At 37.6% G+C, this 144,179-nt stretch overlaps 1 protein-coding gene across 2 annotated transcripts; it reads left to right on the top strand.

Annotated features, from left to right (window-relative positions):
• The first annotated feature begins 65,656 nt into the window (after window positions 1-65,656).
• Window positions 65,657-143,861, top strand: pcdh17 (protocadherin 17). 2 transcript variants are annotated; one of them, XM_051913064.1, is made up of 5 exons: window positions 65,657-66,202; window positions 66,925-69,718; window positions 98,221-98,279; window positions 98,408-98,580; window positions 141,623-143,861. In XM_051913064.1, the coding sequence occupies exons 2-5, from the start codon at window positions 67,238-67,240 to the stop codon at window positions 142,321-142,323; spliced, it is 3,414 nt and encodes a 1,137-aa protein (XP_051769024.1). In that variant the 5' UTR covers window positions 65,657-66,202; window positions 66,925-67,237; the 3' UTR covers window positions 142,324-143,861. The 2 variants fall into 2 exon arrangements, with proteins under 2 accessions (XP_051769024.1, XP_051769025.1); XM_051913065.1 differs by lacking the exons at window positions 65,657-66,202; window positions 66,925-69,718 and adding an exon at window positions 94,154-94,207.
• The last annotated feature ends 318 nt before the right edge of the window (window positions 143,862-144,179 follow it).

The raw sequence follows: 144,179 nt of genomic DNA, 5'->3' as shown, positions 1-144,179 counted from the left end.
TAAAGTTACGATACGACAGCGGTCTTCTACACTGTAAAAAAAAAAAAAAGTTGTTTCAACTTAAAAAAGTAAGTGTTCTTGCTGCCTTAAAATTTTAAGTTTGAGGTAACTTGAAATATGAAGTTGTACTAAGCGACAACTTGGATATTTGAGTTAACTAAACTTAAAATTTAAGGCAGCAAGAACACTTACTTTTTTAAGTTGAAACAAGATTATTATTAATTTTTTTTACAGTGCAGTAGCATGTTTTAGACATGATTATTTGATTTCATGAGCAAAAGTATCTGATAACAGGGGGATAATCATGTGATCTGATCATGTGATCTCCCCCATAAGGTGACCCCATGTAAAATAAAACCGCTTTTTTCAGCCGCATATATGACTGCAGACTTCATCTCATGTGAGTGTACATCATTTTAAACTTATTTTACAAAAGTACTGTTTATTACTTTATGTATAAAACTTTTTTAACAAGGAAGGAATTATGCAGCGCACCTTTAGCTGAACTCCAGAACAGGCCTTCTTCTCCAGACTCATCCGTCATGTCCTCTCATTTTGAGCATGGATGCATAATTTACTGAGCTTCAATATGAATCTCAGCTTATTCCTCTGATATCCAGCGCTGGTCAATTATCTCATATTATCAATATCTGCCATCTATATTGCATTGGCTCATTTGAATTTCATAACCAAACACTAATATTCTGCCTTTTTATGAAACCTTTATGGTAATGCGGCCAAGGTTCTCGGGGCTATCAATTACTTAGTGTGTGTCTGTAAAGCTGGAGCGAGTGGGAACTAATGTCTTGGCCCTTAAGGTGGCAGGACATACCATCTTTTACCTTCATTACTGCAGTAAAGTGATGGTTTCCTCCTCAACCCCCGTGGCAAGTCATTTAACCTATCTACACCCCAGTCGCACAGTTTGTCAAAGCACATTCATGCGACTGCGGTACGGTTATTGGAGCCACAATGGCGATCATGTAGGAGTACAAGAAGATGAAGTAAGCGATAATAACCAGTTTGGCTCTGGGTTTTGCTCGGGTGATATATAGTGTTTTGTGCGTCTCACTTTAAGACCTTTACATTTATTTATATGTTGTAATTATTTCAGTATACTGCAACATTTGAGCTGTGGTAAAGCATAGAATGTGTATTTCTGTGTGCATTATGCTTTTGCAACGACTTGACACCACAAACACACACTTATTTATCTAGAATTGGAAAATCTGTACGAACCTCAAGACAAATATTGAATTATTTATTCCTGTCAGTGTATGTGTGAGGATGTTTGCAATGATGCAATGGTGGTCTCACCCCTTTTGTTCATAATTTTAGATGAAACTGAACAAAAAAAATCTTTCAATAACAACAAAAACTTCTGAACAACGCATAGGTAATAGCTCACATCTAGAGAACAATCACCTCATTGTGTGCATGCTCTCAGATAAAAGGCTATCATCTGACTTTCTCAAACTACACGAGGAGAACTGTAACTGAACTGCATTTTCATAAAACTGGGACTCGCTAATGACTTAAAGACGTACTGACTGCAGTTGGAGGTTTTGTATGTTGACGGCTGGCAACCATATGGTAAAAATCACCTCACTGAATGGCAGTACAGATTGAGAAAAGGAGCTGAGAAAAGGAGGAAGAACTGCATTTTTACATTTCATGAAGAAAATTTGAGTGAAATTTGATCCTGTGCAAAACTTGATTCTAGGGGTATTTTGGCTGGTTTTCAGTACTTTTCTCTGCGGTTGTTAAGGCAGTCTAGGCGTTTTTTTTTTTTTTTCAGCCCAGGCTCATTAGAAAAACGTACCTGTGTCAACATTTTTGCAAAACGCAAAATACGTTCGTTGCGTCATGCACATTTCGCAACAGTTTCAAAGTGAAATGTCCAGTGAGTTTAGTTTTTTTCCGGAACAGATGAACATGAATATGGCAACGTTTTATTATGTTGAACTTTGTACGTATCACCACAGTTCTGAATTGAAATGTCCGGTGAGTGGCGCTAAAAGCTTAATGCTCCATCACGTTTAATAACGTACACCTACACTAAGCCCTAAACCTACCCGAAAGTGTTAACAAAAGAAAATGTGACATAAAAACGCAAATGTAACCGTAGCATTTTAGCTTGTTTTTGAACTCTTGTCTTTGAGCTCTTTTACCGTGACTCGTCTTTCATTGGATTCGTACCCAAGCTCTTAGCATCGCAAATACAATCCTGTACCAGCTGAGCTACTGAGCAAGCTTGTTACATCAGTAAAACTGAACATCTCAAACTGGGTAAGTGATGAAAACTCCAAAATATATTTGTTTACAAATCATGCACTATGGTAAAAAGTGTTTTGAGCTCATAAAATTATTGTGCAAGCAGCCGCGTAAAAACAAGTCTTTATTAATCCATAATCTGGACCTGTAATCATAATTGTGTGTGAAAACGATTAAAAGTGCTTGCTGTTTTACTGCCTCTAGTGTTCATTTCTGTTATAAACTGCAGTGATATGTACGTATTGGCGTTTTGCAAAAATGTTGACACAGGTACGATTTTCCAATGATCCTGTGTTGTTGTTTTTTTTTTTTTTTTTTACAGTGCCAAGTCAAAAAAGCCCACCCAAATCTTTATGATAAAGTCTAGTCCAGTTTACTTAGAGTTTTAGTTCAACCAAAAATGAAAATTCTGTCATCATTTACTCTCCCTTATGTCGTTCCAAACCCGTAAGGCTTTTGTTCATCTTCGGAATACAAATGAAGATCTTTTCGATGAATTTTGAGAGCTTTCTGTCCCTTCTTTGATACCTACACAACTGAAACATTGATGCTTCAAAAAGTTCATAAAGAGATCGTAAAACTAATCCATATGTATTGAGTGGTTCAGTCCAAATTTTCTGAAGAGATACGATCACTTTATACAATGAACAGATTGAATTTAGGCTTTTATTCACATATAAACATTCATCAACTCACACATTTGTTGTGGTAAACAGAAGCTCAAGCATGTTTGCTTGACGTGTGCGAGAACCAATGAGGTTCATTCTCGTGTGTTACGCAACACGTTTGGGCTTCCGCAAGAGGTTTGTTCTCACACATCAATCAGGTTCGGTTAAGCTTCTGATGAATGTTTATGTGCGAATAAAAGCCTAAATTCAATCTGTTCATCATATAAAGTGATCGAGTCTCTTCAGAAAATTTGGACTAAACCGCTCGATTCATATGGATTAGTTTTACGATATCTTTATCAAGTTTTTGAAGCGTCAAACTTTCAGTTGCTTAGCTGTCTATGGAGGGACAGAAAGCTCTCAGTTTTCATCAAAAAGATATTAATTTGCGTTCTGAAGATGAATGAAAGTCTTAAGGGTTTGGAACAGCATAAGGGTGAGTAAATAATGACAGAATTTTCATTTTTGGGTGAACTAAACCTTTAAATTTACAGGGCCCAGGATAACTGTATGAATGGGTCTCTGTCCCCCAGGCCCAAAGTGTTGTGTCAAATCTCTGAGAAATACTTATATTGATGCTTTATAGTATCTTGTACGTGTAAATTCCAATCGCGGCAAAACACGTGAGCTGCCTGTCAGACGACCTTGATGCTCTTTTGTACTCTGCACCATTTAGCTGTTTAATAGCTATTTTGCTCCTCAAGTGCAATATTGCTGTGGAATCCACTCTCATAATGCAAAACTCATTTAATGGACTGTTATTGAAGCAGAAAGGCCCATGTAGTGTAGGTTAAGCAGATGGAGCTCTTGTGTATTCTAATGCTGATTGACGATGAGAACATTATCCTATCACTGGTGGTTTGAGGAAACATGACAACAGGGAGACCTATAAAGAGAGCCAGTGTCTATGGATATAGGTGTCTTTTTGGAAAGAGGAAAAGAGAGAGAGGTGGAAGAGGTCATAAATTATGTGGGAGCTAAACAAGCTGTTGAATAATTTACCATTGTAATGTGGCAGTGAGAGGATAAAAGAAGTTTTGGCCACAGATTACTCACTGTTAGAAAATCTCTGGAAGCTTTGACTGCAGAAAATTAAAGCTGTGTTATAGTGCAGGGCACTGAGCTCGCAGGCAAAGACATAGGATGATCTTTCCATTTCTTGTTCTTTGTCTGTGTAATTCCTCATTCGTTTGTTCTTTATTCTGCACACAGTGTAGATCCAATCAACAGGTGCAAATGAAAGGATCCTAACCTCAATTATACACACATCTTTTTGCAAACAAGCACTTGAACTGAAGTCTTGCTCCAAAAACAAGAGTAAATAGAAGTTATTTGACAAAGATGTTTTTCATGAAATCAAAATGACATCTCTGTTGATTGGTTCAAAAATGCCTGGCTGACCGCCCATGAGGAAAAATGGCAGATTTCGAATCACATACTGTACTTCCTGTACGATTTCCTGTTTTCTCTTGGTAATTTTGACCTCCTGTTTGCCATCACAGGAATGAATTACATTTAAAAATATTAAAAAATACAAAATATTTTAATAATATTTTTCAATGTTATTGTTGTTACTGTATCAAATAAATGAAGCTTTGGTGAGCATAAGAGACTTCTTTCAAAAACACGTTCCAATAATCCTACTGACCCCAACTTTTGAACGGTCTAGTAAAGAAGCCACACTATTTAAGATATCATTCAAATCTGTGGCACGGGAAAGATATTCCAACACAAAATTTTAAGTTGTGGTAAAAATGCTTTGGATAAATCATCTGCTAAATGATTAAATGTAAATGCAGAATGACTCTTTTATTTTTACATCACCAAGACATCTTATTTTTAAACCCTTCCCTTCCAAATATCTGTCATACATAGATATTTTAGTATGATTCAGTAATTTCTTGATGTATAAAAAGCCCCATGCTTTTTCTCTTTCTCTCAAATGGTTTGTTTCACTCTGAAATATGTCACATTATGCATGTAAAATGGGTTGTGATGGGTGCATGGAGAAAGAGATATCTATCCCATATGTGTTTTTATTAATTGATTATATGAGCATATGCTCCACAACTACTTCTAACACCTTAACTTGTGCTATTTACACTAGTCCAACACTTGTCATAGTTTCCATGGGCATTACAACAAAGAGTGGGTGGAAAAAAGCCTGGAACAGTCTCCAAAACCATTATATCTAAAATCAATGGGAACAATCATGTTTGATATTCAGGACAGAGCGATGAGCAGTGGGTGCTCCCGTATGCTTTTACTCAACTATAATTAGGTTAATTAATCTTGTTGCCGATCCAGGACTTGACAAGATTAAACATCCGTGATGTTGGTAGCTGGACTTTCCAGCCCATCAAATTTGCACGTCGCTCCCCAGAGATCAATTTATTTTCAATTAGAACAGCAGGATCTGAGAGCCGATTGGAGGAGAGGAGTTTCTCCATTTAGAGTCTAGTAGGCAAAAAAATAAATAATAAAATAAATCTTTAGCCAAGCTCTCAGAATGGGTCAGTGCATTTAAAAAATTGAAAAGAAAGGTCATTGAAAAGAAATCACACCAGTGTTTTATTGCTTCCAGTGTTAGAACTGAAGTTACAAGTTACTTAACTAGTATAGTTGATATATATAACGAGATATATTTTATAATTATATTATTTTATACAACATTGCTGTTGGGCGGAAACCTCTCCAAAAATGCTACTTTTCAGGAAATGGATGGAAAAAACATTGCATTTTTAAAAACACTGTATTGTCAAAGCTGATATTGTGGCACCTGCATGTGTCATTATATTATTAGCATTTTACCAAAATCAAGCTCAAATGGAGTTAATTTTTTTTTTAACCAGCGAATTTCTGAGAATATCGGACATATACATGAAAGTTCTGTCATGAAACTCTAGGTGGTGCTAACAGGTCTTTTAACTCAACCTGCTTGCAATCACATCGTTATTTATAGGGCACTGCTGATTGGTTCGTGCTGTTTCAGTAGCCAATGAGCTTGCGTGCTCAACCTTCAAAATACTTGGATAGCATTTGCCTTAGCAGTGCAGCGTGCTTTCAGAAACCCTTCTAGACTCTTCTCCATTCCTCAAATACATTAAACATTATAGCCTATATAGGCCTTTATCACAGTACGCATGTCGTCACATCCGGCTTTGATTAGAAGCGTAAAGGAATTTCCGCCTGCATTAGTGTCAATGGACAGGCGCCAGTTTTGAGAAGAAAATTATACTTGTTTAGTTTAACATAACAATAAACTTCAATATTTAAAACTGTTTATTTAGACTTACATGTTATCCTACCATGTATGTAATCTTTAATTTTAATGTGTAACATTATCTGAGGGAGGCGATCATCAGCGCTGCCGGTGTACTGACGGCATGAGATTAACAGCTCAAGTTACTGCCAGAGGAATCATCGGACTGATTTCATCTTATTTGTAATGTTATTTTGTTTATTTTTGCAATATATAACCACCCATTATTGTCTACAGCATAATGCTATCCAATATTGCACTCAAACACGGAGGATATGATTTGTTTACAATAATCAAACCAGTTATTTTTGATTAATCGTCTATTGCCTGGACATATTCCTTTACTTAAACAACTTCAGTTTGATGCCAGCATTGTAAAGTAAGTCCATGAATTTTTTTTTTTTACATTTTTAATACAATAAATGTTCCCCAAACCTTTAATTTAATCCACCCCAAACAGACTTAAGTCATAGTTAATATTTTAAGCTTTGTCTAATTAAAGCTCTTTAAAGTGATTTGTTGTTTGTATTCTATTTTTGCAGTTCTATGATAAAATAAGGTGATAAGACTCTGAAGTATTGCACATACACATACAGAATGGCTTGCGTGCTCCCGTTTAAATAACAAAATATGCGTCAGAATATTATGGCGCCTTTTTTCTTTGTTTCACAATACTCAATTAATGATTGTAAACACAGATTGGTATCTTTAGAATACGTATCTGTGCTAAATTTTACAAAAATAAATCACAACATTCCTGTGCAATGGGCACGGCGAATGTTAAAGGCTGCAGCGTAAGTTATTTTACGCTAGTACTTGAAGCTTCCGCTTTTCGAACACGGAAGTGTGATAAAGGCCTATAGGCCCGGTTTCACAGACAGGGTTTAGATTAAGCCAAGATTAGTCCTTAGTTCAATTAGGGCATTTAAGTAGCTTTTATAAACATGCCTTAGAGAAAAAAAAAAGAGACTAGTTTCAAAACAATGGCACTGACATATTTTAAGATACATGCATTTTAGTCTGAAAATAGGCTTAAAGGTCACCTATTATGCTAAATCCACTTTTACAAGGTGTTTGGATATAAATGTGCACACAACCACCCTACAATGATAAAAATCCACCCACTCCTTTTTTTTTTTTTTTTTTTTTTTAAATCCCCATTAAACCAAAGCAGTCTCATTAGACAAGCCGTTTTGATTCTTTGAATAATGTGACGTCACATTACTCATACCCCGCCCACAGCCACTGACTGACAGTCCTGTATTACCATAGTTTCCACCCTCAGCGAGCTGTACGCTGTCGGCCATTTTCTCCGTGCTCGAGCAATGTCTGGTAAGTAATTGAGATGTTTTGTTGTTGGATGTAAGAGTGAACATAACAGTCTTCATTTACTGACATCTGAGCCACTGAATGCAGTGAATTAGTTTTATTTTTGAAGGGAATGCCACAGATCTAATATACACGTACAATTTCTGTAACGTTGCCTGCTATTTATGTTCACAGACACTACTGACTGTGTTTATGTGAACTGTGTGTTTTTGACAGAAACTTGTGTGTATCTGACAGTTTAAACAAAACAAAAAATGTGAAAGAGAAGTTACTCACGAGACTTGACGTCTGACAGCCAGCTGTCTGTGTGCGCGTGCTTCAGTGCGCTCCGAAAACGAAGTTTAAACTGATATAGCTTTAAAACGCGTAGAAATAATACACTTTAATGATGAAAGAAAAATTATACTATCCGTAAGAGAGTGCTCGCGATATAGATGGTAATCAAAACAAAGCAGATGTCTTGTTTGTATTTGGCAGAGAATCCGATTGAAGCAGGAACTGTGATCGTAGAGAGGGGGCGGGGCACAGCTGCTCATTTGCATTTAAAGGCACATGCGCGAAAACAGCCTGTTCTTGACTCAAGTCAGAAATGGGTATTTACAACATGGATTCATAAATGATCTGTGAGGAAACTTCACAGACACATTCTGGGGACACCTGAGACTTAAATTACATCTTGTAAAAATGACCTTTAAGGCTTGCCCGTTGTGTTTCTGAGTAAAGAAAATGCTGTACTTATTCAAAGAACCAATTCATTATTACAATCCATGCATTGTAAACAAGCAGAGACGGTTTAGTCTCTTTTTTAATACTTTTCATTGGGTAAATAATTGCAAAAAATCCACAGACAGACGTAAAGAGTGACCAATAGTAATGATTTATGAAAGAAGTAATAATAATAATGAAGAAATATGGAGCGTTACCTGACAGCGACGATAATACATTTGTAATAAATGTTATGTATTTTTTGTAACACCCTATAAAAAGATGCAAAATGCTACATTTTTATTGAAAAAGTTCTTTTAAATGAAGCATCCAAACAAATCAACTGACTAAAATTAAATTCAGAACTACCAATGCTTCAAGAGAAGAAATGTAGATATTTTAAGAGAGCATATTTGATTATCTCATTTCACTTGACTATAAATCTGCATGTTTTTTTTTTTGTTTTTTTGTTTTTTTTTTTTGTTTTTTTTTGAGACGTGTTTTTTTTTATACCAGGAGCTAGACCTGATTTAAGAAGATTTTAAAGATGATTTAAAAAGGCTCTTTGACCACAACATCAATTTCGCCCTTGAGAGTGTCTCAACGTAACCCAATGGTAATGCTTTTTGCTTTAAACTTTATTACAGGAACATTAGCCAGCATTTAATTGCTGTGATAATTACTTGCAAGATTTCACAAGGCCTGCATTGCCTACAACAGCAGCATAAAACAAAGTATAAATAGCTGTTTTTTAAAAGTGCAATTCAGCAATTTATTTGGAAGATCGGCAGGTGTGTGTGTGTTAAACTACACATGGATGGCGAACAGGACCTTTGATTGTGTCCCGCAGACTAGCACACAGATTCTCGGACATGCTCGCACACTCTCTGATCTGTGTAAGAGACTCCCTTCAGAGCGGCAGCTGTCATCCAGAGCTCCCTACCACCTGTCACATCCACTCCATCAAATATCACAAACCGTTCAAAATGGAACTACAGAATGGCCGTCAATCCGCTTGTGAGCATTCATGAAGAGAAACAAGAACTCATCTGAGATGGCCAAATGGTGAACAGAAGCCTTGATATGCTCAAAGTACACTCCTTTCTAGGATATATCAAGTTAAACAGTGCGTGAACTCAGTAAGTAGCATTACTAAAGATAATTACATTAAGGAGTTTATGCTAATCTTCTTAAAGCTTATCATGTCATAATTATTATAGAGAGTGGCACAACATAGCTGCATCAACAGCGAGCGTGAAAATGACTTTAGTCAAATGTTCATCTACAGAAGACACAATATCCCACAGGAAAAACATATCTCTGTAATATCTCAGTTGTTTCAGTTAGAGTGCAATGAAATCAAATGGAGAGCAAATGGAGTAAACTATTCCTTTGGCTTAAATTGATAATTCACCCCTAAAATTTAAAATGTCATTTTTTCACCTTCATTTTGTTTCAAATGTGAATGACTTTATTTCTTCTATAGAACACAAAAGACAAATGTTTTCAGAATATCCTGTCCTATCCTTATCATTCCAGTTTAATGAAAGTGATTGAGGACCAAGGTTTTTAAGCTCCAAAATGAAAAGGTAATACCCTAAAATTACAATAAAAGTGGTGCATATCACTTCTGCACTATATTCTAAGTGTTTTGAAGCTAAACGATAATTTTTTAAAGGAACACATCAAAGTTTAAGTCATTATTGACTGAAAATTGACATGTACACTAGCTTTTAAAGTATTTCTATCCAGTTTTACTTTTATTTATTAACTGATTTAAGTTAGTTGCTAAGGCATCATTTCTAATTTTTTTTTTTTAAGTTTAAGTGTAAATCTAATCTTTATTTGATTTTATTTCAGCTTTATTTCAATTACCGAGGTTTTATAAATTTTAGTAAACAAAAACAACATTGATCCAGATGAAACCATTCAGCTGCGCACAATTTCAGGATTATTTGTGTTTTATAAATTTCACTTCTGGAAGAGAGGCGTACACACGATTTTTTGTGCATATGTTTGTTCTCTGAATCACATGTACACACATTTGAGAAATGTTGGATGGTTTCTACACAACATTTTAAAAAATGAGGCCCTCAGTCTTTTGTGTTGTGTTTTCTTCTGGAACTATATAGGACACACTGGGATTACTAGGAAAAGAAAGATCTCAACAACATCTCCAATTTGCCAAGATCCAAGTTGTCTTTGATTAAAGGTCAGAATTTTCAATATGAACTCAAACTTTCTCATACAATTCTTCCAAGATCAAATGATCTGATCTTCATTTCTCCTAAAAATATTTTAAGAGAACCATCTGCGACAAAGCAGATACATAAATGAACAATGACTGAGAACTCCATTAAGTCCCCCGAGCTATGAAAAAGCAACCTCTGAGCAATAAAAGTTTCCCCTGTGATCCTTGTCACACTTCCACCAATACACTCCCGAAAGAGCCACAACTGTGACCATGTTACTTTATTACATGCGGTGAATGAGGCTGAATAATAACTCTGTCCTTCTGCGATCAAAAGCGAGGGCATCTAAATGAATAATCCAGAAGTGATGATCACAAGCGTCAGACGTTTTATGACTGAACTGTGCGGTCTTTGTTTGGCATTCAGAGTTTGGCCCTGGGGCAGCACCAATTCCTTTTTCATCACGACTCTGTGTGAACAAATTGGCTCATTTTGACAAAAAGTTTTATGAAAACGGGAGCGAGGGCAGGTTGTGGGTCAACACTTCTGTTCCACCCACACATTGATACGAGCAGGCATTTCAATCACACTTGCACACTTGCTCACAATGACCTCTATTGATCACAACAGCCAGAGCAAGAGAAGGGAAGGACATGTAGTTATTGTAGAGGAATGGACAAGAAAAGACAACATAGGAGGAAGGAAGTAGGTAGAGACAGAGACAGAGATGACAAAGGGGTAGAATGAGGTTTGGAAGAGAGCAAAGACGCTGTAATAATAAGTGTCATGGCCAATTATTGTTTCCTTATCCTCAGCATTGATCGGTCAATTTGTGCCCATCCTGCTCAGTGTTGCCTTCTGCTTTTAAGGGAAATTCAGTAAAAAGATACTCAGAATGGATTCAGAGGCATCACAGACATGTTTGAGATTGTACACAAGTCTTTAAAACCATTATTTCGATATTTCAGTCTTCAAGAGTAGTGTTTCCCAGCCTTTTTTTCTCAGGAAAACCCTTTACAATTTTTCATGACCCCCTTTTTTTTTTAAAGAAAAGGCACTTTAAAGGGGACCTATTATGCCCCTTTTTACAAGATGTAATATAAGTCTCTGGTGTCCCCAGGATGTCTGTGAAGTTTCAGCTCAAAATACCCCACAGATCATTTATTATAGCTTGTCAAATTTGCCCCCATTTGGGTGTGAATTGGGTGCAAAAAAACGCCCAATAAAACGCTGTTTTAATGTGTACCTTTAAATGCAAATAAGCTGCTGCTCCCGGCCCCCTTTCCAGAACAGGGCGGAGCCTTTACAGCTCGTGGTTCGGATACTCCAGCAACAACAAAACTGGAGAATCTCACGCAGCCAAAATGTCAGAAATTGTCAGTAGCAGTGTTCAGCCATACATGTTCGAGCCGGAGTTGGACATTGATGGCGAGACTCAGGAAGAAGTTACAAATTTTAGGATGCAACAGGACGTTTTCTGAATGGTTAGTTGATGAATTTATGTAATTGTTGTGGAGTTAGCTTTATTTAACTTATCGATTAGCATGTTCCGTCATGATCATCTATAAATTGTTGTACAGGTGCTCATGTGGGAACTCTAGTAGGATATTGGTATCGAATCAACTTTTGTGCAAATCCAGCGCTGAACTGACCCTCGTTCGCGCAGCAGTCCACATAAAATGATTTGCACAAAAATTTAAGACTACCTAATTTCTTTGGCACATTTCCTTCATAAATGAAATTCATCCACTGTGTCCTCAGTGGTTCAGATGCCCGGGAGTCTATGGAGACTCTTATGTTCACTGGTACATCCAAAAACAGAACATTTGTAATGTTTATGTGGCGCAGACATTATATCAATATTATATCATAATATCAATGCACTGTTGATCGGCTCTTGTTTTCGCCGATTGAACATGTTGAATCTGAGTTTTTCAGGTTACAGAATTTCTGAGAAGTGACATATTGTAGTCTGGTGGTTGTCCGCGTTGGTCTGTGTCTGTCAGTGCAGTGCGAATTGGCCTTTATACAACAGTTCAGGTCCTCCAATCTGATTGGTCAAGATGTGCTTTGGGAGTGTTCTCTCTCTCTCTCTTGGACTTGCTTGGACTGGAGTTTCTCTCACCAGTGAGCATGGAGTGAAACATACTAGTTCATTTTATTTTTCTCAAAGAGAAAAGATATCTCTGTTGAAGGATTTTTGATTGCAGATACAAGTAAAATAATTATTTTCCCTAAAACTTATACTTAATAATTACTTTTCCCTAAAAAGTAGATTAGGTGAGCTAAATGATTGGAGAAGTCTGCCATACATCACCAGAAAGAAGTTTGTAATTTGACAGGAAGATTGAGTTATGACATTTTGATTAAAAATTACATTGTCCCCCAAAAAAACAAAACAAAACAAAAAAAGAACTGATGTTTATGTACATTTTCTATTCATCATGGCAGCTGATATTCATCAAATGATGGTGAAAAGCATTTGTGTCGTTATTCGATTTGCATAATTTCTTTAGTGGTTTGTGTGCTAAACATTACAGACAGTGCATGCAAATAAAAGAGCTATCAGCAACTGTAATTTATTCTTGAATCCCCCTTATTCTTAAAAGCTAACCACTTTTGTTTTCCGTATTTAGCAAGATAAGGAAGAGCAGAGATGTAGTCGTATGAAGCACTTCCCTGACTTGTTTAATCTCCCTCTATCATGCATCACGTTTCATCGGTTTAGACATGCCTGGTATTTATCAAACGTAATCTTTATTAGACACAACGTTATGTGTATGTGCACGTGTTTAGCATACCAAGACAGTATGTGGGCACACAGATGAACCGTGCCAAGACAAACATCTCAAACACAAATATGGAGGGATGTTATCGCAAAGGCACAGAAGCTGGCAAAGCCTGACATACTGCTGTTTGTCTCTCAGGGTCTTCAGCAGTAAACAGCACATCACCCTAAGAATATAGCAATGTAAACGAGATGTGCAATCATTTCCCGAATTCAAGGCTATACGTCCATAACACAGACAAATGAGCGTGTTTTATAGATACCGGATGATTTATGCAGCTTTTATGTGAATGCAGCCCTGCAAGGAAACCCTGATCATAAGGTAGTCGAGCTGATATTTGGAACATGGTAGTTGGTTGAATGTGGTCTACTACAGTAGATCTAACCAGTTTAACAAAGGTCTACCAGGTTAAGAATGGCGTCTACGCTAATATTAGTCTCACTCTGTTTATCCCGCGGTTTGCCGCAGCCTGCCAGATCCAGGCCATATCCAGATGAGATGAAGGACCTGCGCCTAGACATGACGATAATGTAACCCTGACGTTTCAACTAAATTATCCCCTGCGAAGGCCCCTTTCCCTTTCTTTTCCCTATGTATAGATAAAATGTTATCAAAATTATTCCAGTTCGCATAGATCCGCGGACACAACTAATCTGTATTATGCAGACCAGACAAGTAATTTGGCAAATATCACTTTTTTTTAAAAAAGACCAAGCTTCTGCGCACATACACACTCAAACACGCAAACCTACAGTATAGACTAAACACATAAATGAATGGCAAGAATGCATTAAAGGTATTCGTTTTTTTTTTTCAGCAGGAAAGGTGTCATTTAAGCGGCCCCTAAAGTAATTATTAACAATTTTTACAACGGAAGTGATTCAATCAAAAACCAACTTTAGCTCGATAATAATTTTCCCATTGTCACTGTGAAGCTGCTTTGAAACAATATGTATTGTGAAAAGCGCTATATAAATGAAGATGACTTGACTTGACTTAAAACTAGGTCTATCAACTATCTAATCCCGTTAGGACCAGTTAATATTTATTATTAATATTATTAATATACTCCACAAGTAAATTTACTTTGTGTTAAGACTTTTTAGATATTTTAACTGAAAAGTGAACTCAATAGGAATTTGAAAAGAATATTATTGCAATACTTTTTTGAAGTGTAGAAACTGTATTTTAATCTGGATTTCGCAGCAGGGAATATCTTAAACCTGCCTGAAGTGGTTTCCTGGTCTAAACTAACTTTAAGTTTTGGCAGGCGTGAAGATTCTAGTTTGTTGTCCACCAAACTGATCAGGCTAGTTTACTATGGTAGTTTTAGAGGACTTTTATTCATTTGTCGGCTGGTCAATTAACCAACAATCTAAACCAACTGAACACCCGCTTGGCCAGACTACGCTACTGAGAAAAACTGGTGGTTTATCTAAGCTAAGCTGATTTGCTGGTCTCCCAAAACCCCTCTAAAACCATCAAACCAGACCAGCTTGAACAGTTTGGTGCCATGCAAAGACCAGAAAACCAGTTTAGGCTGGGTAAAGCCATTTTTTCTCCCCAAACCCCTCTAAAACCATCAAACCAGACCAGCTTGAACAGTTTAGTGGCAAGCAAAGACCAGAAAACCAGTTTTGTCATGTTTAAGCCATTTTTTTCTCTCCATACCCCTCTAAGACCATCAAACCAGACCAGCTTGAACAGTTTAGTGGCAAGCAAAGACCAGCAAACCAGTTTAGGCAGGTTAAAGCCATTTTTTCTCCCCAAACCCCTCTAATACCATCAAACCAGACCAGCTTTAACAGTTTGGTGGCAAGCAAAGACCAGCAAACCAGTTTAGGCTGGTTAAAGCCATTTTTTTCACCCCAAACCCCTTTTAAAACCAATAAACCAGACCAGCTTGAAAGGTTTGGTGGCAAGCAAAGACCAGAAAACCAGTTTAGGCATGTTTAAGCCACATAATATCTTGAAGATCACAGTGTTAATTTCGCTAATATAAAGCTGTATATTTTATTCCCAGGATGAGTAAAATAACTTCAGCAGGAAGTGCCTGTATATCAGCCCCAGTCCCTCAAGGAGGTTCTGTCATAGACAGTCATAGTCATCATTCAGACCCCATACCCTCAACCAGCTGGCTCATAATTACACACACACCACACAGCTTATACCCACTGACATACATATATACTCACACACTCTTTTACTCCCATAGGCCTGCTGTTTGATTCCGATCTGTCGATAAATATTCAGGCCTATCATCATTATTTATTTCGTACGCTATTGGTTTTACATCACAATATGTTCATTTGCATGCCTGTATGGGGCGTACGTTACGGTAAACCCACTGCAACGCTGCCAACAACCTCCTGCCGCACCCCATAATTTATAACACACATCCTCCGTGCACTTTCCATAGTCTAGTGTCTCCAAAAAAGCTCAAGGTCACTCTTAAATAACACTCATTTTTCCCAGCTTTGCCCACCATAATAATTTACCCCCCAGGCTCCTCCTCACAACAAAAAAACGTTTCCAAACGCCCCCGTCTGCCAATCCTCATGGGCTTTATTGATGGCCAGAGCTCATCTCTGCTCTCAGGTGCCTGGATTGTCAGTGTATCAGTGTGAATACATCATCAGTGAAAGGCGCGAGCACCTAAACCCACTCCAAGGCAATAAATCTGGCAGCCGAAAGGGTCCAGGTGATATAAGAAGTCCCTCTTGTATGGAGACGATAGGTGACAGTGAAGGACACTCCATATCAAGATGCTGCACTGTCTGCGCGACAGGCCCGAGCAATAGGGATTAAAACATTGCAGGAATGGACAACAGAGGCAGGAGAGATGGGGAGAGGGAAATTGGAGGTGGAGAGCGAGAGAAGTTTTGAGAGGGATTTATGAACAGGGAAAGGACAAACCATGCCTGGAATGCTATATAAGCTTAGTCTCATAAACTAAAGTGAAGTTTGTTCTTTTATACAAGATTTATACAAGATTTTAGCTGTTCTTTTAAAGCTCAGGAGGTTTGGAGGAGAATAAGTTCATAGATATGTTTTATGTGCTGTATCATCCTGGGCACAGATGTTTCTCTTAAAGTATCTTACACTCTTAAAAATAAATGTTCCAAAAGTGGGCTTTCACAGTAGTGCCATAGAAGAACCATTCTGGGTTCCTCAAAGAACCTTTCAGTGGATAGTTCTTAAAAGAACCATTTTTCTTAGTATTGAGAACATTTTAATAATGTGAAGAACGTTTTTCCACTATAAAGAGCCCTTCCTTGGAATGTTAATGGCTCTTCATGGAACCATAAATGCCTTTATTAACCTTTAAAAATGCTCAGTGATACAAATGAGTCAGTTGTCTAGCTATAAAATAACATTGCATAATCTGTACTTGGAAGTATTGGATGAGAAATGTTTGAGATCATATCAAAACCTCTGACCATTTTTTGCAGATTTTGGCATCTGACTTTATTGAGATCTCTCATCCTTGTGTCTCACAGATACAGGTTTACAGCAACATGAAGGCAAGTAAATAACAGGATTTTTATTTTGGGCTAACTATTCCTGTTATATTACACTTTTAAAGCAGTATCAGTTATTTATTCATTTCTTTTGGGATATTGTGGGGCTATTTTTGTATAATTAATATGTTTTCTTCTTGTTTTCTTTTATTTATTTATTTGTAACAGAGAAACTATTTATAAAATAACAGAATAATGAAGGCCTACTGAAAAAAAAGTCCAAAAGTCAAAAAAGTCAAAAGTAGTTTTTTTCATTATTGATCAGAATTTAAAAAGCAGAAAATTAATGTTTTCACAGCAGTTTCAAAAAACTATTTATTTTGTAAGGTCCTGTTTCTGTTTTTTTATCAGTTTAGTTAATAAATGTTTATTATTTATTTTATTTATTTCATTATTCAACCAGTTTAACATTGGCAATCAGATTATGGATTTTTTTTTTTTTTTTTTTTTTTTTCGGTCACCCACTGTTTTTTTTAGTATTATTCATATGCTATTATAATATATAAAAATATTTCGAATTAGCTTTTATTTTGATATATTCTGTTTAATTTTAGCTTTTATTTTGATATATTCTGTTTAATTTTTAGTTTAAGACATAATTATGTTTTAATAATTATGTTATTAATATTTGTAATAATTGTGCTTTTGTGTTTTATTATTTTTTTTAATATTTGTATTTAACGTTAATTTATTTTAACTTTAGTTTGACAAATTTTAGTATGTCGGTTACTTGCAGTCAATATTTCTCATTTCCTTATTTCAATTAACTTATGTTTTTTTAATAGTTAATAGCAACACAGTTACAAACCCATATGCTGTTATTTTTTTCCATGAAACACAAAGGGATCTTCATGCACAACATCTGTTTATACTGACCACAGCTGTCAAGCTCTAAAAATGACAATCCTCTCCCCCACCGTTGTTTTCTATTAAAATAAGGCACCTTTAGATATGTTGCTTGGGGTTGGAGGTCCATAACATCAAATGTCATGTGTATTGTGTCCTCTGCATGCTTCTTCTACAGGTGAACTCCATCAAGGACTGATTCATATGCTGATGCTAATGGACCGACATGTCCCTTTCCAGATCCTCTTCATTAAATAAATGCACTTAGCGACTTATAATAAACAGCCTTAGTTTGGATGCCATAGTGACCACAGATCTGAAATAATCAACTTGTGAAAGCAAAAAACCATGCAAGGATGTTCTATACCTCAGCTTTCTTTCTTGCACACACATACACCCACTTTTTTCTATTAGTGAACAACAGTTTTGTGATTACACTGAATGATTTAATTGACCTGACTGGGTTACCATGTATTTAAGAGAATTCAATTAATCTGCGGGTAGACCGAGCTCCTGTCTGACAGATTACAGCTCTATTTCCTCAGAAGCAGGTCAGGGATCTAAAAACAGTCTTTTGCCAGCGTTCAGGGATTGCTTGGTTCCAAATGAACGTATTTAATGAACGAACTGCTGCTCTTGTTCACATCGCTCGGCTCTGATCGGCTGCCGTCGTATCTGGAGGGAAGTCGGCTATTTGTTATGCTAATATAACATCTTCAGCTCGCTGGCACTTGCAGATATGTTAGGCAACACTCCACCTATCGCAAATGAGATTCGTTTGGTAAGCAAAGTGGAAGCCGCTGCCTTAGGTGCTATTTGTGTGCTTTATAACACTGGGAAAGAGAGAGAGAGATGGAAAGAGCAGTGAGTGATAAGGAAAAACCACCACATCTGTCAACAGGCATCAATAACCAAGACGCAGCATCGCCCGTCTCTTTTAATTAGCTCCTGAGGCAATATGTTTCAATCGAGCCTCATTCACTGCTTTTTCAAATGAGCTATGAAACAAAGCCATTTGCGTTTCCTGTAAAATGAAGCATGTGCTCCAGAGCCGGATTTGTCTCGTGCCTTAAATTATTGCAATCATATTTAAATCATTTTCTTCCAAAACCTGTTGTTAAGCACTGTGTTTTTTTTTCATTCAGATGGCGGATTAGATGTAGATGTAGATGATTAGATTATCCGCTGACCTCCGTGGACAGTCGTTTGACTCTTAATGAAGATCTGTTGAGAGCGAATTCAGCAAACCAAAGCCATGAAACACAAAGACTACTTGTGTGCTTTTGGAAAATCAAATCATTTGCTACTGTGGAAGAAAAAGTTCAAGGCAACTCTCAAGGTTTAAGTAACATTTCAAAGCCTTTATTTTCTGTGCTTTTTAGGCATTTTATAATGAAATCAAGGATTTTAGATTTCAAAACAATTTGTAGAAATTCGTCTTGACCTTAAATAACACAGGGAGAGGAATCCTTTTGAAATTTGTACACTTATCTCATTATACCTTCCGTAGTGTGCCTTAGTGTAGCTTCAATCAATAACTAAAAATGTGCATCAGGAAATTAAATACTAGTATATTAAACAGCACATTTTGATACATATAATATTTGCATGGAAATTCTGGGATTTAAAGTCCAATTTAAAATAGGAATAGTTTTACTTCTGTCATGACAACTCTCTGAGTGTTTGACATGGTAATGGGTATGACAATGTTGATATATTTGGTCTTGGCAGAATAGATATGCTACACTGCTGCTGCTGCTTCTGCTGCTGCTGTTATTGCTTCTGCTGCTGTTGCTATTATTGCTGCTGCTGCTGTTGTTGCTGTTATTGTTGCAGCAATTATTGCTGCTGCTTCTGCTGCTGTTTTTACTGCTGCTGCTGCTGCTGCTGCTGTTGCTGCTGTTATTGCTGCTGCTGTTTCTGCTGCTATTATTGCTACTGCTACTGCTGTTATTGCTGCTGCTTCTCCTGTCATTGCTGCTGCTGCTGCTGTTATTCTGCTGCTGCTGTTGCTAGTATTGCTACTGTTGCTGCTGCTGCTGTTATTTCTGCTGCTATTATTGCTGCTGTTATTGCTGTTGCTGCTGTTTCTGCTGTTGTTGTTGCTGATGCTGTTATTGCTGCTGCTGCTCTGCTGCTGCTGCTGCTGCTGCTGCTTCTGCTGTCATTGGTGCTGCTTCTGCTGTCATTGCTGCTGCTGTTATTGCTGCTGCTGTTTCTGCTGCTATTATTGCTACTGCTACTGCTGTTATTGCTGCTGCTTCTGCTGTCATTGCTGCTGCTGCTGCTGTTAATACTGTTGCTGTTTCTGCTGATATGTTTGCTGCTGCTACTGTTATTGCTGCTGCTTCTGCTGTCATTGCTGCTGCTGCTGCTGTTTCTGCTGCTATTAATGCTGCTGCTGCTGTTATTGCTGCTGCTGCTTCTGCTGTTTTTGCTGCTGCTTCTGCTGCTGTTATTGCTGCTGCTGCTGTTGGTGCATTTAAAACAACTTAATTTAGAAATATGTAAGATTCTGCTTTATTTTAGGTCACTAATCCAAAACATAAACAAACAAACAAACAAATTTCTTGTTCCTGTTATTCAGATTTTCAGATTTAAATTGTTATGCTGATTATGTAATTTGTAATGAAAAAATGTGTATTACAATTTTTCTCCATTGGTTTGGCTCATTTCTTGAAACAGAAATTACATTCTCAAAACTCTTAAGATCATTTGGCAAAACAGCTCATATCTCTCCCAAAACTGCTTCAAAACTAAATTCATTTCCTATATAAAGAGTCAGTGCCACGGAAATGGCAAAGATCCTTTTCAATTGCTTTGGCTCATTTCTTGAAACAGACCGGACATTCTCAACACTCTTGGTACTTTTGCCAAAATAACGTGGATGGTTCGGCACAACACCATGGTTTACCTGCAAAAGCTCATACCTCTCCCAAAACAGTTCACTCATGTGTCAAAACTAAATTTCCTTCTCATTTAAACAGTCAGTGCCCCCAAAATGCTTCGTCCCTTTGGCATTGTGTAAGCACTGCAAGTCAAAATGTTTAGATGTTTTGTCACTATAGCAGAGGACCATTGAAATATCCCTCATGTCCACCTTTCAGTCTTAGCCCAGTCCTTCATTGACAATGGTTACTGTACTGTTTTTTGTCTAGCTAACAGAATACAATTGTGTATAAAACTGAAAAAAAGGAATAGGATTTTAGGGTAAGAGTAGCCTCCAAGGTTTGACATCACACATTGCACTCATACTGTCAAGGAAATTGTAACCATTATCATTCACACACATAAAGTAACTTCCATACATCAGAGTAAAAAGAACATGTATACAGCATAATATACTGTAATATAAACACACAAACAAAAAACAATGAAAATTATATGCAGCCTACAGTGCTGTAAATAAAGCTGGAGTTCTTAAAAAAGCTAACAGTTCTTCACTGGTCGTTGTCCTCACCCTCCCTCTCCTGGCCACCGTCCTCACCCTCCTGGCCATCCACACACTGTTGTCTGTCTGGCCCCAGATTCTCGTCCATATCACAGCGTATATTCTCCCTTGCGATGCAACGAGGGAAGAAACGGCGTGCATGTCGCAACCATCCCCTACAATGATCTCCTGTAATATCCTCACACACAGCGTCCATTGCATGGAGCAGGGACCACTGATGTTGAGCCCGATGCTCATACACTCTCCACCTCCAAGCGGAGAAAAACTCCTCAATAGGATTGAGAAAAGGAGAGTAAGGTGGTAGAAACACCATGACCATCCTTGGATGAGTAGTGAACCAGGCCCTGATGAGCGGGCCACGGTGGAAATTCACATTGTCCCATACAATGACATATTGTGGTAGGTGAGGCTCTACGAGACCTCTCTCATTTTCAGGGATCAAATCAAAATGAAGCCGGTCCAAGAAGATGAGGAGCTTCTGTGTATTGTATGGGCCAAGACTGGGGATGTGAGTGGCCACACCATTCTCAGATATGGCAGCACACATAGTTATATTGCCCCCTTGCTGGCCAGGTGCCTCCATGTTCAGAAATTGTACTGGTCCTGCATGGTCAAGCTCTTTACATACATGTTTGGCAGCATTGGACAGCACCTGTCAGGTAACTAAACATACTGTTTGATTGGTCATCTGAGATGTGTGAAACTCCTCCTTCGTTAGTCAAGTTCTAGTTTCACCTGACTGTCAATTGCTGTAATAAATTTATCAAATGTTCCAAGGATTCATATATGGTATTCATGGTATTATGTTCTTGACTAATTTTGACAATTGAACAGACTATTGTGCATGTGATGACTTATACAATGAAATGACGCTGACACGTTTTGGAGCGAACAACCATTAGACTGAGAATCAACAATCAGTTTAGATCAACAAGATCTATTCACTTGGAAATTGTGTTAAATGTAGGCTACCTGTACTTAATCATTTGCAAAGATGTACTGAGACATTGAGACATGTACTTAGACACTTGCAATTTGATGAAATGAATGAGAAAATCAATTCTGTTGTGAACAATTGCCAAGTGGTTTGGAGGTTTGTCCATGTTGTTTTGAGAATGTAATTTCTGTTTCAAGAAACGAGCCAAACCAATGGAGAAAAACTGTAAATTATTAAAAAGTGTAAGCATTTTCACATTTTCACTACATTTTCACTCTTGTTTCTAAAACTGCAACAATGGACTTTCTTTTTGCCATCTGGCAGATTGCGCTCATGCCATTTTGGACAGGTGTAGCATTTCCTAATGAAATATAACACCATTGCTGCAAACTGTTTCAAACAACTGACAGGATTATCTTTGGAAAATCGCTTCAGGATTTAAATCATTTTAGGATTTAAATGCAACTTTCTGATATTTTGGCACCATCACTGAGCAATAAGGAGGATCAGTGCAGATTTGATCGTGGGGGTCTAGGGATAAAAGAAGGTTCTGGTTGAATTTGAAGACAATATTAAGAAAGTTTTGAGGGCAACCAAATAAAAACAATTTGCAGAGTGGGAGAGGAGATTTAGGCCGAATAGTATCATATCTGAGGGAGTAATGACAAACACAACAGGGGTGCGATTAGCCCAAACCCAGGCTTAAAGCCAGCTGTGCACATGTTCAGACAAACTCTCAATATCAGAGCCTGTGTACACTCAGAAACACGCCTGTACACCTGATCACACATTCAGTCACATGTAAACATTGATATTTATTATTTTTTTTCATACTAAATGTGACTGTCTGATCTAAAAACAAAGAAAGAAGCTCTTGTGATGTGAAAGGGTATAAAATAATGTTAGGGGAGCAGTTCACCCAAAAATGAAATATTTGATCATTTTAATTTTAGTGTAAACTGTTCCTTTAAGAAAGCAGTGATGAAGTCATAACCTGGGCTTGTGCATCTGTGGTTTCCAACAATCCAAACCTCAAAAAAAATAATTTCTCTCTATCGTTGCAATGATTTTGATTAAATCTTTCAGAAGATCAAAGTATTAATATGTCTTTACCTCCCTAATCTCTTCAGGTTTCATAGGTTTAAACTGAGTGGAGTGGGAAATCACACCATAGAATACCAGCCTGGCTTCTTCATAAAAGCATTAGCGCTGTAATAGTCTGCCTTTGTTTATACCACAGGAGTTGCACGACAACGCTATAATCACTTTCAAGTCAGAAGAGAAAGCAGCTTATGTAAAGTTTATCGCTGATGCCTGGGCAAAGCGCTCTAGTCTACACTGGTTATCGCGTCAGTATCAGCAAGGCTTCCTGTCAGCTGTTATGTCAGTATGGTCAGTGAAAATGTTAACACTTTGCATCACAATGTCCATGGTACACATATTACATGTTCATCTACTTAATTAGATCAATAACAATCAAAATTGGTCATTTCAAGGTGTTAACAAAACAGTTACAAGTGCATACTAAGTATATGTTAGTACTCCTCAGTACTTACTGATGGACACTCAGTACATATTGATGGAGGGACGGACAGATGGATGGATGGATGGACGGACGGACAGACGAATGGATGGATGGTTTGTTACAGTAGATAGAAGGATAGACAGTTCAATTGATAGGTAGATGGATAGACAGTTCGATAGGTAGATGGATAAAAAGTTGGATGGATGGATGGATGGATGGTTTGATACAGTAGAAAGAAGGATAGACAGTTCAATCGATAGGTAGATGGGACACTTCGATATGTCGATATGTAGACAGTTTGACTGGATGAACGGACAGACAGACGAATGGATGGATGGTTTGTTACAGTAGATAGAAGGATAGACAGTTCAATTGATAAGTAGATGGATAGACAGTTCGATAGGTAGATGGATCAAAAGTTGGATGGATGGTTTGATACAGTAGATAGAAGGATAGACAGTTCAATCAATAGGTAGTTGGATAAACAGTTCGATAGGTAGATGGATAGTTTGATTGGATGGATGGATGGATGGATGGATGGACGGATTATTGATAAATGAACAGTTTGGTGGATAGAAGGACGGACGAATGGATGGATGGTTTGATACAATAGATGGATAGACAGTTCAATCGATAGGTAGATGGATAGACAGTTTGATTGGATGGATGGATGGATGGATGGATGGATGGAAATCTACTGGAAGTTTTTGTTTTACATTGTTAAAACGTTTTAAATCATTGGTTTTCATTAAGGAAAGGGCATTCAAAATAATCTCTAATTCATGATAATTATGACACATCGAACAAACCAGCCCGCATGACCTCAAGCCTTGTTTGTCAGATGAATGATAGAGTGAAAAGAACCAGTAAAAGACTTGACATTACAACAGATGATGCAAAATTGGCAAGAATAATGGGAAAATGGAAAAGGGTTCCTGAATAGGACTTAAGCTTTGTAAATGGACTGTATGAAAGGTCACCCAAACACATTTGGTCATCCAGCAATATAAGGAGAGAGACAATTAAGAAGTGAATGACTCACTGTCAAGCACATTAATTCTTATGAAATGCCACGAGAAATATATTAATGGTTAAATGTATTTTAATTCATACATAGACATAATTCTTTCATTAAAGTTCAGACTATGATTGTGTGCATGAGTGGGCAGTACTGCCCCCAACTGGCCTATATTGTGGGGGCCAAATGTTCCAAACGGCTTAATAAACATATTATGTTATGTCTTGATGAAAATATAAAAATGAACATTGGTTTGTGTGAAGGTGAGGTTTAGAAAATACAATTAGCTCAGTATTAAAACAAGTCAATGGAATGTCTATAGTGTATGTATCATTATAGTATGTGTGTGTGTGTGTGTGTGTGTGTGTGTGTGTCTCTGTGTGTGTGAAATGCTCTTTCTCAAATGCTTTAAGCAACATGTTTACTATAATTTAACCTTGTACATGTATCTTTTGTCACTCCCTTGAGTACAGCTACTAGCAAAACAAATTACTCTGTGTGCCTATACCCAGCACTATTCACACATACAAAACAACATGCACACACACATACACATATTAAAAAAAAATGTATGTGTGATATGTGTGTACATCACTTCTAGATGATCCCAAGAGGCTTATTTCTCATATTTTACTGTGTTCCTGTGGTCTTGCTGGACTCTTAAAATGACTTCTCGATAATGTCACTGGCGTTACTGCCCAAGTGGGCCTTTGAATCTCTTTTAAACGTTCCCATCGCTTTCCAGTTGAGGCTGGAGCCGTTTACGTCAGGTGGAGATTGAACACTGTGTGTGTCCGTGTATGAATGCTTGCAATGCATCTGTGCAATATATGTTTATGTGCTTGGCCATATTGGCCTGGCTTCATGAGTTTTTAATGTGTAATAATGCAGCAGCGAGTGTAAAGGAATAGCTCATTGCCCTTTTCACAGTACAGCCAGATGCTGGGGCCCTTTGCACTGAATGGCCATAATTATGATGGGCAAATATCAAAATGCTGTGAAAAAACCATTCGGTTATCATCTGTGTCGTTAATGTTGTCATCATGTTAATGCCCAGATTAGCTCTAACATTTGTTTGTCTCTGGTAGACATAGTAGAATAGAAATGGTAATGGTAGGCCTATAACATAGCAAAAAGTGGCCAATGATTTAAAAAAAAAAAAAAAAAAAAAAATGTACAGAGATATATACTGTACATTTTTATGTGTACATTCTAATACATTTTAGAAATGTATATTTTTACATACATCTTTACAAACTTTATGCAGTTCTCCAAATTTATTTTGGAGAAACAAAAGAAGGACAAAGAGTAAGAATGTATATGGAGGCTTGAGTTGTTTGAAGGATATACGGACAGTTTGGCGAGAAACAGTGACTGTAAGGACAGTCGAGGAACGGTCAGGGAAAAATTGCGAGAAGGCCCGAGGCCTCTGTCGTCCTGGTTTAGTCTGTCTATCCGGTCAGAGTGGATGAGAGGCGTCTGTTTGGTCGGACAATGATTGACATGTCCCTTTGCCTGTTCCTTTAGTTGTCCTCCAAACTACTGAAGCACAGAGACTGTCCAAATGGCCACAGAAATTCAGATGAATGGCTGTTGGCATGTTGTTATGTGGTTGCATTGATATTCTGCGTCCTACGCTACACTACCATTTAAAAGTTTGGGGTAAGTAAGATTTTTTTTTTTTTTTTTTTTTTTTTTTAATTATACATTCAGTCTACATCAAATTGATCAAAAGTGACAGTAAAGAAATTTATAATGTTACAAAAGATTTCTATCTCACAAAAATGCTCTTTTTTTTTTTACATTTATATCAATCAACGCATCCTGAAAAAAGGTTTCCACAAAAATATTAAGCAACACAACTGTTTTCAACATTGATAATAATAAGAAATGTTTCTTGAGCAGCAAATTAGAATATTGGAATGAGTTCTGAAGGATCATGTGACACTGAAGACTGGAGAAATGGCTTTGCCATCACAGGAATAAATTACATTTTAAAATATATTCAAATAAATAATAATAATAATAATAATAATAATAATACTTCACAATATTTCCATTTTATTGTATTCTTGATCAAATAAATGCAGCCTTGGTGAGTTAAGAGATTTCTTTCAAAAACATTTTAAAGAGTTAGTTTACCAAAAAATTAAAATTCTGTCATTAATTACTCACCCTCTTGTTGTTCTACATCCATAATCTTCGGAACACAAATTAAGATATTTTTCATAAAATCAATGCTCAGTGAGGCCTGCATTGCCAGCAAGAGAATTAACACTTTCAAATGCCCAGAAAGATACTAAAGACAGAAAGATATTTAAAACAGTTCATGTGACTACAGTGGTTCAATCTTAATGCTATGAAGCAACGAGAATACAACGAGAATTTACTGTAGAATACAACGAGAATACACTGTAGTCACATGAACTGTTTTAAATACGTCTTTAGTAGCTTTCTGGGAATCTGAAAGTGTTAATTGTCTTGCTGGCAATGTAGGTCTCACTGAGCCATCGGATTTTATGAAAGATATCTTAATTTGTGTTCCGAAGATGAACGAAGGTCTTACGGGGTGTGGAACAACATGAGGGTGAGTAATTAATGACAGAATTTTCATTTTTGGGTGAACTAACCCTTTTACATCTTCAAATTTTTTTGAACAATAGTGTATGTCTGTGGTCTGTGGTAAGTCTGGTCCCACTAAAAATAATAGCACAGTTCTCCTTGACAAGTCACACAATCTGAAGTGTTAATCAAGTTCACGACACAAACAATGTGGAGTTTATTTCTTAGATTTATTCAAATCCCTAACCTTAACTACAGTATGAGCAGTAGTGTTAGCGAAGCTCGCTAATAATCTTCATCTTTCTCTCTCTTTTGTTCTCAGTGCTGGTGTTTTTTTCCTCTTAAAGTAACGGTTGCCAGGTTACGGCTTCTTGAAATGCATAGTCATAATTATTTTGAATAAATAACGAGAGGTCTATTCAGAATGGACTTGAAGGAAGATTGGGATTCAGCTCATGGAAGAATGCAGAGGTAGCCATGCTCCGGTGCCCGCTGTGTCTGTGTGTGTGTGTGTTACAGAGTCTATATCAGGATCCATTAATCATATCACCTCATTAAAACACAAGCGCAGGCAGGTCGGCAAGCATGCGAGTGTGTATTTTACATGTGACTGCATATTACCTTAAATTTAAATCTTAATTTGTTTAGTGCAACAGCTTAATGTGTGTGAACGGCTGTAAATCTCACCAACCTCCATTTGAGTAGTGGTGCAAAAAAGGTCATTGGGAGTGTATGAGTGTGTGTCTTTGTTTCAGATGAGTGCTCGAAGTGAACGATATTGGTAAACACATTGTCTATTAGAAGTCCTCCTCTGGACGGGGACGTGCTTGCAGATAATGTTCATTTGCAGCCTGCCAGTCCATAAACTCCAGCCATATCGCCACTGAAAGAGCTTTTCTTTTTCCAGATGGTCAGCTCCACTATTGAGTCCCACAGGCATGCATATACAAACACAATCTGAAAAGCACTGTGTAAGCTTGCCCAGGCGTGGCCATTTTTCTGTGAAACAGAACAATTCAATTAGGAACAGAGAGCTCCCCTCCAAATTACTGATGGAGGATAAACAGGGTATTTAAAGGTCTCTCTTTTTCTCGGTGTGTATTTGTGTTTCCATAAAATCAGCTGTAATCTCTCTCCAACCTGCCCCCAACTGGCTTTTTCTAATTATGTTATAACTTATTTTAACAAAGAAAAGGTCTCGTCTTCTGCTGTTTTGATTAATATTGTGTCATGCTGAGAGAGTAAAATGTCGCCGCCTGTGACAATTTAGGTCACTGCATAAATGAATACATTCCCACCAAAGTTTGAGCGGAGTTTGTTCATATAATTCATATCTTTTCCTGATGTTTTCTTTTCAGTCCAATATCTTCATTTATGTTTCACAGAACTGTCCCTTTAAGATCCATAATTTATGTGAGAAGTGATCCTCTCCATACAACACTGACAGTATCAGTACTTCAGGATCAATATGCCCATTCCCAGTATTCCTCCTACACCTGAATTTTTTTCCTTTATTTTCTTGTAGGAAAAAGATGTTTTTAATATTTCAGTTCTATCATAGAACAGGATAAAAAGCAGAGACTCTTGCTGAAGTTGAGTCTCCTGAGAAAAGATCCTAATAATTTCACTCGTGTCTTGCTAGAGTTTCAGGAGAATTCTCAACAAAGTCACCAAACAATGTTTAGATTTGCCAAGATACTTGATTCACCTAATTTGGAATATTAATAAATATTATAATAGTATATAAACAATACTAAAATAAGACCATTTGACATTATACAATGATAATACCATGTTTTTGGACATGTATGAAGATGAAAATATAGTAAAGAATTTTTATATTAAAGGGGTCCTTGATTATGATTTCACTTTTTTAACTATAGTTAGTGTGTAATGTTGCTGTTTGAGCATAAACAACATCTGCTAAGTTACGACGCTCAAAGTTCAATGCAAAGGGAGATATTTTCTTTTACAGAAATCGCTTTTTAAGGACTACAACAAACGGCTGGTAAGGACTACAATGAGATTCTTCCCGGGTTGGTGACATCACAAACCCCAAAATTTACATAAACCCTGCCCCCGGGAACACGCAACAAAGGGGGCGAGGCCATGTTGGGCTGCTTTAGAGAAGAGGAAGAGTCGTAGTAGAGTGTTGTTACCATGCCGTCATTTTACACCGGACTGCTTCACAAACAAGGGTTAGTTCTACGCTGGATTTACACAAAAGATTATCATGACGGCACATGCTAGTCGATGAGTTGAATCAACTCCACAGCAACTACATAAATTTATCCACTAACCATTCAGAAACATCCAGATGCATTCTAAAAGATGTAACTTCTTCCTGAGTCTCTCCATCAGTGTCTGACTCCAGTTTGAACAATGTAAGGCTGAACACCGTTACTGACAATCGTCATTTTGGCTGCGTGAGATTCTCCAGTTTTGTTGTTGTTGTTGAGCAACCAAAGTGCAAGCTGTTAAAGCTCCGCCCTCTTCTGGAAAGGAGGCCAGGAGCTGCAGCTCATTTGCATTTAAATGGACACACAAAAACGGCATGTTTTTGCTCACACCCAAATAGGGGCAAATTTGACAAGCTATAATAAATGATCTGTGGGGTATTTTGAGCTAAAACTTCATAGACACATTCCGGGGACACCAGAGACTTATATTACTTCTTGTAAAATGGGCATTTTAGGTCCCCTTTAAAGTGGGATCAACTGTGGGATCAACATCTAGGGAAGCTTGTTTCTGCCACTGAATTAAACAATTTAAAATATAATTGCGACTTTTTATCTCAAAATTCTGACTTTTTTTCTCAGAATTACGAGAAATAAAGTTGCAATTGCGAGTTATAAGGTCAGAATTACGAGATATAAACTCGCAATTCAGACTTTTTTTTTTCTCAGAACTGTGAGGTATAAAGTCAGTTCTGACTTTTTTTGCGAGTTTATATTTTGCAATTCTGACTTGTTTTCTTGCAAAAAGTCAGAGATAACAGTCATAGATACAAAGTCGCAATTACCTTTTTTATTTTTTTTTATTCAATGGTGGAAACAAGCTTCCATACCATCTGATACCATGACCGTACAATGGTAATTTTTTTGGAAGTTTTCTGTATTACAGGTAGCAGACCAAACCTGTGTACCTTCCACATCCCTTTTATACTCATGTTTAATCGAATATCGTTGAGTGTAATAACAGAACCTGTCAGTTTTACTTGAGTTGCATTCATGAGACCGATGTCAATATGACAGTTTGCATCTTGTAAACATCATCTCATAACTCATACAGATCAGCTGAGGTCTTTAGGTCGGTTCTTTTTTGTTGTTGTTGTTTGTTCTTTTCATTCTGTTGGTTTTTGTCTGTGTGAGTATTTACAAGTGTCTGAACACATGCACACATACAGTAGAGGGACAAATGTGTTTTGTTCAACTCAAGGTCAAGCATTAGGGTCAAGAGTTCCACTAGCGAGGCGCTAATCTGCTCAAAATGGAAACGTAGCAAGTGTATTTAGTTGCCACAAGGTCATAACCTTACTATTCAATAAAAAATGAGGTTACTGCTAGCAATAAGGCACAATCAGCATCATAATAAGTATTCAGGTGCCATGGGTTGCAAAAAAAGCAAATGTTATGCTCTCATTAAAGCACTAGAAGTACTTTATTCATTTCTACAATGGCTTTAAAACTGAGAATAAAGCGCTTTAGTAATCCAGTAGCTCCAGAAGCATATTGACAACCTGTTCTGTATTTATTTGTGCAAAAAAGAAAAAGACTTTGATTGTTGGATGAACGTAATATTTAAACAGGTAAAATTATAACGATGATGTTTCTCTATCATTTCAAAGAGACATAATGTAGGCAGATGGTGTTCGTTTTGTGATTATCAAAAATTCTCATGCTTTGTGTGCATACACAAATATCCCATCATGTTCACATTGATGTTTTTAACTAATTAAAAATCTCATTAGAAGAACTGTAATAATGATTTAATGATCCCTCCATTGGCATTTACTGTAAATCCGGTCATAGGGTCAATCAGATTTGCACTGATTATGACTCATTTCAGTGTGAAGCAGGTCATAAACAAATGATTCTTGATTTTTTTAAACCCTGGACATTTAATTTTATTATTTATCTTTCTGAATGCCATCTCAAATCCCTGTTTGACTTTTTCAGCTTTTTCAAGATGCTGTCGGTCATGGCTTTTCCTTGGAGAGAGGGAGAGATGTGTGTGAGTATAATCCAGGATAAAGTTTAAAAGTCATTTTTTCAATGTTCTGGGCCAAGATTGTCCGCTAATCACAAATCCGAGATCCAATCTGGAATCTGTGGCTTACTCCGGTAAGGTCTTGATGGATGCCGTTGCTACGGATTGTTCTAAAGCTCCCGCGGCAACAGCCTCCATGCAACCTGCATGCAACCGGCCTGAGCAGAATTCCAAATTGACCTTGGAGCGATGAGATTGCCATAGGCGTTTTTATCCCCCACCTGGCCAGAATAGGGCCTATAACAGGGCAGTGGGAGAAAATGCTTTGCTTTTGATCCACTGACACTGTCTGCCATGGCTTTGATCTCACTGTAATAATCTCATTGTTTATGGAGATGGAATTTTGTTTTCCAGGAAAGTTGTCGCTGTGCTTTCAAATGAACTGCGGTGAGAATGTGTATCCTGGAGGTGCATGTACCGTATGCATGCGTGTTGGCTTGAATCTCATTACATTTGATTTTACATGAGTTGACAAGGGTAATGCATAAGCTATGGGAATTACAACAAATAGAAATCTTGACAACGGAATCAATATAGTTCATAAATGAATTAGATTATTCACCCTCAGCCATAGTTTCAGATACTGTACGATTCTACAGTCAACATAACATCTGATTCAAGATAAGGCCTGATTTACCCACAATCCCGAGCAGATAATGACTGCTCACTGTTGTGTGATGAGTCATTCTTAACATATGGTGACAAACATGTCCCCTGTCTTTTCAGTCACAGAAATTATTCAAGTGTTCAAATACCATGAACATTTTATTAAATAATATTAAATTATATTTTTATTCTTTTTTTCATTCACAGGTATTTATTCATTTATTTTTAATTAATCATTTTCCAAGTTTAAAGTAAAGTGAAGTGAAGTGACATGTGGCCAAGTATGGTGACCCATACTCGGAATTTGTGCTCTGCATTTAACCCATCCAAGTGCACACACACAGCAGTGAACACACACACACACACACACCGTGAACACACACCCGGAGCAGTGGGCAGCCAATGCTGCGGCGCCCGGGGAGCAGTTGGGGGTACGGTGCCTTGCTCAAGGGTCTCACCTCAGTCGTGGTATTGAGGGTGGAGAGAGCGCTGGACATTCACTCCCCTCACCGACAATCCCTGCCGGACCTGAGACTCGAACCCATGACCTTTAGGTTACAAGTCCGACTCTCTATCCATGACTGCCCTAAAAAGGGGCTATATGTAATAATTTGCATGCATTAATCACTTATTTATTGCCAATGTTTAAACAGCTTATATTTTTGTTATTGCTAATAACACAGTTTCTGAATTCTACATATGTAGCCCCTTTAAAGCCCAAAGTATATTTCACTTTTTAGGCGTACACAAAGGTCAGATAACAGTGCGCTTGACGTGAATTTCGTCATCAGAAGAGTACCCGCGTACTGTACGTGCACTGCCAGATTTTTTAACCGTGCATACTTTGTATGCGGTGGTCGCACATGCGCGTTTAATTTTTTTTCTCAGTAATTCGTTTATCCACAAGGTGGCAACCATGCCCTGGGGGCGTCGATTCACAAGGTAGTCGAAGAAAAACTGCATAAACAGAACAGACCGGAACACATGCAAGCTACAGCGAAAATGAAGGCCTATATAGACAACAGATTGTGCGAAGAGGTTAGAAAGTGCCTTCATTTGTTAAACTCTAGCATGATATATTTACATGAGTTGTAACTCGTGACAAGAGATTGCTCAAAACTGCGTATGCGTTGAACGCTTGTGTACGCGCTGCTGTGCAAACGAAGTATACCCAGTGTCCTTGCGAGGTGTACAAATAGCAAAACAAAGTAACTATTATAATAATCTTATAGAATTTTAAGTATTTTTTCCCTTTATTTCATTATTAAAAGTTCATTTAAATGTGTCATTGTTAAATGGCTGTGTGTAAGATTTTTATATTAAATAATTTAATAGTAGTGAATTTGAAACATGTCACATATTTTTTTTAAAGCCATGGATACTGCAACAGGAATGTCTTCAGCGTGTTAATATAGATTTGAGAACATTTGAAATGCACAAATGATTCAGTCCATTACTTCACTTGGCCTCTAAGGACAGGGCTGTAGTTATGTATTGAATATATGTTTACTAAGTGCCAACATGTTCTCAACAAAAGAATACTTTATTTATAAATGAGCATTGTTAACAGGCAGAAAGGAGAGAACTTGTTGATGCAGCTTTAACAAGCTTCAGGCTATTTAACAGTTCAGCCTCTGAGGACTGGGCTGTTGTTACTTAGAATGCATGGAAATATTGTCAACAACACAATTTATTTATTTTATTTCTAAATTAACACTGTCAACAGGAAGAAAAGTTAAAGAAATTGACTAAACAAATTGCCTATGAAGGCTTTCAAGCATCTAGGTCACTGCAGAATGTCAGAAAAACATTATTAGAGCATTTTAATTTTCCATTTGTTGACAATGTTTTTGACATTCAAGACTAGAGAATGTTTTTAAAAAGTTCTCCAGACAGTTTGTCAAAGGTCTACTCTGCGCACTGGAACTATTGCGAGGACACTTCCTATGTTAATGGCCTCTTATACTGAGGGTAAAAATAGAACTTAAACTTCGTTAGTTTGTGGCTTTATGTAGTGAATGTAAGCGCAAAAAGGCTTCATGTCAGCGTCAAAGCGGCAAGATTAGCTCCTTTCAGACAGAGAAGACACCTAGATAAAACACGTCTGTTACTATAGCAAACTGAGGCGCGCACAAGAAGTCGTGCAGTGAAGTCCGATGAAACGGTGACGCGCGAAGGAAGCGCGTCTCACACTCCTTGAGTGACGGATCCCCTGGAGCGCGCAAAACCGGCCAGAGAGCGCGTATGGCGGCGTGCGGAAGCGCGGTGACAGTTCCCCCGCTGGGTTAAAAGATGACAGAATGAAAGGAACACACATGCTGGGACATCTTGTGTGAAAGGCTCACCAAACTACTTAGACCACTTTTTTTTTTTTTTAAGGAAAAAAAGATAAAGAAGTGAAAATGGCGTTTTTCTTAAGCTCCCCAAGGATCTGAAAAAGGACCCATGTGGCTCGTTGTTGTTCTTGCCTTTAATTTGAAATTGATCGCTTTGACATTTTAAATGCTATTGCGTTTGCCAATAAGCCATGTGCCAAAAAACAAAGAAATAAAAATAAGCTGCAAACCTCAGCCTTAGAACAAAGCATGTCGCTTTCCCCTACACATTCTATTTAGTCTGCATAGTACTATGACTTTTCTCCTCATTTTTGTCATTCTAATTATGTTTAACTGCTCCTTAAAGTATTATATGGATCCAAGTCCATTTTAGATGTTAAGTTTAAAACTTAAGGTTTCGTCCTGCTTCATATGCCGCTGACAGCATTCTCATGTTCAGTATGCAAATACACCTGACCGTTTCGGATAGACATAATACTGCATAATGCATAGACACTGACACTGGCGAATTTTAACGCGAGTGTCTTTTGGGACGTGCGCGATCCCGAGCTCACTGGGGTGAGACCTGTCAATCAAACACCACGCGAATCAGCATTCCTCTGTCCTCGCGACCTTGTCAAACGGCGGTTGATATCTCCCCGAGGAGTAGCGTTATTATCGTTACTCATTATCTCCCTGGTTTCGGAGTCGTTTGTTATGATGACTGATGGACCTTTTAATCAGAGGAACGAGAGGAAGTTGTTGGAAACAAACTGTGCAGGGTTTCTCTGAGGAAAAGCGGTATGTTAGCACGTATATGTATGTCATGGCAGATACCCTGTCTGTCTCACACATCTCATCCATCAACAGATGATTATGATGTGAAGGGGCGCTTACCCGATAATGTCAACCAGAGGACAACTGGCCTTATTCACAGACCCAAAACCATAGTTAAAAGGTTAGTTCACCCAAAATGAAATTTCTGTCAATAAGTACTCACCCTCATGTCGTCCCATACCCGTAAGACATTCGTTTGTCTTTGGAACACAAATTATGGTCTGCTCACGTGACCAGAGCCGGCCAATACTGAGCCGCCATACGGACGTAAACGCTGAAGCTCTGCAACGAAAATAGTGTAGCAGTATGGCAGGGGACAGATGATATATATATATTTTTAATAAAGTCGTTATTTTTGTTTTGCTTTTTTTGCACAAAAAGTATTCTCTCCACTTCATAATATTAAGGTTGAACCACTGTAGTCACGTCGACGGTTTTAACGCTGTCTTTAGCACCTTTCTGGACCTCAAAAGGTGCAATGTTGTTGCTGCCTATGTGTGGCTCAGATACCCCTGGATTTCATCAAAAATATCTTATTTTGTGTTCCAAAGACAAACAAAGGTCTTATGGGTTTGGGACGACAAGAGGGTGAGTACTTAATGACAGAAATTTCATTTTTGGGTGAACTAACCCTTTAATGGTTTTTGTAGCAAGGCCATGGTTAATTTGTGGTTACCATGGAATAACTACAAGAACCATGTTTTTTTTTTGTTTTTTGTTTTTTTATTCATAGTATAACCATGGTTATTTTTCATAAGGGTGTATGACTAGTTCTGTAGGCTACATAAAATGGCTCTTTACATCTATTACATTATTATTATTACAATTTTTCACCATAGAGTGTAAGATAACTTACCGTTGACCAATGAACAGTTTTTTTTTTTTTTTACTGTAGCATTTTTACAGTCTTTTACTGTTAAAATTAAGATAATTGTTTACCGTGTTGCACTACTGCTTTACAAAATAACTAATAAATAATGAATTGGCTGTAAATGTCATGGAAGCTGTCCTAAAACAGGCTTCTCTTTAATTTCATTTGATTTTGGGGTGAAATATGACCTGAACCTGGTGAGATATGGGTGTATGCATTATCTTTTTGACATGACTTGGGGACAAAGTGCATTATTTATCTCTGTCCACATCAATCCATCTGCTCAGGTTAGGAGGAGGAGTAAGACAGGAGAAAGGGGGAGAGGCCAGTGGCCCATCTTAAGGTGTTACAGAGCTGCCATGATCCAATTAGGAGATGATTGTGTGTAAGCTTCTAATCCTGACTTAAGAGTGCTGAGCATGAGGGTGCGCTTAAACCAGCGTGAAAAACAAACATTACCCCATCACCAAAATCATGAGGCGGAAATTCCTTGTCTGTTACGCTGCTGTTGCACATCGTTCAGAACAACCTAACCAATCAGATCCCATTCTGTCTGAGCACAAAATGAAAGCAGTTCATCTACAGACTTTGCTCAAAGCAGCACACACACACACACACACACACACACAGATACCTTGATGCTGGCAGATGTTTCATTCGCTGGATGGTAGTTTGAAATCCCTGAAACAGCAGAGAGTAATGATGTCTAAAGATAGAAAGACACTATAGGTAGCTATTATCACCACACACACACACACACACACACAGGTAGCTGTACTTAAATGTGCAGGATCTTTATGTGTCCAGGTCATTTTAAGTAGAAACAATTTTCACTCAAAAATTGATAGTAAACTTCACAAATTTTATTTACAGTTTCGATAAATCATTTTTCAATACATTATTTTCTTTTAGTTTTATTAGTCTTATTTACGGCAATTATAGGAGGCTTAATTAATGAATCAATCAATCAATCATCAATGAATGAATGAATCAATCAAAGTGTATAAATGAAAGTAACAAACACATTATTTTCCAATTACAAATATGAAGTTTTAATTGTTGGAAAAATGTCTCCTTGCTCTGTTCTGCTCATTTTTTCGAATTGTTCCAGAACACTTCATTTCCAAAGAAAATGTTTAAAGTGTCCAGATATTTCCAAACAGCGCTCAGATGAGAATTGAATAATGGGTATACATAGAAAAGTGTGTGCGAGCGTGGTGTGCATGTTTGTGTGGCTTTGTGAGAGTTCTGTTTACCGTTAGCTTGAATTAATTGTGTTGTTCTCGCTTGTGTTTGCTCATTCACTCACTCACTCACTCACTCAAACACACACACATAGCCTCCCGAGAGCCATGTACCCAAACACAAATGCATTTTGAACAAACCCACCTTGTGTGTCAGTCTGCATGTGCATTGTCTGGAAAGAAAGTACTTCAGTTATAGTGTATTTGTGCTTTCACAAGAAGTGCATGAGTGATTTATTTTAAGCTCTCCTACCACCAATGTAGTTTTTGCAGCGAAGCAGCTGCAAGCCAGACTCTTTAACCTGTGAGGTCCATATGGAACGATGCCTAATTAAGAAGGCCTTTTTCCAAAGCATAGTTCAAAGACCAGCGGCCATGCTTAGCCATCTTATGTGCATTTTAAATGCCTAGAATAAGCAAGAGCACCTTTGGCATGCTTCAGGCAGGTATATCATGCGCCTGTGTTCTTAGACACCATGTAAGCTCCTAAGCGGCTCCTCTGAGTCCTAAACACGAGTGTTGTGCGCCATTGAGTACTGAATTTAGAATGCTTTTTAAATTCAAGTTCAGTCCCTGAATTTGAGTTGAACTTGAATTGGAAAGAATGCAGAATTGCAATTTGAAAATTTGAATTTAAATATATGGAAGTTCAAATGAAATGAAATTTAAAAAATAAGTTAAAGGGGTCCTTGATTATGATTTCACTTTTTTAACTTTAGTTAGTGTGTAATGTTGCTGTTTGAGCATAAACAACATCTGCAAATTTATGATGCTCAAAGTTCAATGCAAAGGGACATATTTTCCTTTACAGAAATCGCTTTTTAAGAACTACCACAAACGGCTGGTAGGGACTACAATGAGCTTCTTTCCGGGTTGGTGACATCACAAACCCAAAATTTACATAAACCCTGCCCCCAGGAACATGTAACAAAGGGGGCGAGGCCATGTTGTGCTGCTTTAGAGAAGAGGAAGAGTTGTTGTAGTAGAGTGTTGATACCATGCCATCATTTTACGCCGGACTACTTCACAAACGAGGGTCAATTCAACACTGGATTTGCACAAAAGATTAACATGACGGCACATGCTAGTCGATGAGTTAAATCAACTCCACAGCAACTACATAAATTATCCACTAACCATTCAGAAACAGTTGCATTCTAAGAGTTGTAACTTCTTCCTGAGTCTCTCCATCAGTGTCCGACTCTGGTTTGAACAATGTAAGGCTGAACACCGTTACTGACAATCGTCATTTTGGCTGCGTGAGATTCTTCAGCTTTGTTGTTGTTGAGCAACCGAAGCGAAAAGGAACCAGTTCATCAGGTCTGAATTTGGCCCAGCCCTACTAACTGCAGAGAAACTTTCAACAGACCGCCATCCAATATGGCTGCCCCCAGTGACCACAGCGAAGCCGAACAGACACATCAGACTGGTCCATCTGAGAGATCATTTTAGATCTGCCACCTGTACCGCTGCTAAAACCGCCAGCAGACACAATGCCCTGTGAAGGACAGGCTCAAGGCGACCTGTCAGCCTCTGCTTACACCTCCTAGACGTCACACCTGACTGGCTTAGGGCCAGACAGAGGGTGCAATGGACTCGTCAGCAGTGGCATTGGGTCTTCTTCATAAATGAGTCACTCTTCAGCCATCTCCCGAGAGGTGGAAGGGGAATGAGAGGTATGTTAATGCCTCTGTCTAGGAGACTAACCCCTGGGGTGGACCCATGTGAAACAATGAGTTGGTGTCTACCATACAGATGGGATGGGATTCAAGAGACACGCCACCCTAACCCAACATGCCGGGCCAGAAATAGATTCCTTAATCACAATAGAGAAAACACGGTTTGCAGAAGTGAAATAGTTCCATTCAGTTTCACCATCTTTAAACAAAAATCTTATTTAAATACCTGAATTCTTGGTGAAAATATGCTGATGCAGATTGCATACAAAAAGGACAAGATTTTTCTCAATATGACAAGCTTTAATCTGATTGGCTTGCTTTGCGAAACTTGCAGGAGTCTGGGTGTCTTATACACCACAATTCAAAAGTTTGGGGCCAGCAATATATATGGATTGATTGATTGATTGATTGATTGATTGGTTGGTTGGTTGGTTGGTTGGTTGACTGACTGACTGACTGACTGACTGACTGACTGACTGACTGACTGATTGACTGACTGATTGATTGATTGATTGACCAAGTCTTTCTTGCTCTATTTTTTGTTAAAAAATACAGTAAAAACAGTAAATTTTGAAATATTATTACAATTTAAAATAATTGATTCTATAATAATATATTTTAAAATGTAATTTATTTCTGTGATGCAAAGATGAATTTTCAGCATCAATACTCCAGTCTTCATTGTCAAATGTACTTCAGAAATCATTCTAATATGCTGATTTGGTGCCTGTTTGATAATCCCACCCCTAAATGTCTCTTACAAACAAAACAGGATGGCATTGGCTGCTTTAAATGTCAGTCAATCTGTTCCTGTTTAAGTTGGCAGTTCTTGGCCAGAATAAGCTATTAGTCAAAACTCTGGCTCTACCAGACTAAATTGTGTAGCAATGAGAGGCAGTCACAAAAGATAGTCAAAGTCTAATGCACACTTTTTCTGTTGTTTTCAGAGTTTTGTTTGTTAATTATTATTGTCAGCAATGAAGGTTGAAATTTCAGTCAGACAATGAGCATTGCATTTCTTTTATTCCATCAATATTTGCGTCTGTGTGTATATTATGGGTGTGTGTATCTTTGTTCAGGCTGAAATTCCTTTCAGGTCAAGGGCTCAGTCCATTGATCTGGATATTTAATTTCATTCAGGAAAGCCCATTTGCAGAGGGATTCCATCTCTCTCTCTCTCTCTTTCGTTTTTCATTCAGCAGTGTTTAGCTCCTTAGTGTTGTTTTCAGAGGGGAGAATAGGCTGGTCTTCTCAATGACGATAAAGGGAAAATGAAAAAGAGAAGGAACAAGGGAGAAAATAAGAGTGTGTGAAATGGCTTGAGTCAGTCTCTAGTGGGTAGAGTTGCATCAGCAGGGTACCTGTCACTCAAGAAGGAGAGACAGGAAGACTGTGAGAAAGACTAGCTCTTCTGAAAGCAGAAACCAATCAAAACTTCAGCACTATTATAGTGGACTCATTCTAGGAAACACTGCCCTATTCGCGTGCAAATGAGTTACTAATACAATTATCAAGAAAATAACAGTTGACTAACATAACTTAGTCAACTGTTTAGCATGTGTTGCAAAAGAAATGTATAGCATTACAAAATATTTTCTGTTTAAATTTTTTTTTTTTTTTTTTTTTTTTTTTTATCTAAATAGCTGCCAAATATATGTTGCCCTTTATGTCCTCTTTCATCACCAGTGCATTTAGGTTATAATATAAAGAAATAATTATACCTCTTAGTTTAAATTAAAATAGCATGCTTGTAAAAAAAAAATTCTAGGATGCTTTATGTATTCAGTGTTATTTTAGTATGATTTATTTACCACTATAGTATTCATTAATATTTTAAATTGGCTTTTATTTTTATATTTTGTTATTTTATTTGTTATATTTTGTTATTTACCATTATAGTAGTTCTTAATCTTTTGAATTAGCTTTTATATTCATATTTTAGTTTTCATTTTAATTTAAGTTTTACTAATTTTGTTATGTGCCATTTTCATTTGTCTCTTTTTATATTTCTATTTAGCCTTGTTTTTTCAGTTTTAGTTATAGTAATTTTAGTAGGCTTCTTCAACTTAAACATATTTATTTTAGTTAGTTGCCAGGCACCATTTATAATATTTGTTGTAGAATTTCAGCTTTATTTCAATCATCGATAATGATTTTAATAGTTTTAGTTACCAGTAACAACACTGCATGCATTTTGTGTTATGTTTACACTTATTGGACTTGATAAGCTCAAAATTTATTTGGTAAATAATGAATATGCTAACTAAATTATTATATTAAATAATAAAATAATAAACTTCTTAAAAAAACAAAATTAGAGATTTTTTGGTCACAAAAGTAAATGAGTAAAAAAGTGTGAATGTGTTGTGTGGTTATTTGTTAGTTATTTGTTTTTGCACTTTGCAACACTTTAACTTTGTAACATTCAATGCTGATGTGCGACAAATCCGTTTGTTTGTAGAAAATTGACAAACCTGGTGAGATTACAATGATTAATTTATGTATTTCAACAAAGCTGTAAATTGGTGAGAGCCATGGGTTTGTGCCGAGTGTTTACATGTTATCAAGCAACAGTGCGACTGGCAAGACAAGCACAACCTTTCCAAACACTTCTGCTTGTCACAACATTCTCTGCTCTTATTTGTCTCAGCTAATGCTAATAAGCCTCATGTCTCACCTCTGTTCTAAACAAGGAACTGCAGAAAATACTCCGCTTGGTTTGTTGCCCGCTTTGCTGAAATCATGTGAAACCCACACATTTCATCTTGGCTGGTGCTCACTGACCTGTTTGTGAGTTGTAGCCCCAGACAGAAGCCAGTGCTAAAAGCTTTGGCCCTGCGGTGTGACGGGAGAGAGATTGTGGGGGAGTGCGTGTGAGATTGAGGTGTCTCGTCTCAGTTTAATTATGGCCTGGGATGTAATCCAGTGCAGAGTTTCTCTACAAACTGCGCTGCCCTCTGCCTCCTTGATTGACACAGGGGTTAAAATGAGTCTCATTCAGAGATAAAGATAGAAGGACTGAAATTGAGGGAAGGCAGGAGAGAGAAGATTGCAAATTGTAGATGTTCACAAATCAGTGCCGTCTTTAGTGGCCACTTATGGACAATGTTGGGGGTAACGCATTACAAGTAATGCGAGTTACATAATCAGATTACTTTTTCAAGCAACAAGTAAAGTAATGCATTACTCTGCAATAATTAAATATGTTAACACAAATATACTTTATGTATTTAATCTCACTTTATTAACCAATGTGTTTTTGCTGCTGATCTTTGATGATCCGATTCAACCATCAAAATGGCTTTAGTTAAACATCTCTTTTGTGTTTATTTTTTATCACTGAAGTAAGAGAACTTTCGTCTCCTGCCCTACAGGAGTTCTTCTGCAATCCAGAATGGCAGCACAGCTGTAAGGTTTGTTTAAGTTGCACCCTCTACTGTACAGGTGTGGATTTGCACTTTCACTTTTGTCCTGAAAGGGCCTTTACAGTGGGCAAAAATAGAACTTTGTTTTTTAATAACAAAAAAAAAAAAAAAAAACCAAACAAGCAAGCCCAGCCCAGGTGAGAAGAAGTAACACAAAAGTAATGTAACATTACTTTCCAAAAAAGTAACTAAGTAACGCAATTAGTCACTTTTTTTTTTAGGGAGTAACGCAATATTGTAATGCATTACTTTTAAAATACTGTAATACTGTAAATAACCACAAATGTAATTGTTTTGTAGAGTAGAAACCAGAAGTCAAGTTGTTGCAGACTTTCTGGTAACAAACCCTTGTAACTGGTGAACTCTCAGGCGATACAGTGCCTTTTAGTGTATACTGTGAAGTTTACATGTGAATTTAAAAAAGATTTACAGACACATTTTATCAAATTATTTCAAATTATAAAACTGGAAATCTAATAAATTACAAATGTAATTCAACACTGTTCAACAGCTTTCAAATTTGATCTGCAGGGTGCAATTTACCTTCATAAGTACTGGAGAGTTTACATTTATAGTCACAGCAAAACAATTCATTTGCATTTTAATTGCACTTGTTATTGCGAAGTATGTTTAGAAACACGTGTTGGTGACAGAAGCTTCCAGTTCACGGAATAACAACAGGACACAGTAAAAATAAAGTTAAGTAAATTGTATTAGCAAATCAACTAAAAAATAAATAAATAAATAAATTTCCTTCTCAGCAAATGATACCAGAGATAAAGTAGTAGGACACAGAGAATATTTTTATTTATCCTTATTTTATATATATTTAAAAAGTCAGTGAGCCTGAAAAAAATACAACAGCTAAGATAATGTTTAAAATAGAACATAAAGTCACATTGTGAGATATAAAAGCAGCAATATGACATTATATATATATGAATTCAGAAACCGCTTGGGTGAAGTAGGCAGGCAATAAAAAAAGTAATAAATAAATAAATGAAAATGAGCGGGCCAAGAGGAAATCGCTAGTCCACTGAGATTTTTCCCTGTGCTCCCGATTTCAATCCAGAACTAGTGATCTGCCTAAATTTGTGGATGAATGGGTCTGTCTGGATCTCAAAATGAAAAACAAATACTGTGCAATTTATCGTCTTTTAGAAGCCATTATCACGAAAGAAGAAGATCAACAGGCTGAACTTTCTTCTTCTCTCACTGCTTCCGTGCTCTGTTTTACTATAAATGTCACTTATTCTGTTGGGATTCTGTCATTTGTCTTCTCAAGGTGAGGACAGGACACACATCTTCTTTCTTCCCCTCTCTCTCTCTCTCACACACTAACCTTCAGCAGTCCTCCTGTATTTTGGAATAGAATACTAACATACTATTCTTACTATGTCTGTAGTATATATAGTAATAGTATACTGTACATTGACCTTCCATTTTCACTGTGATGAATGAATCAGACGTAATTACAGCTGCTATGTTTAAGATCTCTCTCTAACAGTTTTTATTTTCTTAGAAGCAATACTGGAAGCCATTCAAAAACTTAAAGACTTCAAGCCACAACAATGCAGCATACTACTATTCGAAGAGTTTATCTTGGAATAATGCCTACTGTGTCGAATACTGCTTATAAAAACACTATGCAGTGTTTACCACAGTAATCAGTAAGTATTAAGCTAGTATTCCATTCCGAACATAGCTATGCAGTTTATACAGTTTTCTTTCCTGATGATGTTTTTCCGGTTAAAATAAGAAGTTGGGGAGCAATATATTGAAGGGTTAAATTAAAGCTTAAAAAACAAAAATACAAACACTAGCTAATAGTCTTTCAAAATAAGTATGTTTCCTTTCTACTTCAGAATCTCATGTTTAATTCAAAGTGTTACTTGGTTTTCTTTGTAATTATTTTTGACATTTACTAGCAATTTCTGAGTGAAAATAATTGTTATACCCCATCCCCCCCCCTTTTTTTTTTTTTTTTTGTGTGTGTGTTTGAGTGTGGAACAAGATAAATTACAAGCACAACTTAGCTATAACCCCAAAAGTAACAGGCAGGACTAAAAGCCATTTTAAGTTGTCTTTAAAGTACAGAGACAACTATAAGTTGATTTCTGGAATACTCTGAAAGAATTTTAAGTGTTTAGGGAAAACTTTGATGAAACTATCATTATTTTTGTCTTCTCTTTGCTGCTGCGTAAATTCAGGTCTCCATCTTTAAGCACTGTCGATCTGACTGGTGTCAGACTGTCCTTTCAGCAGACGGATGATATCATTCAGCCACCAAACAGCAGTGATCACACCATATTGCAGGTCTTCTAAAACGACCCTTAGCTGCAAAAAGAGAGGGAGAGACCGAGACACGCCTAAAGATGATGAAGTGCTTCCACAGGCCCAGCTGATGGACTGGGGGTCAAAGGTTAGGCAGTAATGTGCTGTTTTCCCTCCTCTCTCCCTCCTGCCTTTCTCTCTCTCTTCCAAATTGTTACTCTCTGTACATCCCCACATCAAAGAGGACTGATAATTCTATCAATTCCAACCTGGGGAAATACCAAGATACAACAGAGAGAGCAAAGGAGATGAGAGAGCGAAAGGGAAACAGAGAGATGAGTGTGTTTGGTTGCTAAGGAACTGCTTGGTCGAGCTCAGATAGTACTGTCTGGTATGTGTCAAAGTGATGGCGTGGAAACAGGAGGAACATGAAACCACTTTCTCTCCTTATTTTCATCTACTGAAAAGAGAGATAACCTCCAATCAGACCACACGCATCGGGTCCAAGACCTCTCTTTAAAGGGTTAGATTGTAGCCAGGCCGCTTTACCTCTCGGCTGTACCTCATCAAACTTTATGGTTAACCTTCCGTCTCTGCCTCAGCACACTACTGTTAACCTCGCATCTGTATCAGAGCGAACTTTACCGTTAACCTCTTGTCTCCACCTTGGCAAGCTTTATTATTCATCTGTGTAGCAGACTGAAGCACTTGTTTCAAAGTGAATAAAAGTCATAAATGGAGAAAGTATGAGGAGGACTAGATATAGTAACTTGCAGAAAAAAAATGAAAGAAATTTCCACCTTTCAGTTAAAAGAGGTAATCATTTTATTGGTTGAGCGTGTTTGTTCATTAGCAGAGCCAACCTGAAAATTCAATTTTTCATGCTTTTAGTTAAAGTCAAAATTATAACATTTGGCCCAGATTTTATTGGTGATTCGAAATATGTCATTGGAGATTTCAGGCTATTCAAGTAGATAGGAGCCTACATGCTTTTCAAAAATCGAACATAGAAATAGCTGCCTAGGGACTTTGCTAAGATGGCCACCAAGTGAACTGACTTGCTTTAAATGAAACTAAATCAGTCTAATCTGATAAAGCAAGAAGCGTTTAAAGCTATAAAGTCCATGTAAATCTAACATTTTTTCCCCTAACCAGATACGGCAAGACATTTAGTCTTCTTCTTGGTAGTGCTGCATGGATGAAGTATTTTTAGCATCACCCAGATTCCCTCGACTTAAAGACAACAGGATTTTTCCATTGGCTTTTGGATTAGTACAGAAAATGAACTCTGCGTCCAACAAAAGTTTTTGATCCAAAACAACGAGCTTATGCTGTGTTCACGCCACATCATAACCGTAATTAACAGACGGCAAACCATGACATTTTGTTCACGTCCTTAGACTCAGAATTATGCAGTTCTATAGCAACACTATCAACACAGAAAAGAATCTGCAGCAGTCAGGTGGTACAACTAAAGCTCTAAGTTGTTTACGTTCATTATTATTGTAATGTTATGTGCTTTGAGACATGAGGTCATTTAACGCCGTCTCTCGTGACACTTTGCAGACTCTGCTCTAGCTGTATGCGTTCACGTACGTTGAAGGAGGCGTGGCTTTGGAGAGCACTCTGAAGGGAGGGTGGGATCTTATGCTTTCAAAGCTAGCTTGCTATTGCTAGCCCCTCCGAAATTGCCTACCCAAACTTTTATGAATTTTGAAGCCTATATGCAATCAGCAGAAATAAAAACCTAAAGTATGGCTATAAACGTCAGTGTCACCACCACTAATCTCCTGAACTCCAACTCTTTCAAGCTTTATTTAAAATCTACAAGTTGGAAAGTCTTGAGTTGGAATAGTTTGCACAATGAGGCTTGTTTAATGTCCCCGAGAACCTCTGTAGTTTTAGCCACTTGTAGGCATCCACCTTTTTCAAAACTTATAAGGTAAAAGCTTTACAAAACAAAAAATGGGGTATTACTGATGTATTTAATGTCATACCTTAAAACGTGAAAATGTTTTGAGCTTACATTAACCACAATACCTTATTTTAGGCTAACCAAAAGTCCACTGACACCAACAAAGAGTAATGATGACAGAATTTTCGTTTTTAGGTGTACTATCCCTTTAAGGGTGCATTCACACTTGTCATGTTTGGTTCGATTAAAACGAACCCTAGTGCGATTTCTCTGTTAGTGCGGTTCATTTGAGCATGTGTGAACGCTGCCATCTGAACCCTGGTACGCACCAGAACCGCACCAGAGCTTGTTTGGAAGCGGACCGAGACCGCTGAAAAGATGGGTCTCGGTCCACTTCCAAACAAGCTCTGGTGCAGTTCGAATGATATATGAACGCAACACAGACCAAAGACATGTAAACGAACCAAAAACAGGAAGATGAGACCCTAAAAAGGACAGAATCCTCACGCATATCGGTTTTCTCTCGTCATAGTCGCGAGTTTGCCCATCACAGGCATCAGACGCGCATCTCCACGCAGCAGATCGTTTGTGTGTGTGATGGATGGATTCCCGTCGCTGTTTTGACTCCTTTACACATTTTATAAGCTCTTCACGAGTTCCCAGCTGGCCAAAATATCATCATATGCAGACTACGCACACACAACGAGCGCATTTACCTCAGCACAAAACATTGTTTTGGATGTTCGGTAAGTTCCGTCTCAAAATAGGCAATACGTCATAAAATCCGACAAATCAGGTTGTGAATGTATCCCTATGCCTTTTGGTTCGGTGATAAAATTGCCAATCTGAACGCTAATCGGACCAGGACTAAATGTTTTTTTTTTTTTTTTTTTTGGTCTGGACCAAATTAACCAAACGAACCGAACTACAAGCGCACCCTAAAACCCTATGTTCAGATTGGCTCTGATTGTTGTATGGTGTTGCACAGCGTTTTTGCTTTCAGTGTGGACAGACAAATGACTTGTTGCTGGAAACCTGTAGAATCACATATAGGCTCTGAGAGCGACAGAAATACATTTGAACAGATTCAGCTAACTAAATGCGATGTAAGGGCTTGAGGCCAGTGAGCTGTATGGATGTAATTATGGAGTAGGCGTGGTGGAGGGATGCCAGAAGAATTTTGTTAGGAGTGAGTTGAGCAGCCATATATACAGTACATCCTTAGAGATGTGATTGGCAGAATTAGATGAACATACTTCTATGAACCTTTTTTTCCCCCTTTATTATTATTATTATTATTATTCTCAATTTTTCATGTCCCCAGGATAAGAGTTAATAATTTTTTGGTACTGTTGTCCACATTAATTGTAGAGACTTCATTCATTTTTACAGTACATGATGTACATGAACATGTAGAACACAAATCAAGTTATTATGTAATTCCTGTTCTTTTTACCCACTCATGAATTCACACCTGGTTCCACGAGAGGCCAAAGCAAATAACAGCAATTACAATAATCACATTCACGCAAAATAACTGTGTTTATACCTGCTCCTTCTGGGACGCACATACACACACTCTGTTTGTGTTTGTGTGTGTGTGAAAAGGCAGAAAGTTGGAGACCAACAGAGAGGCCACGGGTTAAAATGGATGAATAAAAAGAATATGAACATGCGGAAGACAGAGTCAAGGTTGAGGGCAGAAGAAATAAATGAAGTGAATGACAAAAGGTTATAAATCATTTTTCACTGAAGATGAATAAAATTAAGGCCTTGTCATTTGAGGTCAGCTCTCAGGCACCAAAATAGCCAAAAACTTGTTTTAAATTTCTAGCAGGCTTGTTTATATTTTAGACAGGCTTGTGAAAGAGGAAGTCATTGCAACGCTACATAAACAACAATATTGTGTTACAGACTTCATTTGCCTAATGCTTACTGATGAGATTTCATGTCCTTCATGCACAGACACTTTCACAGTGTCCTGGTCTTTGTCCTTAGTCCCTTAATATAAATCATGTTTTATTCCTTTTTTTTTAATCTCAAAAACATACTTAGCATTGAAGTTTCAGATTAATTCTTGACAATTTTTCTAATCTTATGAGAGCTGATTATGTATTTAGTTGACAGGCATTCCATTCCTATGTGTTGCGCAGCAGCTTCAGATAGTCTATTTCCCCTTTACTCACCCTCATGTCATTCCAAATCTCTATGACTTTCTTTCTTCCGCAAAACACAAAGTCTGTACTTTGTAATAAAAGTCAATGGGGTCCAGTTTTGTTTAGACACCACTGACATTTAAAATAACTTATTTTGTGTTTCACAGGGGGAAAAAAGTCATACAGGTTTGTAATGAACACTGGTAATGCAGATATTAAACATGACTAAATGCCATGATTTTTTACATGCTGATTAAACTGTTGCATTTCACTCTAGATTTGTTTTATTCTATTTTTCTACAATGTGTTTTGCTTACATAATTGGATAACAGCCAGATCTCTGAAAAGATCAAGTCTTTTTGATACTACAGAGGGTTAAAGTTTAAAGTTTTGAAGCAAACATTATGTTGATTTTGAAATTATTGTTATTACTTATTTTAAACAGAATCATCTCAGTCTCTGAGACCCTAAATATAGAGACAGTAAAGTCAATCTAAAGTGAATATGAGTGTTAAATTATGCAGAAGTGCACTGCCCCAAAACTCATCTGTTCAAACACTGATTTGTTTTTCCACCATCTCTCAGACTGTTTAAAATGAGTGAGCAAGCTCTGAATATTTCATTAGTTCACACATATGAGTACTTGAAATACAGAAGATCTAAAGTTAAGGTGCAATTAGTGCTGAGGCAATTTTGGAGGCACCACTAGGTGGGGTAAAAGAGCACATAAGAAGTGATTCATGTTGAACATAAATCATTACAGTCACTGTCCCAGGACTATTAGCATTGAAATTGATTTTAAAATGAGCTGTAATAGAAATAATTAAGCCTAAATGTGGATAGGATGTAGGGCAAAAGAATAGTTTGCCCAGATGTCTGTTCATTTGTATGCAGTGCAACTACTGTGTCCAGTATAGGCAAGATGGGCTTTAAATTAACCTTATTTACTCTCTTAAAACATATTTTTCAAACATATTTCAAACATTTTCCTAGTTTTATTGTGATTTCAGTGTATGTTACACAAAAGCTTTGTAATATTTTATAAAAATATGATAACTGTTCTTCCACTGTCTTATATTTTTAATGATCAAGTCAGGTGGCTCCCTACATTGTTTACATTTCATTTGGATATGTCACATTACTTTAAAAAGAACCTATTATACTCTTTAACAAAGTTTTGTTAAATCTATAGTAGGTTTTAATGTTTGATTGTTCAAAAAACACATTTTTTTACATATTTTACTTTGTTGCACCGCCTCTCTTCCCAGTCTGTCAGTAACAATTTGTTTAATTCCTATCTTTATGAAACCCCTCCTTCCGGAAAACACAATTTGCACTGATTGGTCGGCTGAACCAGTGTGTTGTGATTAGTCAGCCACTTCGAGCGTGCTTTGGAAATGTCATGCCCCTTACCATAACACATTACTATAGCACCTCAGCCAGCCCTTGTCCATTTTTTGCGCATATGCCTTGGGCGGGAATTATTTAAATGAGGAATGCTGTGACGTATACATTCCCGGAAGACACTTAAAAGGATAGTTCACCCAAAAATGAAAACTCTGTCATCATTTACTCACCCTCAAGTTGTTCCAAACCTGTGTAAATTTCTTTGTTCTGCTGTACACAAAGGAAGATATTTTTGAAGAATGTTTGTAACCAAGCAGATCTCGCCCCTCATTGACTACCATAGTATTTTTCCCCCTCCCCCTACTATGGTAGTCAATGGGGGGCAAGATCTGCTCATTCATTTTTTGGAAGATATTTGGAAGAATGTTTATAACCAAGCAGATGTTTGTAACCAAGAAGATCTCGCCCCCCATTGACTACCATAGTATTTTTCCCCCTCCCCTTACTATGGTAGTCAATGGGGGGCAAGATCTGCTCGTTCATTTTTTGGAAGATATTTGGAAGAATGTTTGTAACCAAGCAGATGTTTGTAACCAAGCAGATCTCGCCCCCCACTGACTACCATAGTATTTTTCCCCCTCCCCCTACTATGGTAGTCAATGGGGGGCAAGATCTGCTCATTCATTTTTTGGAAGATATTTGGAAGAATGTTTGTAACCCAGCAGATCTCGCCCCCCATTGACTACCATAGTATTTTTCCCCCTCCCCCTACTATGGTAGTCAATGGGGGACAAGATCTGCTTGTTCATTTTTTGGAAGATAATTGGAAGAATGTTTGTAACCAAGCACATGTTTGTAACCAAGCAAATCTTGCCCCCCATTGACTACCATAGTAGGGGGAGGGGGAAAAATACTATGGTAGTCAATGGGGGGGGGGTGAGATCTGCTTGGTTACAAACATTCTTCCAAATATCTTCCTTTGTGTACAGCAGAACAAAGAAATTTACACAGGTTTGGAACAACTTGAGGGTAAGTAAATGATAGAATTTTCATTTTTGGGTGAACTGTCCCTTTAAGACTACAGTTGAGGTGTTTGAGGGAGTTCAGAAACAGTGCTTACTGATATAGAGAATAACTCCCCTTTGGAGTGGACTTTGTGCTTTGTAAATTTGCAGACCTTTTTCATGCTTAAACAGCAACATTACACACTAAAGAAAGTTGAAACTGTAAAAAAAAAAAGTGTCCTCTTTAATGCTAAACCTGTGCCTAATTGTATTAAAATCTATAGTTCATACCGCTCATAAACACATACATACTCACCCCAAGCAATCTGACACGTTACTTTCATATTGAGATACAACATGCTGTGAGGTAATGGGTAAATTTAAGTCGTCCCTGTATTTCCCTAGGGAATTAAAACACTGCTAAACATCCCTAACTACATAACACAGCTGACGCTCAACAGTCATAAATAATAGAGACGGTAGTGTTTTGCTCTTTATAGACAGCACATTGGGTACGGAGGAGTGGTGCATCAGTAAGGAATACTGTTTATTTTACTCCACCTTGATTTCGCCTGGCATAAAGGAGTGCAGAGCGATGGGAAGAGAGAGAGAGAGCACATGTGAGCGGGCAGAAAGAATGAACGCAGCTCATGCATGAGGGGACACGACACTTGAAATGGGTTACATGCCTGACTTGGCTTTGTAGCTGAAGATAATAGCAGGAACCAGCTGTGAATTGCTGGTTCGATACCTGCACAAGCACGCTTCCATTTATACACTGCAGAAACACAAGCCGGCGCGTAGAACGAGGGAGAGCGAGGCAGAAGGAGAGCGAGAAAGAACAAACACTTAACAGCTATTTAGGGAGAGGATGAGAAGAGGAGAGAGGAAGGAGGGGGCAGAGAAAGTCAGAGAGAGAGTAAGAGTGATTTGTTTTATCTCAGTGGTGAGAAGCATCAATCTCTAATCATTGTCTCTTCGCAGGAGCATCAGTGGGACATAGATCCGTCTGACAGCTATTTAAATAGGTGCTATTTTAAGGGGCGGAAATACATCAAGAAAGATTGATCAATATGTTTGGATGCAGGCAAATTTGCCTTTGAAATCCTCCCAACAGCTGAATTCAAACTAATGTTTCTATGTTCTATGTGTGGTATAATATTTTGACCAATCAGCATCCAGAACTGAAATTAACTGTTTTATAGTTAGCGATTGACTGATGTAATTCAAAATGTGTCTATTTTAAGACTTGGGGCATTGATTTTGTGTCAGTTCCAAAATCTGTTGGTAGCATATTGAAAGTCAATGGGGTCCAAAACAACACTGGACCCCATTGACTTTTCTTCGAAATATCTTCTTTTATGATCCACAGGGGAAAAAAGGAAGCCATACAGGTTTGGAATGACTTGAGGCATGACAGAATGTTTTATTTATCAAATATGTCCTTTTAAGACCTCAGATGAGAAATTTCTGCAGGGAATCCTGATGTATCTTCCTATTGAAAGTGTGCTGGGCTGAGTGGTATGTAAACCCCACCCTGTTAACTAACATCGTCAACCCTTATTTCCACATCAAAGTGTGCGAGAAGGCATTGTGGGATCATAAGAGGCTGCTCTTAACGGAAGAGCACTGGTAAAAATACGAGTCAAGACGAGTTAGATGTGACTGAGTGTCTTATTCTCAAAGCTCCCTTTCCTCAGAAGTATTTTGGACAGGTTTATAACGTGATCCAGCAGTGCCTCAATGGAATTATGGCCTGGTTTTCATGGATTTCTGCCACTTCAGTCAGAAAAGCAGTGTGCACTTTGCTGATGCTCAATTTGTCCCTTCATAATATGAATACAAGCTTTTCAATGTTTTTTTTCTAAATTTACAAAGAAATAGGTAACACTTTACTTAAAGCTTTTAGATGGTATGAAGGTTTTTTTAATGCACTAATTATGCCCTGTAATGCATACATTGTATGTTCTGAATAATTGTAACCACAGTTATAATACATTGTAATACTTATCTATTCATTGTTACAACATTAGAAATCATATTGCTTTAAAACACTTTACAAACAACCAACTTCAATATTATACTGCATTTTAACTTTGGTTACAATTATTTATTAAAAGAAAAAATGCATTATAACATACATTATGAATACCTTTATAATGCTTTAAGTAAAGTGTTACACAAAAAGAACATTATAAAAAGGTCATGTTTCTTCCCATAATCAAAAGATGTAAATAATACATTTTAGTTTGCTTAAAGAAAATTAAGGCTATTTTCTCATCAAATTCTCATTACTGTAATGTAAAAAAAAAAAAAAAAAAAAGATATTTTTAACCTGTGTTGGGGAAAGTTACTTTTAAAAGTAATGCATTACAATATTGCGTTACTCCCTAAAAAGTAACTAAATGTGTTACTTAGTTACTTTTTATGGAAAGTAATGTGTTACATTACTTTTGCTTTACTTTTTTAATAATAATAATATTTTGTTACATTTATAAAGCACTTTTCTGGGTACTCAAAGCGCTTTACACATGGAAGGGGGGAATCTCCTCAACCACCACCAATGTGCAACATCCACCTGGATGATGCGACTGCAGCCATATTGCGCCAGAAGGCCCACCACACACCAGCTTATTGGTGGAGAGGAGACAGAGTGATGAAGACAATCAGTTTATATGGTGATGATTAGGAGGCCGTGATGATGGACAGAAGCCAATAAGCAAATTTGGCCAGGATGCTGGGGTTACACTCCTACTCTTTTTCGAAGGACATTATGACATTTTTTAGAGCCAGGACCTCAGGACCTTTAATGTCTCATCAGAAAGATGGTGGCTTTTTCTCACCTGGGCTAGGCTTGCTTGCTTGTTTTTTAACAACAAAAAAAAGTTCTATTTTTGGCAAATGTAAAGGTCCTTTCACACTAAAAGGGAAATGAATAAGCCTCAGGCTGACGAAAGTGCAAATTCAAGCCTGTGCAGTAGAGGGCGCAGCTCAAACAAACTTTTCAGCTGTGCTGACATTCTGGATTGCAGAAGAATAAGAAGAAAGTACTTACTTTAGCAACACAAACAAAAAAATGAAACACGAATGTTATGTTTATCTAAAGTCATTTTTACATATTGGTATAGTTGAATTGGATCATCAAAGGTCAGCAGCAAAGACTTTATGTATTTAATCTCACTTTATTAACTAAAGTATTAATTATTGCAGGTTTACATAATATTCTGAGTTTGCATTTCACTGTTTTTATTCATTTTGAGAAATACTGAATCTGTTTTTGTGCAAGTGAGATGAGTAAATGCCTGCTCACATTTAGTCTAGAACTACAATAACCATCATGTTTACACAGCAAACACAACACCTCTGCACTTACTCACGATTTCTATCAACATTGGGACAAAAGAGGTGTCAGTTAATAAATAGAAAAGCAAAGTAATTGTATTATGTGAAAAAGCAACTCAGTTATTTTGCTGTAAATTTAAAAGTAATGCGGTACTTTACTAGTTACTTGGGGAAAGTAATCCGATTACTTGTAATGCGTTACCTCCAACACTGTTTGTAAACCATGTTTACATAAGTGTAGTATTAATATAAAAATGTATTTAAATAAAAAAAAAAGAAAAAACATTAAAAAAAATTCTGTAGTAAACAAAATTATTACTATTTTAATGATAATCTAATGAAGTCACCATTGAGAATAATTGGATTTTTTTTTTTTAAACAAATAAATAAATAATAAAATAGAGTTTATTTTCTTTTTGCAAAATACAACTTTTTTTTATCTGTACATATTGGGATGACATGTTACTATTGCCCCAAATGTATCCTAAATTTGTTTTTTTAAAAATACAATAAAAACATAAGGCTTTTATATGAAAAGGTCTGTAATGTACTATAAACAAAAACCCATTTCAACAAAGATGATGTACCATTTTATTATTTCCAAACTTCCAAAGTAACCAAAGATAAATAAAATGGAGAAACCCAATGAATTGTTCTCCTCCACACTTCCTGCTCAGTCTCTTTCCTCCAAAATGACCCCTTGTCCTCGTCTCTTTCATTGGGTGAATAATAACAATAATTGGGGGCTAAATTGCAGCTTGAAAACACAGTTGCCTGACAGTAGCTTCCTCAGGCACGATTCAGCCTCATCCTGGCCCTGTGACACAGTCTCCAAATAGTCATCTAAAACAAGCATACACATATACCTTTCATTGTTCAGTGTTTGATACTTTTTTTGTAAATGCATGACTCTATCAGCCATAACTGGTTCTCTCATTTTATAGATGTACTGTAAAGACTCCAAGCAAAAAACTCAAATAAAGAGTAATTGAAAGGACAAAAAAGTGAACTAGCTTGTGTGAATTAGTCAAGGACAAACTAAATTAAGAGCTAAGAAAAGAATTTCATCCTTGATAGAGTCTTTGACCTTGTTATAATTACTTTGTTGGTCGGAACGAAGAAAGAAGTGAATGTTTGGTTCTGTAGAGTAACCTGTGGGCCTGACGGAATATGGAACGAAATAATTTTAACTACATTCATTTTGATTTTTGACACCACTAATTGCAATGTTACATTGAGAAATCATGGCATTCTCTGGGAGCGGAGTATATTGAAAGAGAAAAAATTTTCTGATTAAACGATGGATTTATTATAGATTTTGTGTTGACTCTGATTCACATTATTAATTCATGAGTCAGGCTGTCAGTCATGTGAAAACACCGCTGTGAGCTCTCAGCAGTCACTGACACACACACACACACACACACTTGTCATACAGTAGATGTGAGAGCAGGGGATTTATTTACTGTGGATAGGATGCTTCATCTACAAATATGCAACCAAGAGCATAAAAGGGATGACAATATGAATAAAAGAGTGACTTTTTTTAAACGCTCTCCCTGATATTCTTTTGCAACTCAACTGGTAAAATATGAAACTAGCAACACCAAGGTTTGATTCCCTCCAGGGAAAACACAAACTGATCAAATCTATACATGCAGGTAAAGCCTCTGTTTATTTCATGACTCATGACTGCATTCATCACTTAATCTGTCAGTATTTTGCTGCATGTTGATAAAACAGAAAAGTTGATCCACTGTTGCTCAGTGTTTCCAGCTGAATGCTAGTTATCAAGTCATTTATTATGAAGGCACCATAAACTCGGTGCATTTTGTGTATATATACATATATATGTACATATACGTTCTTATTTTTATGGGATATTGCCGTATTAATTATAAACAATTCCTGTGCACATTATTATTTTTTTTTTTTTATTCATGTGCTCTTGTAATCTTTAAGGGCACAATATGTAATTTTTTGTTACTCGAGGTCACCTATTCAAAACAAAGGCATAGCTTGATGACGCCGAGATTGAGCACAGAATCATGGGAGGTGTTGTCTTCACCTCACAGCCGGTGGAAAAGAATCCGACTGGACTCGGACAGAAATCATGTTCATGGATGAGATTATTAACATTACTGTATTATGAAGCAGAGCAGGGCGAGATCTGTTGGAGCGATTGCTAATGAGAGACGAGCGCGACACACGCCTCGAGAGCAGCGGGACTTTTATTATGCCGCAGTCGCTGCTTCCGCTTCTTCCGGTCAAGCGTATGTGGGGTAAAACAGTGCTGTTTTATCACATTAGATACATTTGAGTGTGTTGCAAATGGTTAAAAATGATGTTATAACATTACTCAGAGTGTTTGCTCAGAGGCTGCTATGAGACACGATATTAGAAAATCATACTAATAAATGCTGGATGGCTTGTGTTGATATCTCGTCACTTTGTAACATTAAGGTTGAATCACTGTAGTCACATGAATTGTTTTAAATATGTTTTTAGTAGCTTTCTGGGCATCTGAAAGTGTTAATTAACTTGCTGGTAATGGAGGCCTCACTGAGCCATCGGATTTTAATCAAAAATATTTGTGTTCCGAAGATGAATGAAGGTCTTACGGGTGTAGAACGACATGAGGGTGAGTAACAAATAGTATAATTTTCATTTTTTGGTGAACTAACCCATGAGTTAAAAAGGAAAATTTACTAATTTTATATTGTCATTATAGTTTGAGGTTTGTTTTTGTTTTGTTTTTTTAAATTTCACTTTTGATGAATTTTGATTAATATTTTCAGCAGCCACTAATTCACTACACAAAACACACTGTGGCTCAGTGTTTATCCTCCTGGCAAGCAAACCTATATTTACTCCAGTCTGGGATGTATTTTCTCTTACTTTGTGTAGTTTTGTTCATTGTCGAGGATGGCGGCATCGTGGCTTTTTGTTACATGCGTTTCAATCAATCTCAGACTTTTCCCAGTGAAGTATTAGGGCGCCTTCATTAAAAACTTTAACAATTTAAAACAATTTCTTTACATCTTTAGGGCTCATGTGCTTTGCCTGAAATCATGTGCTGACCCAACTCCCCAGAACAGAGAAAAAAATCCCTCTGACCCATTTTAGTGTGAAGTAGTACAAGTTTCTATTCCGTCCTTACGGCTGAGATGAACAAATGAGAGCGCGGAGGCCATCCCCGCCGTCTATAAAGAGCATTGTCTCACACAAACCAATTTATTGCAATTCCCACTAGGACAGAAATAGATTTGAGTATAGTGATTGTGCGCTGTTTTCATATAGACAATGATCATGCCCGTAGGGCTAGAAAATGAGAGAAATACAGAGAGGGGTAGAGAAAAGGGATGTAAAAGTGCTGAGATGTTGGGCTGTGGAGACGTGTTAACTATCCCACGTCTACAATGAACGCACTCAATGGGTTCGTACTGTAACAGCCCGTCTACACCGCAAGCGCAAAACACAACAAAACCAGGAAACGTGTTGTATGGAGTGTTTCTCGTTGTGGCTTGCTTGCAGTGTTGACACTTCAAAGTTGGCTGTGCTTCAGGGCTGATCAATAATCACATGTAGAGCATTAGTATCTCCTGCCAAGTCTGCGTCCTGTTTAGATATATACACCAACCCTGTAGAGGCCTAAAACAACGGGCAACTCAATATGATGAATGCAGAACAACAGCATTACACACCAATTACAGTGAATGGAAAATGTGGGTGTTTGTGTTCAAGTGGGTGTTAGTTTAAAGGAGCAAAAAATATTCTGATGGGTAGATGTACAGTCTACGTGTGGGAAATCATTTGAGTTAGGCTGAATAGAGCTTTTAAAGGAATGTTCCAGGTTAAATACAGTATCTGAGGCATAAAACTTGTGTAGAGTTCAAAAAAATCAAGCAAAAAAAAAAAAAAACGTATACAGTAATGAACATGAAATAAAAAGTTTATGGGGTAAGGCATAATTTAGGATGAATTAGACAACTTTATAGCATATACTTTATTTGGTACCAATTAATTCATCTGTACCAAATAATTCATAAGTACTTTAACAAAAAATACAAGCTTTCTTTTTGGCCCATAGACTTCCAGTAAGTGCATCACTGCAACAGATGCCGTCGATAGTTGATACCATTAATTATATTTTATTCGGGTTTGTTTATGGCTAGACATTTGATAGATACTACCACACTATAAAAGCTTGATTAATGCAAATGTTGCATGCCGCACATATTTATTTATTCATTTTAGATTTTCAAATTTATACTTTATCATTTATTAGAAACAATGCATAGCGGAAATTAGCAATTGACTGTAAATAATGAGTTGTGCACGTTGTCATTATTTGGTGAGCTTGGGTTTAGCTAGGTTTAAGGTTAGCGGAATGATTTCACTAATGATTGATGTCATATGTAACTTCCTGTCATCTCCTGCATTATGAGAGTTGTTAGTCTCATAACACAGTGGCAATTACAGTTAAGTGGTTTGTCTGTCTGATGTTTATAAGGCAGAAGAAAAAAAATAAGTCAATTATCTATGTGGAAGAAAGCAAGGGATTGAATGTGTTTTTATATGGCTACAACGGCTGCTTGTAACATTATCTCAAGAAACTTTCAGCTGTTTATTTCTTAATTTAGTTTTCGAAACATTAATTAAAATGGTATATTTGTATATGCGTGCAGTGCAAATCACTGTCGTCCACTGATCTCATGTTTCTTAGGGTGTTTCAGACTGACAAAACATTAATTAGAATTTCGCCTTTGTCAGCTTATCTCACACCTGCAGGACAGAAGCGAAAGAGAGAGAAAGAAAGAGAAGTTTGGCTCCACTGGGAGCAGGTGGATGATGAAGAAGAAGAAAATGAAGAGAGAGACAGTGAACCCTCACGTTCATCAATGTGCTCCCAATCTAGTGGCAGGGCGAGTTTAACTAAGACTGAATCAATGCATGCAAATTAGAAATAAAGGTAAAGTGTGATTTTGGTTTTATCGGCAAAGTCCATTTATGCAGAAAGCGTTTTTGCTTTTAAAATGTGGGATGCAGGGCAGTGGAATGAAAAAATCGCAAGGTCTATAGATGTGTTTAGGTTGAACTACTTTAACTTGAGCACTGCGTTTTTAGAACGGGGTTTCACAACACTCAAAATCTACTCTAGCGCATGTTTACAGTGAAAATCAAGGAAAAGCAGCGCAGTGCAAACGTGCTTTCAACCCAGCCCTAAACTTAACTACTTCTACAAGCATAGATAGATAGATAGATAATTCTTGAATTAATCAGTGTTTAAAACAAATGGGTTAAGTGAATGATTCAGTGACTCATTCATAAGGACACTTGTTTCATACCTGAATGAATCAGTGTATTGAATGAATCGGTTACGAATCTAGTCTAGCTAGATAATGTGTCTTAGTATAACATCACCTGCTAAATTAATAAATGTAAACATAGCTCTAAAATCTAATTGGTTGCTAGCCATGCTGTTCCATAAGCAAGAGCATATATAAGGATGTAAGAGCGTACCGTATGTTGACAGTGGCATGTGATATCCAATTCTGGGCTCTAAAATGATTGTCCTCATCACAACAACAGCGCAGACACACACACACATATAGGGCTGTCAAGCCATTCATTTTTTTTAATCTAATTAATTACACTATGTGGCAATTAATCGCAAAATTATCCCACATCAAAAGAAATTATCCCCAAAAGATCATTTAAAGTCATCATTGAGTTAAATGAGAAAAGCATCAAATAGACATTACAAGTAGCTCTAGAAAAAAATATAATTAAAAAACATATATTTTATTTGATTCAGCATAGAATTTATTACACATAAACATTTAGGCTTCAATGGCTATGAGGGTGAGTAAATGATGACAGAATTTTCATTTTTGGGTGAACTATACTTTTAATGTTTTTTGTTTTTTTTTCCATTAATATGGAAATATTAAATATAGATTTATAAATATAAATTTTAATGAAATGGTGCTCTAAATAAGAAATTAAAACTGCCAGTAGGTGGCGGTAAATGTCTAAATGAGTAAGTCAATGAGTCATTTATTCATTCTATTCATTCGAAACGGCTGATTCATTCAGGAAGGAATTAAATGGCTCTCTTTATGAATGGGCTATTGAATCATTGGTTCACCCGATTGATTCGCTCAAAACTCGGAATCGTTTGGAAACGAGGAGCTGTGTGTTGCTCGGAAAGTTCTTCTCTGGCTTTATAGGAAAAATTTTCGTTGGCAAAATTGAGCAAAAGCAGACAATATTGTCTAAAATATGACTCAATATTAACTTCTTATTTTTTGAGCTGTTGTATAAAATCAGTATCACATTTGCACTCGTGCTATTCGGGACAAAAACATCACTCGTGTGATACTGCACTCGTTACTTGTGTGATATTGCTTACCTAGGCTATATCATGAAATATAAATATGAGACAAAAAGTCTTAGGGCCATTTTTGCCCCAATATCATGAATTTTAGAAGCATCTAACTGCATTCTGTAGTCTCCAACACGCAGTGAGCAGTTGACCTGCTTAATATTCATCATTAATCAACTGTATGAAATGTAAGATGAACTACGTAGATCTGGGGTGGGGCAAGTGCGTTAAATGCGTTAATATTTTTAATGTGTTATTTTTCCCCATAACTAATTAATCAAATTCATTTAATTTAAATCGACAGCCCTAATTCTAACACATTCAAATATTATGCCTGGCCTGAATGAAAAGTCCATCCAAATCAATTTTCTTTTTTATTCTGTTTGTTCAGTGTAAATGAGTGAGATCTCTCTACATCTAGCAACTCAGTTACCAAAGCTTCATGGTCTGGTACAAAAAAAAACATACATGCGCTCAGATTTTTGCACTTTTACTTAGAACCCATAATGGCACACAAACACCTCAGTACCATGTCTCTGAATCCAGCTTGGCAAGGTTCTAACAGACAGACATCACCCCAGCACCATTACCAGTCCTCTGAATGCAGCATGGCAGGGACTCCACACAGACAGAGAATGAAGCCAGCAGACCTGTCGCTCTCTCCTCCTCCGCTCAGCCAAGGCCCCCCTGCTGTAAGGCGGATTGAGGGTGGCTAGCAGGGTAAAGTGGAAACCTTCTTCTCTCAAACCGCCCCAGGTCTGACCCAAACATTTCTTGCTTGGCTCACGGTGAGATGGAGGCTTTTTCACTGGGGCTCACTGAACCGCACACTGGGGCTTTTTCTTGAGTTGTTGTGGTATCTGAGCTGAAAGCCTGCTTAACTGTTCTCAACACTGAATGTCCAGCAGGGGTGGGTGGGTGATACCTACCGCTGTGTACTTGTTTCACAAGTTTATTGACCTTCCAGTGTGTGGGTGGCCTGTGAAGAAAGTCATGACAGACAGACAGACAGACAGACAGACAGATAGATAGATAGATAGATAGATAGATAGATAGATAGATTCTAACATATCCCTTCATTTCTGCAAAACAGAACAAGAGGAGAACAGAGCAAACGCAGATGAAAATGTTACTGGAAAGGGCAGCTACACTGAAAAACTGCCTCCTCTGAGAATTGTCCTCGGCAGACATTAAAAAAATTGCATTTTGTAGCACATAAAAGCCTCATCTCCATAGAAGGAAGAGAGAAAGAGACGCTGCTTTTCAGGCAGCCAGACCAAAAAGACCAGGCCCTCGCAAAGTCTTATTACCTGATGAAAAACTGTGCCATTAAATTGAAATTTAATTTGTAAAATTGTGTTTTAATGTAGCTATTTGCTTCCATCCATCGAAATGTGGCTTCTGTTGCGGGCGTTTCTTAAGGCAGCTTAATTGGACTAATAAAGACAGCTGTTAATAACGGGGCTTATTGTGTGGCTTTGGTGGTTTTCCATCAAGGCTGGACCCTCAGGACACACTGATAGAGTTTGAAGTAGATTCAGTTGGAATCCAGAAGGGAGCTTTCGGCTTCTGCAAGCTACAAGGAGAGAGATTTGACTCAACACACACGCAAACACATGTGCCGTATGGCTTCTCTCATGAAGTCCCTCAAAATCCACTGAAGTAATTCACATGTGAGCTTCAGCTTGCCAGTAATGCCATATGCATCTTCTATGTAGTCGAGAAGAGGCATAAGAGGAAAGATGCAAAAAGACGGATATACACCCCCACACTATAACACCTCATGATCAAGACATATGTGCGCCACTTCCCAGAGAATGGCAAAACCTCATAATTGACGTCAAGAGGAAAGGTCACGTGCAAGGTCAAGGATACGGCAGCCCATATTGAGCCTGGACGGGAAGATTTACAGCTGAAGCACTATCAAACGCTCCTCTATCTGTGCATAATCAAAGGGCATTAGAGACAGAGAAGCTTCAAACGGCCTGCATTACAGAGGCAGCCCTGTAATGATATGACAATGGAGAAGCATCTCTAGAATATTAAGGGACCTTGTGCCGGTATTCACTGTGAATTCAGACAGCGGCTCCAATCCCCATGTTGGCCGATGATGAGTCAGGCCTATGCGATCAGCAAATGAAAACTTGCGTCAGACAAAGGCAGCGGATCTGGAATCGTTTTTTATTACATGCCATATCAAAGAGGATTACAGCGCATGACTGACACTAGATCAGTGGATGAGGGTGAGTGCTACTTAGATATCTTTATTTTTGTTTCAGATAATTGCACTACATTATATGTTTATTAAATATATAATTATTATTAAATTATATTAAACTGTTCTATACATTTTACATTTTTATAATTAATATTTTGTTTTATATGTAAGCAATAAGGTACTCGAGGCTAGTGCTGTATCGCAAATAAGTCACGGCTGAAGGGCGTTGTTAGGCACGGCGCGAAGCAGCAACCCCTTCAGCTGTGACTTATTCATGATACAGCACTAACCTCGAGTACCTTATTGCTTTTATAAAACGGTTACGCACAATACAAATTTTAAAGCCAAAAAATATGTATCAATGCAACTTTCATGAAGTAAAATCACTAAAACCCTTCATTCCACCAGAAAAAATAGTCCCTGACCATGAACAGCAACAGAAGTTACATTATTACGCCATTAGATGGCGGCAAACACTGTCTTTATGAGTGAGTCAACTCAGTAGCGAAGACTTTTATATTGAAAAGACTCTTACATCCTTATATTGAATTGTTGTGATTGTAAACACATAACAAGATGCAACTGACAAATGCTTTGACTAGCACTGTTAGTCACAGGAAAACACCTGTTAAAAGGACAAGCTATTGCAGCGGACATTTAAACATATTTTTTATTATGAACATAGGACTGACCTAAAGGAAAATGCTAAATCTAAATGCAGGTAATAAACTCGTTCAAAACGCTCTTCTACTTAATACAGTAAGCCTTAATGAACAATATCAATTGAGAACAAACAGTTTACGTTGCTAAGAGTGGTTGCTAAGGATGAACCATTGGGTGAAGCGGTCATAGCTGTGTTTTATCGTGGATAAAACACAGCTATTGACCAATCAGAATCATATATATATATATATATATATATATATATATACATATAACTTTATAATTAAATATATTCTATTTAATAAATATGCAACACTAATATTAAATATTTATTTATGTGTGTTTCGTAGGGATAATGATAAATACTTTGTTTAATAAAATATTTAATAAAATATGTACACAAATACATATGTAATTTTCAATAAAAATACAATATATAATAAAGTATATACGTAATAATAACAATATATAACATTAAATATACTATAAATATGCTATATACAGTAAATTTATACACACACACACACACACACACACACACACACACACGTGCGTAATGTGCCGTCATGAACTTCACAGTGAAAAACGAGGGGAACTCTAGTTGAGGGTTCAAAGATGTCCACTAGAGGGCCTAATGAGCTGATGGAAGCGTCTTGTGTTTTCTGTTACTTGTTCATCCTTCAACAGCTTGGCTCAGCCCATAAAGCATTTATATAGCATTTAAAAGCATTTATATCTTTGCTTTTTATATTTTGTGTTCCTGAGTGTAGACTAGTCTGAAAACCTTGAACATTTTCACTGTTTTGAAGTGTGCAAACCTATGTAAAGTATTCTAAATAATTTAAAACATGGCTGTCTGGCTAAAAAAAAACATTGTATAAACTGTTTTATAGTTTCTCTTTCTACCAGACATAATTGATAAACATATAGAAAACACATAGATGCTACCTCTCATATCATAATTTTACCCCTACCTAATCATTACAGATAGCCTACATTTATTGAGATAACTCGTATAGTGACTCTTCAGAACTCTTGGTCTGTTCTAACAATATCCTTTGCTGTTGCTTTTCTTTCCTTCTTTAGAGCTGAAGGCCAAATTTAAAGTTACAAGACCAGAACCAAAATTCTGAGAAAAAGTAGAAACAAGACAGGCACGCAGCTTCAAACTATGAAACTGCCAAGTGAATACTAGAAAACTCAGTGAATAAGACCAAACTATGATCTTGTATAGCCTACAGGCAAATAAATTTGAGTTTCTATTTGTTCATTCATCTAGCTGTGTGTGCGTGTGTGTGTGTGTGTTTGTGTGCGCGCGCGTGTGTGTGTACACTATACTTGTGAGGACCAAATGTCCTCACTTATATTGTAACGTACTTTGACAACCCACTAGTGAGGAAATTTGACTAGTTAAAAAGGCTTATAAATCAGCCAAAATATGTTTTTATTTAAATCTAGCGTTTTGCACATGTTTCTGTGATGGGTAGGTTTGGGAGTTGGGGTTGGGTTAGGCGATAGAAAATATCATTGACCTGATATAAAATCAATGGAAGTCTATGCAATGTTGTCCAAACTAAGATAGCAAAACAACCGTGTGTGTGTGTGTGTGTTTGAACATTTTTAGTACCTCTTCACCAACACCAAACCATGAATATATTTCTTTTTAAATATTAGTAAGGTTATACTGGATATCATTTAGTATTAATAAAACAAAGCAAAAACCACCCCATGTGGGGTGGGAAACAGACTGTCAGACAGCGATTATATTCCGCCATGAGTGTCACACAGTTTCTTTAACGTGAAAATTCCCAACCCCGCTTGTAGCTCTCAAAGTACAAGAGTCTTTTATAAACTCCCGTCTGCGCTTAGAAACGCGTCCACATCACTCACATAAAGGACCTCTTGGAAAGCCCCGCCTACAATTTGAATTCCGAGAATCTGATTGGCTGCGTTACCTCCTCCTCCTTCATCCATTGGTTGGCGGCGGATCAGTAACAATGTTTAATGCACTATGAGACAGAGTGAGACAGTCAGAGAGAGAAACGCACAGAGGAGGCAGAAGGGACACCGGCACACTACAGTGCATTTATTCCCGTACCGTTATTGACAGCTGGTTGTAGTGACAGTCGGATTGGACAGAACACTTTCGGTTGATTTCCACATTTAAACTTTGGACTCTCTTGTTTTTCCTCTTTTCGGTTATTTTTTTTTTACTAGGGACTGTACGGATAGCCTCCTGAGGGGCCAGGACGCATTTATCACGGGGATGTCTCACCCCGCATCAATGCAGTATAAGAGGCTGTTCGCGCTGGTGATATCAACGGTTGTGGATGTACATTTTACGCCTGGGTCAAGATATCTATCCTGAAGCGTCTGCAGCCAAGAGTCTTTGAGCGCAGGAGAGTCACTGCATCCTAATCAGCCTCATTGACATTACAAGCGCACTTTTGGGGAGCACTTTCTTTTTCCATACAGTCTAGTTGGAGTTTTTTTCACTCATTGGAAAGGTGCATGAAGGATGTAACTCGTCTTTGGTGATGGTTGTGTTTAGACTGGATAGCAGGCTACAGGTAAGTCTGTGCGATTTTGCTCATCATCATTCTGTTCCAAAGTGTCATCCTGAAAAAAGATGAGGCGACATGTCATATATGCTAGTGGAGCTGCTGGATGCGCACAGTGTCAGTGAGGATGCAACAGCTTCTTCTCGTATTTATTCAAGAAGCGCAGTATAAATAACCATCTAGGATTGTGTTTCATTTGCTCTGCTTTATGCGACTATGTAAGAATTGCATTTAACAGCAGGATTATGCCGGTTAAGAGGCTTATTTCAACGCATTTGCATTCAAGGGACTGCCTTAAGACAGCAAGGTAGGCTATAGCATCAGTTAAGCAGCTGTTTCAGGACGCAGGGACACAGAAAGAGATTTGTCCGTTTTTATTTGCTCACCACCTTTATCCATAATTGCGCGTTTGATGCGCGTAACGCTCTTCGTGCCACATGGCGCATCCTCGACGCATTGCTTAGCCTACATGTTGAGAGTAGAATAACACAAACATCCACCTGTGTTCAGTGTTAAAGCGCTCGACGCATCTCAAGGTTAGATTGACATGCCATCCACGTCGTTCGCCAGGGAATGAGGAATTACGCATTAGAATTACGCGGTCACAGTACAGAGAAAAAAGCGAGACACGAGGTGTTTGTTTAAATCATTGTGTCAGAATTTAAATGATCAAGTGTAATATTACATGCAATAATCTGAAACAGAAATGTTTTTTTCTTTTTTCATTACAGGCGAAGAGGCTGGGAAAGGCTATTTCTTTGTGGAAACTGGATTGTGATTATTCCTCCAATGCGCCTGGGCGTTCAGCAGAATATAAATTAGCTGTACAGCCTCACCGTTTGTTGTAAAAACTCAGGATAAAGGGAGCTCTGCTAAGAGAAGAGCATTTAAAGGAAAAGCCCACATAATGACTTTATACATATTTTATCATGAATCAGCATGTGTGCTCAGTAATTGAAAGTATAAATTGTGATATTGCTGGGAAGATCAACAGGTCGGAGGCGTAAAACGCATCAAAAACCTAAGACACTCTCACTGAAAGGGATGCATCTTTCTGTTTTCCTTTTCCTACTTTTATGGGCGCAAGCCCTGACATTGAAAAACTTGAACTACTCAATACCTGAGGAGAAAATTCAGGGCGTCATTGGAAACATTGCCAAGGATGCAGAGCTCGAACTGGGAGAGCAGGGGAAAAAATCCAACTTCAGGGTGTTGGAGAACTCCGCCCCACACCTTATTGATGTGGATCCTGAAAGTGGGCTATTATACACTAAGCAGCGGATCGACAGGGAAACACTGTGCAGACAAAACTCCAAGTGCCAGCTCTCCATGGAAGTGTTTGCCAATGACAAGGAGATCTGCATGATTAAAGTTGAGATACAGGACATAAATGACAACGCACCGAGCTTTCCTTCTGATCAGATCGATATTGACATATCTGAGAATGCAGCCCCAGGCACACGTTTCCCCTTGGCTGCTGCCTACGACCCTGACACTAGGGAAAATGGCCTGAAAACATATCAGATCACGCGGGATGATTACAGTATATTCTCTTTGGATGTCAAATCCAGAGGGGACGGAACTAAATTCCCTGAATTGGTCGTTCAGAGGTCCTTAGATCGAGAGGAACGTAGCCATCACACTTTAATTATAACTGCCACAGATGGAGGGGAATATCCCAAATCAGGCACAATGCAAATCAATGTTAAAGTCACTGATTCCAATGACAACAGCCCTGTGTTTGAACAGCCCTCATATGTAGTGGAGGTCCCTGAGAATTCGCCCCCAGGCACGATATTGATAGATTTAAATGCTACAGATCCTGATGAAGGCATTAATGGGCAGGTTACTTATTCCTTTAGCTGTTATGTCCCAGACAGGATCAAAGAGTTGTTCTCAATAGACCCCAGAACGGGCATCATAAAGATTCAGGGTAAAATCGACTTTGAGGAGAACCCAATTATAGAGATTGATGTTCAGGCAAAGGATCAAGGCCCCAACCCAATTCCTGGCCATTGTAAAGTCACTGTTAAAGTGCTTGACAGGAATGACAACTGGCCGTCAATAGGTTTCGTAGCGGTGCGTCAGGGGGCGGTTAGTGAAGCAGCAACTCCCGGGACAGTGATTGCGCTTGTCAGAGTCACAGACAAAGACTCAGGCCGCAATGGGCAGCTCCAGTGTAGGATTTTGGGGAACGTTCCCTTCAAACTCGAGGAGAACTATGATAACTTCTACACAGTAGTGACTGACAGACCTCTGGACAGGGAGGTAAAGGATGAGTATAACATTACTATTGTGGCCAAAGACAATGGCAACCCTCCTCTGAACTCAACAAAGTCTTTCACTGTTAAGATTTTAGATGAAAATGACAATGCACCCCGCTTCACAAAAATGGTCTACCTTCTCCAGGTGCCTGAAAACAACATCCCAGGGGAATACCTGGGTTCTGTTCTGGCCCATGACCCAGATTTAGGCCAAAACGGTACTGTGTCCTATTCCCTCCTTCCCTCTAATGTAAGCGAGGAATCTATCACTACATATGTTAACATCAAACCAACTGATGGTGCAATTTATGCCCTGAGGAGTTTTAACTATGAACAAACCAAGTATTTTGACTTTAAGGTCCAGGCGAAGGATTCTGGAAACCCTCACCTGGAGAGCAACACCACTGTCCGTGTGAGTGTGCTGGATGTTAATGATAACATTCCTGTCATTGTCCTTCCATTACTTCAGAATGACACTGCTGAGATCCATGTACCTCGGAATGTGGGAGTCGGACACATTATCACCACCGTGAGAGCGGTGGACAACGACTTTGGTGAGAGCGGTCGGCTCACCTACGAGATCTCGGATGGGAATGAGGAACACCTATTCGAGATTGATTCGGTGACAGGCGAGGTACGGACGGCTCAGCCACTGTGGGAGGAGGTGGCACCTGTTGTGGAACTCATTATCAAGGTCACTGACCATGGCAAGCCGTCACTTTCCGCCATGGCGAAGCTTATCGTCAAAGCCTACTCAGGTCCCTTACCGGAGGGTGAACCACGCATCAATGCGGAACACCACAACTGGGACATGTCGCTCCCGCTAATAGTAACTCTGAGTATAATCTCGATCATGCTCCTTGCAGCCATGATCACCATCGCAGTCAAGTGCAAACGGGAGAACAAGGAGATCCGCACATACAACTGTCGCATCGCTGAGTACACTCACCCGCAACTCGGCAAGGGCAAGAAGAAGAAGATCAACAAGAACGACATCATGCTGGTGCAGAGCGAAGTGGAGGAACGGGACACCATGAACGTGATGAACGTTGTCAGCAGTCCCTCTCTGGCCACCTCGCCCATGTACTTTGACTACCAAACTCGTCTCCCCCTCAGCTCTCCAAGGTCAGAGGTCATGTACCTCAAACCCAATGCCAACAACCTCAGCGTTCCTCAAGGGCACGTTGGCTGTCACACCAGCTTCACCGGACCTGTTACGAACACAACCGAGACGCCAGTGAACAGGATGTCAATAATACAGGTAGGAACGACAACTTGTATTCTTCTTCCTGCTTACCCTCCATCCCACTGTCATCCTGCTCTGTCTCACTAGGTCAGTACATGAATGGATGAGTAGATGTGTGTGCATACAAAGCAGAGAGTGAATCATAATATTGGGGAAAGGAAGGGGATCACAACCGGTGATAATATGAAACACGAGTTGCTTTCCACTCCACGCCAGATGCCGAAGAGCACCTTGCTATCGTTTTTTGAAATCTAGCTTTGCTCATATTGTTTCAGGTAATGCGTTAAGAGGAAATTGAGTATGGAACATAATTCTGTTCTGGAGATATTGTTTTGATGTTACCTCTGGTGTGGACTCGGAGAGATTTGATGCACTGACAGGTTTAGCCCTAAAGGTTATTTCATAATGGCCATACCGTTATGATTTGCTGCTCTTGCCTAGAATATCTTTCCAGCTACTATATTGCAAATGAATAGAGCTTCAATCAATATGTAGTTTCCTGTGGCGCTTTGAACGTAAGGTTCCTACTGTTTGCCTCTTACAATGACAGAATTAATGTTCTTCTTTTTTTTTCATTTCTGCTAATGCTTACAGGCAAGGTCAAATAAATACATAAAAATGTGTTTTCATACAACATAATGTAATTTTTCTTGACCTCTAACATTTCAATTTTCAGCCTTGGCATTGTAACACCCTTAATGTGTTACTTACTTAGCAGGTTTGTCACCTTCATATTCAAGAACGTTGTGACAATCCTTTCTCTATTAAAGACATTCAGAGCGCATTTCACCAAAAGAAAGAAAGAGCTTTCCTAGATTTCCTCATTCCTTGCTAATGCGTCTTTGTGTGGAGCGATTTGGTTAAGCCAGTGACAACTTATGTGTGTCTGTGCTGCTAAGCCAGTTTAAAGTCATTTGAAATCTGTCGTGTCAGATGAAGCTAAAGTCACCTCTTTAAACTCTGTACATCAGGTGCGCGTGTTTGTGCAGCATTTGAGATTACAGCTGGCAAAAAATTAATTTAGCTCTCTCTCTTTTGCTTTTTTAGCGTCTTTTGTCGCTAACTGCTGAATGTGTATCACATGCTAATGTTGCTATTGCTTAAATTTAGGGTTAGTGATTTGAACAAATCTCCAACATTAAGTATTTAGCCTAACTTTGGCGCAAAACTCATCCCACAATATTGCTACAGAAATGTTACAAGTAAACAACCCCCTAGAGCACGTTAGCATTGTGGCTAATTAAAGCACATACTGCATGTGTCAGTGATTTCAGGGATTTGAAGCTGGTGATTTTGTGAATAAGCATGAATTTGTGGGAGCGAGTATTGATAGTAAAAATCATGTAATTCTCAACAGTGCATCTTGAATTGCATTTTGCATGTTTTTCATGGGTATCTTGTGTGATTAACATTCTCTAGATCTGTGTGTTCGCTGCTGCATGTGTCTGTCCATGATTGTGCGAGTGAGTGCGTTGCTATTCATCGCGTCCCAGCTGCAGGTCAAAGTTCAGAGTGAGGCCCATTATTCTGGGCCCTTTAATAATGAGCAGAATAACTGCAGATGCCTCATCAAATCGCAGACGCAGGCACTACGGCATAGATACATGCTCTTCTCTCTCACTACCTTCACTCTGTCACTGAAAACAAACAAGCCCCAAAACACATACATAGAGTGCATACTGTGTTTACACAGATCCATACAGTACAGGATATACTCTCCATTATTTACAGCAGAAGTGTGGCAGGAGGCAGATCTGCTATCCTGTTACTGAGCCCGTAAAACAATCTGGCTCTCCTCTCCCCTGGCCTGGAACAGAGAGAGAGAGTGGGATTAAAAGAGAGCCATAGAAATGTGAATCCCAGTTGAGAGGTTATAAAAAATGTTAGAAATCTCTCCCTTTCCAGTCCCTGTCGATCGATGTGTTCGGGGGCTGTCATCTGCATCTGTCATCGGAGCTAGAGGTAGCCTGAAAGGTGAAAATAAATGGATATATAAATAAATATATAAATAAAAACCCACACAGTCCCCACTGCTTGCCACACAGCTGTGCAAGGGCATTTTAAATGGTTTCCATCAGACCCGGCGACAACAGCGGCAACAAGAGGGTAAGACCCGGGGCTCCTTAATGGTGTTTTATAGTAGCTGATCCAGAGGTTGCGAACAGCTGGCCGTTGAAGTAATATGTCTGAAATGAAAAGAGGTTTAGGGTCAATTACAGCGCCAAGGCTGTCTGCTCTCAGAGAACACAACAGAATAAGGGGTGTAATTTGATTGGCCAAGAAAAGTTTCCTGGATAAGGGATGTAATAACACTTAATTGCACCACAGGCGTCTGGATCTATTACTTAATGGTGAAGCGAGGTTTAAGAAAATCTTCAGTGGTATCCTTCTAACCCTAGATCAGGGGATTTTCTTATTTTTTTTCATCTAGAGAGCATTTAATATTCGTCCTTCTGTCTTAAACATACTTAACAGCAGACCTGAGGCCAGAAAAAGCAAATATATAGTCAGACTTTTTATTGCATCCTTAAAAAAGCACACTCAGGAAAATGAATTTCCTTGCTTTATTTGGGCTTAATTTGCTGTTAAGGTAAAGATAATGTTTACTTACCTCAGTTTGAGAGAGTGGAAATGTGTGTAAGGATGAGCCAGAGGCTGATACGGCTGCTGTGAGCATCAGCGTTGGTGATCCAGACTATAAAAGTGTCCCCTAGGTGGCGACAGTCTGCCTTCAGAGTACTGCAAGCACGTAGCAGTGAATGAGGCTTGATTTGAATGCACATGCAGTGTTCGCTTTCAAATTTGTTTTTTTTTTCTCTGTGCATGACTATGAAATGATGTTTATGAAGTGAAAATTTCATGCAATTGAAAATCTTTTGATGCTTCCATCTGTCTTTTTTTTTTTTTTTTTGTTTATCCTAAATAAAGAGGTCAAATGAGCCACTTAAGGTCAAACCGGTAAGGCAGGAGTAGCAATTCATGTAGCGCTGGGGGAGGACACACATTCCACTTGTAAAGGTCAGCGGTTGGAGGGAGTTTTCAGCTGGACATTAGTGAAGCCTCTCCAGGGATTGTCCGTCTGAGCTGTTTCTTTCCATTAAATGCACCTAAAACAGAAAGAGAGGAGTGGAAAATAGATGACAACAGATCATGCTGTTGAGTAACTGCCTTGGTACGAGGGCTGTAGTTGTGCTTGTGGCATAATTTTGTTGTGTCGTGCAGTGAAGTCGCAGTGTTTCATAGAGATTGGGTTTCTGTCAACTTGTTTTTGCAAAATTGTGCGATAAAAGCGGCTGTCAGGTAATCAGATTGCTGCACGAGCTCTAAATGTATTGCTTTGGGAACTGAAGCGAAATACTGTCAAATGGCAAGGCATGAGAGAGTCAATGTCTGACAATCTGTTTAGTGCCCTCCTTCTCTCTCTCTCTCTCTCTCTTTCTCTCGCTGTGTGTGTGTTTTGCAGTGGGACAGCAGGAGTGTGTGCACAGTCATGCATGCTAATGGTTCTGTCCTTGCATGCTGCATTATACGGTACGTTGTGTGTGTGCAGTGTGGGAGGGGGGTATTAGTGTGTGTGTGTGTGTGTGTGTGTGTATATGTGTGTGCTGGCAAATTGAGTCATAACAATTCCCCTTGATGAATGTAACAGCCCGTTGTTTGTCCTTCTCTTCTCTTCTCAATTGTAGTTTGGCCTGAGACATTTTCGATTGTCATTGAATTGCAATTTCTGCTATACTTCAGTTGGACGAGTCCACATTTTAGTCTATACATAAAATGTTTCTCAAGCATCCTTGAGCAAGCCTAAGAAATAGAGCATTTAAAAGGTTCTGAGTTAAAGGGGACCTATAATGCCCCTTTTACAAGATGTAATATAAGTCTCTGGTGTCCCCAGAATGTGTCTGAAAAGTTTCAGCTCAAAATACCCCACAGATAAATTATTATAGCTTGTCAAATTTGCCCCTATTTGGGTGTGAACAAAAACACGCTGTTTTTGTGTGTATCCCTTTAAATGCAAATGAGCTGCTGCTCCCGGCCCCCTTTCTAGAAGAGAGCGGAGCTTTAACAGCTCGCGCTTCAGTTGCTCAACAACAACAAAGCTACTAGAAGTTACATCTTTTAGAATGCATCTGGACGTTTCTGAATGGTTAGTGGATAAATTTATGTAGTTGCTGTGGAGTTGATTCAACTCATCGACTAGCATGTGCCGTCATGTTAATCTTTTGCACAAATCCATAATTGAATTGACCCTCGTTTGTGAAGCAGTCCGGCGTAAAATGGCGGCATGGTAACAACACTCTGCTACAACAACTCTTCCTCATCTCTAAAGCAGCCCAACATGGCCTCGCCCCCTTTGTTGTGTGTTCTCGGGGGCAGGGTTTATGTAAATTTTGGGGTTTGTGATGTCACCAACCTGGGGAAAAGCTTGTTGTAGTCCCTACCAGCCGTTTGTTGTAGTACTTAAAAAGCAATTTCTGTAAAAGAAAATATCTCCCTTTGCATTGAACTTTGAGCGTCGTAACTTTGCAGATGTTGTTTATGCTCAAGCAGCAACGTTACACACTAACTTAAGTTTAAAAAGTGAAATCATAATCAAGGACCCCTTTAAAGACAAAAGACCGAGAGAGAGAGATAGGGATGGAGGAAAGATAATCATGATTCATGACAGTTTTGAAAAGAGTTTTTCTCCTCTTTCTGTCCCAGCTTGTCCTTCTTCAGCTATTGCGTATTAAATTTGTTCTTTCTTCTGCCCTTGGTGTCTTGTTCATATTTTCAGATGGTGTGTTTGCACTGAATTATTGATAGCCGGTTTTGATATACGCATATGATCGATGTGTTCTCCAGTATATGAGGGAAATCTAAACAGCACTTGTCTGCTAGGCTTAAACGGTGCACGTGAGACCCTACAGTAAATCCTGCCTTTGTTTGTTTGATTTCTCCAGGCTGTAGTCCTTCTAGAGTTGCAGGGGTTTTATTTCTTTACCTTGTGATTTGTGTGGCTGTTTATTGCGCGTGTGTGTATTCCGCACTCATACGATCCCCTGCTATATTTACTCGCTCATTAATAAATCATCAGATTTAACAGAAGAAGACAAGACCAGACTGTCACGATAAACGTCTGAAATTTCTCTTAGCACTTCATGTTAACAGCAGAGAGTGTGACCACAAAACCTCACTTTTTTTAAAATCATCTTTATGAGAACGTGTTCATATTTTGGATAAAATGCTGTTCATAAGAATGCCTTCATCTGGGATAGATAGACGCAGAATCGTCTATGTTGCACAAGCAGACACTTGTTTTGTTTTTTTATTCATCTGCGAAGAAGCCTTAGGTTTCAAGTGCTTTATATACAGATTAGAAGAAGGATTGAGATTAGCCCAGTTCTTCGGGAGATGAAAATCAATCCTGCAAAGCCAGAAACAACAAAAAAATCCATCCGTCTGTCCTCCCCTGCCTTCCTCCTTCACGTGGTCGCTGATTTTCTTTGGGTGCACTGGAGTGTGTCAAAACCTCTGCATGAAAAATGTAGCAGGGAGGGTGAAAAGATCTCTGTAGTTTTTTGGCACACATTTAGGCGATTAATTACTGCACAACTGAAGTGTACAGATATGTGTATAATAGCAGAGACATTTGTTGAACTGCATGTATAATGTATGGCAATTCTGGAAATCCAAGTAATGCCGTTTAATTATTTATTGAGTTGTATAGCTCTATAACCCAGCTCCGTCCGCCCTGCGTGGTTTGGAACCCCAGACCCGTTTGGGAACCAGCGGGCCGAGGCCATTAATAACTCATAAACGCATTCGTAATTTTACCCCGCCCTTGTACAGTTCCGCTTGAACGATGGAATTAATCTCGAGAAAGTCATTGTGCCGGAGTCGTTGGGCTAGATTGACGACGTGGCTCCAAATGCACAGACGAATGAATGGATGGATGAATGAATGATACATATGGTCTGGAGAAATGAACGGATATGAGAGGCTGTCGGATTTCTTCCTATTCTTCTTCGTGACCAAATATATCTTATCTCAGTGAATTTGGAGCCAGAGACACTGCTATAGTTTACAGTGTTCCAAATGTGCTGATATTTTATATTTTCTTTAACTGAGAACATTCAGAAAACAAGTTAAATATCTTAAATATAAATCAAATAAAGGTAACAGATTATTTTAAGGTGATGTAGGTACACATTACTACATGTACTTACTATAATAATAACAGTAAATTATGCATAATTACAAGTAACTAAACCTAAACCAAACCCTAACCATAACTCTATATTAAGTACATGTAGTTTATTAATAGTACTCAGTACTTATTTGAGGAAGTACAATGTAACTATATCACCTTAAAATAAAGTGTAACCTATTTTAGATATACTACACAAAATGTAATTATATTATCGAAATTACAAATTACAATTATAAAAAAATAATAATAATATATATATATATATATATATATACACTGAAAAGATTTTATATATATATATATATATATATATATATATATATATAATTATGTGTTTGTATATATACATACACATAAATAAGTACATTTTCTATTGAGAACATTTTTAGATTGTGTGAAAATGATGCTGTGGGACAGTTTTTTAAAAACATTTATAAATAATTTTCTCTTAAATATTGAAGTGGTTTATGATTATTTCAGATTTTGTCTAGATAATCATCATTTTAAGGTTTTAATAATTCATGTTTTTATGATGGATTTTCATATTTTAAGATTGAAAGTCTGAGTCTGGGACAAGAACCGTGTTGATCTAGGATAGTAGTATAGTTTGTGATGTTACGTCATTTTTGAGAAGGGTAGCAAGTAATGCTTCCATAGTGCAGAGGTTATTTAATTACTTAAGCAAGCACCAAAACCTATTAGTGTTGAATGTGAAAAGGAGAAATATTCCAGCAAGAGATATAAGACCACAAGATTTGACCCTCGAGGTAGAAAACATTCAGGCACTTAAACTAATTTGCTTGGTCAATGGAAAGAAACTCATAGAAGCACATACTGGTGTGGAACTTTTTTGAGGACTCGAACGGCCAAAACTGATTTATGTTCAAGTTTTTAAATCATATATTGAGCATTACATAGTCAGGATTCTTTCGGAGTAAATTAAATACCTGCATTAATATGATCTCACTCTATTGATTTCACCATAAACACCATGTTCCTCTTTCCTTTCCCACAAGGACGTTACACGACGGGGTGTTTGGGAAACAAGTCCCAGTTACTCACTGTCAATATTTGTTCTGGCTCCTCCACGCGAGCAGTAATGGCTAAAGCTAGCCTTGCTAACACTTCAGGGCATTGGCGTTGGAGTTACTGTCAAAGGTTTGGTTGCTTATGTGCTTGTTTGTTTTGGATGGTTGGATAATCTAACCCTGATGTACATGGTTTAGACTGTGTCAGTGATGTCGGGCAGAGTGACGCCCACATTTCAGATGGCTTATGGTTGTGCGTACGCTTCCCTCTCTCTCTTTCTGGCATTATTTTTCTAGCTAGCCTTTTTAGCCATGTGGCGCTTAGTTTTTGAGATGAGACACTCAATCAGACAAGTGCTCTTTAATTAGAAACGAAAACATCATCTGCATGTTTAAATGATGCGGATGCTAAGCTAGCAATCTGCTAGGTTACATGTGTCAAATGGCTGACCTTTGCCCTTGTTCCTTCAGTCTGAATGCTAGAGCAACTTGTAAATAGTTGATGCTAGCCGTGTGAACAATGTGGCGGCTAAACACAAAGTCAAATCAAATTACAAGTCCTGAATAAAAGAATCCAACACTGACAGGGGACCAAATAATTAAACACAAGGACTAAGTCTGTGCTGGATTTAATGAATGAAAAGAAATAGTGATAGTGAAAGGCTACTTTTACAACATAATATAACAGAATAGATTAGACCTGTTTTAGAGTGTTTTGTGCTGTTTTTTAAGTAGTTTTATACATAAACATACACTAGAGCAACACTCTTGACACTTCTCACTGTTTTTAAGTGTTTTGCACATGAACATTGTGTTTTTAAGATTCTGTGTCAAGTAAAAATATGTTCAACTTTTAAAAATGTTTCTCAGTTGGACTAATTATTTTTAAATTGTGAAATAATTAATTGTGCAAAGATGCTCAGGTGTTAAAAGTCGGCTTTGATATTTACTTAAGTTGCTGTGGTTACGGCAAGTGTTTCCATCAAGCTTTTTTGTGTCCCAGATTCGATCCAAGTCATTGAATATGAAGTCCCGAGTACATTAGTTATTAAAAGTTATTCAGGTTATTCAATCCAATATACAGGGATGTGCAGAAAGTTTCTCAGGGGCAGGGACTCAAAATGTAAAAAGGGGGGCATCTATCACTTTAATATTTAACAATTACTACAGTAGTTATATTTATAGGCCTTGTATATATATAAATTATATTTATAAAGTCATTGTAAACTGTATAAGCACATTGGTAGCTGTAAACATATTACAATGAAAGACATTGTAAACAGACTGTGAGATCCACACTTATGAATATGGGACTACTGATATAAACGTCTTGTGTTTTATTTGTACAATAAGCAGAATAATTGCAACAAAGAAAGCTTTAAGCTCACTGTCAGTCAAATCCGAAGCAAGACGCAACCCATAGCAATGCGTTATGGCAACGACGCCTTTAGATAGTTTGACGGAAGATAACAAATAAATGACTTTTGAGTGATTCCTTACAAAAGTGCGCATCAAATATGCGGAAGCTCGAATGTGTGTGTGAACCGCTAGAACAGACCTCATTGGTTCTTGCATGTTACGCATGCACATTTTTCTTCTTCTTTTCCTTTTAATGGTGGTTTGCAAACCCACTTAAAGGAGCATACCGCCACCTACTGTTTGACGCCTGCGTGACAGCTGATGTTTAATTAAAGGATCGGACTAAGCCCAAAGTATATTTCACTTTTAACCGTATGCGAGGGTCAGCTTACAGTGTGCATGACACGAATTTCGTCGTGAGAAGAGTATGCCCATAATGTACGCACACCGCAGGATTTTTGTAACAGGTCGCACATGCGCGTTTCATTTTTTTTGCAGTAATTAATTCATCCACAAGGTGGCAACCGTGCCCTGGGGCCATCGATTCACAAGGTAGTTGAAGAAAAACTGCATAAACAGACCAGAACGGAACGCATGCAAGCTACAGCGAAAATGGAGGCCTACATAGACATTGCACATGCGTCAAACGCCTATGTACGCGTAAGAGTGAAATGAAATATACTTTGCAAGGCTGTGCATTCGACTGTGCGCGTACACTAGCGTACATTTAAAAAAAGTATACTTTGGGCTTTTGGATAGCTGATACGATCAGGTAAAAACATGCTTAGTCGGCCCTGATACCAATCCTTGAGATCGGCTCGGGACATACCTAGTGGTTACAGGTGTTCATACAGAAAATGGGTCCCATTCACGAATAATTGCGTGGATTATTTGTATCTATATGCACAGAACCTTTTGAGAAAAATTACCTCCTAATTCACAACACATGCGTACACACATGAATTTGTTCCTAAACTCGTTCTGTTAATAAATATTCTAAAGTATTCTAAATGAGCAACTATGTACACAAAGTTAGAAATTTGCATAAATCACATCCAAACCGTTTCCATATAAAGTCTTTCTGCACACCCTCTCCTTTACTCTCAGCAAACATATGACGCTCTCTAAAGACAGGTGATTTTTGCATCTATGTTGTTTCAGTTCAGTTGTTCATACATTTTTTATTTGTCAATTTAAAATGAATTTTAGTACGAAAATGATTGAGAATCACTATTGTAAGATATTGTATGAATAGGCAAACCGCGAGACACACCTGTTAGTAAATGTGGTACTCAAATCAAAATTTGTAGATAAAAAAAACAGCAGCAGTTTGCTTCTAAATTCTCTCAATCAATGTGAACGTTTTCTTTACATCTTCATGGCAAAAACACACACAGCTGTCAGTTGCGGCGCGTTTGGCCACAGGGAAGCGAGTCCTCACAGCTCTCTGCCGCGTCCTTTCTCTGTGTGTTAGAAATCGTGGAGCATTGTTCAATCACAAGCTGTGCTTTCAAGCACCATCTCTCCTTTTATTATTTGCAGATTGCGTCAGTTCCCCTGCAGGGCCACTCTAGACCCCGAAGGGTTCTTGGTATACCTCCCACGAGGCTACTTCTGCTAAACTGTTTAAATGGCAGTATCCACTTAAGGATGTTTGTTTGCTTCTTTTTTATTTACTTCTTTCATTCTCTTCTTTTCCCCTTGTTTATTTATCAGAAGACAAAGTTCCTACATTAGCATTAAGATTCACAGAGCACACATCTGGGAATTTAGGTGTAGATATTGTAGAAGGTAATGATAAAAACGGCATCCTGTTTCAAAGTCAAACGATGTGGAACATGTTTTATTAAGTGTTGGCAGTTGTCCAATCAACAGATCTTCTTTTCTTTCAACAGATGTTTTCTCAGGTACTTTATCACACTGGGAATTGTGGCCTTTTTTTTTCTTTCTGGGAACTAAAGAGAGATCCATTTTCCACCTCTTAACTTTCTCCTTTTACTCGCACCATGTCATTTTACAATTTGAGGAACTCTTTGCAAATTTTCCAACGGACATGTTGCTGGTTGCCAACGTACATGTTCTGATGCCATAAATGTTGTCAGAGAAAATAGGTAATTAAAGAATTCCCGGTAGCATAAACAATAAATTTGCACAGTTCTCGTCCGCCTCAGGGTGATGTTCGAACAAGTTCTTCGTACTCCTCTCGTCTCTTATTCCTATCCACTAGCATTAGTGAAATACCTAAAGATAGCTCCTGGCTCAAGGCCTGTCTTTCCAGTGAGATGTTGGGCACAGAGAGATGGCTCTCTTTCGAGATATCGGATTGCCATGTGACAGAACTGGCTGGTAACATAAACCCTGCATCTGTGGCCTGGTCAAGTTTAATGAGTGAGCTTGTCAGCACTCATGTTTTGTACACAGTCTTATCTGTCTACAGTTACATCTTTTCACCTGCAGCCCTGCAATGATGGGCTGAGGGCTGTCAGCACCTAAAGAAAATGGCTGGCGGTTTTTATGGGGCTCTTATTTCTGTTTGTTTTTCTTAATCCTAGTAAATACAATGTGAAAATGCTTGACTGACAAAAACCTTCTATCTGTTTATAGTTATTTTCTTCTGTCTGTTTGTGTTTTTTTTCTTCTTCTTCTCTTTATCTCTCTGTCTGTGAAGGTGATGTCTTTACCTGTTTGCTTGGGTTCAATAATGCAGCCTTCAAGCAGAGACATACAGCAAGAGATATTTATAAGGTGACAGGTGACAGGCTACTCATAGGAAAATGAATGGGAGAAACAGTAACACTCATTATGGTGGCAGTAGAAATGGAAGTTCTGCCTTTCCATTATTTTAGTTTAGTTTAGTTTATTTGCTTTAGAACCCCAGTTCACTTTAGCCAGATATTAGTGTAATTTGTCAGATTTTATTTGCTAATTTTAAGTATTTTGTTAAAAATATAATCTTAAAAACAATTTTGGAGATTTTAATCTTTCCTTATTCAAGTAAAAAGCTGTAGTTAAACAGAAAAGAATTGCATGGGACCCCTACCAAGATTTATTTTATTTTATTTTATTTTGTTTTGTGTACTGTTCATACAGCAATTAAGCTTGCCAACAAGCACTACTACTTTTATTAATTAATAATTTAAGATTTAGTTTATAATAGTTAGCTAGTCTTTGAGGTGACAGGCTTATGTGACAAAACTACATTTCCCATCATTCTCGGTGACAGCACAAAAATGATAAAATAAATTAATAAAGCATCAGTTCTTCTCTCTTTCTTTCTTTCTTTTTTCCTTTTTTGCTTGCTTTATCAAAAAAATATGAATGCGCCCAACTGTATTCATACCAAAATTCCTTGAACAGTAGATTCTTTATTTCATAATTTAATTTAATCAGTGTAGAAATAGTACAAGGTGCTGATATATTATAAACATTGACTTTTACAGAGAACTCAGAAATCAGGCAGATAATGTTGAATTGATGATTGTTTATCAGTTTAGTATAGTGACAAATGCAGGGTTTCTGAAAGTAGATTGTAAATCAATGCCACACTCAAGTATCTGTATTGTATCACAGCACTTAAACACCAGACTAAAGATTACCGTATAGCCATCCACTTATATTTACAAAAACAGTATATCAAAACATGATCACATTACAAGCAAATATCGAAATTAATGTCTTAAAGGCCGCCCCATCTTCCATCTTTAAGAGAGTCATCTTTGGCGCCCTTTTAAAGTTAGATCAATCCACAGTCTCTGCACGATTGATTGATCCAAAGAGTGAGAGGTTCATAAAGGCCCTGTCCAGTCTGAGAGTTGTTTTCTAAGAGACCACTAACACACTCGGAGCTGATAATTACAGCCTCACTTTCTCCTACATGCTCTCTCTATGCTCTTGTCATTTCATATCAGAGGTGCAATGGCTCATGTCGCTGACAACTAAATCCAAATTTCTGACGATTAGATTATCTTGTCACCATAGCAAACTTCACACCTTTCAGTCAATTGATTTGTTAATAAATGAAGTGGTGCTCTCAAAATCTGTTGCCTCCCTTCTGAGCCAGATCTAAGGTCAGTGAATATTCAGGGCTTAGAGCTGCCTTTCTGGCTGGTCATTTTTAAAGGGATAGTTCACCCAAAAATGAAAATTCTGTCAACATTTACTCATGTCATTCCAAACCTGATTGCATTTCTTTCTTCTATTGAACACAAATGAAGATACTTTGAAAAATGTCCCAGTTTATTTTTGTCAATACAATAAAAGTCAACTCTTTTGACATTCACTGTATGAGCAAACACAGTTGATAACAGTTTGAAACAACATGAGGGTGAGTATATAAGAGAATTGTCTTTTTTTCTTTTTTTCTTTTTTTGTGAACTTTCTCTTTAAGTAAAGTTGGAAGGGTAAAATATAGTTGCTGGTAGTGTTATCAAAAGTACCGACTTCGATACCAAGTCTGTACTGAAATTTTAAAAATGTGACGCTTTGAGCGCTGTTGAGCGGATTCGTAAACACCTTTGATTGGCCATTGTGTTCAAGTGCTCAACATATGTGATTGGCTACAATGAGCACACGGAAGTGTTTGAATTTGAAAGCGTTTTGCAATTGGGAGCATTTAAAAGCAGGTAGACGCCTGCTTTCAAACATTCGAAGCTTTACGAATCTTTTGTTTCGAATCAGTGGTTCGGAGCATGTATCAAACTGCCAAAGTCACGCCCCCCAGTGGTGAACCATTGAAATTTCAAAACACTTATGATGTAACGAGGTCTCGTTTACTGAAATCACGTGACTTTGGCAGTTTGATACACGCTCCGAACCACTGATTCGAAACAAAAGATTCGTAAAGCTTCGAAGCTTAATGAAGCAGTGTTTTGAAATCGCCCATCACTAGATATTGTTGATTAAAGTCATTATTTTGTTTTTTTTGGCACACAAAAAGTATTCTCGTCGCTTCATAACATTAAGGTTGAACCACTGTAGTCACATGAACAGTTTTAAATACGTCTTTAGTAGCTTTCTGGGCATCTGAAAGTGTTAATTATCTTACTGGCAATGCAGGTCTCCTGAGCCATCTGATTATATTAAAAATATCTTAATTTGTGTTCCAAAGATGAATGAAGGTCTTACGGGTGTAGAACGACATGAGGGTGAGTAATTAATGACTGAATTTTCATTTTTGGGTGAACTAACACTTTAATAAAAGAGGCAAGAATCACAAATGTCCTGGCTTTTCTTAAAGTTTGCCATCAGAATCCTCGAGCACATCTGTCCGGATGGATAGAAAATTAGACCATAAAAAGGTTTCATTTATTTGGTGTTGTCTGCAGAACATAACACTTCACGATAATTTATACAAGCTTCAATAATGATATTGTAATTTATGCCGATAGTCAAAAGTCTGTCTTGTCTTAATTATAGAACATAATTACAGCCCTAAATGGATTTAATAGTGACAAAAATGATCAGACATGAAAACCAGTAAAGACAAGTTGAGGAAAAAAAAAAAAAAAATCAGGCCGGAATCCCACCTTTAGTGCCGCCATTATGAGGAATCCAAGGCAGTGTTTTCATAACAAACACAAGGTATAGCAAAGCCAAAGCGGAGGTCACATTCAAAAAAAACAAAAAAAAAACAACTCATATGGAATTATATTCAGAACTGTTGGGAAGGCGAGAGGAGCAGTCAATCATTCCTCTTTATAGGAAGAAAAGATTGGAGGGCAGAAAGGAGAGAGAAATCTATTGACTCAGACCCTTTAGCTCCCTCAATCTCCCGTTTGAAGGTGGAAATTTAAGCGCGTTTGAAGGGAAGGTCGGCCGAGTTTATAGCTTTAGATTATACAATTGTTTCTTCAGGGGTTTGCTGATTAATTCCATACTCTGGCTGACAGCTTCTTAATGCACAGCGGACAGGGCTGCAGCGGGACGTTCTGACAGCACTGCATTAAGCAAACCATGCTTTTCTCAATTTATACGCACACATAAATAGAGATGCACGTAGCTGACCCTGAGAGAAATGGAAATGGAAAGAGAGCGAGTCACCTTGGAGTGAAAGACAATTGTTCTGAGAGCTGCCACAACAGTAATGCGTGCAGGCTTTTATGTACGAACGTGTGTGTGTTTTTGTGTGTGAGGCATCTCTTCCTGGAGTTGTTTGGAGAGCAGTCTAGCGGCTTAACAATGCTTTCTTTCATTACTATATTGAATCATATTATATATTTAATTTTCTGCTTTGCTTATGAATTGTTTATCATCTCCCCATGACCTAAATTCAAGGCTCTGTTGCTCTGTTGAGTCATTTGGCAACATTTTAATCTTTATCAAAGCATGCTGGATTGCAGAGGAAGGCTGCTGCGCTAATGAATGCAGTCTAATGGAGCCTGGTCTCACAGTTTCTGGATTCTCATGGGAACCACTTTACATGATCTTTGGTCTGGTATAGATTATATCACGTGTTTGTAAAAAAAATAATATGTGTTGAAGTGGTATGCTGTAAACTAATTTGGGAAGAGATCTGAAACTCATTTGCTTATCTTGTTTCCAGAATGCTCCGGGAGTAGAGATGTTTAACCACCCTCCTTTCATTACACATCATAAAAAGCTGTAGCTAGTTTGCCGTTTTGTAATTAGTGGTGCTTGCTCTAAGGCTCATGCTATCATTCATGCTTAGGGATATGAACAGACCATGATAACTCGGCATAGACATGACCTCCTGGAAACACATTAACAACCACTTAGAACACCCTAGCAACCACCTCACCCTAGAAACCACGTCAAAATCCCCTTGCAACACCCTCAAAATCTCCTAGCAATCACAACAAATGCCCTATCAATCACCAAAAAGCACACAAGCAACCAATTTAAAACATGACAGCAGCTTTTGCATGGGTAAGCGACACGTTTTTGAAAAAAAAAAAAAAAAGTAAAAATCTGGTTCTATATATAGTATTTGTGGAAGTATGTCATTTGCAAGTTTATCACAAAGCGTACATTTAAAAAAAGTGGGAACATGAATGTTTTCGAGGTCAACAGCTACACACAGTCTCTCGTTCTTATCTCCTTCGAAACTGCTACTAATTAATCTTTTGCTGTTCACTTGGATTATAGGGTTGAGGTCGGGAGCCTTCAAGAGCCAATCAGAGATTAACACCTCGCTTCTCATCTCCTGCACTCCTTTAAGCATTGTGTTGGACATAACAAACTCTGAATTGAGTTTTCTCCTCCATTACTTTGTTTTCAAGCTACCTAGTTATTTAATACATTTTTTAAACCGATTTCACACGGTGGCCTGACGGTCTGTGGAGATTGTTCCTGCGTGACGGCGGGAAGTGGTTTGGCGTGAAACTGCCTCTATTTTGAGAGAGCGTGTGAACTGCTGTGTTAGGGATTTCAGGGAGAAGGGGAGGAGAAAAGCGATATTTCATTCCCCGAGGCTGAACATGTCACAGATGCGGTTTGGTGATACCAACACAAACGGTCTAGTGACATAGCCAGCGTCCCGTTTTAAACTTCTCATCTTCTTTGAAGAAAAAAAAAACTTCCATTAACAATAGCTGTGCTCATAAAAGCACTGCTCATGTGAGAGATGAGAGGCCAGCTCATATACTCATCACTGTGCGTTGATGCATTAGTATTTTCAGCATTCAGACCTCTGAGAGGGTTGCACATAAATAATCCATCATTTCTCCTGCAGAGATCAGGTTCGTTCGTTCATTCACATCAGACTTCCCGATAAGTGCATAAGGTTTCTTAATACACACAACACTTTTAAGGTCAGTGGTTCTAAACAGGTCCTTCACATTCTGAAATGTTCTGATAATCATGCATATTTACTAGGATAGCAAAATAAATAGGCTTATATATATATATATATATATATATATATATATATATATATATATATATATATAGTATGGTAGAAAACACTTCTTTTGTATATAAAATGAATATCTTAAAATCTTTTAAGAAAATATATAATAATTTAATTTTAATTATATATAAATTATTATTATTAATATTAATATAATTTAATAAAATATGTAATACATAATTTAATTCTAATATATTACAGCTGCATGATTCTGGATAAATTGAGAATCACAATATTTTTTTTTTTTTTTCAAATACAGATCACGATTCTCCCATGATTCTGAAAAGACAACTAAATAAAATAGCATGTAAATTACTAGAGGTTCTGACAAAATATGAATTGCTGCAGTCTATTTAAAAATGTTTAACTAATTAGAATTAATATTTAAAAAAAAAATGTTTTGAATGAATGATGATTCAATGACTCACTCATAAAACTTCACTTGTTTCATTACTGGATGAATCAACGTTTTTGAACAAATCTCTTGAATGAACGATTCAATGACTCACTTATAAAGATTTCACTTATTTCATTACTGAATGAATTAGCGTTTTTGAGCAAATCTCTTGAATGAACGATTCAATGACTCAATTATGAAGACTTCACCTGTTTCATTACGCGATAAATTTGCGTTTTTGAAAAATCTCTTGAATGAACGATTCAATGACTCACTCATAAATACTTATAAATATTGAAGCACCATGTTACTTTCAAAAGGATATTTTCTCTATTTTTATGGCTACCGTAGACATCTGTGTTTATATCTGACTATAAACTTTTATCCCAGTACTTCTATGATAATTTGAATCATTTTAAGACAGAAATAACAACACTGTGGTTGAAAAGACTGTTTGGGAAGCTGTTTCATAACTAAACATGACAACTGCTCTCTCTGGCTTGGCTGCAGCGTGAATTTGAATGCTCCGATATGATTTTGTCAAAGTTTTAATAGACACAGGTGCATCATTGTCATTTTTTTAGAAATAAGATGGTGTGGATGTTTGAATCGAGATCGCATACTTTTAATGATTTGCCTTGCATCTAAAATATATTTATCATTATTTTTTATATATTTTAATTATGTAATTTTATATATAAATATATAATACTTATTTTGAATTATTTGTCAAATACAATAATGCTGATTATGCAGTTCACAGTGAATATAGGAATACATTTGAAAACATTAAAAAAATGTATATTACAATGTTGTGATGACATCCAGCGTAAAATCTTGAACCTGAAGCAAAACCAGATTAGAAATGCTAATTTAGTTAGTTTCTTCCACACACACCCACGTCGCAAAGGCCAAACGCAGCATGCCTGCATGACACCTGGGGGCGGCTTAGGCAAAGCTGATGATAGCCTCAGCTCCCAAATCACTAACAGGTGGCCAAAGACTGGGCTGTGCTCATCGTCTGTAAACTGCATGGGGTGTTTTTCAGTGGATGTCTTTTCTAAGGAAAGATTAAGAGGTCTTTGACCTGGTGCACACTAGTTTTAACACCTTCTTTAGCAGAGTTAACCCTATTGGTGAGAGCTGTAAGGCTATTGGCAGAGGGGTTATCGTGCTTAAATAGGTTTAGCTTGGTGTGCCCGTTATCTGTTTTCCGTTTGAAAGACGACCAAGTGTCGTTACCTCAGCTCAACTCAACTTCCAGCACGCTCCCACACGCAACCTCTCAGATACTTATCCAGCGATAATTTGATCTCCTGCGTCGAGGCCGGAGAATCCCGACCACAGCTCCATTTAAGTTCCCAGCTCCAGCCTTTTAACAGCGAGCAGATAGGGCCGATATCGAGGACCGACGTCTAGTTGGATGTGTTTTGTGGTTTGGCTTGAAGTTTTCAAAAGGCCTCCGTTACGTAAAATGGAAAAACTAATAACGGAGGCTCCAGCAACATGGAGAATTGCTTCGTGCACTTCTCACCAACATGGGCTGTAAAAGTTTGATGTACAAGTTGAGCGTTTGTAGGGCTTAGGTTACAGTTTGTCTCTCAATCTCATTTTCTTGTCATGCCTCATTGTCTTTAATGAGGAGATATGTTTGGGAAGAAGCAGGTTGATATAGTTAGCTGCTAAGAAGCTTGTGCAGATTTGAGTGTATTGATTTTTCCAGTTCTAACTCTGTTGACTCCATCTTACGCTCCTTAATGTTCAAATTCTTCTGTTTATATTTTGTGCCGTCTCCATATGCATTATATTTGTTGTTCCCTTTCAATTAAATGTCATGTGGAGTCCATCTCTTCCCTTAGCAAGCTAGTTGCTCAAACAGTAGAACATGGTGCTAGCAAAGTCATGAGTTTGATTCCCTGGGAATGCGTGAAGTGATATATTGCATTCAGGGCATTCATTTTAGGATGATTTGAGTTTGAACGCATAAATGTAAAACTTAACTGTTTATGATTATCTTTGGCTTTTGTGTGTGAAATGTTAAGGACTGCAATCTTGATTCATTATTAGATGCATATGCCCCAAGATGTCTTCTGATTCTGCAGAGATCCTCATTTTAAAATATTGCTTGCAGTAACATCTCCTCATTCATAATTTTTTTTCATTCTGATAGCAAAAAGCAACAAAAAACTGTACTGCGAGGTTCAGTTGGATTGTTTGGATTCCCATACAGCTCATAACAAAAAAAAAAAAAAAAAAACAGGCTGTATGATTATGAGGAACCAAAGAAGAAAAAAGAAACAAAGAATATCTGGGTTTGGAGCTATGTAAAAAAAAAGAAAAAAAGATTTTTTTATCATTACAGACAATATATATTTTTTTAAAGATCTTGACATATACCCCATATCATATAGATATATAGATCATATAGATTGGAACAGAGGTCAAACACTTCAAAAGACAATAGTTCATTTGAAAAGCCATGGAGAGGCAGCAGAGCACAGCATTTTGTTGGTTTTTAAAAGTGTGTCGATGTTTATAAATATGAGAGGCCGCAGTGGACCAGATCTTCTGCGTGTGTCGGATAATGTTTGTTTTTGAAGTGCTCTAAAAGCTTTGTGTTCTTCTGCGAGGTGTCCTCGGGGAGGTCTGGACCACCAGTGGTGGAGAATCAGGAGGAATCCACAGTCTGTTGTGTGAGGCTATGGGCATTCGGGAGCGACCTCGGACGATTAACAAATCAATTACACGCCGCTGCATTTCGTAACAGAGGAACATGTGCCATAGCTCTGTAACCTCAGCATGAAGCCTTGCCGATTCGAGACACCCTGCACTCTGACCGACCCCTGACGGCACTGCTCCAGCCGTGAACCCAACGGGTGACCTTATCCAATAATAGAGAGAGCAGATTGCACATGTGTTTGTTTGTCTTCACGTTCACTGAAGCAGAAGTGCTTGACATTTCCAAAGCAGTACCTCGACTCTCAAATCCACCAGCGGAAACTTTAACACCCTTCCGCTTAAGAAACACGTTCAAGAATTGGAGTCATACACCCAGAACCGCTCTTAATTAGTGCACGGTCCACAGTTAGTGTGGATGCTTCTTTTTCTAATATACTACCATTATCTCAAGTATCATGTTTGCATTTGTAGAAACCACTGAGCTTTTTTTCCGAGCTACAGGGTTCAGATAAGGATTAACTGTCACGCTGTTTGATGCTAACCGTCTCATCTGGGGTTCTCTTCCATGTAACACCTTTTTGAAATTCTAATTAGTCCCACACACTTCATCCAAACGAAATCAAATTATGTGGGAGATTTCTGCACAAGTAAAACATGCAGTGCAACGTGGGAAGTGAGGTTGTTAAGCTGTCGGTGGAATCGCTGGGCACATTTCGGCCGAACCGCGGGGCTCACTACTTGAAAGGGAATAATACAGGAACAAGAGGTGCATTTCTTTGAACAAATTAGATTTGAGCAGGGTTCTCCCCCTCACACATTTTCATATCTTTGACAAGAGAGAATCAGATTCTGATTCTCCATCTATTGCTCTATTTCCCCCAGTTTCCTTTACTCTTCCAAGGCCCATTCTATAATATATATGTGTGTAATATAGGCCTATTCTATATATGTGACATTTTGTGTGTGTGTGTGTGTGTGTGTGTAAGGGAGGCCAGCTAGTAGTTGCTGTGCAAGTAAACCTCACTCCTCTGATCTCAAGAGATGCTCTAGCAACTGACGCAGCCTTTAGCCTCTTTGTTAGAGCGTCCGACTCCCATGCCGGAGACCCGGGTTCGAGGCCCACACATCGCGGGGCGAGTAGGACCTGGGTAGAGGGGTTACATGCATAAATATATATATATATATTTGCATATGCATATGTTTATTATAAAAATACTTTCTGTAAATGAAATGAAAATTATTTTAAAATGATATTATTGTATATTATTGTGTATTGTATGTTATCTTTGTATTTTTTATTTTTTCATATTGTTTAGCATGAGATGGCACAAAACAGTCTTATCAACTGGAAAAGCCACACTTTTCCTAAAATAACCCTTTTGCTCTCTCTTTCATAAGTCTTGCTCCCTAAAGCCCCAGAATGGTTAAACCATCCACCATGTTTCGATTCAGAGAGGTTATCCCTTGTATCACACCTCTAATGTGCTTAACTGGAAAGCCAAGACACCTCTCTCTCTCTCTCTCTCTCTCTCTCTCTCTCTCTCTCTCCCTCTCTACCTCAAGCTCTCGTTCTCACTTTGTCCCTCTATCCTTGACATCTGCCTCAGGTCTCACCATTGTAAGTTTTCTAGAGGGTCTGAGCATGAAAAATGACACTGCAAAGATCCTTTTTATATGTCATAATGAGCTTAAGAAATGTATTTTCCACTTCGCTTGTTTTAAGAACAACGACCAGAGCTGTAAGGACATGTTGAATGTCAGAACGCCTTTTGTTTCTCACTCAACAAACCTGAGAGGCTTCGATAAAGCAAAACGCAAGGTTTGAAACGTGAATTATCTTTTTTTTTTCAGTGTACTCATACTAGAAAAGGACAGCCGCCATCTTTTCTGTTAACATACTTAGTTATGGGATTATGTTCTGATTTTTTCCCAAGAGAAAATTGGGTCTTATCTGGTCTGTATGACAGTTGCCACTGTCTGCATCCGTGTCAGCCGGACACAGGCGGTTGGGAGATAGAAGCAGGTCTGCCCTGAAGCACTTATAATCCCACCCGGGATTACTGTAATCTCCCTCTCTTCATTTTCGAAATCGGGATTTGTGAAAAGAAATGGTGACTAGATGCGGTTATTGCCACTGAGATACACTGTGTGGCTTAAATATGCATAAGGGCTTCTTTTGTGGCTCAGATCGCTTGATCTGTAGTTATGACAAGCACTGGAATTGAAAATCGCTGTAATTGCTCTCAGAAAGGATTTCATGTATTCCAAACACAAAAGAACAGACATCTAAAAATTGTACTGCAGATTTTAGCCTAATTTGCCAGTGTTCTTGTTCATGCATTAAAATAGCTTTTATTCCAAAAGGCTATAGGATCAGAAAACCGTGTGAGGGGAGACATAATATAATTATTATTAGCTTTGCTAATGAATTGTTAAGTAAGTCACATGACAATTGTCCGATATAACCCTCCCACCCTTATTTTGTTCCAAACCTGTATGACTTTCTTTCTTTTGTGGAAAAGTTTTTTGGTTTGGTTTTGGAAACCAAATTTTTTTTTGCCCATAGAATAAACGTCAGTAGGGTCCAGTGTTGTTTTCGACACCATTGACTTTCATTGTACGGATAAAAACAGTTGAAATAAGGATAAGAACAGTCTCCAAAATATCTTCTTTTGTGTTCCACAGAAGAATGAAAGTCATACAGGTTTGAACATGAGGGTGAGTAAATGATGACAGATTTTTGTTTTATGTGTCCGACTGCATTTTTTGTCTTTGGATTGCGACCAAACCAATCCTGAGGAAACTATTAAGTTTAGAGATTTTTAAAGGAAGGGGGATAGTCGCAATGGTTGTTATGCACCGGACCATTTTAGGACAGTGATATCCACTCATACGTGGACATTTGGGACGTACACAGATTAGACTTAAACCCTTAAACAACAGAAAGCGGTGTGTCGTGGCTATTATATTTAAAAGGTTCCTGTCAAATCCAGGCTTAGATAAAAATGGATGACCTGCGGTGTCTGTTGAGCTCCCTGTAATTAATCTCGATGAATATAACTCTGACCACAAACGTCTAGAGTCATGTGGCGTTAATTTCAAAGGAAGCAATTAATTTTTCAAAACTTTTAACTGGGGGTCTGGGGCTGGGAGCAGGAAATGAGCGGCTATGGCATTTGGTTCGTTAAGGCTAGACAATTGATAGGATCAGTAACCACAGGAAAACATGACCGACTAATTGAATTTGATCACTTGGTAATGGCACCAGAGAAATGACCTAATCAATGCTCGTGCCATTGAATAGGCAATTCGTTGGCTCTGCCCCTATAATGAATACATCGCTTGAGAGTCTGAGTATTCTCTTATTCATTTGAGTCGGCTCGGCACGCACAGGGGTAACTTGTTCTGGTCTTGTTTGTTATGTAGTTGTAAACATCGATCGCTCTTTGTTTATGAAGCTTTATTGTGTACATTTCGCAAATGCGATTCTACCCAGGGGCCTGGTGTTCAAACAGCCAAACAAACAGACGCAAAAAACGGCTTGTTTGCCCTTGAAACCTTTGATTCTCGATAGCCCGTCATGTCAGATGGCTGTTTTACACTCAATTAGGGAGCTATTGGACCCCAGTCTGTTTGCAGTCAGAGTTTGGTTTGTTTAGTTGCTGTGAAAGTTTTCTTCTGGGGTATGGTTAATGTGGATGGAAGTGGAAGTGAGCCATTGATGTTAATTTTTGGTCTCATTTATCATAGCTGCTTGTCTCAAAGATTTGGTGGTAAATCCAATGCAACAAAATATGAATAAATCAGTAAAGCTGTCATCTGTTTAATAACTACACTATAAAAAGTTATTTTCATGATTTGTTATCACAACATTTTTTCTTTTGTCAAATCAACTTAGATAATTAATGTGGTTCAGATAACATAATATTTTGAGTTTCTGTTGATTAAATCAGTCGCCTTCATTGTATAAACTCAAATTTTTAATTTCAGTGAACTCAAAATTTTAAGGCAACCAGGTAACTTAATTATTTAAGTTAAACCAACAATTCTTTTTTACAGTGTATTTATGGTGGCAGCCACATTAAAATAAAATAAAATAAATTTAAGAATAAAGTCATAACATTACAAAATAAAAGTAGCTAGTACTATTTTGAGAATAGAAGTTGATTTTTTTATTTTTTTATTTTTTTTTATTTTATATATTAATTATGTTGTTCAGAAACTCTAGTAAACATTTACCACTAATGCTTCTTGTGGTACTGACACTGATGATGAAAAAACAACAACTAAAAGTACAAACAGCATTAGTTTTACATTGCTATGGTCTGCTATAACTTTTACTTATATATCAAATTGTAATTGTACACTAATGAAATTTTTTCTGTATATGACATGGTATACCTATGCTAAGTATAGCCACCATCTCAAAAAGTGAAGAGTTTGTCAGAAAAATATGTATATTTGTCCACTTGGCAGACTTACAAGGTGGAATTGAACGTAATGCACACACATGCTCTTCTCCAAGTCCTGTTTGTATTGTCAGACAGCAGAGGGCACATATCTGGCACGGCGAAATGCCCAGATGCATTTCACAAGCCGGAGAGCTCCAATGACGTTCGAAAGGCAGATGGGCATCTATGCTGCATAAGCATCCCTTCCTTTTCCTCATGACATATTCCCCCCACCTCCATACCTCTCGCTTACTGTGCCTCTATATTTCTCCCACTGTTTATCCTGAAACACGCTGTCTTTTGTTCATTTGTCTCTATTGAAAGGAGGCATCTGGCTGGTCACCATGAAAACACTCAAGAGAGGGTAGTGAGGATTCCTTGAAATAGATGAGCCATTTTTTGCCTCTCTCTTGAGAGAGTCTGTTTTTCTCCCACACACTCCCTTAGACATGCAAAGTCCCTCTCGTTTTGTTGCTTCGCTTCAGACTGGGAGCTTAAGAAACTTTACAGCTTGAGATGAGTACTGTGTGATTGTGAGTGTGAGTTTGCTTACATGTTGTTTGGGGAATATATATATATATATATATATATATATATTAATAAATACATTTTTCTTTTCTAGGGGTATGTCTTCATTTAGATAATTGTATGTGTGTGTGTTTATCTTTTTTATTATAATTATTTTATTAAATAACTGGACCTGTATTTAAACTAGATTTGCCTGTACACAAGCACCACTGTGCAAATGTTGGTGAGAGTTTGTATAAATATTCAGTTAATGTACAAGCAGTAAGGGTTTTTTTTTGAAATGTTAAATGTAGCAGTTAGCCGTTAGCAATCAGCCGTTAGCGATTAGCATTTGTCTCTATTAATGAAGAAGCATCTGGCAAATTTGAAATGTCTATGTTAAAGATAAAAGAATGGTCGAAGTTAGAAAACAGCTTAATCACTTACAACAAAGAAAAATCTAGAAGTCAGTCATGGAAAGTCTAAAGTATTTTTCCTAATGGCTTCAGTCGAAAACATGCAGATGGAAGCTAAGCCTGTTGTTAATACTCGTTTGATGCATTACCACAAGTGATGGTCCAATGCCCTCAATTAGAAGATAAACACTCAATTAAAACAAGCGTAAGTTTAGTAACAATGATAAGTACTGTTGGTCATTAGCCTTCTGCTAGCCTGTAGCATGTAACAGCTGGACTGGAAAAGAAAATAGCAGAAACGCAGAGCAGTGTTATTCACCTGATGGCTACCTAATGCCATACACCTCCGCGTCTCATTAAAGCCAGGACCCAGAGTTGTAAAAAATGGCTATGTGCTAATTGGCAGGAGAATGTGTGATCTGTACTACTGTAATGTACTTTTTATTAGCTTTTAGTTGTTGATACAAAGCGTTTATTTATAGCGGCTCACAGCAAAACCGTTGGAACGAACAGCCGACGTTGGCTGCCAACATGCAAGATTGTGTTGTGTTTTTCATGATTGTGGATATTTGTAATTTGGATGCTTCTGATGAAGTTTTTGCGAAAGACACATGGTATGCAGAGAAAAGATAAATAAGCAGGCTGTGTGGAGCCGTGCATGACCCAGTGCTGCCACGGCCAGCGGACACAGCTTGTGTAATCTCAGAAAAGCCTCATGAATCTCGACTGAGAACGGCACTATCCTTCTCGTTCTCTCGCTCAGACATTCTCTCCAGGGGCAGTTTGCATACAGGCAGGATGTTGTAAAACACTTCCTCGGAAAGTGCTCTTATCAACCTTTTAAAACGCAGACGTGTGTGCTGTGATTCCTGTCGCTGCCAAGGGCACACTGGCGCTGCTATCAAAACGAACCATCATCCTCCATTCTGGCACCCCTGCGATTATTTCATTAATACATGGTGCCTTTTTTTAACTCATCTTTTGTAATGGCTGATTTTTGCATTCTGGGAAATTGGATGTAGGGCTTTTTGAATGACACTGAATTTGCTCCTTTTTTTTTTTACCTTGAAATAGCATAGTTACATGCATCAACGCTGTACAAAAGGTTGATTTGTCCCCTGACTCCTGAAAAGGTGCTTAAAAATACTTCTTTTTTTTTTCTCTGGAAATAAAGTTACAGAAGTCGAAATGAACCAGAGTTCGACCTGAATTTTTAAAAGACTCGTGGCAATTACAACTTTAGCTGTAAAGCGTTCCAATCGCTGATTTAGCCTTTGATTCGGCTTGTGCATCTGCGCTTTTTATCTGCGGCTGGAGTTGAAAGACGTACTCTGCACTGCGATAGAGAGTCTCAACAAAGCTCCATAAAGGTCACGAGGGTACAGGGAGGCCTACGTGACCTTTCACACAATCCCACAATCCCCTCCTGCTGTGGCTTTACCGTCTCGTTTCATCATTTCAGCCGTCAGTGACATCGCGTACCATTCAAATATCTCCTTTTGAAGTCCAACAGTGCGTTGAAGAAAAATATTACATTATATATATATCTCTTCAGCAAATAGACATTGCTTTATGGTGTAAGGTTTCAGAAGCGCAAAAGAAAATTGAAAAGATAAACATTGCTATCACACTTTGATTATATAGCAGTTCTTTTTTATCTAAAAGACTACGATCGGTTTGCCTGGATCTTTTCCTGGTCGCATCTTTCAAATGTCTTTGAAACAACAGGTGCGATAACACTTTTATACACCGAGTACATGTGGTAATGTCAGGCATAAAAGCGTATGTTAGTAATAAAGAATGTTTCTGCACTGCATTACTGTACCATCAAGATGTCTGAGAGGTTTTATGATGGTGAAGAGAGAGAGAGGGGTGGGGGGGATGCAAACGGGAGGGAGAGGAGAAATAAACCAGTGCATTAGTCTCTCTCAGTCTCACGTTTAGCCGTGTCAATATTGTCTGGACCACAGCTGAGTCCAGATTCTCTTCCGTTCCACTCCGTATTGACTCTGTGTTAGTGCGCAAACACATTGTGGCAACATTGATGTAACATTGAATTGAGTAATTGAAACCTATAGGAGAGAGATCAGAGAGGGACTATCAGTTTTTCAGTCATCGTCAGCCATTGAAGAGAGAGAAAGACTGAGAGAGAGATGGGAATGGATATAACTCTGTAAAGAATGACAAATTGGTGAAGTTTACTCAATAAAGCACTTCTTATTACTCAGCTCTGTCCTTCTGTTGTGGATCTGATTGGTAGACATCGAGACGTTCTCTTTTTTTTTTTCACATATGCAAAGCTGAATTTTCAGCAGCCATTACTCCAGTCTTCAATCACATGATCCTTCAGAAATCATTCTAATATGCTGATTTATTATCAATGTTGGAAACATTTGTGCTGCTTAATATATTTTATAACCTGAGATACTTTTTTCAGGATTCTTTGATAAAAAAAAAAAAAAAGCATAAAATAGAAATCTTTTGTAACAATATACACTACCGCAAGGATGTGTTAAATTGATAAAAAATGATTTCTATTTTCAATAAATGCTGTTCTTTTAAACTTTTTATTCATGAATGAATCCTGAAAAAAGTATCACAGGTTCCAAAAAAATTAAGCAGCGCAACTGTTTCCAACATTGATAATAACTGCATATGATAATATCTGCATATTAGAATGATTTCTGAAGGATCATGTGACACTGAAGACTGGAGTAATGGCTGATGAAAATTCAGCTTAGCATCACAGAAATTAATTATATTTTAAAGTATATTAAAATCAAAAACCCTTTATTTTAAATTGTAATAATATTTCACAATATTACTGTTTTTTGCTGTATTTTTGATCAAATAAATGCAGGCTTGATGAGCATATGAGACTTCTTAAAAAAAAAAAATGTTCTTAAAAATAGTAATGTATGTATAATTTCTTATTTTTTGGATTTGGATTTTTTGGATTAAATCTGACCCAGACATGTTTTTATAAGATTCACACATAAAGAAAAAAAAAATACTGACATGATTGTTTTCCATGAAGTATTAGCAAAATATTAATACACACAGAGGATCTAAAATAAAACATAATGCTGTAAACTCTCAGCAAGACATTAATGAGCATTAAGATGCTGGCAGATCACATCACATCACTGTAATACTGTTTATTTCTTTATTTTATACTTAAGAGTCAGTCTAAAAATGAAATACAATTAGCTTCTATTAAGAGCAGTAGTTGTGAATGGAGGTTCCCAGATGGATAGAGAAGGTTGTGCATGTGTGGGTGACTGTGCAAAGCCTTTAACAACTCATCCTCTCATTTTCTCATAGCAACACACTCCCTCCTCTTCATTCCATTTTCTGCTCTGCTCCTCCACTCTTATTTGTATCTAACAGGTCATTAAGTTCACAAATGTGCAATTGAGTGTTTTGGATGTTTAATTAGCATGTTTCCTTGACTAATTAAAATGCACAAATCTAAGGATTAAAGCCCCCCTCCTTTTCTCCTTCTCTCCCACCCCCCTTTTATGAATAATTAATCAATCTCTTTCACCAGGAGATTCTGTTGCACACCAGGACACATTTCAGTGTCGTGCAAGACGTAAACTCTTTTCCTTTTTCCTTCACAGACAGACAATTTTCCTGCTGAGCCCAATTACATGGGTAACAGGCAGCAGTTTGTTCAAAGGTAAGGCCTATTTAACAGTTTTCTCAGCTTTATTTGTCTTAAACTCCTCTGCACATAAACGTTCTTCAGATTAGAACTAAAAACCCATGCCCGTTTGATCACTTTTGTCTTGTTTATTCGACTTGTAGCAGCTCCACATTCAAAGATCCAGAGCGAGCCAGTCTCAGAGACAGCGGGCACGGGGACAGCGACCAAGCAGACAGCGATCAGGACACTAATAAAGGCTCCTGCTGTGACATGTCCGCTAAAGAAGCGCTCAAGATGAAGGCCACTGGCCTCAAGCCTCAACCACTTGAGCAGGGTGAGTCCTTCAACATCAGGAACTTTATTTAGGACCAAAGACTGAGTTGTTTAGAGTCTGTCTCTCTTCTTGTGCTCTTTCTTTTTGCAGTTCACTCGTTGTTATTGGACGTTTCTTATGTTTTTTGCGTGTTTGTTGTTTTACTCTCATTTTCAGCTGTCTTCATCTGGCACGTTCTACAGATGCAGTACACTCCATGGTTTTATTGGAGCTAGTAGATTTTAGATAAAATGGTGAATGTTCCACCTTAGAGGCCTTAACAATTAATATCATATAACATACAGAGTAAATCATAATTTTAACAATCTGTTGAATTGATATTAGTCATAACCAGGGCTTGACATTAACACCCGCCAAATACAGGTGGATTTCAGCAGTGGCGTGTAATGCAGTCACTCCTACTAGCCAATTTGGCGAGTTGAATTTTATATATTATATATACATTTTTCAATCGTAGTCTTTAAAAAAGGCATCTGAAATAATAAACTAAGTGCAATGTAGTGTTGTCAAAAATATTGATTTTTCGATACAAGTCGATACTGAAATATCTGAAACACTTCCAATACTCATAATCCGCAAAATAGAAACATGATAGTTGTGCTTTCTCGCTCTTTCATCTGTCTGACAGCGAGTTGACACACAAACACACCCGCCTTTCCTCACTCACTTGTTTCATTTGCTCTGGATGAATATTGTTGGTATTAGAGTGCTTAAATTTCAGTGTGGGATTGCGCGTATTGTGCATAATTTTATTCATTCCCGCAGATTTTGTGCTCACACCCAAAGTGCGCACACATAAAGCCAACTCTCAGTACTAAATTGAGTTCTTTTTTGCTACTTATTGCGCTTAAACAGTCAAATACACACAAAATAATGTCAAAATGCCGGTCTTTGCAATTATTCACGTAAACCCAGTCAGTTTTAAGTAAACGTAAACAGTTGAGAAAGAACTGTAACAGTATAATGGATCTGTGCGTCTGGTCTTAAAGTGACAGCAGCCTAATATACCTGCTGCCAAATTTTGAGATAATATTAAAAATACCTATATGGCAGTTTTCCCCCATGGTATCAATGTCAAAATTTTGGCCAGTGAAAATGCTGAGTGGCTAGTAACTTCGGAAAACCACTAGCCACAGTATGTAGTGAGCAAAAAAAGTTCATGTCAAGCTCTGGTCATAACGATTTTTAATTATTAACTAATATTAATTCATTATTTATAATGCACATATATTTATAATTATTTAAATGTAACATGCCTTACACATATGCCAAAAAGTAACAATATTCTTATTTGTGGGAAGTGTCGTCTTTTTCTTTGCTGTTTTTCTCTGCATGTCCCTTCCTCAAATGAAACGAAAGCTTTCAGTTAGAGGTCTTAATCGGTTATTCGTTTGCTGACCTCACTGCAGTTGAATCTTTATGCTGTCTCGCTCTCATTTTTGTAACAGATCATCTCTTGCTCCCACTCTTTCGCTCTCTTTTGCTTTTCAAACTATCTTCCATCCTTTAAACTCCCTATTTTCCTTGTCCTCTTTCCTCCATCTTTCATTTTCTCCCTCTCCCTCTCCCTCTCTCTCTTGTATTCCAGCCACGTTCTCAGTTTATCAAAGCAGGCAGGCCCATTATGATTTTATAAGCCAAACCACTCTAGCCGTTCCATTTAGTGAGTGCTGGTTAGGCGCTGGTAGGCGCTTCCTTAAAATTTTGATAATGGAACATGGAAAATGACTTATCATCCAGCAGGCCATGTCACATTCTCAACCTGATTAAATATGAATAATTATTCCGGGTCTCTCTTGGTAGGACAAATTACTCGTGACATGTTAGAACAATAACTTCAGATAAGAAAGCAGTCCCATACTCCCTTTCCATTGCACTCGTTCACAAAGGAAGCATGTAAAGATGGTTTTATTCATCTATACCCAGGTCTGCTGGGCCATGTTGAAGACTATTACACTGGGGCCGTATCCCTCAAACGACAATCTGAGGAAGAAAAAAACAAAACATGAGAGAAAGAGAATAAATGGGCCACAGAAAGCAATACATCAAATATAATGGCACAATTAATCAATAGAACAGAGGGGAATCTACCGCTATCTGAGCCGAGGCACTGGACGAGTACGCCAAGCCTGTCTGCCTTGATTTGGCTTGTGTGTGTATGTGTGTGTGTTTTCATTTGGATTCAGGAATAGACTGAATGCACTGGCAAGAGAAATTGGCCAATTAAAGAGGCCCATATGTTTCATATTTTGTGAATGTTGTCATTTAATGGTGCATGGGAATGGTTGGAGAATGGCTGAAATTAGCTAGTTTAACAGTGTGACTCACTTACACATGCAAAGACAAGAGCCGCAGCTACAATAGTCGCATGTCCAACAAGCTTTATAATAACCTAAGCCACGAGACAATGAAAACCTGACCGTCAGTAGTGATTTCTTTATTTGTAGTCGTCGTCGAGTCCTTCTACGTTACAGTGATCCGGCAATAAGTGGCGACAAGGCAAGTCTGAGTGAGTCAATAATTTACTTAACAAATTTGTTAACAGGTGGTGACAAGCGACTGTCTGAGTGAGTCAATCATTCACTTAACTAATTTGTTAAAAAAACGTTCATTCAGGCACAAAACAACTGACTATGAGTAAATCATTGAATTATTTACTCAACTGAAACAATTTGCTTAAAAACTCTGATTCATTCAGGAATTAAATGACTGACTGTCTAGTGAATCATTTTGTCTGTCTAGTGAATCATCTGAATTGTTTTGCTCAGAAACACTGATTCATTCAGGAACTAAGCGGCTGACTTGTCTAGTGAATCATTTACTCAAATCAAATTGTTTCGCTCAAAAACACTGATCCATTCAGAAATGAATCAGCTGACTGTCTACTGAATCATTTACTTGGACTAAATTGTTTCGCTCAGAAACACAGAAGCATTCAGGAACAAAGTGGCTAACTGTCTAGTGAATCATCAAACCAAATTGATTCGTTCAAAAACTATGATTCATTCAGGAACAAAAACCCTAGTGCTTTGCTCAGAGGCGCCAAACAATTTCTGTTTTGACTTCGATTCAAATTTTTTCCATTGACAGAGGAAAAATGCACAAATTATCTGTGAAGATTGTGCCTAAAATACATGTTCCTCAATATTTTCTTTGTGTTAATTTAACTCTTATATAAAAGTCATCACTTTTTTTCACGCTTTTTCTGCGTGGAAAGATGTAGGCTGTAATTAATGAAACATTGAGCATTGTTAGTATGACTAACTCACCGCTTTGTTTGTGTTTGCATTAAGTTAAATATGTCTACTCTGAATAGTTTTATAGTATATTTACTGTAGTTATCCTCTCAAACAGGTTGGGTTTTGATGGGCAAACTCACTTTACTCCCATTTCTCATTCTTTTCTGTTTTATTGAGTATTGAAATCAATAATTAAGCTACAAGACAGTTAACTGGGAACGGCTGTCTGTTTTGCCAATATCACTCCAGAGGGCTTGGGTGTATCTTCTCTCAGACAGGCACACTTTAAACTCTCTTTCACACACAGATGACACATGACAGTCTAGAGAAAGCCCAGGCTAGCCTAGAGATCCCCTGTGTCCTCTTGTAAGCATTATCACATTCAACATTAGACCGTCTCCACTACACAGTAAAACCTCCAGTGTTAAATGAACACCGTTAGTGTTAAATTAACATTGCCAGTGTTTATATAATCCACACTGGATTATATAAACACCGGGTGACACTGGAATTGTTAATTTAACACTGGATGTTTTGCTATGTACCACCAGTTTCTAAATCTGTGTTAAAAGCCTTTGGAATTGACATTTTACTGTGTAGTGAACATTACGTTTCACTGCATATGCAGCGTGTTATAGTGGTGTCTTTAACACTGGAGTATTATAGCTTTTTATGGCAGCAGGTTATGGTCAGTGGATATCAGTCTGTGTGTGCGTGTATGTGAGTACACAAGGAGCCACTTGGGTTTGATGCATTATTTAGGAAATGGGAACTTCTCTTTTTCTGTCTGCTTTTCCCTACTATATCACCCTCTCTAATCTCTCATTCCTTGGTTTTGACACATATTACACTAGATATTGTTTAGAATTATCATTAAAATGATTAAAGTGTCCATTATTACAATTATTTGCTTTTAAACTTAAAAAACAACCAACACTGTGGGTGAAAAAAAACACCTACTTCCCAAGTAGCTCCTGTTCCTTTAATGAGACACCTGAGCTTGTTTGACTTTCACAAGTTTTGACAGTTCACAGTGCAGATGTATTTGACGTTGTGAAGAATAGAAGTGTGGGTGAGACACTGCTGCACAAATCAACTTCTGTCCAGTGTCTTTTTACTTTTTTATATTTTTTTACATGTTTGTTACTTTTAACAGGGACATATAATGCCCCTTTTACAAGATGTAATATAAGTCTCTGGTGTCCCCAGAATATGTCTGTGAAGTTTCAGCTCAAAACATCGCACAGATCATTCATTATGGCTTGTCAAATTTGCCCCTATTTGGGTGTGAGCAAAAACACAGCGTTTTTTTGTGTGTGTGTGTGTCCCTTTAAATGCAAATGAGCTGCTGCTCCCGGCCCCTTTCCAGAAGAGGACAGAGCTTTAACAGCTCGCGCTTCGGTTGCTCAACAACAACAAAGCTGAAGAATCTCACGCAGCCAAAATGACGATTGTCAGTAACGGTGTTCAGCCTTACATTGTTCAAATCGGAGTCAGACACTGATGAAGAGACCCAGGAAGAAGTTACAACTTTTAGAATGCATCTGGACATTTCTTAATGGTTAGTGGATAATTTATGTGGTTGCTGTGGAGTTGATTCAACTCATCGTTTATGAAGTATAGTCTGACGTAAAATGGCGGTATGGTAACAACACTGTACTACAACAACTCTTCCTCTTCTCTAAAGCAGCCCAACATGGCCTCATCCCCTTTGTTGCGTGTTCTTGGGGGCAGGGTTTTTGTAAATTTGGGGGTTTGTGATGACACCAACCCGGGAAGAAACCCTTTGTTGTCCCAACCATCCATATGTTATAGTCCTTAAAAACCAATTTCTTTAAAAGAAAATATCTCCCTTTGCATTGAAGTTTGAGCGTCATAACTTTGCAGATGATTTTTATGCTCAAACAGCAACATTACACACTAACTAAAGTTAAAATAGTGAAATCATAATCAAAGACCCCTTTGAGAGTAATGAATATTATTTAGTTTCCTATCTTTTAAAGGATCCATCAATCCAGTGTTTGTGCTACCAAAAGGGTTAGTATTTGTTTCAGCATTGTGTAGGCAATCAGCACTGTGATTAATGACCAATGAAATATTTAGAATTGGCTGCGGGGTGAGGTTTGCGCTTGGTTTTGTTGATCTGCCTCTGAAACAACATTCCTTCTTGGATCATATCATCAAGAGGGAAGAGTATTATGATAACCGATAGCCAGACATTCAGGTTGCCTTCATTCTGTTATGGAATGCCCACTTTTCAGTCAATTCCTGACTGAAAAAAGTCCCATCCTACGTGTTTTTTTCTCATTAAACATGAAATACGTCACATTACGGAAATAAAATGCTATTTCACGTTGACTTTAAGTACCCCCTCGGGTGCATTGTGAGTTCAATCTCTAGATGCGTTTCTAGATACGCATACATGCTTAGAATATTAACTAGCTGTTGTACCAACAACTGTTATTGCTGATGGCAAATTGTGTATTCATAAGGGCAAAATTAAATACAGAGATACGAATGAAAAGAGAAACAGAACAAGATCTCAATCGCTGGACGTAGTCTTTCTTATTATCGCAGGCATACACGTGTGTTTTCACTTCCTTTCGGACATCCACCCTAGCTACTTGTCCGGGTTGTGAGAATTTAATGCCCGTATAAGTCTGTGTGTTTGCGATTTTTCCTTGGGCTGTGTATTAAGTCATAATTCATTCGAGCAGAGAGAGACCAGACCCTGTTCACACAGACATAAACAACAGAGGGTAGTAGAAGACAATACTCGTTTTCCTCTCTTTCTCTCTCTCTCTTTCGCCATCTACTCTAATTATGCTCACCCTCTAGCACAAACACATTTATAGGAATCATAACTGGAAAGACATACGCATTGTGAATAGAACTGCAGTCTCACATGGATCTAGTGTCATGTTTTGATCCCTGTAGAGAAGAGTTAGTTTTATCTGCCATGTTCCTCTCGCTCTCTCTGCCCTTAATTGGATCAGAACCAAGTTGTTCTTAGAACAAACATAAGCTCCGTTCCAGAACCTAGTAAGCTGCCTACCTAGACAGTGTTTTAAGGCATCATGTTCCCAATGGGAATACTGTTCTAAAAGCAGGGTAGCAATTTGAGATGTTGTTTTGTCCCAAATTTAAGTATCCTTTGCAGACAAAGCAATGCCAGATTGAATGACGACTAATTATTTTTTTTTTTTTTTAATGTGATTTATAAACAATTTTACTCAATATTGGTATGTGCTATGTATTTTTTGTTACACTCTTTTTTTTCTTTCTGTTTCTGTATTTTTTTCACTCCCCTCTTTTCCTCCCTCTATTCTTTTTGTCACCCAGCGCGTGTGCAATCGTGAAATTGATTAATTAAGTTCTCTAAATTGGGAGCTGTGTATTAATTAAGCAGAAAAGTATTTTTTTGTATTAATTGGTGATTAATTGATGTAAAGTTTTGCCTGCAGCAAGGGCTAATCCTGGAATGTGTTCATCAGCGGCCATCACACGGTCCGATACGCACGTATACGAGTTACGAACACCGGGCTATTATACGCAAGCGCCGAGATGTGTACCTGAAATAATGTGTACGTGTGTGTGCATGAAAAGGTCCCATTAGATTGCTGTGTAAGTGTTCTAGATGACCTCCCTTAATTGTGTTTGATTGGAGCACGATAATCAAATTGTCTCACCTCTTTTCCACTGTAATGCTTCAGATTATTCATCTGAAGGAACAAAACGGGAGAGAAGGATGGAGAAACTGAAATAGAAAAAGTAATTATTGTAATAACTGAACCAGTGTCTACCAGTCTACCAAGGTTTAGCTGGTTAGCTTGGGTTGGGGTTCAAGGTTTTAGCTGGTTAGCTTAGGGTTCAGGGTTATTTTGGTGTCAGTGATTATAGTTTCTAGGGTTACACTTCATTTTACAGTGCCGTAGTTACATTGTAGTTACTCAAATAAGCACTGAGTACTATTAATTAACTACGTGTACTTACTATAGAGTTACAGTTAGGGTTAGAGTTTGGTTTAGGGTTAATTACTTATAATTATGCATAGTTTTTGTTATTACTATAGTAAGCACATGTAGTAACATGTAACTACGGCACTGTAAAATAAAGTGTTACCGTTTCTATAAATATTTTAAATTAGTTTTTATTTTTATAATTTCCATATTCATTTTAATTAAAGTTTTAGTATTTTTGTCATTTTTATTTATTTATTTTTAAGTAATTTTTAATTCAGTTTTAGTTTTAATTATTTTAGTGCTTCAAATTAAACTAAACAGAAATTAAAAATGTTGCAAAATAAAATAAGCTACAAATAAGTTTACAGTTTTTTATGTATTATTTTATTTTATAAAAGTAATGTTTTTTGTGCTTTTAGTTTAGTTTTAGTTAACCATAACCCTGGTCCAGTTAACCCCTGATATGACTACACCATTATGGTTGCAAAAGGAACATATATTGCTAATATTTAATTCATATTATATATATAATATGTTTATATATATATATATATATATATATATATATATATAATGTTTAGAGGACTCTTAACTCTTTCCCCGCCATTGACGGAATTTTCTGGCTTTATCTTCTCCATCTATGTCTCCATCTACAAAATCGCGATTTTCTCAGCTTTTTGCTCAGAATGTTGCTTTTTTTATTAAACTTACCCACATTCAAATGTTGATTAAAAAAAAGAATGCATGAAGCTAGATTAAAATGTATGTTCTTTCTTTTGATATATTGAATGTTCAGATATTCATACAAGTAAATATTCTGGAGGCCATAACTTTTGTGAAAATGATCAAAAATGCTTGCGGGCAACTTTTTTTCAAAAACGCTGGTGGGGAAAGAGTTAAAAGCGTGAATGGGTTTCTATTTTTACCCTTTCTTCTGCATTTGACGTCACAGCACAGAATAATCAATAATGAAGGATTAATCGGCATCATTGTAATGTCATTAGGTGTGTTCGACTTGAAGCGGCGATGCGCAGACCGATCGGTGTATGACATCAAAGTACAGCGAGAACGATTAGAAAACAGACGGCTCTTTTTGCTTTCGAACCGCTCTCGTGGTACTTTGATGTCATACACTGATCGGCCTGCAGAGCGCCACTTCAAGTCAAACACAACTATTTCTGTGAGGCTTCAGAGAGATTAGTCACATGACATTTACTCAGGTGATTGGTCTGAAATAAAAAGTTAGCAAGCCAAGCAACTGCCATCAAGATGAATGAGAATGCTAACGGATAGATTTCTCCAGACACAAACCCAGTCATCCATTTCCCACTCTCTTTTTTTTTGGCATAGTAATCAAGTCTCTTTTACCCACTTTATCTATTGGAACAAAGCGATGTGATGCTTGGTCACACACACATTATAGTTTTGAGACTACCTGAAAGTGACAGTTGATTGATTCTCTGTGGTCACTGAGATGCTTTGAATTGAATAGTAAGGTGGAGGCAGAGCTCTGGGAAACAACAGACGCTCCAGCAAGACTCCAAAATGCGTCAGAACACCACACAGGCAAAAGGTCTGATCAGACATATTGATTAAGATCCTGATTCTACAAGCCTTGTTTAACTTCTCTGCCAGCAACATGATTCATTCATCAATACATGATTCATTCAGCAGGGCCTTCGTTAACGGAACAGGTGCATGTGTTTAAGGACCACATGAAGCGGTTTTCTTAAAGCATGTGACTTGGAATAGTTCACTTAAATATCAAATCATTACAAACCATTTAAAGATTAAAATTTTTAATTTTAATTTCTTAAATCTCATATGCAAGATGCATCCTCTGAAATTTGATGTCAATAATGGTGTTGCATCTCGTTGACATCAAACCTGGTGTGTTTAATGTTTTAATGTGGATGAAAATATTCAGTGGGCATGTTTTCCATTGGGATGTGATTGAATCAGACTCATTAAGCTATGATATTATTAATTTACATTATTTTTCCCTGCCTACGCAGGTTATGTTTGCATTAGACATTTTCAAAAGCAGACAAGGTTATTACATTTTCCTTCAGAATATGCACCGATAATTTGTGCACATTAAGATCAAGGACGTTTGTTTTGAATTTAATGTCACGTTGTCTTTAAGACCAATGCATTACTTTCTGGCACCTGTTACATGGCATCAAACGCTTCAATGAAAAGCACAGAAAAATGGGTACACCATTCATCTGGTGTGTGATAAAGGGGCTGAGATGATATTTCTTCAGGTGGGAAATAAATCAAGAAATGAAGAGCACTCTGAAAATATACCTAAAGGGATTGATATATTTTTGTGTGCATATCCCTCTTTGTGATCCTTAAACACATCCACTTCAAAAGAGCAAAGTCAGTTAATTAATGACATCCTAACTGATGCCCTTTTCCCACTTGTTGCCTAGGTAACCTCCTCTTCCTGGCACTCAGGCATTAGCGGAACCCATATTGACAGATTTGAATGTTTTTTTGCTCCTTTTTCCACCAAAAAAAGGTCATTTCCTGTCATTCATATTTTATGCCCATATAATGCAGACGTGTTTAGACGATGATGCTGTGTTTGAAATGGCTCTACACATTTTCGGGTTATTCATACACACTCTCAATGGAACATATAAGCACTCTTGGCTTTCTTCTTGTCAATTCTTTTCAGAACGCTTCATTCACCTCTTTTCCTTAAGTTCCACATCTGTTTTATTCTTTCTTTGCTGCTAAGAAAAGCGGGTCTGTGTAATACAGATAAAGAATGATGTGTGTAAATGACTGCCACAAGACGTCAGGCTGTTTTCTAAGATGGTAGAGCCGCAGCACGCACACACACACACACACACACACACACACACACACACACACACACACACACACACACACACACACACACACACACACACACACACACACACACACACATGTTGGAGGGTTTTCATGTTTTATGGGGACTTTCCATGCACATAATTATTTTTATACTGTACAAACAATCCCCTAACCCTAAACCTACCCACCACAGAAAACCTTCTGCAATTTTACATTTTCAAAAAACATAATTCCACAAAGACAGGGATTTCGGATATTGGCATCTATGCGAGGACATTTTGTCCCCATAATTTAGGATATACCTGAACCACACACACACACACACACACACACACACACACACACACACACACACACACACACACACACACACACAAACAAACCACACAATGGTGATTCAAATGTCTTTTCAGTTATAGTATTGGCTTGTGGAGAAAATGTGCTTATTAATACTACAGTTGCTAACCTTGACTCACTAGGTTTAATTCTAAAATTAAAATAAAATATAAAAAGCAGTATTGTGTATGAAAAATGACCTTAATTTTGCCAGATAGGACGCAAGATATTGACAAACCTATACTGTAAGCAGTGTCATTTTAGTATTATTTATATAAATAGTATATGACTTATTATATATTATTTATAGTATTTAATTTTTAAACTTTTATATAAATATTTATATAAATATCTAAATATAAAAGTTTAAAAATTAAATACTATAAATAATATATTAGTCATATGCTATTTATATAAATAAATATATAATATATAAATATAAAAGATATATATATATATAAATATCTTTTATATTTATATATTATATATTTATATTTATTTTATTATATTTTTTATATTTTCAATATTAGTTCATTAATTTTGTTATGTGCTTTTATCATTTTCATTAGTTTTTTTTTTTTATATATATATATATATATTTCTCTAATATTTCAACTTTTATTTCAGTTAGTCTCCAAGGCAACACTTCTCATTTTTTTCATTTAAGTTTAATTTTTTTTATATATAATATCATGTAATTTTTTATACTTATTTACAGTAGTGGCCAAAAGTGATGCCAAGAAAAATTGACATCTTCACCCTTTGTTCAAATATTATTAAAAATTTGTTAAAGACTTTGTAACCATATCGCACTTGGAGCCAATTGTTTTATTTGTGATAAAGCAATGAAACATGCCATATTGTGAAATTGATGTATACATATTTTGATGGTTCGATCGAACTTGTAGGGTCATTAAAAACAAACATCTCCTCTGGACATCACTTTTGACCACTACTATATTAGCTTTAATTCAGTAAGCCAAAACAATTTTTAATAGTTTTAGTGAACAAAAACTACAAGTTCCCATTAAAATCAGAGGGAAGCAATATATTGATATCAGATAATATTTTGGTTGATAATGTTGCTCAAGCTTCAACTCTAACCTTACAATTGATCCACATCCTACTCTGTGAAGTCATGGTAAATATGCATGGATTCTTTCATTTTTGTAAAGCATTTCTGTATGAATTCCACTCTTGCACAACTCCATAATCTCCAAAATTTATCTTACTGAAGTTTATATTGCAGAAACTCTGGAAGCAGGGCTTTTTTTTTAGTTTCACAGGAATAGACTCAGCTCTGTCATCAATGCTTTCATGAGTCGACTGTCAGTAAGAGTAATCACTGTCATTGTCTCACTTTAAAGTGACTCAAATATGCATTAATATCACATAAATCTTACAGTTTTAGACGTCAGTGTATTTTTCATGTTTGACAAGTTTCGTATCTCTTTTTTTATTTCGAGGTAGAGCTGTCAGCACGCATCTGATTTAGCCATATAAGCTCTCGAATTTGTTCTCTATCAATTCCGACAATAACAGACATGTCGCAATAATGTAATTGATTTGTAGTTGAGAGAAAAACACAACTAACAACATAGACAAATTAAAGGGTCAGCAAATCTCTTCTGATTTATTTTGTACATTTTTTTGATACCTCTCAGCAGTGGTGCGGTGATTCATCAGTAAAAATCACTGAATAGTTAATCACTTTCTTTTCTGTATTTTTTCACACTTGTAAATGAACTTTGTGCAAATGAGATTTTGATCAGAACATACATCAAAACTGATGATCTGTTTTCATGAGTCATGTTTCTAGAGATGTGTGGGCGAGAGATATGGCTTTAAAAAAAAAAAAAAGTCTTGCAGGCACGTGAACACCGGCTCGGCCGTAGCAGATATATAGCCTGTGACTGCGTGAGCATGAAAGCGGCTGACCTGCTGAGTCCCGTGGGGAAGAGCGGCTTTTCCCTCATAACGATTACAAATCACCAGCAATGCAATTACCAGGGGCTAAGCAATGACTTTCGTGACTTAAACAATGGTAGCAGGTCTCGGACAGCATTGTTCAATAGCAGAATAAAGGCGGAGATTTGTTGCTCTCTCAAACGCAATAAGACACCCTGTTCATTCACTTCTGCAGAGCTTCTGGGACCACTGAAGGCTGTTTTCAGGGATCATCAAAGTAATATTCATGCTATTAAGATACTTATCTAAACATTTAGCATACTGAATGCTACCTCAGGCTTTCCAGTGGAGATATATGTCTGCATTACACTGTAAGAAAAGAAATCTGTTGGAAAATGGAAAAGGTACTGGTAATTTTATGCCAGGACATTATTCGTTACGAATAAGTTACCTTCACCATAAAAAATAATACTCTTCATCTATTTATCTCTATCTTTCAGCATATAAGAATTGAGTAAGAATTAATCAAATTAATTCCTTAAAAGTCAACCATTTAAAATGTGTAAAATTAGCAAACACCATCACAAAAACCACAAACTGACATAAAGAGCAAAGAGTGAAACTGCCCAACTAAATGAAACACTGATCACCATAACGATGACCAAACATTTTCAATAAAATCAACATCTAAACCTCTGTTAACTTTGTACAGTCTTTAAAGGGTTAGTTCACCCAAAAATGAAAATTCTGTCATCATTTACTCATTTTAATGTCCAGAGATTTCTGTCCCCCCATTGACAGTCCACTCAACTACCACTTTGACACTTCAAAAAGTTCATAAAGAGATCGTAAAAAACTAATCCATATAAATTGAGTGGTTCAGTACAAATTTTTTCAATTGTTTTATATGATAACAGATAATTTATGCTATGCTTTTATTCACACATAAACATTCATCAGTGCACACATCAGATATGGTAAACAGAGGCTCAAGCAAGTTCGCATGAAGTGTGAGAACCAATGAGGTTCATTCTCGTGTGTTACGCAGCACATTTGAGCTTCTGCAAAAACCAATGAGGTTCTCGTACATCAAGCCGGTTCGGTTGAGCTTTTGTTTCTGTTCGCTCATCAACTAAACCCCTCAATTCATATGGATTAGTTTTACAATCTCTTTATTAACCTTTTGAAGTTTCAAAGTGGTAGTTGCGTAGCTGTCAATGGGGGGACAGAAATCGCTCAAAATTCATTCAAAATATCTTCATTTGCATTACGAAGATTATCAAAGGTCTTACGAGTTTGGAAAGACATGAGAGTGAGTAAATGATGACAGAATTTTTATTTTTGGGTGAACTAACCCTTTAACTCTAAAACACAACACAATGCAATGCGTAATTCAAAACACATTGTGGATCAAGTCAAGTCATCTTCATTTAAAAGTCATTCTTTAGTTCAGCATTTTATACAATACAGATTGATTCAAAGCAGCTTCAAAGTAATAAACAGAATCAATGATACAAACTTCATCAAATATAAGAAAAAACAAGCTGTAAAGGAGCTCTAAAAAGACAATGGTGTCATTATTCAGTTCAAGTCTTTTCAAAGTTGATTCAGTTCGGTTTAAAACAGTATCCATTTGTCAATTACGAAACTAATTTGATTAAGCTATGAAGCAGATCTGTCAGAAGACAGTAGTGTCATCATCCAGCTCAGTTATGTTGTCATCCGATAGTGTCAATGATAATATTACTGAATATTAAGTGTTTTTCAGAATATATTGGGCCTTATTTCAGACTTTTCTTAGATTGTATGACAAGATGTTGTCCTGCATTTAAGTGACATCCTGTTTGTTTGTAAAACTCGCATTAACGTTGTATTTCTGTTAAGAACAACAGCTGGTACGGCTAGCCTCGGCGGAGAACTCTAATTAACGTGTTCGTACGCATAGGACCTAAACAGGTACCATATGGGAGATTGCTGGTTCATATTTCTATATCACATCTGTCTGGTAAATGTGATTAATTGATGTTTAATGGCTTGCATCTCAATTCTATTGATCCAAAAAGATGTCTCAGGAATGTTTCAATTCAGTGGCGTCAATAGAATCGAGTGAGGAAGTGAACTGTTCTTATACAGATTCATAATTTCCGTGAAAACCTGCTTTTTTGCACTGGAAATGTAAAACTCTTGCTTTCAGATGGCAGCGTTTTGGTGATGTTTCAGATAATTATTTCATCACCCCGAAATCAATGTTTTTTTTCGCCCTCATTAATAGTCCCTCTCCTGCAACAGCCTTTGTTCTCTAACTGAATAAGCACGACCCAATTGATGCATGCGAATGTCAGAAGAAACATTTGGAGAGGGAAATTAGAAGCCTGAGCAATCTGGAGTAGCGTGAGTCTTATCATTCATGTATCACTCTTGTTGTTGTTGTTTTGTGTCCTCACCTCACTCATTCACACTATCGAACATGCACACTTAAAGCAATTTAGTCCACTAAGCAGGCGCAATCCCATGGAAAGGCTGCAAATCTTTTTAAGGGCAATATCAGGAGCTTAGGATTTTGTTTCCTTTATTATAGGAGATTTAAGGGATTAGCTTTCACTCTAAATACACAAAGTTTCATTTTGTTCCACTGTGTGAGTGTATTTGTGTGGTAACAGAAGCATTGTGGACCTTGAGGTTAAGAAAAGATGTCTTGCGTCTACCATCCTATGTTGACTGATGACTACTTTTGTCTCATGACTCATGAATATGAGAGTGTCAAGATCTTTTAACCCTACGAAGCCTACTGTATCATGTTGTCGCTGTTAGGCGGAAACCTCATATCTCCATATTCCGTCATTTTTATTTTGTTTTAGTAAAAATATATGTAGATAAACAATACCCCTTTAATTATTTCCTTTCATTTTTCCTTGTTCATTTCTCCTTGTTCAAAAAAAAAAAAAAAAAAAACTTGGTAGATTGGTAGAAAACATTGATTACTGTTAACTAGATTTTAGTACTTACATTTAGTTCTCTATTTCTATGCCCAGCCCTTGTGCATATATCCACATACCTCTGTTTCATGTAATTAAGCTGGAACCTCGTTAGCCCCGGGTATCGCGGTTATGATATTTGAGAGTCATAACGACACTGTGTCCTCTGCCTTCTGAGGGAGCAAACCATAAATCTGTGACATTAGCCCGCCGCCCCTGTCGCCGTGGTGACTAATTATGCTCTGTTTGTATAAGTAATGGCTTATTCTTCACACGGTACAGTGTGATCATGATTAAGAAGGGACCCGCCGGAGCCGTAGACTCATTTTCCTTTGCTCTCATTGGCCGCTCGCTCATCATCTCCCTCTCCCCTTAAATGAAAACTCATTATTTGACGTGTGCTAAATGCTATTCGGGATGTTTCTCCCACTAGCCTGTACTGGAATGAAGAAATTAGGAGGTATTAATCCATAAGGAGCTAATTTATACCTCACAAGAGAAGTGGACAAGGACTCGTTTCAGAGAGGAACTTTAGCGGTGGTAATTGGAGGCTAGTCGCAGTGCGGAGCAGCTCAAGTGCGACTCGCACGCTTGTTCTTTATGATCTTTTGCATCTGACCTTATCATTTGTTGAAACGCTTTGACATAAAGGTTGGAAAAAATGTTTTGGGCAAAAAAAGGCATCCTTTATAAAAGGGATTTTATTTATTTATTTTTTTCCTAAGGGCTAAGCCTTGGCAACAATGCTGTTTCTTTAATTTTCTTAGACTACAATCTTATTTTACTGTCTAAGAATAGAAAAATGCTTTATGAAAGCAATCAAATTTGAGTACAGACAGCGTTTAAACTGGGCACAATGGCTATGAAGCATTACATCCAATATCCAAGAACATCAGCAGTAGATTAATATACTTTAACAGTGCTTGAGAGATTTTCACATATGAGTTCATAAAACAAGCTTGACAGCTCCAGATGTAGGCTGCAGTATTAATGCAAAAATCAGCCTCTTTGTTTTCTGTCATACGTAACCCGTGGTACTTTTTTGTGGTTTACACAGTTACGGACAGATGGAAATGCCCAAACCGTGTCTGATGATGTATGTTATAAGCCTCATTGTCAGGGCTGTTTTTTTTTTTTTTGTGGTCTTTCTCTCCAGACAGTCAGGTAGTGCCGTATGTAGAGTCTGTCATTTTCTCTTTATGTCACCGCAATTTCTGACAAATATTTGCTCAGGGTCGCTGACTGGTTTACATTTATTGCGTTTTCATGTGGCCTTTTCCGTGTGTAGGTCAAAAACAAATGTAATTTTCTTTTGCAAACAGAATTAGGAGGAAGATTAGACATAATAGGTGAGATTTATAATGGTGTCACCAGCCAAGTGTCAAGTACAGCACTTTCAACTTGAAGGAATTCAAACTGACCCCATTTACTTTCTTAAAGGAATAGTTCACCTTAAAATAAAAATTCTGGGTTACACTTTATTTGGTAACACTTTATTTTACAGTGTTATTGTTTCACGTTACATGTAGTTCCTGTAGTAATAACTATAAATTATGCATAATTACATGCAACTAACCCTAAACCAAACCCCAATCCTAACCCTATAGTACATAGTTAATTATTATTACACAGTACTTAAACATGTAATTACACTGTAACACGGACATCTTTATTTACAGTGATTATTACAGTGTAATTATACATTTAAGTACTGAGTAATATTAAGTATAGTATACTTACTATAGGGTTAGGTTTGGTTTAGGGTTAGTTGCGTGTAATTATGCACAATTTATAGTTATTACTATAGTAACTACATGTGTAACAAGGACACTGTAAAATAAAGTGTTACCAAATTCTCTTGTCATTTATTCACCCTTATGTAATTCCAAAACTGTTTGACTTTCTTTCATCTGTAGAACACAAAAGAAAGGAAGGTAAGAAAAAAAGAAGGTATTTTATAAAATGTCACACAATGAAAATCAAGGGGGTCCAATGTTGTTTGGACCCCATTGACTTTCCTGCAGAAGAAATAAAGTCATATCGGTTTGGAATGACATGAGGGTGAGTAAATTACATAATTTTCATTTACGGATGAATGATCTCTTTAACACACATATATACATTATAGCGCACAATTTATCGGTGCAGGTTATTCCTGTTCATAATCCGATCAATTCCCGATGGATAAAATCTCACCATCCATTTCAGTCTGAAGTATGTCACTTTAGGGAAGTAAATGTTATAAGCAGTTTAGCCTGATCTATTTTGGAGATTCAGAGTAGCAGTAGATCATTTTCTTCATTTTCTCCATCCCTCACTCTTCTTTCCCTCTCTTGGTTGATGTCACTTAAACTGATTATTAAGTTTGATAAGCACACATATGTTGGATTAATTAATGCGTTGAGTCTAGTCCCCGGGTGATTCGGCTCACATTTTAGTTCTAACCTTTTACTTTAAGGCATTGTTGGGTGTATAATTACGCTTGGCTTAATTAGTGAGTTATTAAGACCTGTGATGAGATATGACAGGATCTAATGGACTTAAGAAAAAAAACGAAAGTAGGATTATAAAGGTTGTGTTGAAACTTACTTGAACTGCCACCCAGTTCGTACAAACAACTTAAGTTAAAATTGTCTCGTGAATGGTATTAAATGGCCAAACGACTAGTATTATTTTTCACAGACAGAGCTTAAAGCGTACTCTCAACGCCTATGTGCACACTCTATTTCTGAGTAGGAGAATTTGATTGTGCCTATCAAATAATAAACGGGCCTTATTGTTTGTTTCCTGAAGTTTTTATTCTTAAGGAGGGCTTTTTCAAAGACACAAATTGGAGACCTTGGTTCGAGTGTCCAATCATCTACACAGCCACCCTTACTCATCAAGTCTATCAAAATCACAATCTCAATATTTCTGTCCTCTCTCTCTCTCTCCATCCGTCTCTCTGTGGTAATGAATTATCCATTATTTCCCTTTTATCCACACCGGCCTCTTCTGCGATAAACAGCTTGTGCCAAATGTGACCGCATGCTCGCAGTAATTCACAAGAACCTTGTTCTCTGTGACGTCCTCCATCTGGAAACAGTCTCACCCATATATATATATTCCGTTCCATGTCTGTGTCAGATAGGAAGCAGGTTAGAAATAATTCATGGTCATGTCCACTTTCCTCAGGCACGGCTCCATTTCAGATCGCAATGTCTTACCGGCGAACCAGGGAATGTTTTATGAATCATTAAGAACTGTAGAACATTTATGCTAATGACTTTGAACTAATTTTAACTCTTTCCTCAAGGCAATCTTAACCACTTTAAGGTCTGTTAGGCGTAAAGCTGAGCATCAGATATTTAGTAGTTAAAGTAATAGTTCAACTGTAAATGAAAATTATATTTTTTTCCCCCTTGAAACATAGGAGACGACATTTCTGGCCACTTTTTTCCTTGCAGTTACAAATGACTTGAAGCTTTCAAGCAAAAGAATGTCATAAAAGTATCATTAAGGTCTCTTTCGATAATAGTTTTGTGTGAGGAAAGATTTGCTGATTTACTCATGAACTCAAGGACTGGTTCAAATAATTCAAACAGGTTTTGTGAGTTAGATCAAACTGATTAATCAAAAAGAGCCAATTCAAAAGAATAATTTGTTTATGAAGCAGACATCTCTCATGAACACGCCAGGAGAGAGGCCAATATCAAGGTTTTTAGTGAATAATGACTTTCACACGGAGCTGTATGACTTTGAAAATCGACTTGGAATCATATTGACTATGATGCTTTTATGTTGCTTTTGTGTCCATTTTCAAGCTAAAAAGCTTGATTTTTTTTTTTTTCTCTTCCTTTTGTGTAAAAAAATTCAGAGTTTTGGAACCACATACTGTACAGAATGATGACAGAATGTTCATTTTTGGTGCAACTATGAACGTAGATCCCCAAAGCAACATAGTTAACACATACTGTTTGTGCGTAAAAATAAAGTCTGACTTAAGATTTCCTGCTCTCTGCCAATTTGAAGGGAACTTGTTGCCATTAAAGCGTTTGTTGGCCATTGTTTTGCCATTAATGAATGACCCTGGTCTCATATAGGCGTCATGTAGAGAGCGATTAGTTTGAAGAATCGTGCTGCGATGGAGTGTGTTGTGTGGGTACGGTAAGGCAGGGCAGAGGAGAGGAGCGAGGCAGCCTTCAGGCCTACAGATGGCCTCCTGACCCGTCTTTGGCACATTACTCTACTTTAGCATGTATATTATGTGTACATGCTTGAATGAATCTGCACCTCTGCATTAGCTTAAACTTGCGTGTGTCCGCCTCTCAAACTCTGTGGGGGAAACATGTTGTCCGGCATCACGATAGCAATGATGCCCCAGGAGGAGATTATGATGATGCATGCGCACTTCCTGGCTCTCTGCCACTCCTTCCCATCTGTGCTCTGTCTTCAGCGAGCGTTTCCAGTGCGCTCGTGTAGTAGCGGCATTTTTAGAAGGAACTACATAAGAAAACATAATGTGTTCCAAAAAAAAATCCTTTTATTAGTAAACATATTATAGCATTAATGGGATAGTTCAGAAACAGGTTTGGGTGAGTAAATGGGTGAACTATTCTACAACGAACTAGACGGAAAACAAGTAGATTTGCATAATTCAACACTGTCATCTTGCGTATTTATTGTTATATAAAGCTCAGTGCTCAACACTCGTGCTCTTGCTTTTGTCTGCCTATTCTGTTCTATAAATGATGACTTCCTGTTCTGACAGCTATGGAAGATTCTCGAGGTTCTGCTCTTTAAGTGACATCTTCCGTCCTTCATCCTCAAGCTGTGTTTAAGCGAGCCGAGCAAAGGGATTTGAAAGAGACGCACATGAAAGCTGTTTGTACCCGTTGGGCTTATCGTGGTGTGCTTGTATGTATAGGTTTTTCTCCCCGATGGGAAATATTTTGTCTCAGTTTATTGGGTTTAAAATGCTCAAAATCATAGTGTTTTCTGCCTTTACCTTTTTTTATTTATTAGTCATTTTGGTAACACTTTATTTTGATGGTGCTCTCAGAAAAACAACACAGGTTTGTGAGATAAGAAAAGGAAAAAAACAAGAATAGTGTAAAATAAAAAGGAGGTCAGAGCCAGACTGTGTTTAGACTAAGCCTAGGTCGTACACTCTAAAAAAAAAAATGTGTTAGCTCTGCAAAAACAAAATAATTAAAGCAACAGTTTACATCAATATTTTTGAGTTATGACAACTTAGAGTGAAATTATGTTCAACCAAAAAGCTACACTGAGTTAGAGGAACTTAATTTCTAGTATAAACACAAAGTTTATGCTACAAATTAGGTTGATTACTCAAAATAATTAAGTCGCTTCAACTACCCGAGTTGTAGCCCTGGAACCAAGTAATCTTATCTGTTTCAGTTCAAATCAACAGCTATCATACCACATGCTAACATAACATGTATATTTAATGAACAAGTAAGATATTACTCATCACTGGCATTAGCGTAGTCATTGCTTATAGAGTCAATGTTGTGTTTACCAGCATGTATCTCCTCTTCAGCACAATGGTAACCACAAAAACCTCAACATTACAGAAACTCTTTTAAATGTCAAACATAACAGCATTAAACACTAACAGGTCTTTCCTTCACTAAAAACAAATAAATCAACACTTAATTTCAACATTTATTCTCCTTATCCAGTCCTATGCAAAGCATGCTGGGAGCTAGAAATCCACTGCCTAAGTTCCAAAGACAATTTCATTACTTTACTAAAACTTAATTTTCTTAAAAAAGCCAATTAACGCAGAAATTTGAGTTTAAATTACAGACGATATTAAGTTGATGTAATGATCAGAACAGAACTCAACAAAATAATGTTTGCAATTTAAAAGGTTTAATTAAAACAATAAATTTGATTTTTTAACTTATTTAAGTTGTGGTAACAAGTCCCCTGAATTACTGGGCATTTATAGCTTTCCATTTATAGCTTTCATTAACGTGCCTTAAAAAAAAAAAAAAACATTACAGGTGTGCATCTTGAGACAAAACAATGGCACTGACATATTTTAAGATTTGTCAGTGCAAGTTCCTCTTAGTTAAAACAGCTCAAACATGGATTTCAGTCTGGGACTAGGCTTAAGCCTTGTCTGTGAAACTGGGCAATAATATAATATTACAAATATATATATATATACAAATAAAAAAATATATATTTGGGGCTTTAATTGGGAAACAATGCAATTGTTTCACTACAGACACTCTGTATATCTTGCAGTATCAGAAAGGCCTGTGCTGCTCTCTGCCGAAGAAAAAAGTTCATGAGAATAATGGTGAAAATGTCAAATAGTGTAGTAATTATGATCATGGTTGAGACAAAAAGTCAATAGTGCTTAATTAAAGCACTGGCAACCCTTTTTAAGTCCGTAATGTGACATATTTTCAAGTGAAATTGATATTCAATGGTGGACAAAAAATTATTATATAAAAATTATTATTAATTATTTTACTGCATATAAAAATAATTATTAGATAAATGTAATATAATAAATGAATACATTTATTTATATAAATATGTTTCATATAAAATTACATTACAATAACTTTAACATCACTGTATAGGTACCATAAAGCAGAACGATTAACATCACAGTAAGTATCACGGTAGGTGATGCAGAAATGATCCATCGAATTATCATAAAGCACACAGACTCAGTAACTCAACAGCTTGTCTTTTGATTATTATTTGAACTGTAGGTGGCTTATAGCCCTCAGGAAACAACAGAACTGTACTTAAGCTCACCTCCTGAGGGGAGACAGCACGTCTCCCCTTCCTCGCTCATCCCGTTCATCTCTGTCTATCCTCCATCTAGAAATAGTCTGAGAGCAGACAGGAAACGATAGCAACAGGAGGATGAAGTGGGATGGGGATATGACCTGAGTCAGACTCGAACCTTGGTCGCCCACGCATAAAAGTGCATCTATGCAATACACTAGAGCATGTGCACAATTTTTAGTATAATCTGGTCTTTTATGATTTTTATTTATATAGGAAATGATGGTGAGAAGTAGGGAACTGGATCAAGCTGGATTCAAACTCACATCAGTGTTATTTTTGTACTATTGCAGTATTTATTCACATTTTGAATTAGCTTCATTTTAATTTTAGTCATTTTGCAGTATGTGCTTTTGTCATTTTAATTACTTTTAGATGTATTCTATTTAGCTTAAAAAAAAAAAAAATCGATTTTAGTTTTAGTAATTTTTCTACTTTCTACTAAACTAACTGAAAAAAGTTGAAGTTGAAGTACAAAAATTACCTATGCTCATAATTACTACACTATTTGACATGTTCCTCATTATTCTCATTAACTTTTTTTCTTTAGCAGACAGTGACAGTTACTCAAACACGCAAACGGCTGCACAGGCCTTTCTGATACTACAAGATATATAGAGTATAGTGTTTGAATGTGTGTGTGATCATTTGTGTAAATGTTGGGAGTGTTTTTCCTCGATAACCTCAGCTTGTTGTGGATTTTTTTCTCCTGCTAAATTAAGATAAGAAGGTTTGTTAATTAAACTGTCACATGGCAGCACCTTGAGGAATCGCAGTGGAAGAGCCGCTTTAATTGGGAAGCTATTGTCTCACTACACACACTCATCTTATCCAGTGACTATCATTACAGAGGGCAGGGAAGAAGTGTCACCCAAGACAACAGGAAGTCGAGGAGCGAAGGGATGCTGTTCCTGATGTATGTTGTGTTGAAAAGTGTTACCTTGTCATCATGTGGTTGTTTTTTTCCCACCAATTTCTCGCCTTCTTTTTTAGAAAGTGTTCCTGTTACTATTGCTTATACCTAAACGAAACTCGTTGTGTACACTGTGAAAATTGCTTTTTCATAGTTGTCAATAAAGCAAAGATAATTGGAGTGTTTTACAAGAAAATATTATTTCAGTCTTTCTCCTTAAAAAAATCACATTTAATTGACTTGTCATTTCTATGTAATTATTTTTGAGTGAAAATCCTACCACCCTTTTTTTTTTAAGTGTACCATCATAGCTTAAATCGTGCAACTTGTTCTATTATGCTTATAGTGGATAAACAAAAAGATTGTGAAAAAAGTCCCATAGGCTTACATTTGAATATTACATAGATATCGGGATGGGAATTTTTAATTTTACACTAACAAGCACCACTCATTTTTTCATAAAATGTGCCTCTCGTGTTTTTTATTCTCTTATTATCTGAGGAGTGTGCTTAGGGGATCAATGCTGTTAGGTGATAAACCGCCTTGGCCAGGGCTTCCACTGTAAATACCATCAGCAATTAACACTGATCAGAGAGAGAGAGAGAGAGCAATTTAGCATCAGAGTCCTGCATGGAGGATCAATTATTGAGATTCTCTATCTCTGAAATTTACATCCCCTGGTGCTCATTACATACGTGGCTATATTGGGTTGTGTGTGTGAATGTGTTTCGTAAGGCGGTTATTTTGGAGCTGTAAATCCACAGTCGCATGCAGGCTTGTTCCTCTAGTCTCTAAAAATTGTCTGGCCATCTGGGCTGAAGGTGTTCAAAATCCGCCTTGATTAAAAAGTGCAAATCTGGAGATCACAGGCCCACTGATCTTCTCCTTCGCCTGCACATGCTGAGCCCAGGCTGGATACAGGAGTGACCCCTCCAATAATCTCGTCTGGAGATTATGATGATGCTTCTTTAGATGAGGGCTGTTTTTAAAAAGGGGGGAAACAAGACAAAACTGTTGTTGTTGTTGTTGTTGCAACAGCTAATGCATTTGAATGAGATCTCAACAGGTAAACCAATGTTCACATATTATATTTGGACATAAAATGTACATTTCCAAATTTAAACTGTAATTGAATGAACCACATTTGAAGCCATTAAGATTTTTTTTTTTTTCATTTTCTTGGTTAGTATTTTGTCTTGTTTACCAGTAAAAAGTTCAGATGCGCACTTTTTTAATCGAGGCAGAAATTGTATTATCTTACACATTATTAGATAAGAAAAACTGTGTAAGATAAGATTTGTTTTCATTAAATGTGTGTCATATATATGTAACAGACATAGGCCGGTAAGAACTGTGCACGTAAACCTCAAGAGGTGCTCTAGCAACTGACGCTAGAGATTGCAGTCTTTAAGGCTGATTTATAATTCTGCATCGAGTGTACGCTGAGCTACGGCATTGGATGTATGTAGCACGCATAGCTTACGACGTAGCCTGACGTGCACCTCTTCAAAAATGTAACAATGCGCCAATTCCACGCGGACCGCAAGCGCTGTGATTGGTCTGCTAGAATTCCTCCCTCAGGTCAAAAAACTGACGCGGAGCAAGAGTAGAAGAGCGAGCGTTTTCAAATTCCATGAGAATGAAAAAACACACTTTTTCAGGGGACACGCACCGTCAAACTGCAACAAAAGTCTATTTGCCGCCATCACTGCTTAGAGTGGGTAGTATTAAAATGTTTATTATTTATTATAGACAGATAGATTTTGAAACAAGTAGATCTAATTATTATTTTTTTTTCCCTATTTTTTTCTGTCATGTGGTGAAAGAATAGTTTGTTTAAAAAAAAAATTACATATTTAAGTATTTACTGACACTGATCATCTATCATATTGTTGATGCCACCATTTTATAAAAACAATAAGCCTCTTAAGTTTTAATGTTGTGCCTAAAAGCATGTGGTAAAATCACAGCAACATGGGCCTCTTGTGGCAATTCCGCTTTATTGACTAACTGTGTTTATGAAATCACGTGTTCCGTAAACTGGTTTCCACTGCTTAATGCAGAATGGAACAAACATTCAGTTCATGCTTCGTTATCGCTGCAGCCAATTACAGCCCTGTCTCCGAAAATCGTTTTTGCAGAGATTCGTGAGCTGCCTATCTGAGTATTTGCCTCCGAGCTTTGGTTTCCCACCAGCCGTTCGCAATCGCCTCACCCCATCGCCTCTCATAGGCACGTTGTGCGTGCAGCTGCTACATCAACATGACAAGTGTTTCTAGAACATTCTTCATTGTTCACTGACCAGTAATCGAAGTGCAATGGCGGCCGTCGGGGGATATTTTCTGCTGTTGGGCTCTGAAGAGCGAGCACCTGGGCCTGCACTGGGGGAAGAGAGATAGTCATGCTCAAACACACCACCTCATTGTGATTTCACCTCAGGCTTCGTCGCTCTGAAAGAACTTGTGGCCAGCTTGAAATCAGTTGCGTTTGCTCATTCATTTGAATTCACTGTAAACCTCACACTCCAGTGGTGGAGAGGGACACATTCTTTTAAATTAGCTTCAGCTCAGTAAGTGCAAATACATTTATGACCTCTCTCAGACTGTGACCAAAATGATTTTTATTGCTTTAAGGAGAAAGTGAGACCAATTACGCACTGCTTTTTGCCTGGTTGTAATCTACAACACTCAGTATTTGCAGTATTCCTCAATAACATCATATTTCTCACTATTGATATCTAATATTAGCATCTTTTGTCGTCATTTACACCCTCATGTTGCTCCAAACTGGTATGACTCTTTTCTATGAAAGTTATTTTGACAAATCAGTTTTTGACAAGTCTTTTTTTGGCTCCTTTGTTATTTTGGACCCCACTGACTTTCATTGTATGGACAAAAACTGTTTGAAGTTTCTTCAAAATATCTTCTTTATGTTCAGGTTTGGAACGATATGATAAATGAAGATACATTTTTGAGTAAACAATCCCTTTAATAGTGCACAGGTGACTTTTCTTCATTGAAAATCGAAATTCCATTTCGAAAACGTATAAATCTATGGAAGCATGTATTTGCCACAAAATAAAAAGTAAAAAAAAAAAAGATAATTGCGACTTTTTACCTCACAATTCTGACTTTTTTTCTCAGAATTGCGAGATATAAACTCCCAATTGCATGTTAAAAGTCAGAATTGCATGATATAAACTTGCAATTGCAAGTTGTGAAGTTTTTCTAAGAATTATGAGTTTGTATCTCGCAATTCTGACTTATTTCTCAGTTGCGAGTTTATATCTCTATATCTTTTTTCCTCAGAATTAGACTGTATAACTTGCAATTGCGAGTTTATATCTCAAAATTCTGAGAAAAGAAGTCAGAATTGTGTGATATAAACAGATGTGAGAAAAAAGTCAGAATTGTGAGGGAAAAAGAATTGCGTGATATAAACTTTCAGTGGCGAGTTATGAAGTTTTTTTCTCGCAATTCTGACTTTATAACATTTGTGAGTTTATATCACACAATTCTGACTTTATAACTCGCAATTGTGAGTTTATATCTTTTTTTTTTTTGCAGTTTTAGATGAGAATGCATGAATTGTATGGCTAAAAAAGTGTTTTAAGGTGCTTTTTACAGTGAAACTCAGCTCTGCTATACTCTGATTCCAGAGAATACATGAGGACACTCATAAATCTAATCTGTAATTCAGAACAGAGAAGCCCGTGGAGCATATCTAATCCCAGTGAACCGGCTTTACTATGACCACAGTCTGTCATCAGCTGTGAACGTCCTTTCAGGAGCATGTCACTTCCTCTCCTGTTACTACAGCAACTTTGCTTTTAAATACAAATAGTTGCTTAGTGGCTCCAGTAATGTGTTGTTTGGTTGTCGGTGTGAGATGTACATGTATTATCAGGTTGTTTACAAGCCAGGTGTTTTGATGAAATCTCAGATCTGTGTTTTTACATTGTTGAGCGTATATAATCCCTTTCTCATCCTGTGTAAACCTGCTAATCTTTGACCTTAATCTTAAAGTGCCACATTGAATCAGAGATGATTTTTTTGTTTGTTTGTTTCTTCTACCCCTTTCAACACTGAAAGAAAAAAAAAATCATCCGTTGATATCATTTTACTTTCATGGAGAGTCAATAAAAAGTCATTTGAGTTTATAATGCTTAAAATTGTATTCTTCATAAACGGCATTATAAATGACCAACCTGCAAATGTGGAAAAATAAATAAATTAGCAGCTAAAAACAGCTGAAATCTGATATTGAAGTGAGACCTCCAAATGGGTGTCCCTCAACAACACAAAGGCTAAGCGTCTCTTATTGCATTTCAGTCAAACATCTCTTTGTAATTTGATCAAATTTATGAAGCAGAGAGTAAATATGTATTTATACGAAAGCTACAGAAGCGTTGGGGCTCTAGACGGCGCAGTGCTGTGCCTGTCAGAGAAGGAAAGGTCAATGCTAATGTAATAAAGTGAAACGGAAATCTGCTAGCATGCTAAGCCTGGTAGCGCGGCAGGATGTGGAGGCAGGAGATACAGGATAAGAGCTGGGCAGACATGTTCCTTTGCTTTGTAACCAGGTTAGGACCATGATTCAGACACTTGATACTTTAAACCAAGAGACAACTCTCACTTCAGTCACGCTTTGTGCTTTAGCTTTACGGTTGTTGTCATTCAATAATGATTTTTTTTAACTCATATTTAAACCATTCTTGCATTCAGTTGATCAAAAATGACAGTAAAGCCTTTTATAGTGTTACAAAAGATTTCAATTTCAAATAAATGCTGTTCTTTTGAACTTTGTATTCATCAAAGAATCCTGAAAAAACACAGCTTATAAAAAAAAGAAATATTAAGCTGCACGTTTTCAACATTGATAATAATGAGAAATGTTTTACCAAATCAGCATATTAGAAAGATTTCTGAAGTATACTGAAGTAACGGCTGCTGAAAATATATGAAAATAGATAACAAAATCATAATAATATTTTGCAGTATTACTGTTTTACTGTATTTTCGATCAAAGTCAGGATAAAAGCAATAAAAATTCTTACCAACCACAAACATGTGAACAATGTGTGTGTGTGTGTGTACATATATAATAATATATAATGTTTTACATTAAATTTAAATTGTTTTTAATTATAAGTTGAACATCAGTGTTAATACATTGCCATTTTATAAAAGCAATAGGTTATCAAGAGTGTACAAGTCCCAATGAATAGAAATACAATTCATTTTGCTTCAAAAAAATTTACTATGTTAACCATTCTACCAAAATGGCTGCTCCAGTTTAAAATACTCCAGTAAAACCACTGTCTTCCATATAAGTGAATGATTAAAACAGAGTTAAATACAAAAATATATTATTTATTTGCAGTAATTTCAATAATTATTGTATTTTGAAGTTTTGGTTACCATGGTAACTCTTTTGAAGTTCTTCTTGAAAGCATTTCAAGGAGTCTAGTCCTCTATTGAACCTGAACAGTTGCATTCTGTAGGCTTTCAAGATGCTCAGTTCCTAGATATGCGCTTTCTTCATAATTCACATTTTTTAATAATCTTTCTTAAGCTGCATGTCTGTGGACAGTGTGTGTTCTTGAATACATGGTTTATAAGGACACAAATGTGTATAATGACATGCGTATTACAACATAAACATGGTTCATGAGGACACTTCCTATGTCCTCATAAACTAATTAGCTAAAAAATATACTAATTTTTTTTTTTTTTTTTTAATTAAAAAAATTCCAAAAGCTTTACACCTATGGGGAGTCCCCGTAAACCACATATTAAAGAGTGTGTGTGTGTGTGTGTGTGTGTGTGTGTGTGTACCCCTGGTGTCAGCTGCAGAGATTGGCCCTTCTGTCAATGGAACACTTACTTATGGTGGGGCCCTGCAGCTGTTGCTAAAGAGATGGAGGGCATTGCAACACAGTCCACAATTGCTTTGATCACAGAAACAAAGACTATTACAAAATCTCCTTTCTAAAATGAACTGTATTTATTTATTCTTTTCAGTAATGTGTAGATTAGGACTGTTAATGGATTAGCAAAATTAATTAATTATATGACATGCCAGTAATTCATCAAAATAACAGCAATGTGTTTTACGTATATTAATATTTTCTGGGAAAAACCCACGTTGCATAACAAAAACATTGAATTGGCATCACAAATAGTAGCTTTAGAAGTCAGTATATGTGCTTTATTTCTGTATCATTGATCTTTCGCTTTTTAAGATGCCTAAGTAATTTAGCTCATCGCTTACTGTGGATTCACAAAACATGAAGTGTCACTTCAAGCTTGAATTGCTTAAATGGTAGGAAATCCCTTTTTACAGCATTTACAGGGTCAGGAGGCATAATTAATAGCATAACATTTTTATTGCATTTTTTTATACTAATCACACTAAATTAAATTGACAGCCTCAGTTTAAATGTATCATCTCAGCCACTTTCAATATCTCAATTTGTGAATTAGAATGAGGACGAAACGAGTGGACGGTGCAATAGAGAGGGAGATTAGGAGAGATGCGAGGAAGCCAACGCAAAATTAAAGGACTGGAACAGCTGTGTGTCAAGCTGTGTGAATAGAGAGGGATCTGGCTGCGCTCTCTTCCTGTCCCACTGAAAGCCACTCATGAGATTCAACAGCTTTCTCCCCATGACCCTCAATGTTCACACTGAGAGGGCCGGCTTTAATGGATCAATTACCCCAATGATTACGTTCATCAAATACTTGATTGAAACTCAAATCCTCTTACAGAATTAAATGTTTCTCTCGCACATGCACTCTTTCTGATAAGAGAGATGGATTAAAGATGCGTTCGGTCTGTCAATCCATTGGTCCGATTTCACTTATTCCCTTTCTCTATCTCCCTCCTCCATCTTCCTGTCTATTGTTCACTTGTCTTCATTAAAAGGTCACACCTTATCTCTTCAAGTTGATTCCTGATTTTTTTCTCCTCTCTCTCTTTTTTTTTTCTCCCTGCATCCTTTCCTCCCATTCCGCCACTTAATGGGGTGAAAGCCATCTCCATTACTGTGAAGTTGTACACACGAGTACAGATAACACCCGCTGTGTCTAGTAATGAGTGATTGGACATCATTGAGCGCGGCTGTTTAGTTAGCTCACCGTGCCGCCGCGATCCGCCTGCATCTCGGAGAAAAAGAGATAATTGACAGACGTATAATCCTCTTCCTCCGCATGGGACTCCGGGGAACCAGCGCAGTGACAAAGTGATGACACATAGAAAAAATATTAAATTCAATTGTGGGAAAACAGCAGGAGAAGGAAGGAGCGCAGACCGAGAGTGACATTTACATTACAGGAAGTGATTTAGAAAGAGAGTTGCTTACTGCCAGTCACCATTCCGGTCGAATCATCTTGATTTAGACTCATGTAGGGCAACGTTTTGGCGTTTGTTTGCCTTTGAGAGATGTAAATACTTGTTTACTGGCTGTTTTTCCTGGTTAGCATTAGCCAGTTAGCTTTGTTTGGTCATGACATGTACTTATTGTATTGCAAAACACTTGTGCTGCTATTGAGGTGGGATACGGGTAAGGTTTGGGACACTTTTGCTGGTATGGCTAGGTTTAAAGGGATAGTTCACCAAAAAATGTATATTCTGTCATCATTTATTCCCCCTTAAGTTGTTTCAAACCTGAATAAATTTCATTGTTCTGCTGTACACAAAGGACATTTTCACTTAGGGGTGTACTCACTTTTGTGGCCAGTGGTTTAGACATTAATGGAGTTATTTTGAGGGGACAGCAAATTTACACTGTTATACAAGCTGTACACTCACTACTTTACATTGTAGCAAAGTGTCATTTCTTCAGTGTTGTCACATGAAAAGGGGTGTACTCACTTCTGTGAGATACTGTACATATATTCAATATATTAATATAATAGTATATAAATACTAAATTTACACTAAATTAGTCATGTAGCATTTACATCTCAGGTGATTTGTGGTTCCTGTGGGGAAATATGACAGATTCTTTTGTGGTGTCATGCAGCAGCCGATCAAGATAAATGGAAATGCTAACGGCTAGCTTTATATTATAAACTCAGGTATTCTAGACTTCCTTGGTCAACACTAATATGATGTTTCCGGATGATTTAGTAATTGTCAAGTGAGGAACAGTCCCCTTTTTCCACCTGCTGTTTTTTTTTTTTTTTTTTTTTTTTTCATTTAAAAACTGGTGGGTTGCTTTTGTAATTACTAGATGACTCATAGCTTTCCAGGCTTAACATTAGTTTATTATTGTAGAAAATAGAATACAAAGGTAAATAGAGAGGGAAAAAAAGAGAGAAAGGGAGAAAAAAAATACTGTACAAATGCCATTTGGGGAAATTAAAACAGATTAATACAATTAATGAAAAAGCCGTTTTGTGTGTTTGTTAGCGTAATTAGTTGTATTTATTATAGAAGCAAGTGGGACTTGATTCACAGTAGGTGTGTGTGAGTGTGTTTGTGTGTGTGTGTGTTTGTGTATGTGCACCTGCTATCCAGTTCTTTCCCACCTGTGGAATCCCGCAGTAGATTTTCAAGCTTTTCCAAGAATGAACTTTGGCTGACGCAACAGGCAATCACAGCACAAAGACCAAAGGAGAGCTTGAATTTGAACTGGCACGCTCGCTAGGAAGATATTACAAAAACTTCACCCAGCATGAACGTGACTTCCTCCATTCTTAATTACAAAGGCGTAAACGACACAAGAGAACTTCATTTTGACTTTTCCACCATTTCCTCGTCTTTCACGCGGCCTCGTAATGGGCTGAATTTTTTTGAATGCAAACACAGGTGAAGAGCTGCACCTGTGTGTCCACCAGTCACAGCGGCTCTTGAATATTTACAGCACACATGAAAGACATACCACAGAGAGTGTGTGTGTGTGTGTGAATGAATAGAACTCTGTTCCTGTTCTATCCGCTTTCATTTTTTTCTGGGGGTCTTTTTAGGTACACGTCATTAGAAATCATTTTCTGCCCTCGTGTCACCTCTGTGGTGCAAAAGTTCTTTTGTGTTCACCTCCCTTTCTCTCTAGTTTCCTTTCAGCCATTCAACCTCATTAGTCCTTTACACCAATATTGAGTACATGGTCTCTTTAAGGCTTTTAATGCATTTTTAAATAGGCAGGCAGTATTTTTCTGGATATTTTTTGATACACTCACCATAATAGGCACAGGCTTCACCTGATGAGCTGGTGTATATGGGATGTCAATACAGATAAATAGCTAAAAGGACAGGATGTGTTTTCTTTCTATCAGATAACAAAGAGAGCGGCAATGTAATCAGTTAATGAGTAGCTGAAGTGCTGTAAGGAGAAAGACGGGACATTGAACAGTGTACTTTTTGATGATTGAGCATCTTTGTGTGCAGTAGTACAACATAAAAGACATTTTTTGAATGCAGTCCTGTTGCATCACTGATATGCTTAAGCTTTGTTGTTTTTTGTGGATTTTTATATATATATATATATAGGTCATTGACGAATAAGGTTTTTAAAAGTGTAAAAAACATAATGGAGATATAATAAATGTTGACGTTTTAGTAAGTGTCAACAATGAGATTGTGTTTTTTTAATCAATTTAGTCAATTAACACTGCTTTTGTAATTTTTTACAAGATGGACAAAATTTGTCACCAAAAAAGTCATTCGGTTTAACCAAAATTTCGGTTTTACCTAATTACACTTTTGGTTATACCGAATGACGATATTTTCAAACAGTGCTAACAGGCTGATAGCTAGCAAACATTTTATATTTAGTTTTTAAAATATTACAAACTTTTCCATGTTTTATAGCGGTTGTACCAAATGACCTGATATTTCAGCAGGTGAAAACATGAATTTTTCAAATAGTTAAGAGATTAGAGTTAGTTTGCTTTACGACCATGTGGTCCTTTGCAGGTGTCTGAATGATGTCACATCCTGTCACAAGATATTGACCGCATGACTTGATCCAAAATGTTCCCTTTATATTGGTTGCTCCGAATGACATCAATGAAATTCATTTTTCCGGACATTCTTTCTCATAACAAAGCAACGACTTCTACACATAATTTTAATACCATTTGCACTATGTTGATATATGATGTTATAAAATCATGCCAGAATAAAAAATATATACATTTATTACATTTTAAGATATTTTAATCACAAATGGCTGTATTGGCCTTTGGACGGTTAAACCAAATTACCTTTTGACACTTCAAAATATTTAAAATACCTTTATATTTAGCAAAACATAATTTTAAATACAGTAACATCCTTTTGGATTCAATAAAAGAGATGTAGTTGTACTACCTTACATACTTTGGATGTCATAGCTTTGTTTTTTATTATTATTAAGGCCTTTGGACAAAAAATGACCCGTCACATCATTGACATATATATACATATATATATATATATATACATATATATATACATATATATATAGGAATTGGTTTAAATACAAACAATGCCAGTGAATGTGCTCAAGCAGATTTTGTAATGTGAGTTCAATCTTTTGAAGTGTGTGTAAATTCATCTAGAGCGTAGAGGACAGATCTGAGTGTGAGTGTGATCACTGAGATCAAAGATGCTGAGATGTTAAGTCCTCTTTTGCAGCCCAATTATGCTTTTAGAAACTAGTCGCTAGCCAACACATAAACACACTCGGGGAGGCACCAAAGCACACAAAACTGTACAGCACAGAACTGAGTTAATTTCACCCCATTCGAATCCACACGGGAACACTCGCACAAGCAAGTACGCTTTGTTGAAATGCAACATCCAGCGATCCATAAAAGTAGCCCCGGCCCTCCACCCCCATAGTACCTTTCATGTGTGTGTTGTGAAGGTTAGCACATTTACTTTGAAATGCCAACAGATCTTTCCCCCGCAGGTGAGCGCTAAAGACCGTAAACCCTGCGTTGAGCCCCTGCTGTGCCAGGAGAAAAACATCTCTCGCTAACCACTCACCACCCATTCTCTCCCTTGCACTTTTGTCTCGTTTCACCAACTTCCATCTTCGAGGAGGTCCTGCGTGTGAATGGCCATTGATTCGGCTTTGTGTGTTTGTTTGGAGTCATCTCCTTCGCCGTCTACTCCGGAGGCGGGCTACCCTGAGGCCTCGGCTTAGAGCAACTTAACCAGGCATTAGCTGCCTGCTGCTCGGCTGAGAATGCATAATGAAAAGGAGCGTTTGATCGAAAGACATTTGTCATTGGCTTAGTTAAAGCGTCTCTGCGTTCCTTTGCCGTTTTCGGGAGGCTTGTCGATGAACCTCCCTGGAGTCCATCGGTATTTGCCACCATACCAACCCTCTCAACTTATCATGGATCAAAGTGATCTCTACAAAGAACTTTGGTGAAACAGCTTCTAGGTACACCTTAAAAATAAAGGTTCCAAAAGGAGGGTTTTGCAGTGATGCTATTGAAGAATGTTTTTTGTTTCCCCAACTTTCAGTGAACAGTTCTTAAAAGGACCTTTTTTTCTTAGGGTGTGTTCACACTTGCATTTCGGTTCTTTTGGTCTGTGCCAAAAAAGAAAATGATACATTTAACCCTGGCTCATTTTTTTACCACCTAACCAAAAGGCATAAGGATAAGGTCTCAACTTGATTTCACAACTTTTTATTTTGTGACAGAACTTACCGAACATCCAAACCAATGCTGTGTGCTAAATGCACTGGTTGTATATATGTACATACACTCCCGAAAAAACTCCCAAAACTTCTACCCTTGGGGCAGTACCCTTAAAAGGACATTTTTGGACCTTATTTACCCATAAAAAGTACATAGTAGTACCTTAAATGTACATACTACTACTCTAAAGTAATAAAATTCACATTTTAAGGTGTTGATAAGATACAAAGTTGTCCTTTTAAGGGTACTGCCCCAGTGACAAGCTGTTGTACCCCTAAAGGTAAAAGTTTTGCACCTTTTTTTTCTGAGAGTGTATGGTGGTATTTTTACCAGTTGAGAACTCAAAAAAAGAGCTTATAAAATGTGTAAAGTAGTCAAAACAGCACCAGGAATTTGTCCGTTCCAAACACAAACGAAGATCTGCTGCAAAGAGATGGCGGTTTCAACACCTGTACCCAACCACCAAGGTGAACATGATTTCAGCAAGTGCAACATGATCCTGGATTAACATCTTTGTTGATCCTGGAACAACTTTCCAAACAACCAATCAGATTTGAGGGATAAGTTTACATTTTATGTCAAGTTTAGGCTTACAACCAGGGTTATTTGCTTCTACATCACTTCACTTTAATTTTAGGAATAAGTTATGGTTAGGGTTAGGTTTAGGGGTAGGGATATGGTTATGATTAAATATTTGGACAGGAATGCCTTGTTTGGCAAAATCACGGTGACCACAGAACTATAATGATCGACATAGCTCCTATGATGAGAAGAACCAGGTATCTTTGAACATTCTGTCCTTTTTATAGTAGCATATTGTGACATCACATCATGATTTTGGTTCGTTTAGAAGTCTTTGGTCTGTGTTGTGTTCATATTTCAGTTGACCTGCACCAGAGTTTGCTTGGAAGTAGAAGCAGTCCAATTGTTTTATGCTCAATAAGGTTCAGATGGCAGTGTTCACACTTATTCAAATGAACCACACTAACAGAGCAATCACTAGAGTTCCTATGTGAACAGTGTGAACACACCCTTAGAGTGAAAAACATTTTAAAATCCTAAAGAATGTTTTTTTTTTTCTTTCTTTTTTTTACTATAAAGAACCTTTTGTGGAATCGGAATAAAGGTTCTTCATTGACCTTTTTTTTTTTTTTTTTTTTTTAAGTTAGATTTATGGGCTTTTTTGTGCCTTTATTCAGATAGGACAGTAGAGAGCAGACAGGAAAGCATTGGGCAGAGAGAGGGGGCAGGATCGGCAAAGGACCTCGAGACGGGAATCGAACTCGGGTGACCATGAACGCATTTGCGCCGTGTGTCGGCGCACTAACCACTAGGCTATCGGCACCGACAAGAACCTTTATTTTTAACTGTATATTTAAATATTTAACGGCAATTTAGACCGGAGAAGAAGTGAGAGATCTGCGGTGAAATGTTCAACCGCACAAACATGCACACAGGTGCGGCGGCAGCCTGTCATGAAGGGCTTGAGGCCTGTTCCAGCTGTCCTCTGAGCCTTTAAGGTACAAGGCCGACACACACACACGTATATCCCCCTACCAACTGCGCCCCAGTCTGCCAGGGCACAGGTGCGAGCGCTCTGATGCTACCCTGCTCACGCTGAGCGGCCGTATCACACTTTCTACACAAAGCCTGTGTTCACGATCCCCACCCCACTGCGACTGTGCCCTCTCATGTACCCTCACTTGACATCACTCCCAATGTCACACCTTTTTAGATGTAAGGTCAATGCACATGAATCCTAACATGCAAAACTAGCTGCTAACATCATATTTAATGTTTGATGTAACGTTCAACAGAATATCGCTTTTTTTTATCACCAATTAAGTATCATAAACAGCTCGGTCTGCAGTTAGTAATTTTTTTATTTATCATTTATAATTTATTTTTCTATGATTTTAATGGACTGTTTCCTTTTACCTCATGGCCTAATGATGTTTCTTAATGATGAGATCAGAGCAGATTTATAACTGTTGCCTTGAACTATCAACCTCTGTTTGCGCCCGCTGGTGGCATACAGCAGATTGAGAGAGGGAGGGAAGGAAGGAGAAGAGGAAATTGATGTTGGCTGCGAGACACACTGTGGACCAAGGGAAGCAGGAAGCTGCATGGTAGTGCGGTGCTGAGATCGGGAGGGGTCACTGGCGAACGAGCACAGAGAAACGGAACGACGGGACTGAAAAACGAGATGCTAATAAAAGATTTGGCAGGAGGCCTTAATGCACTGAGTCAGAATATACTATCTGTCTCTCTTTCTGTCTCGCTCATTTTGTTTCCCAGCTGGAGAATCAAATAAAGCACCCAGCCACCCAAATTCTTCTGAGAGATCAAGTGAGGAAAGAAAGAAACCCTGGCATTCGAAAGCTTCCTCCTTAACTGAGAGCGCAAGGTGTTTGTTAAATGGCTTCAAACTCTTTAAGTGGCCTGGATTCTCCTTCCTGTCTTTTTCACTCTTTTTTTCACCCACCAGGCTCAGAGGGAAGTTCTCCATCTGGTAAATTCTTATGAGCATACAATATATTACAAAAAAAAAAAAAAAACTTTATTTTGCTATCCTCAATTACATAAATGAACTATATTGTCCTGCACCCACTAGTAAAAATATATCAAAAATATAAATATAATTTTTGGTTATTTATATATTATTATATATGTTATACTATTTGGTTAATATATATATATATATATCAAAATCAAAATAAATTTTTATATATATTTTAATAATTGTATGACATAATTCAGTTTGCAATGTTTTCATTAAAATATAATGTCATACATATGTGTATATTTGTTGATTATAGATTGTAAAATATATTTTACTTTTACAATTTTTTGGAATATATTGTGAAAAAAAATATAAAGTATGTATGTCCAATATATGTCCAAAAATAAAGTATGATATATTTTACAAAATAATGGCAATTTTTAATTTTATGACAATTCAATTTTTTTTATTAAAATATACTGCAAACTCAATAATGATTATGTCATACATATACATGTGTATTTGTTGATTGTAGATTGTAAAATATATTTTATTTATTTTTGGAATATTTTGTATGATCTCAAAAAAATTGTATCATACAATATATTGCAAAATAATATATTTTAAAAAGGCAAATAATGATTTTTTAAAGATTGTATGATGTTTGTAATTTTAAATATTTATATACTGAATTATGATGATACCACACATATATGCGTATATTTGTTGAATTAAATATTTAACTTTAATATTTTTGCAATATGTTGCATTGATCTCATAAGAATATATATATTTTATTTTATTTTAACTTTATTTTACGAAGTCATCTCAAAGCACTGTTGCTAATAGCATGACATTCATTTTAGGCAGGTTTTTTTTTTTTTTTTTTTTTATTATAATTAAAACATAATTAAGATGTGAGAGGTTGTGCTAATATTATGAATACAGTCAGACCTTAAGGCCATTGTAATCATGCAGTACCTGCAACCCTTTCAGACGTGACTATATTCATAATATGACATCTCAACTCTTTTTTCCAGTTGCGGCAGGGAACAAACCAGAAAGTAGTGAATATCTTACGATGTGACCTTCTGTTAGGACTGTCATATAAATATGGCGTCATCTCGAGTTGCTGCTCTGCCTTTGGGACTTTGTGTGCAAAGTAAAATGAGATTTGTCGTACACACATCATTAGCTTGATGAGTGGGACAAGTGCTATGCTTGCAGAAGCCTCCCGCTCTGAAACTGAAGTCTGCGATTCCCAGTAAATGGTGCACAGAGCAGAGCGTGTGCTGCTTGTGATAATAATTGGGCAGTTGATGTGACATTCCTGCAGAGTGGCCAATGAGCAGCCCATAGCTCATGAAGAGCCATTCGATATATAGATCTGTGCGCGGACTGTCAAGAAAACACAGGCATGTCACACAATACAGTTATAATGAAGTGTCCCCAAAACAGCTTGTAACCTTGTGTGCCGACTACGTGACGGGGGTTGGGGGTGGCAATAATTCACACCGTGCCTCCTGCTTTGTATCTGGCGACGAATTAGTGGCCTCAGCCGGTGTCACATGTCTTATTGTTAGTCATGGCGACCCTGCCAAGTCTCAAGGTCACCTGTTCCGCCCAGGCATGAATAATCTATTGAAGGATTGGTTCCTCCTGACTGGCTGCTTGGAGATGTGTCAGCATGGATTATTTATGCTTTATTGTGCCTCCGCTCATTGAACGAGCAGTCAGTCCTGAGCATGCTGGAGAAGGCAAGTCTAATTTGCTTTCTTAGCGTAGCTGGTTACTAGCAATGTTTTTCACTTCTTTTCTTTTCTGCTTGAAACACCGTTCAAAATATTTGGGGTCGGTATTCTTTTTATAGTCTTTATTTGATCAAAAATTCAGTAAAAACAGCAATATTGTGAAATATTAATACAATGTAAAATTATTTCAATATATTTTAAAATGTAATTTATTCCTGTGACAGCAAAGCTGAATTTTCATCAGTCATTACTCCAGTCTTCAGTCACATGATCCTTCAGAAATCATCAATGTTTTTGCTGCTTAAAGAGTTAGTTCACCCAAAAATGAAAATTCTTCTCATGTCGTTTGACCTTTGTTTATCTTCAGAACACAAATTAAGATATTTCTGATAAAATCCGATGGCTCAGTGAGGCCTCCATTGCCAGCAAAATAATTAACACTTTCAGATGCCCAGAAAGCTACTAAAGACATATTTAAAACAGTTCATGTGACTACAGTGGTTCAACCTTAATGTTATGAAGCGACGAGAATACTTTTTCTGTGCCAAAAAAACAACTTTATTCAACAATATCTAGTGATGGGCGATTTCAAAACACTGCTTCGTGAAGCATGACGAATCTTTTGTTTCGAATCAGTGGTTCGGAGTGTGTATCAAACTGCCAAAGTCACGTGATTTCAGTAAACAAGGCTTTGTTATATCATAAGTGTTTCAAAATATCAGTGGTTCACCACTGGGGGCATGACTTTGGCAGTTTGATACAAGCTCCGAACCACTGATTTGAAACAAAAGATTCGTAAAGCTTCGAAGCTTCATGAAGCAGTGTTTTGAAATCGCCCATCACTAGATATTGTTGAATTTTGTTTTATTGGCGCACAAAAAGTATAGTTGTCGCTTCATAACATCAAGGTTAAACCACTGTAGTCATATGAACTTTTTTAAATATGTCTTTAGTAGCTTTCTGGGCATCTGAATGTGTTAATTATCTTGCTGTCAATTGAGGCCTCACTGAGCCATTGGATTTCATCAAAAATATCTTAATTTGTGTTCCGAAGTTGAACGAAGGTCTTACGGGTGTGGAACGACATGAGGGTGAATAATTAATGACAGAATTTTCATTTTTGGGTGAACTAACCCTTTAATATTTGTTTATAAGTATTATTTGATGAATAAAAAGTTTTAAAGAACAGGATTTATTTGAAAAAATCTTTTGCAACATTATAAATGTCTAATTCTGATCAATTTAACACATCCTTGCTGAATAAAATATTAATTTCTTCTCTTTTTTTTAAACTGACCCCAAACTTGAACAGTTTTGTAAATGTTTGTTTTGCTTCTCCTGCATCTAAAAGTGATATTAAAATGCGAGGCAGAAAGATATTCACACACACTTACACTGTTTAGCATGCATACCCACGTTAATTCATATTTAGGGAAGATAAACAGCTGCAAAAACTAACAAAACAGCTCGGATTCAAAGCCTATGCGGCTCTGAAGTCTCTCTCTGTGTTTGTATGTGTGTGCATGTGCGTGTGCGTGGGAGATCTCATTATTTAAAGTGGACAGCATGTTCTTCCTCACCTTGTCATGCATGCTAGTTTGTGCCACTCAGGACTAGCCCTCATCTTCCTCTTGCACAACACAAGAGCACCACATGCTAAATGTCAAGCTCTCTCTCCCCTCTTATGTGGTACTTACCCCTGTCCTCACACACTCTTGCAAAAAGCGTCCCTGAGGACGTACAAGCCTGCCGACCCTCCAAATGCACAAACAAACATCATAAATGGCGCAAAACCCTAGGTGTCCCCCTAGTCTCGGTCTTGGGCCCGCTCAACTTTCTCGGGTAGCTTTCTCTCTGCTCGGTCCACAGATGCACCGCAGATGTCCGTGTGTGTGTTTGTTAAAAAGACATATTTTGACCTCAGGAGAGGCAGGTGCAGTGTACCGTTACCATTGAGAATGGGTAGGGGAGTTTGAAAACTTTTTCAAGGTTAGCAGAAACCCCACAGACCAGAAACAAACTGAACGGACCCCCAGGGATAGGCTTTTGTTGGCTAGACACACACACAGTGAAATCAGGAACAATAGGGACCGAGTTGCAGAGGATCATTTTTCATGACATGGCTTGGCCTTTAGCAGAGAAACATCTGAAAGAGCAATTTAAAATATGATTAATGATGATAATAAGGTCAAGTGGTCATCATTTATACACGCCGAGCCTTGCTCATCGTGTGAAGAAAGAAAACCAATTGACTATACTTCTGTGAAAGTAAACACAGATATCAATTCAGCTATGAACACTTTAGCACTGACAATTGATGCACTTTCACTGAATTAGGAGAAGTGATTTCTTTCCACGGAGAAAGAGTACTATCTGGATCCAAATCACACTGCTGTCATGAATTACTGTGTCCCATTGTTCATTTAAAAAAAAAGAAAAAAAAAAAAGAAAAGAAAACATAAGCGACGTGAAATAGAGCAAGAAACAAAGGAGAAGAGTGAGATAAAAATGACATTTTCAGAAGAAAAAAGTTTCTAATTTGATCATGAACTGGTTTGAGGTGAAGAAGAGATTAATATTTTGGGACTTACAGTTCGGGAAATCAATAACACAAATGAAGATTATTCCAGCATTTGCACTAGTCATTTTCCGATCTCATCTGTTATTCCAAGACACTTTATGGGGTCTTGAATGGGTGAGTGATGACTGCTAGATTATTGAAAACATTTCTTCTCATAAATTCATGAGGTTGTTTGTATTTCCATGTTTTCGTCTCCCAAAAGACAGACATCATCAAACTATTAAATATGGATGGAAAACTTTTGTTTGTTTCTGCTCAAATCACTGCACATCTCTAGTCAAAAGCACATAGAACCGATGGCACGGGTCCCTGTCTGTGAGGTCAGCGTATGTTCAAGACCCGGGTCTCAGCTTTACCTGAGCTCTCTGATCATTTATATTCACAGGACAGCAGCTGTGCTTTCCTTTTCGCTTTTTTAACTTTCATTTTTCATGTTTTCCCTTTTGTTCCCTTTTTTCACCCTTTCTTTCATTTCCCATTTTAAAATACATTATTTTTTTATCCTCTTCACAATCCTGGACCCATTTGACACACCATCAGAACAGCCCACAATAATCCAAAATGTGGTTTCTTCTGAGCTGAGATGAAAGGAGGGAAGACGCACAGCCACACACACACACACACACACACACACACGCGCGCGCGCGCGCGCGCAGTGCCGCACTAGACACTTGGCTCTGTGATATGGCAGGGCTGCCTTGGGATAGCTTCAAAGCCCAGTGACATAAATTTATGATAGCAGCGCCACACTTTTTGCCAAAACTGAGCTGTTGTTGTTCTACTGAGAGGCAGGGTGAGGAGAGAGGGAGGATGTACTGTAGAATCCATGAGCATGATGGTGGGGAACGGGCGGATTCTTTGCCATCTTTTTGATCATGTTCATGGAAAACGCACTTATTTAGCCAGATAGTTCCCATTCTCCCCTCTGAAAGCCTTTTATATAATTCATGACTTTGTTTAGATTGTTTGTGGTGTGTGTGTATGTACTGTATATAGAAGTTTGTGGTCTGTAAGATTTCTTAAATGTTTTTGAAAGAAGACTCTTATGCTCACAGAGGCTGCATTTTTTTTTTAAAAATTAAAAACTGTAAAAATAGGAATATTGTGAAATGTTGACCCCAGTGGTAGTGTATATAATAATAATATATATCTTTTTGAATGATTCATTAAAAGCACCAGCTCAAAAGAGTCATTTGTTCATGTATCAGATTACATCGGTTGTTCTGAATATGAATGTTCATTGTGCCGGGTATAGTGTCTTTTTATCTCACCAAATTCAATTTAGACTGCAAATTTAGATTCACAACTCAGGTAAAATGTCATTTCTTTTGACGTGGCTCTGGTGATTTAGCTCTGCTGAAACACTGACTCAAGTGTTATGTTATCTCAAGATGTTTTTTGCACAGATGACAGATTTTTTCAGTTGTGAAAAATAATCATTTAGTTGAATTACCTTTCATCTGTGATGTTTTTACTTCACTTAATTATCCAAAATTAGTCAGGATTTCCACATGGTTTTGTTGATTTTCCAGCAAAATCAATCTTTTTCTCTCTCTCTTTTTTTTCCAGAGGAGGACTGTGTGAACTGCACAGAGGAGTGTCGAGTGCTGGGTCACTCTGACCGTTGTTGGATGCCCCAGTTTCCCGTGGGGGCCGGAGGAGCAGGAACTCCCCAAGCCGAGGGCTCTGACTACCGCACCAATCTCTTCGTCCCTGCCGGCATGGAAGCGGTCGCAGTGGAGACCGAGACTTACGAAACTGTTTGCAACCCCAACGGCAAAAAAACTTTCTGCACATTTGGAAAGGAGCGTCGGGACCACACCATCCTGGTGGCGAATGTTAAACCCTACCTAAAGACCAAACGTGCCCTCAGCCCTCTCTTGCAGGAGGTCCCGTCTGCCTCATGCAGTCCCACCAAAGGCTGCAGTACAGGTTCCCCGTGCTCTTCGGCCAAAGGCATGGGCGACGGAGCAGAGGGCAAGCCCAGCACCAGCCACTACGGACCCCCAGACGGACAGTACATCTCCCCGAACAAGCAGAACAAAGAGCAGGGCTATTCCACGCTGCCTCCCTCTGACCCCGTGGCCAAAGTCCTGGCTGAAGCACGTTCACGGATCAGCCAGGAGACGGCAGTGGAAATGGACTGCGTCTTGGAGCAGGGCGGAGGAGAGATGGGCCGAGGCACCATGGACGCAGACCAGGTGGTCAGAGACATCGACAAACTCCTGCAGGATTGTCGGGGAAACGAAAACACCCCCATCAGAAAGTAAAACGGACTTTGAGCGAGCATAAGAAACTACATCGGCGGTAACATGGACCAAGTCGAGACGCTCTCCGAGAGAGTGCGGCGCAGATGGGGACGTTTTGTGAGAACAAAAAACATGCGTACTTGAATATCTTGACAAAAAAAAAAAAAACATAAAGAGCAAAAAAACTGTTCGCTTTTGTTCATCTGGACGCTGTGTTGTGTTTTGGGGGGGGCAAGGGAATTCCTTTGGAGTTGCAGAAGTTGCTGCTTCTGGCTTCTTGCGAGCTTTTTCTTCTTCTTCAAGTGCCCACCAGCTTCAAACTCTTTCTTACAGTGACGTCTTTCTGTCACTTACCCGCAAGATGGAGCGTCCCACCCTTCTCCTCCAGGGACTTTTGGAGGGGAAGCGGGTGGACGAAAATGGTTTATGACAATCGCAAATCAAAAGGGTTCGGGGTGCATCGGACGCCCCAGAACGGTTGGACCACACCAAGACAGAGACTCTCTCTTTAACTTTTATCGGCTTTGTAATATCAGCATAAGAAGTGCAACAGATATCAGCAAACTCTGTGTGTGGGGCCTTGAATCTTTAGGGCGGGGTGGGGAGGGTTGATTATGAAATGTAACCATTCTTCACCTGTCATTTCTAGTCACGTGTAAACTTGTGTCCTCCCCCCATGTATACGTACATATGGAACATTCCAGAACGGTGAACCTGTTACTCTCACTTTATTGGTCCTCTGTGATCATCTGTCTTCAACTTTTCACTACTTTTAAAGTGACTCTTCACGTGTCTGACGTTAAGTTATAACAGTCACTCTCTTGTATATTAGGGACATTTTTCCTCAACTGTGAAAAGATATATCTATATATGCATATAGATAAATATATATAAATATATGAACTTATGTATAGTGTCCAGATAACAATGAAAATATTTATACATTTTGTAAAAAAAGATGGAAAAATCATTAATCTCAGAAAAAAATGAGGGAGCGCACAGGATGAAAATGCGGTTGAAGATATTTATTAAACTGCAAAGGACACTGTTTTCGATTTCAGAAAAACTACATTAAGAACAACAACAAAAAAAAAAGATTTTAAAAAAGGAAATGTCCCTTCACATTGTCACTTATACACAAAATCATTTTAATGTGTAAAATGTATTCAATTTAATGTGTTTACATCAAAACGACATATTTTTATTGATTTTTCTGCAGTTTCTGTGCATTTGAGCCAAATTGTTACGTGTACAAGAGCTATATTGTGTATTTTATTAAATTAATATATGGTTGTGTTGTAATATACATGGGCTTATATTGTACTTGGCAACTGATGCCTTAGTAGTCGTCAAACTCTATGAGTTTAATCTCCATTCGGTTTCATTCTTGGTTCACTCTTCCGCTCTCGCTTTCTGCTTCGCCTCGCTGCTGTGCGTTTGGACAGGTTATGTTGTTTTAAACACGTGTTGGAAAAGACTGCTTACATGACATGTTCACTACTTGCTGAGCAACTTGTTTTTGTCTACAAGAAACAAAACTAAAAAACAGCCACACACGACTACAGTTTGCTTAGTTTTTTTTTACAATACCAACCAACACTGTTTTATGGGCAGCTAATTTTACAGAAATGTCCATTGTTTGGGTTCACTGCAAGTGTTTTTTTTTTTCCAGCCTTTTGCTCTATTTCGATTTGATGAGCAGAAACAAATCCTTTGTGAACGTTTAGTGATGCTGTCTAGTTTTTTTAAGGTCACATGTACTGCAGAGGTTTGGAAGGATTCAGAAGAAGAACATGCTGTTTGTTTCATAAGGACAAAAAAGTGGTTCCCTCTGAGGAATTCATGAAACAAATCAGAATTCATTAATCTATCTTTCT

This window comes from Ctenopharyngodon idella, chromosome 11 (assembly GCF_019924925.1).
Source record: "Ctenopharyngodon idella isolate HZGC_01 chromosome 11, HZGC01, whole genome shotgun sequence".
Lineage (NCBI taxonomy): Eukaryota > Metazoa > Chordata > Actinopteri > Cypriniformes > Xenocyprididae > Ctenopharyngodon > Ctenopharyngodon idella.
Note: the sequence above shows the minus strand (reverse complement) of the source record. Positions and strands in the feature narration are given on the sequence as shown.

Bases quoted from the DNA above. Each gene is read 5' to 3' on its own strand.
- pcdh17 (XM_051913064.1), top strand. From the start codon at position 67,238: ATGCATCTTTCTGTTTTCCTTTTCCTACTTTTATGGGCGCAAGCCCTG. The intron at 69,719-98,220 runs GTAGGAACGACA...TTTCCTTCACAG, and splicing joins ACAGGATGTCAATAATACAG to ACAGACAATTTTCCTGCTGA. The intron at 98,581-141,622 runs GTGAGTCCTTCA...TTTTTTTTCCAG, and splicing joins GCCTCAACCACTTGAGCAGG to AGGAGGACTGTGTGAACTGC.